Here is a 144179-nt window from a genome sequence, read left to right as displayed (position 1 = left end):
TAACATCGAAGACAACGCCACTCTACTACAAAAAGGGATGATCGCCTTCGCCGCCTCGGGAATCGTGGCCACGCTGTTCACCAACTAAGACTTGCTTTTTGCTGTCGTAGGATCGCTTCGCGCCGTGCTGCCCATCTGCTGATTGACCCTGGTCGTCGAAGGAGCAGCCGCCCGGCCCTCGACACATCACGCAACGACAACGCATGCATGATAAAAGCTGTGACGTAACATCGAAGACAACGCCACTCTACTACAAAAAGGGATGATCGCCTTCGCCGCCTCGGGAATCGTGGCCACGCTGTTCACCAACTAAGACGTGCTTTTTGCTGTCGTAGGATCGCTTCGCGCCGTGCTGCCCATCTGCTGATTGACCCTGGTCGTCGAAGGAGCAACCGCCCGGCCCTCGACACATCACGCAACGACAACGCATGCATGATAAAAGCTGTGACGTAACATCGAAGACAACGCCACTCTACTAAAAAAAGGGATGATCGCCTTCGCCGCCTCGGGAATCGTGGCCACGCTGTTCACCAACTAAGACGTGCTTTTTGCTGTCGTAGGATCGCTTCGCGCCGTGCTGCCCATCTGCTTATTGACCCTGGTCGTCGAAGGAGCAACCGCCCGGCCCTCGACACATCACGCAACGACAACGCATGCATGATAAAAGCTGTGACGTAACATCGAAGACAACGCCACTCTACTACAAAAAGGGATGATCGCCTTCGCCGCCTCGGGAATCGTGGCCACGCTGTTCACCAACTAAGACGTGCTTTTTGCTGTCGTAGGATCGCTTCGCGCCGTGCTGCCCATCTGCTGATTGACCCTGGTCGTCGAAGGAGCAGCCGCCCGGCCCTCGACACATCACGCAACGACAACGCATGCATGATAAAAGCTGTGACGTAACATCGAAGACAACGCCACTCTACTACAAAAAGGGATGATCGCCTTCGCCGCCTCGGGAATCGTGGCCACGCTGTTCACCAACTAAGACGTGCTTTTTGCTGTCGTAGGATCGCTTCGCGCCGTGCTGCCCATCTGCTGATTGACCCTGGTCGTCGAAGGAGCAGCCGCCCGGCCCTCGACACATCACGCAACGACAACGCATGCATGATAAAAGCTGTGACGTAACATCGAAGACAACGCCACTCTACTACAAAAAGGGATGTTCGCCTTCGCCGCCTCGGGAATCGTGGCCACGCTGTTCACCAACTAAGACGTGCTTTTTGCTGTCGTAGGATCGCTTCGCGCCGTGCTGCCCATCTGCTGATTGACCCTGGTCGTCGAAGGAGCAGCCGCCCGGCCCTCGACAAATCACGCAACGACAACGCATGCATGATAAAAGCTGTGACGTAACATCGAAGACAACGCCACTCTACTACAAAAAGGGATGATCGCCTTCGCCGCCTCGGGAATCGTGGCCACGCTGTTCACCAACTAAGACGTGCTTTTTGCTGTCGTAGGATCGCTTCGCGCCGTGCTGCCCATCTGCTGATTGACCCTGGTCGTCGAAGGAGCAGCCGCCCGGCCCTCGACACATCACGCAACGACAACGCATGCATGATAAAAGCTGTGACGTAACATCGAAGACAACGCCACTCTACTACAAAAAGGGATGTTCGCCTTCGCCGCCTCGGGAATCGTGGCCACGCTGTTCACCAACTAAGACGTGCTTTTTGCTGTCGTAGGATCGCTTCGTGCCGTGCTGCCCATCTGCTGATTGACCCTGGTCGTCGAAGGAGCAGCCGCCCGGCCCTCGACACATCACGCAACGACAACGCATGCATGATAAAAGCTGTGACGTAACATCGAAGACAACGCCACTCTACTACAAAAAGGGATGATCGCCTTCGCCGCCTCGGGAATCGTGGCCACGCTGTTCACCAACTAAGACGTGCTTTTTGCTGTCGTAGGATCGCTTCGCGCCGTGCTGCCCATCTGCTGATTGACCCTGGTCGTCGAAGGAGCAGCCGCCCGGCCCTCGACACATCACGCAACGACAACGCATGCATGATAAAAGCTGTGACGTAACATCGAAGACAACGCCACTCTACTACAAAAAGGGATGTTCGCCTTCGCCGCCTCGGGAATCGTGGCCACGCTGTTCACCAACTAAGACGTGCTTTTTGCTGTCGTAGGATCGCTTCGCGCCGTGCTGCCCATCTGCTGATTGACCCTGGTCGTCGAAGGAGCAGCCGCCCGGCCCTCGACACATCACGCAACGACAACGCATGCATGATAAAAGCTGTGACGTAACATCGAAGACAACGCCACTCTACTACAAAAAGGGATGATCGCCTTCGCCGCCTCGGGAATCGTGGCCACGCTGTTCACCAACTAAGACTTGCTTTTTGCTGTCGTAGGATCGCTTCGCGCCGTGCTGCCCATCTGCTGATTGACCCTGGTCGTCGAAGGAGCAGCCGCCCGGCCCTCGACACATCACGCAACGACAACGCATGCATGATAAAAGCTGTGACGTAACATCGAAGACAACGCCACTCTACTACAAAAAGGGATGATCGCCTTCGCCGCCTCGGGAATCGTGGCCACGCTGTTCACCAACTAAGACGTGCTTTTTGCTGTCGTAGGATCGCTTCGCGCCGTGCTGCCCATCTGCTGATTGACCCTGGTCGTCGAAGGAGCAGCCGCCCGGCCCTCGACACATCACGCAACGACAACGCATGCATGATAAAAGCTGTGACGTAACATCGAAGACAACGCCACTCTACTACAAAAAGGGATGATCGCCTTCGCCGCCTCGGGAATCGTGGCCACGCTGTTCACCAACTAAGACGTGCTTTTTGCTGTCGTAGGATCGCTTCGCGCCGTGCTGCCCATCTGCTGATTGACCCTGGTCGTCGAAGGAGCAGCCGCCCGGCCCTCGACACATCACGCAACGACAACGCATGTATGATAAAAGCTGTGACGTAACATCGAAGACAACGCCACTCTACTACAAAAAGGGATGATCGCCTTCGCCGCCTCGGGAATCGTGGCCACGCTGTTCACCAACTAAGACGTGCTTTTTGCTGTCGTAGGATCGCTTCGCGCCGTGCTGCCCATCTGCTGATTGACCCTGGTCGTCGAAGGAGCAGCCGCCCGGCCCTCGACACATCACGCAACGACAACGCATGCATGATAAAAGCTGTGACGTAACATCGAAGACTACGCCACCCTACTACAAAAAGGGATGATCGCCTTCGCCGCCTCGGGAATCGTGGCCACGCTGTTCACCAACTAAGACGTGCTTTTTGCTGTCGTAGGATCGCTTCGCGCCGTGCTGCCCATCTGCTGATTGACCCTGGTCGTCGAAGGAGCAGCCGCCCGGCCCTCGACACATCACGCAACGACAACGCATGCATGATAAAAGCTGTGACGTAACACCGAAGACTACGCCACCCTACTACAAAAAGGGATGATCGCCTTCGCCGCCTTGGGAATCGTGGCCACGCTGTTCACCAACTAAGACGTGCTTTTTGCTGTCGTAGGATCGCTTCGCGCCGTGCTGCCCATCTGCTGATTGACCCTGGTCGTCGAAGGAGCAGCCGCCCGGCCCTCGACACATCACGCAACGACAACGCATGCATGATAAAAGCTGTGACGTAACATCGAAGACTACGCCACCCTACTACAAAAAGGGATGATCGCCTTCGCCGCCTCGGGAATCGTGGCCACGCTGTTCACCAACTAAGACGTGCTTTTTGCTGTCGTAGGATCGCTTCGCGCCGTGCTGCCCATCTGCTGATTGACCCTGGTCGTCGAAGGAGCAGCCGCCCGGCCCTCGACACATCACGCAACGACAACGCATGCATGATAAAAGCTGTGACGTAACATCGAAGACTACGCCACCCTACTACAAAAAGGGATGATCGCCTTCGCCGCCTCGGGAATCGTGGCCACGCTGTTCACCAACTAAGACGTGCTTTTTGCTGTCGTAGGATCGCTTCGCGCCGTGCTGCCCATCTGCTGATTGACCCTGGTCGTCGAAGGAGCAGCCGCCCGGCCCTCGACACATCACGCAACGACAACGCATGCATGATAAAAGCTGTGACGTAACATCGAAGACTACGCCACTCTACTACAAAAAGGGATGATCGCCTTCGCCGCCTCGGGAATCGTGGCCACGCTGTTCACCAACTAAGACGTGCTTTTTGCTGTCGTAGGATCGCTTCGCGCCGTGCTGCCCATCTGCTGATTGACCCTGGTCGTCGAAGGAGCAGCCGCCCGGCCCTCGACACATCACGCAACGACAACGCATGCATGATAAAAGCTGTGACGTAACATCGAAGACAACGCCACTCTACTACAAAAAGGGATGATCGCCTTCGCCGCCTCGGGAATCGTGGCCACGCTGTTCACCAACTAAGACGTGCTTTTTGCTGTCGTAGGATCGCTTCGCGCCGTGCTGCCCATCTGCTGATTGACCCTGGTCGTCGAAGGAGCAGCCGCCCGGCCCTCGACACATCACGCAACGACAACGCATGCATGATAAAAGCTGTGACGTAACATCGAAGACTACGCCACCCTACTACAAAAAGGGATGATCGCCTTCGCCGCCTCGGGAATCGTGGCCACGCTGTTCACCAACTAAGACGTGCTTTTTGCTGTCGTAGGATCGCTTCGCGCCGTGCTGCCCATCTGCTGATTGACCCTGGTCGTCGAAGGAGCAGCCGCCCGGCCCTCGACACATCACGCAACGACAACGCATGCATGATAAAAGCTGTGACGTAACATCGAAGACTACGCCACCCTACTACAAAAAGGGATGATCGCCTTCGCCGCCTCGGGAATCGTGGCCACGCTGTTCACCAACTAAGACGTGCTTTTTGCTGTCGTAGGATCGCTTCGCGCCGTGCTGCCCATCTGCTGATTGACCCTGGTCGTCGAAGGAGCAGCCGCCCGGCCCTCGACACATCACGCAACGACAACGCATGCATGATAAAAGCTGTGACGTAACATCGAAGACTACGCCACTCTACTACAAAAAGGGATGATCGCCTTCGCCGCCTCGGGAATCGTGGCCACGCTGTTCACCAACTAAGACGTGCTTTTTGCTGTCGTAGGATCGCTTCGCGCCGTGCTGCCCATCTGCTGATTGACCCTGGTCGTCGAAGGAGCAGCCGCCCGGCCCTCGACACATCACGCAACGACAACGCATGCATGATAAAAGCTGTGACGTAACATCGAAGACAACGCCACTCTACTACAAAAAGGGATGATCGCCTTCGCCGCCTCGGGAATCGTGGCCACGCTGTTCACCAACTAAGACGTGCTTTTTGCTGTCGTAGGATCGCTTCGCGCAGTGCTGCCCATCTGCTGATTGACCCTGGTCGTCGAAGGAGCAGCCGCCCGGCCCTCGACACATCACGCAACGACAACGCATGCATGATAAAAGCTGTGACGTAACATCGAAGACTACGCCACCCTACTACAAAAAGGGATGATCGCCTTCGCCGCCTCGGGAATCGTGGCCACGCTGTTCACCAACTAAGACGTGCTTTTTGCTGTCGTAGGATCGCTTCGCGCCGTGCTGCCCATCTGCTGATTGACCCTGGTCGTCGAAGGAGCAGCCGCCCGGCCCTCGACACATCACGCAACGACAACGCATGCATGATAAAAGCTGTGACGTAACATCGAAGACTACGCCACTCTACTACAAAAAGGGATGATCGCCTTCGCCGCCTCGGGAATCGTGGCCACGCTGTTCACCAACTAAGACGTGCTTTTTGCTGTCGTAGGATCGCTTCGCGCCGTGCTGCCCATCTGCTGATTGACCCTGGTCGTCGAAGGAGCAGCCGCCCGGCCCTCGACACATCACGCAACGACAACGCATGCATGATAAAAGCTGTGACGTAACATCGAAGACAACGCCACTCTACTACAAAAAGGGATGATCGCCTTCGCCGCCTCGGGAATCGTGGCCACGCTGTTCACCAACTAAGACGTGCTTTTTGCTGTCGTAAGTAGGAATTTTCCCTATTCATTCCGTCTTTTTGCTCTATAAGTTTGTGGCCATTGATCCCTGTCTGACTCATGATTCTGTGATTTGCTTTCCCTTGGTTTCCTGCTTTTTATTTAATGGGGATCGATGTGTGTACGTACCGAGCGCGCATTGGCACGTTTTTCGCTCACCAGCGTCGTGATCACACTCATGATTATGGCTGGAGAGGGGTACCCGGACTAATCTGCGTGCTTTGCCCAAGACCGTCTGTGGTGCTGCTGACTCTTTTTTCACTGTTACTGCTTTGTTCTGGGGATGTCGAGGCAAACCCTGGTCCAAAGATGGACGACGTTTTAGCTCTCATCAGTGAATGCCATAGTGAAACCACAGCCACCCTAGCTGCAATAAAAAAAGACATAATCAGCATAAAAACGCGGGTTAAAAACATTGAACAGAACATCGGAAGTGTCCCCGAAATTGGGAACAATGTCGAGGCGGTGAAGTTGGGCATTGCAAAAACAAGTGAAGAGCTGGCAGATGTAGTAGACGACATGAATAACCGCATGAGACGAAACAATCTGCTCATCAAAGGCCTCCCCGAAGAAGAACAGGAGTGTTTTGCCGAATCTGAACGTATTGTGAAGAATTTCTTCTCCACCCACCTCGACTTAAACGTCACTGACATCGAACGTGCTCATCGTATAGGACAGCGCCGCTCAGGAATTAACAGGCCATTAATTGTGAAATTTCTCAACTTTAAAACAAAAACAGAGGCTTTGCGCAACGCTCACAAACTGAAGGACTTGGAATCAATGACAATAGGGCTGGAGGAAGATTTCTCTCCCAAGATTCAGCTAGCGCGCAAGAAGTTGCGAGACTTCGTCAAGGCAAATCGGGACGAAAGGGAACGTTTCCCCACACGCTTCAACAAATTGCATTTTAGGGGGAGCACCTCTATGTATGATGCAGCTACTAGCAGTGTCGTAGAAATACGCCAAAATAGGCCGAGCACAGAACGAGACGAACTAGCCTCGGCCGAAACCAGCCAAACCAACTCTCAGCCCAGCGAAGAACAACCAAGCAAAATTTCAGACTGACTTCCCCCGCCCGGCTATAGCAAACACATGGACACCAATAACGTTTCGGTTCTCTTGGCAAACTTCCGCAGTATACTACCGAAACTTCATGTTCTCAATTCATTCATCTACACATGTTCCGCGGATGTCATTGTCGGCACTGAAACCTGTCTTTCGGACGACATCCCCGACTCTGAATTGTCATTTCCGCCTTCGTTTCAAATTTTTCGTAAAGATAGGATCGGCTCTCGAGGGGGAGGAGTAATCATAACAATAAAAAAGGAATTCCGCCCGACCGTTGTACCTATTGACACAGGACTGGAAATGATTTGGGTCTCGGCACATGTTGGAACTAGAAAAATTATCTTAGGAGCTCTTTGCAGACCTCCTGACTCTGCATCCGATTTTACTGATTCCCTGAATGAGGCCTTAGAGCAGATAACACTTAAACATCCCAAATCAATTCTTGTCCTGTGCGGAGATTTCAACTATCCTTCTATCAACTGGTTGGATTATTCTGTCAGCCATCATAATAACCGAGCCGAATGTATTTGCTTTCTCAATCTGTTGCAACTTTATCAACTAACTCAGCTGGTTCGTGAACCCACACGCGGCGGTAATACCTTAGATCTAGTTTTCACCAACCATCCTGACCATGCGTCTGCTTCTGTGCTGGAGGAAATCAGCGACCACAAGATTATTCATTGCCGCTTCAGCTTGCCTCGCCCTGATAACGCAAGGATCAGCAGAGATACTGGATTACGCACGTGCAGATATACCTGAAATGAATAGCATTCTAACAAGCTTTGCAGCTGATTTCTGCCACGACTTCACTAAACGTACTACGAATGAAAACTGGTGCTTATTTCGTGATAAATTAAAAGAACTTGAGAAGATATGCGTTCCCAAATTCACAATCTCAAACCGAATAAATGATCCCTGGTTCACTAACGAATGCAAAAGGTACTTAAACAGAAAAAAGAGGGTATACAGAAGAGCTTCAAGAACCATTGCACCACTCGACTGGATAAAATATAAGGAAATTGCTGCGCTTACTGAAAGAAAACTCTAAGAAGAGAAACAAAAATACTATAACGACACACTTCCGAAACTATTAAAAAGTGATCCCAAAAAGTTTTGGCGCACTGTAAATCCTAAAAGCAGCAACATTTTACCAGCACTAACTACAGGAGAGGGCTCGCCCTTACCGTTAGACGAGTGCGCCGAAATCTTCAACAAATCTTTTAGTGACATGTTCACAAATGAACTCCCCACTGATAATTTACCGCCCATTTCTCCAACATACATACGGTTTCAATTTGCACCTATTACTATCACAACAAATGGCGTCGCACGCGCAATCGACAAGCTAGAACTAAAAAAGGCCCCAGGACCCGATGGGATCAGTACAAAGATTCTGAAACTAACATGTCACGAATCATCTGGTTTGCTCGCGCTGATATTTCAACAATCTCTGGATACAGGACAGCTCCCGGACGACTGGAAACAAGCACACATCATTCCCGTACACAAATCAGGAAGTAACACCGATCCAAACAACTTCAGGCCTATCTCACTTACTTGTATCTGCTGCAAACTACTAGAGCATATCTTCTTTTCCCACATCATGAACCATCTGAACCTAAATAACTTACTTCTCGAGAACCAGCACGGATTCCGGCAAAACCGATCATGCCAGTCGCAACTCTTTGAGCTTGTGACTGACCTTCATCAATCCCTACACATGTCTCATCTCACAGACGCCATTTTCATTGACTTTACAAAAGCTTTTGACCGTGTTGCCCACAAACGCTTACTGCTAAAGACCGGAAATTTACAGCTCGACGACAAAACAACTACATGGATCGAGCAATTCCTAACCGATCGTTACCAGTCGGTCAAAATTGAGAACCTCATTTCTAAAACCACTCGCGTATTATCCGGTGTCCCACAGGGCTCAGTATTAGGGCCATTACTTTTTCTAATTTATATAAACGACATAGCCTCTAATATTACTTCATCAATACGGCTTTTCGCAGACGACTGCGTAATATACAGGCAGATAACCACCCCGACTGATGCACTGGCTCTCCAATCAGATCTAACAGAACTAACTGAATGGTGTTCAACGTGGCAGACGGATATTAATGTCAGTAAAACTAAGCATGTAAGATTCTCTAGCGTAGCAGAAACATCACAGGATAATTACCGGTTAAATAATAGTGGAATTGACTCCGTGTCGTGTATAAAATATCTGGGAGTGTTTTTCAGTCAGAACTTAACCTGGGATGCTCACATTGAATACATAACTAATAAAGCCTTTAAAAAAATTGGTCTCTTGAAACGCCGTTTACCCCTTGCGAACGCTGAAACACGGCACAGCGCTTATACAACGCTTATCAGATCATCTGTTGAATACGCTTCTGTTATATGGAACCCCTCCCACGCGATTCTTACAAATGCTCTAGAAGCAGTACAAAATAAAGCCGTCAGATTCATACTGTCATCCTACTCACGTCATCAAAGCGTATCAGCAATGAAGCAAGCCATGAATCTTCAACCTCTTGCTACACGTAGAAAGTTCGCCCGGTTGTCATTATTTCACACCTTATACTGTAGCGAAACGCCATTCTCCCGAAATCATATCTTTCCTGCACCTCATTGTTCAGCTCGCCTGGATCATGCGCATAAGGTACGTCCGATTTTCGCTCGCACACTAAAATATCAGAAGTCGCCGCTGGTTTTGTCAATAAATGAATGGAACTCATTGCCACCCAGCATTGTCGGCCATACTGAATTATCATCTTTTCAAACAGCTTTACTAACATTTCTGAACACGGAAAATGCGTCATAGAGTGCTGAATGATTTACCGTGTCGGTGAATTTTTGGCGGTCCTTTTTAGCTTTACCATTTCTTGTGTGCTGAACAGCTCCGGAGCCTCTTTTATGTGCCATTGTATTTTTAGTTACTTATTTTGCCCTAATTATTACTCACTTGTTTGAACGTGTTGAATTTTGTGGTTTCAATATGTTATACTGCCCTTAACCAAATGTTACCCAAACTCTGCCCTCTGTATATTTACCATCATTTGTTATGAGTTGATTTGCTATGTGTGCTTTCTTTTCATCCCCCCCCCCTATGTAATGCCCTCTTCTGGGTCTTTAGGGTAAATAAATAAATAAATAAATAAATAAATAAATATATAGTAGGCATGAGGTATTTGTGTGGTCATACATATAAGCTTGTACCAGATATTTCAGGGAAGCCCGCATGTTAACTAGTCAGGTGCATAACTAAGTTCTGATAACTTAAACTGTCACAGCACCTGGTTGCAATTAAAGATTTGTAGCTGGTCATTACTGATAGCCACATAAATTTTTAGAATTTTGAAAACACAATTACCCTTGGCGCTGTGACATGGAAAGTTTGGCTATATCGACTATATAGTTACGTGCACTGGCGGGATTGGTATGCCTGCATGCATTTCAAAAGTGCTTGTATCTTGGCATGATGTAGCTAAAATTTTCTGGGCCACAGCATCTAGGGTAATCATGTTTTTGAAATTCTAAACACTGATATGGCTATTCCTAATGACCGGCTACAAATTTTTAATTACAACCAGTTGCCTGACTGCGAAAGTTATGAAGTTAATTATGAGAAATTATTTAACCGCCTTGCTAGCCGACTCTATTCACCTGTTTGCATTGCCTGCTTACACTGGTATCAGTCTGCTGCAGAAGCAGTTCTCATAACTCAAAAAGCCCATTTTTAAAAACTAGTGGCAGGCTTCCCTGAAACACATTGTATAAGACCGTCAACTGTGCACTAAGATGTCAGGGAAAAAAATGAAGGTTAGGGGTAATGTATGACACGCTGTTGAGAAGGCATACCTTGTAGGTGTTGATAAATTGGTCAGCACTGGATCGTGAGGCTGAAAAAGGTGAAAGTTTTGTACAAGCACACAAATTACCTTTCACTCACTGTTATGGTTGTTTTTAGCGATGCCGAGCACTCTTTACTGCCAAACGTCTTTTTTTTTTCAGGCTTACTGACGCGCTGCTAGAAGGATTATTTGTAAATCAGGAAACTGCAGACCTTGAGGTCTTGTACGCATTCTTGCGACACAGTCTAATGGGAGATGAGGCACTTCAATGGCTCCTTATGATAGACAAGGCTGCACAGGACATTGGCCACTCAAAAGCTCTGCTCAGTGGGGTGTTGCCATTGTTGTGCATTTTCTTCAAGGAAAATACAGAGTTCGTGTTCAATGTTTTTGAGGTGAGATTATTGCGGGGATGGATACTCAGTTGGTAATCTGTTAGCATTAACATAATTTCTGCTTTATGACCGTAGATGAAACTTGCACATATATTTGCAAAATTCTAGGGCAGTTGCTCCATCACATGAGTTCGCAGAAATTGTAGCCAGTGCCAAATAAAAATGAATTAATCAACAGTTACCAAGCGTCATTGTTCCAGTAGAATTTTATGGGCACCACCTCAATGCTTACCAAAGTGCAGAAAGCTGTGAACTTTCCTTTTTGTATTCCTGCTGCTGCAATTAGGCAGCAAGATGTTCGTTATTCCTGTGATTATTCAGCAGACTTGTTACCTGTGCGCCCTTGTGCTGAACATGCAGTTTCCTTACCAGGTGAAAATTTCTAACTGGTTTCCGACTGGTTTCCAACTGGTCCCAGTCCATCTGGTTTAAGGAACAGATTTCCAGTTGTATCTGGGACCAGTTGCATCTGCAACCAGTTGCAATCCCAGATGCAACTGGAACCCATTTCGATCCCAGATGCATCTGGGACCGTTGCAATCCCAGGTGCATCTGGGACCCCTTGCAATCCCAGATGCGGCGGGGGCCTAATGCAGACCATTCACAGATGTCTCCATGGGAGCGTCGGGACGTCCAAGCACTCTAGCTAGCTCAAATACATTTGAGTAAGCGAGTGTACATGGTTGTCACGGGAGTTCAAAACACTGAAGATAAGTTTTGAGTGCGTCAATGTTTATTGCCCTTTGCACCTTCACTGAATCTTGTATCTTCTCGCTGAGCCCGTTCGTCATGTTTTAAGACAGCTGCGGTGGCATTAATACTCTTGTGCCGAGCCCAATAGGTCGGGGTTGCTGCAAAACAATACGCAATAGTTCATTTTTATAGGTGACAAACAAGAGAATCGCACACAGCGAGTACAAATAAAATTTACGCTCTTTACCCACGCAAGTCTATGAGGCATCCAGGGGTGCACTCTGCAGCATCAAGACACGATCGTGCTGAGCGGAGTTCGCTTCCACATGCACTTCGGCACACGATCCGAACGCATGCCCACTTCTCGTATAGTAGAGATCTGTTGCATACATCACCAGCTTTTGTTTCAATGAACAGCGATTTCGGAAAAACAGCCAAACGAGTTTGCATAAAAATATAACGTGCCACTAAATGCGTTTGACTTTTTTCATTACGAACGCAAAAATAGCATAAAATACACTTAAATGAGCGAAGTGAGTACGCACCTAGAAAGGACATGATTCCATCCGGTGAAAACGACTTGGTATTCCCAATTGGTATTTTCGGGTCCAATTCGCCGAGTCGTCAAAGCAAGCAAACTGTCTTCCTTCAGCACCATCAAGGAAAGAACTGCTGAACAATCTTGCCAACAATAGTATGCGAAAAATTAATTCTATGTCGAGGTTCTTCAAACACAACGTTCCCGCAGAACACGATGAAAAATTGCACATGCCATCCGCGCGACCATTGCCACAATGGCTACCCTAGCACAGACGGCGTGTGCAAAACTGACACTTGTTTCGGCAACTTTTTTTTACTTACTACTCTGTTTTCACTAGCATAAAAAATAAGTTAATAATTTTTAAATCGTAACGAATTACGTTTCTCATAGCTGTAGTTGTCATGCATAGTTTGTGCTATTATTGACAAAATACGTTACGAACGTCAACGCGATGGCGGCGTCGAGAATTACACCCGCACCCGGTCCGCTGATGGCTGAAGACACGGCATGTCGCGCAAGTCATGGTCTTGGAAGTTCGTTTTGGGATGGTTCGGCAATTGTAAATAAATAAATAAATATAATGTTACCATGTCCGAAACGCCTATTTCACAACGGGTTGAGACAGAAAGAGAACAGGCTTAATAAAAAAAAAATTAAGCAGTAATGCATGCACACGATATTTTCGCAGCATATGCGTGTCGACACATGTTTTGAGGGAAGTGGTGTTATTCGCCAGGAGAGCGCCTTTGGGCGTTTTCACATGCAGTGCACACAGAGCAATCGGAATGATGTTCGCCAATAAGCCAGCTTCCATCTAATTTTGCATTACGTTCACTTCTGCGCCTAATGACTGTGCAATGTGCTGAGCCGCAGCAGCATTTATTTCCTTCTCGACGTCCCTCCAAGCAGTAAAAAAACTTACCATTTGGTTTTAACCCACGACCAGTTCTGCCCACTTAACCCTCAATTGGGAATTTTTGCTTCCCACTTGACCCACAAATGAAACCACTCCCCAGTTGGTCCCCCGTTCCTACTGCTTTGCTCTTAATTGGGAATTGATGTTTCCCAGTTGGTGGCACACTTGACCAATTGCCTCCCACTTGGTCCTCAACTGGGACCAGTTGGGCTCTATCTGGGTTTCCAAGTGGAACCGGTTGACTTCCAACTGGTACTAGTTGGTCTCCAACTGGTACCAGTTGGTATCCAACTGGGAGCAGTTACTCCCAGTTTAAACCAGTTACTCCCAATTGAATTTCCAGTTGAAGATTTTCACCTGGGAATTATATTCACCTGCTTATGATAATGGCGTCTTACCTCCTCAGACATCAACCTGTGTTGCTGAACTGATTAGCGACCTGCCCCCCACACCAGTGGTAGTTGTACTTGGTAAGATTTTCATAATTTTCTGGATGCTTTGAGCAAAGTGTAACCTAGAAAGCATTAAAGTGTGAAACCTCATTGATAACACAGAATTAGAGCGTGATAACCAAGGAGGTTGTTGTGAATGGCCTTGTATGTCAGACTCAATGCAGCTTCAAGAATTCGGTGAGGCATGCCCAACAAGCTAAATTTACCATAAACATGCCACAGTCTTCTCTTACAGATGATACCTGGCAGCATAACCCGCTGCCAGAACCTTGTTAGTGCAGCTATAAAATTCTGGTTTGTGGGCTATAATATTAACTTGAGAATCATCTTTAGAAAATATCACATGCATTGCCATTCATTCATCTGCATGCTCTTGTCCATTGCTTTGTAAATAATAGCTTCAGTATCTTGCATTTGCATGTACATAGGGGTACCGACATGTTTTTTTGTGAGCTGTGCTGACTTGACCAGCTATGTGAGATAGATTTGTATGCCTCATGTTCATATTATGGCAAAAATTATTCTGAGCTGTAGCATTTAAAAAAAAACAAGAATCGCTCTACAATTCCTAATATCTGATCCAAACTCAGTTTTTGATGCAGTCTTTGATGATTTTCTTTTCAGGCACAAGCACCTTTGATTGTGATTGTACATGCATTGTTACACTCGACGGAGCGAGGTGCTTTGAAGGACTGAGCTTTCTGGCCGCCATGGAGATCCTTTATGCTGCGTACTTTTGTCTCAACATGAAATACAATCAAGAACTGCAAGCCACATTGGAATTCATTCAGAGGTAAGCACATGAATTTTTCTCTTGTGTATAGACAAGTTTCTACCATATCTATCTCTTTATGACTGTTGCAGTAGCCGTAAATCCTCAGTAAGACGTGAGCAAAAAACTGCATGTAAACTGCATATGCCTGGCATCCCTCCCGCAGCATTTTGACATTGTTGCGATTCAATGTGCACGTGAATTTCGTGCTCAGTTTGACAACAATAATAACTCGAACTGATGGGCGAGTTGGTCTAACATTACTGTGAAACAGTGCAGTGGCACACGGACAAAGAAAGGACGCAACTACTAATCTTCTCTAGGTATGGCACATTCTCTCGTGTGCTGAGCATGCATGAAGCCACTGGGAGTTGAATGGCTTGTGTCGGAAGACGGGAGGCCGCTGTGCTTTTCAGTGAATGCAGCCACGGCTTTCATCCTTTCGTTCATAGTTTTTATGCCACTCTCTGTGGCAACTGCTGTTATGTCACAGAAATAAGAAATATGAACCGAAGAAGTGTGAGCATCGCTTGTAGAATCTTGCAGTTTCAGGGAAGTCGAGGAAAATATCTGTGCAAATGCTGCTGTAAAGAGGTACTTGCATAACACTGTGTTCTTTTCTTCGGAGTGCAATGGAGCACTAGTAGAATGACAATGAGAGAAAAGCCGAACGATGACAGAAACCAGAGCACCCGTCCTTTGAACAGCCGCTCGATCTAAAGACTTCAAATATACAGTGGTAGTAGTTGCAAACAGCCGATGTCTTCCGACATCGATGATGGATGAAGATGTTTATTGCTTTAACCATTTATTTGCCAACCAGACATCCTTTTGACCTTTCCCTGTAGCACAGTCCAGTTTATCTAGTGGCACCTACCTGAAGCATGCAAAATAGTTTTTGGGCTAGTCATGAGCAGAGTTAGAGAAACGACTTGTGAGAATGATCAGTATTTACTGCAGCATGTGCCATTTTAGATATGCGCAGCATGAGAGAAATGGTCAACAGGAAAGAGGAATAGAGGACAAGTGCTGCTCTAAGCCAACTGCACCAAGCCCCATGAATAAAAGCCCATTCAGGCATAGTACTTTATCTGCTACAATACGAAGCAGTACTTGATACCCTCGTGTACCAGAACACCACTGATGTCACGTTGGGTAGTAGGCGCATCCTCTGTCCACTTCGCTCAAAAGAACACAACTTGGCAAAGTGGTTGGATAGTAAAAATTAAAAAAGAAACGTTTGCAATGCTATAACCTGGTAACTGGAACATAATAAGCGGTATCACTCAAATTGGAACTTGAATACTAAGTAAAACTTCATGCTGGGCTTCGTGGTGCATATTATTAGAAGGGTACTTTGTTGTGCAACAGGACGACACAAAGCCTAGCAGACAAGGCTCCATGCTGTCTGTAGCGCTGTCATGTAGTCGGATCTGCTACTTGTCCCATTGCACTCTGAGGGACCCTTCTTCCTGAAATGTCTTTCCCAAAGACTTTTGTGGTCTTCTCCCGCAGTTGATGGCGCAACAACCAAGCATTGTTGTGAAAAAAGACAAAAGTGACAGAAAGACGAAATGTGTAGTGAATGATGCGAAACTGAAACTTCAGAGCCTTGCTGATGTCCCATTCAGTGTACCGTGAAAGCTGGCGTCTGGGTCAAGCCCATTCACTTACAGTGGCTTCATGCTCAGTCGTCTTTTGCATCATTCATCCCCTTAGTGGAGACCATTGGACGTAACGCACTGATGCGCTAATGTAGTACAGGAGTGTTAAGACCTTTCTTTGCTTTGTTTGCATGCCATTGCACTGTTTCACCGTTCTGTTAAGACAACCTGCCAGGTTATGTGGTTTAATTACAGAATAATGTCAAGTTGGCTGCACCTCATTCGGAATCTTTTCTGTAGCCCTACATCAACTTTTTGCAAAGAAAATGTGTGCAGGATTTTCTTTTCGTATTTTTTAACTGTCATTTGCTGTGCTTGAGGTGACGATAAAATTTAAGAAGCAAATAGTGTTTGTTGATGTTGAGCACCTGCTGCTTTCCATTTATTTTGAAAGAGTAATGTGGTGTGTTGGAAATAATGTTCCATATTGCATTTTAATAACATAAGTCGCAGTACTACGTCTAAGATGAAATTTCAGGCTTGTGTCATCTACATGTATATTCTACTGTTGTGAATGCTACAGGAAAGCGAACTCTTGAAGCTGCATAACAATGTCTAAATGTTCAATATAATATTGAAGTGAGTACATTTGTAATATGCATCTCTGTATGGTTAGCCATCCCATTACATGATTTATGCTACCGTTTTAAGGATCAAATGCATAAAGACAATGGACTGGTAAAACAAACTGAAGTTTAAGGAGGAATGCGTAATGAGCACTGAATCAAATACCTTGCCTTTGTTACTAAAAAACTATGCATCTCCCTCTATAGGTGTCTGGTTTGTGACAAATGATACTTCTCTTGCATTCCTTGGCAGAGTTATATTAACTAATGTGGAGAACCTGTTTCCCCCCTCCGTTTCGATGCGGCCCATCTTCATCGTCGGCCGTCGGGACGGACAGCCCTCGGCTGGGCGAGGAGGGAAGTCTCCCTCATGGGGGAAAGGGAACGGCGACGGGAGCGCCACCTCGTAGGTTACGCGGAATTCTGCGGAACCGGAGAGAGGCCCTTCGGTGTCCGGCCAACGTCGCGAGCGGTTGGAGCCGCACGCTCTCGTCACCTTCCGCGGCAGGCGCACGGGGATCCGTTGTATCTTGCCGCTGGACTTCTGGTTCCAGGCAGCGAAGTGAGCGCAGCAAACGCGCATTCTGGTCGCCTTCCCGGGCAAATGCTAGGGAACGGCTTTGCCCAAAGAATGCGGCGCGCACGGGAGAACCCGGCTGCCATTATCGGCGCATACAAACGTTCGCCGCCGATACCTCCGAAGTCGCGCCCCTGCCCCAGCCGGTAAGTCGGAAGTCCTTCTTACGTAGCCTTCTATTTCCGAGGAATGCCTCGTTGATGTTTTGTAGCTAGCTGGCCCACTCTGTGTATTAATTGCAAGTGTAATAAATAGCATATGAGTGTTAACGCTGTGTCGTCCCTTCCCTTTGTCCCTCGAGCACGAACCCCTCTGCGGTTAGCGAGCGGGAACGCTGCATCCGCGGAGTGGGAGTGCGGGCGGAGCGAAAGGCTTTGTTTCCCCCGTATTTCCACAATGGCGCCCAACGTGGGGCGCCATTGTGGAAATATTGTGGGGGACAGCCTTCCGCCCCGCCCGCACTCCCACTCCGCGGATGCAGCGTTCCCGCTCGCTAACCGCGGAGGGGTTCGTGCTCGAGGGACAAAGGGAAGGGACGACACAGCGTTAACACTCATATGCTATTTATTACACTTGCAATTAATACACAGAGTGGGCCAGCTAGCTACAAAACATCAACGAGGCATTCCTCGGAAATAGAAGGCTACGTAAGAAGGACTTCCGACTTACCGGCTGGGGCAGGGGCGCGACTTCGGAGGTATCGGCGGCGAACGTTTGTATGCGCCGATAATGGCGGCCGGGTTTTCCCGTGCGCGCTGCATTCTTGGGGCAAAGCCATTCCCTAGCATTTGCTGGGGAAGGCGGTCAGAGCGCGCGTTTGCTGCGCTCACTTCGCTGCCTGGAACCAGAAGTCCAGCGGCAAGATACAACGGATCCCCGTGCGCCTGCCGCGGAAGGTGACGAGAGCGTGCGGCTCCAACCGCTCGCGACGCTGGCCGGACACCGAAGGGCCTCTCTCCGGTTCCGCAGAATTCCGCGTAACCTACGAGGTGGCGCTCCCGTCGCCGTTCCCTTTCCCCCATGAGGGAGACTTCCTGGTGCGTCGGCCGGGAAACGAACCCGGGCCACCCGCGTGGCAGGCGAGTATTCTACCACTGAACCACCGGAAAGGCTTTGTTTCCCCCGTATTTCCACAATGGCGCCCAACGTGGGGCAAGCTCTTGGGACGAGGGACGACAGTCAGTTCGGTTCGTGGAATGCCCGCCCGGATTTAGAACAGCGTTAGGCCTGACCCGAATTCGGAGTTGTTAGCAAGGCGAAGATGCTTTCTTGACAGCGAGATGAGCGTAATAGCAGCATGGGAGGATTGCCGTGCATGCTACGCTTTTGATGAGCACTTCATCGGTACACCTGTGGAAGGTGAACCTACGAGGTCCGCTCATGGAGAGCGAGACCGAGACGTCCACGGAGAACAGCAAGCCAGAAGCGAGTGAATGCGGAAGCGTGGAGGGTGGCCCGATTTTTCTTGTACATAGTTGTAAATATTCTCTGTTCTGTCTCTTTGGCTCTGGGAGCCGGGTGCCGTAGTCAGCTGATTTGGATTTCAGTCGTGATTAGAGGAAAAGCACCGGGGCGCTGCGACACCGCGAGAAGCGGTAGGCGCCGTTCGCGTTAGGGTCACCTTGGCAGAAACGTATCTTCCTCGTGGCGTTGTGTTCTAGCTATTGTCCTTGGCCCTTTGTTGGCACCCGGAAGTGTAAGAGCGAGTAGGCCTAAGGCTCTTCGGGAGCTGCCTGTCGCTTTTGGGAGGACACAGTCGTACCGTGGCACAAGCACGCGCAAACGGGCTTGCTTGTTGTATATTTAACCTCGCTAGAGCCGAGAGGTCTCGCTCAACTACAGAAAGCTGACTTTGTTCGAACGAACTTACTTTTTTGGGCTGCGAAGCGAATTTATAATTTCGCGGAACCAGAGACGCTAACGCAGCTCAAGTGAGCTTAACATCACCATGCCGGAAAGCGAACCGCGAATGTGCTTCGTCCGAAGAGAGCCAGCTACGTTCAAATGAACCGAGCGTTTGGGCGGTGCCGGATAGGATTGTTTGGCACTTGCATTACTCCGCATTTTACCAAATGGTGAGTTTACGCGGTCTCCATTGTTTTTGCTGCAAACTTTTGGAGATCCTATAGGAGCGATAAGCAGAGTTGAAGAGAAGCTGCCCCGGCCTGCTGTCCATTGTATGGGTCTCTGCCTGCTGCCTTGCGGCCATGAGTCATCGAGCTGCAGAGTCTCCGGCGAGCAGTTTGCAGCGGCTACGAGAGGGGGGGCCAGCCCCTCTACATTCCAACAAAGGACGGGTGCCCGGTGACCTTGCTGCTCATCGGATGACCCCGGCACCCCGCCTGTACGAGCTGTCTTGCAGTCATCATCGCAACGCTCGTGGCCCCTTCGTCGATGGCATCCATGGACGGGTTCAACCGTAGGCCATTTGAGGAGGGAGGGATGTGGAGAACCTGTTTCCCCCCTCCGTTTCGATGCGGCCCATCTTCATCGTCGGCCGTCGGGACGGACAGCCCTCGGCTGGGCGAGGAGGGAAGTCTCCCTCATGGGGGAAAGAGAACGGCGACGGGAGCGCCACCTCGTAGGTTACGCGGAATTCTGCGGAACCGGAGAGAGGCCCTTCGGTGTCCGGCCAGCGTCGCGAGCGGTTGGAGCCGCACGCTCTCGTCACCTTCCGCGGCAGGCGCACGGGGATCCGTTGTGCCTTGCCGCTGGACTTCTGGTTCCAGGCAGCGAACTGAGCGCAGCAAACGCGCATTCTGGTCGCCTTCCCCGGCAAATGCTAGGGAATGGCTTTGCCCAAAGAATGCGGCGCGCACGGGAGAACCCGGCTGCCATTATCGGCGCATACAAACGTTCGCCGCCGATACCTCCGAAGTCGCGCCTCTGCCCCAGCCGGTAAGTCGGAAGTCCTTCTTACGTAGCCTTCTATTTCCGAGGAATGCCTCGTTGATGTTTTGTAGCTAGCTGGCCCACTCTGTGTATTAATTGCAACTGTAATAAATAGCATATGAGTGTTAACGCTGTGTCGTCCCTTCCCTTTGTCCCTCGAGCACGAACCCCTCCGCGGTTAGCGAGCGGGAACGCTGCATCCGCGGAGTGGGAGTGCGGGCGGAGCGAAAGGCTTTGTTTCCCCCGTATTTCCACACTAAACAGAATAAGGAAACAGCCACTTGAACACCCTCATTATGATTAACATCATCGTTAGCTAGATTTTCAAGCTGATCACAAGTGTTCGGAGGTACATTTCTCTCTGTCTGGATGCTTAACTGTCTGTAATCATCCTCAAGATGTCTTTTCTGTTCTTTGAAACAAGTATAACAGGACTTTCACATAAAAAAATGCTTCACAGTCGTGATTTCTTCTCTCTCTAACAATCGAACGTCTGTCATTTCCTTATGTTGGTGTCTCATGTTCAAGGAACATGACAAAGAAATGGAAAGTAAATGTATGGGAATGTGTGCCCTGGCATAGCTATCACAGGCTTATTCCAATAATTAAATTGACAAAAAAATGCAAAAGGTACCAAAGACCAATAATATACCAAAGCTAAAAATACCAAAAGCAAAAAAAAGCCGAAGGTAAAAAACCCTCTCCACTATGTTTTTGTGAGCTGATTCCAAATATGCCATTCGATTTCATGTAGATATAGTGCTTGCGCACTTATGTAATATGAGATGTAAGATTTTGGAGAGAAATTGTTAGAAATTTTGATGGAGGAAACTTGTTAAAAGGCATGCCATTCATTTGTCATGATGTCGAGGAATGCAATAAGGGTAAAATCATCATCTTACTTATCATAGAAATTGAGTTGGTGTTTAAAGTTGCCACTTCAGAAACGGAAAGACAACTGGGTACATATTCTTTTTAAAATGCCAACATAAGAACCTTATGACGGAAGTTATATGATAGGCAGGATGATAATCTTACCCTTCCTTGATGTCAAGACAAAAAGAATGGCATGCATTTCAGCAAGTTTCCTGCAGCAAAATTTCTTAGTTTCTCTCCAAAATTTTACTTAACATACTACTTATAAGCGCACAAGCACTAGATCTCCATAAAATCTAATGGTATATTTGGAATCACCGCGTAAAAACACGTTCCATGGAATTTTCATACTTGTGACTATATTAGAAATTTTTTTTTCTAAGACCAGCTTCCTGCTTACATGTGTTGCATGCGACATCAGAGGTGCTATGATGGAGCAGGCGGCAACACAGGATCTAAAAAATGCTCAGGTTTCCGTTGTGCCTATGGTCTCAAACATGGAGCTGCTATGAGGGTGCAACGCATGTAGTTCATTTTGGCGGTAAAATTCAGCGCGAACGGAAGAAGGACACAGAAAGGAGACAAAACAAGCGCTGTCCCCTTTCTGTGTCCTTCGTCCATTCGCGCTGAATTTTACCGCCAAAATGAACTACATCCAACTCGCCCAACTCACCATTCTTCTGTAACGCATGTACAATGATTTATAACTAGGAATCCGTGATTATACTGCAGTTCACTCCTCACAAGTCAAGGCTTTTCGTTCGGTTCATGAAATAAAAACAGCAGCAATAAAAAATCGATTATAAATAATTTAGCTGTAATAGGGGAATACTACGAGGTGATTCATATATACTAATCCCTAATACATGATTTGAAAAAAAAAAGAAACATGCAAGCAATATTTTGGTGTCTACGCTTGGGCAGGGCTTAATTTCTTAGTTGTATGAAGTGGATCCTCGAATATTTTTGTTATTTGCTGTCCCCCCCCCCCCTATTTAATGCCCAGCCGGACCCTTAAATAAGTAAATAAATAAATTAAGCCTGCAGCTAGGCAGAAGGCAGCTAGGAAAGAATATTTTCATATTCTTAACATTCTTGAGCCCTCCTCTAGAGATTAATTGTAGTTTAATGTGCTGTAGTTGCAAAGTAGGTCCTGTGAAAGGTGCTAGTTTATTTCTATTCTCCACACCCAGCAAGAGTTCTCCTAGAAGACAACATGCACACACGTGCGCTCAACCTGTCTGCTTATTGTGTATCGTCCTTTAGGGCAGTTCTTCATGGCCTTGCAGAAATCTTGAAGGCTAGCGTTTATGTGGCTATGGCTCAGTTAATAACTTTCTTAAGCTAGTTTAATCATTTGGCTCAGTAATAAAATTGGAACTCAACTGCATTGGCTAGTCATGTGTAAGATGCCTAGTTTTTGACAAAACACCGCTGATTTTAGCCTTTCTGTGCAATAGTGTGCTCGCAGCCACATTATCTTTTTCTGATGATATTGTGCCTGTAGAAATCAGTACGATGACGGAACGATAGGAATGCGATTGTCACCTAACTTATCATAAAGAGTACGACCTGGTAATAAAAAAAGTTCCGCTGGTGCCTTGTTATGTTTGCTACTGTTCTGGTTATGCAAACTAGCACAAGTGCTGTGGCTCTGGCAGCAATGCTCTCACACTCTTGTATGAGAATTACAGCACGGGCACCTGCGAAAAGCAGTACTACCATATATGCACACGTGTAGAACGAGTTTATTTTTAAAATTATATACTTTAGAAAGCACATCGCGTTATATTGGAACCAATTAAGGTATGAATACAGCACAATATTTTTTTTTCACATTTCGATACACCCATATCAAGCTCACCCGACAGGCTCATGAGCTGCGAGAGTTAGCCAACTTTTTGATGGCCGGGTACACGGACAGGAAACCGTGCAACCTACTGAGAAAGAATAGAAGGCACTGAAAGAGCCTTGAGTAGTAGGGAAGGGAAAAAAATGGTGAACAAGCACAAAACTGTGCCGCATGGACCACGAAACAGTGAGAAAGGAAGCGATGGCATGCGAGCCATTGCTGTAAGCCGCGGATGTTAACGTGGGGGAGCTGTCCTCCAGAATATTGCAGATTCTTCATTTGGAATGCACATAATTCACAACTTTTTGCCAAAATTAGAACCTTAGGCATGTGGCAGCAACAGCACTGTGGCTTACGCACAAGGCGACGGAAATTGGCTGTGTAAAGCATGCCAGATCAGAATGCAGTGAGTAACTGCAGTGTTACTGTTGCCTGCCTAATGCTGGAAGCTTTTGCTTTCTTGCCATCACAGCGTGTCTTATTGTGTGTTTTGTGATACTTTGTTTTTCTTGAAAAGCTAGTATAACCATGTAAATGATGTTGATCTGAACCCTTATTCCCACAGAAGTGGCGCTAAGAGCATTGGACTGCTGGGAATCTTAACTTAACCTAACAGCAGTTCTAAAAAAGGCGGCTCTACATTTAGACTAGCCCTAAAATTCTGCACGTCTTGAGTGGGATGATCTAGCTTCTAAAAATGTCTTATTCTTTTTCAGGTAACTAGTGGACATGAACCCAGAGCAAGAGAGCCGGCAGTTGTCCCGGAGGGTCACCTCAATCCACCCAAAAGTGCATAGCGCCTTTCAGCAGCTTGACAAATTTAAAAAAAAGTGGCAAGATTGCATGGCTCAGAATTAGTGTGTGAAGTTTGAACTTTGATGTTAGATTTATTGTGTAGCTCAGATTTATTATGCTTACGAACTCTGGTATCAGAAATTAGATATTGGATACTAAACTTTGCAGGTAATTGCATTATTTATATCATTCTCTGTATAGCTTGTAAAATCAAGCTATTTTTGTACCTTTTTCTGTTCTTAATTAAAACTTTTTCAGACCATTTCACTTCTATGCAATTTTATCACTTCCTAGATTGTGTTTGAAGGAGGTACAAAATACTACACTTGTGCAAGCTGTTTACTTTCAAAGTGTGTTCATTCCGATATGTAATCTGTGTGCAGAAAAATTTTTGTGCATGCTACAGACATTCATGCTACCTGAACGTGGGCCTGGCCCTGATCAGAAAATATGGGACTAATTTTGCGTATCATGTGCCATCAAGAATTGAACAGCATGTGTTCAGTCAGCTTTCAAAATTGAACATGGGCTGCTCATAAATGCTATGGATCATGCGTATGTTAGCATCTTTACTGTGGAATGTACAGTGCAGCATGAGAACAGAACATGGTATGTAGCCATATAACACATGTCATGTTAATTCGGTTACAGCACATATGCTATACATTGTTATGATGGATGTTATGTTAGCATAATAACAGCACATACACCGTGGTATACAGAACATTTGACAACATAACTGAGTACGTAGCATATGTGTGTGTTAACCTTGTTGCCGCAGAATGCACCGCACCATGTTACCATGGGGAACGTGAACAACGGAGTGGTACAGCACACATTGCGGCAATAAGGTTAGCGCCCACATGTGACCTATTTATGCAGGATTTTTTCTTACAGTGCAGATATAAGGGCGATTTCCCAGCTGTTAAGCCTAACGAAGCAGCGCTCCAACGCAGTTCGACTGGCTTGGTTTTGACTCGTCTTGTCTTAGAGTGGCTACAGCAGTGTCATCTGCCAGTAGATGGCGCTAGGAAGAACGCGCGGCGTCTGTCGCGTACGTGCAACTAAATGGGTTTGAAACGACATGCGTGTATGCTACTTGGAGTTCTCACGTTTGCGTACATGAACTCTGTATGTACGTGAAACAAACTCTCTAATGACAGTGCCCACACCCACGATGGGGAATAAGCCAGGGTTCGGCGAGGAGCGTGCCACGGTTGCATGGAACAATTTCGTTCTCGTCTTTGAGCACACGCAGTTCTAAACTTTAGGAGGTCGAGCTAGTGGGCTTACTCACAGCATCAGTGCAAGTAGAGCCTTTGTTAAAAATTAGAGCCAACGGGGTTCACTTCCGAGCCACACTGCATAGCTCGTAATGCATTTCCAGCATTCCATATCTTCTGAAGGTAAGATTTTTGGTCCCGTTACCTACAATGGGCTGAACGCCCAAAAGTGCTACAGGAGCCCCGCTATACGTCCTATAAGCAAACCCTATGAGCTCTGATCTTTTGACAAAGGCAGTGCCTAGTAAAAGTGCAGTTCTAGTTCATGCATCTAATACCAACTTTCTACAAACTTGAGAGAAGCGCCAGAAATAGGTCAGGCAAACTTTGTGCATGGCAACCCAGTCATAAGGCAGCAGTAGCCGCCTCCCCCCTCTCCCCCGCTTAAAAAAAATAGATGAATATGCATGACACAACTAATTTTATTTACATATACTGTGCCCTACTCAGTCCTCAACAAAATCTTCCATCTCAATTTTCTACACACCGCTCAACTTTGAATGCTGCTGTGCTTTCCTATGGGCAAAGTCACGACACTTGTTGAGACCTTTGACAGAAAAGTGCATTCTGGTCACAAGATAAAACCCAGTCACATTTGAGGCGAACTCCTTGAAGTGCTGATCGCATCCAATACGGTTCATGCCTGTCTTGTTCAAAAGAGCAAGCACAAAATCCGGCGTCGTTGACCGTGAGCGAAAAATGTATACGAAAAGTCCCCAGAGAAGCCCCTTTCCATAGGAGACAGGTGGGCACCTAGTTCACGTGACGGTGTGGCGTCTTTACAACCTGCCCACCAGATTGTAAGCAAACTGCACCCCGTGGCAGGAGACCCGTAAGTTAATGACTGGACGCGAGAGGTTGCTCGGTCGCGCAAGCCCCACCGATGGCAGCGCCTGCCATCCCAGGGCAGTGGCGCATCGCTTAACCGCGCACCACTAAGCCAGAAGAGGTACGAGGGCTCGCAGGGACCTTTGACCATTAAGTAGAGAATGATGAACTCTGCATATATGGGCATTACCCATTACAGCTATCGCGTCATACCCTTAAGGCGGAGCTTAACTGCCACTTCATTAATTTTTTGATTGCCATTCTCTATCGGTTGCCGTCTATAAACGGCTGCTCACAACTCGGCGATAATGTTGTGATGATGTCGCAAGGCCACATGACCTCTTTCGCCCTAATCAGGGTGACCTATCAAGGGAGGTTGAGATGATTGCACAAACTGACATGATCTTTGCAGACCAATCAGCGAATTTCGTCTCGGGCATCGGCGCGGTTTTCTTGTGACAACTCTAATGCTATCGCCATAAAAAAATGGAGGCGGGCACTTCGTTGACATAAAGTGCAGTGAGGCGAAAGCCTTTAGCGCGGTGTTGCTGTTGTGTCGCTGATGCGTGGTGAATATGTTGATTAAAGAGTAAACAATTGTTTGCTTCACGGCACTTTCGCTGACGTTCATTTGCGCATGCACGCTTGGTTGCTGGAGACACAGGAGCGCGTTTAGGTGCCATCCTTCCAGATAGCAATTCAGGAGGCATCTGGCAAGATTTCCTGGAGAGCGCTCCTCTCGAACGATGGTGGCGCCAATCAGTGACGTCACAAGCATGCGCAGTAGACTGAAGGGCAGGTGCATTGCATGCTGGCGCCTTGTGCATGCGCAGTGCATTTTCGTACAATGGGTTCCCAGTTATGACATACTACACAAACCACTAGTATTATTAATTAATTATTTGGTGCTTAACTAATTACCATTTACGGGAAGGACGCATGTCTGCTTACGTGGAGGAATGCGAAGCATGTGTTTTGGGGAAAGGACGCAGTAGCTCTCAGATCTCGAAATATCGGTGGACACCTCAAACACGTTTGACTGACAGCTATAGTGTGACACTTTTCTGCGAATATCTCCGCTGGAGAGTCATGAGCTTATAAAGGCTTTTGCCTTAAAACACAAGTCATCCGAGCACCTTCATTGACCATCCATTCTTGGCTGCACCACAACTGCAATACACTGCAACGCTGTGTATTGGCTGACATTTTAATAACAGCTGTGTTTCGCATCGTGCTTTGAGAGATGCGATTGCCCCTAGACAAAAAGCCGCACAAGTTCTAGATGACATGTTATATAAGCACCGGTTCAAATGTTCGTTGTTGGCGTCGTGTTCGCATCCAAGGTGTTCGTTGTTTGGCGATTCCGCTGAAGAATCCGTCGACTTTCCCGCTGATTACGTCGACTATTCTCCTGCAGGTGGCGTCGACGGTTCCGTCAATGCTTCCGTAAACTTTTCTATAGGCGCTACCGTCAAAGGTTCCGTGAACGATTCCGTCAGACGTTCTGACGACGACTCCTTCAACATTTCCGTCAACTCTCCTGCCATATCATCTGTCAAAGATTTCGTGAATGATTCTGTCAACTCAGATTGCTGGCTCGTTTCATCGGCACTAGCCGACGAGACTTCAGGTGCGGCAGTGGTGCTGTGGTCCCCCGTTTCCGGTTCTGCTTCACTGGTTGCATCGCTGTGGACCAAAGCGTGAAAAAATAAGGCTCGTTATATACGCAGTGTAGGCACGTGTAATAGGACACATGTTTCGTCACAAAATTCACGCTTCCGAAAGACACATGACGGTATTCGCGGAAGCATTAGAATTCAAGTCCTAACACTAACTTCTTGCTCACTCCTACCAGCACTGGAGAAGTTGCTGCTGATTGCTCTTGGGATGGCGCCTGCATGATGTGCAGCCTTTGTCACAAGTATACATCCAAAGGGTTCACTTCCAATCAGTGTATCGCGGATTTTGTACCATCAGTGTAAGTCACAAGGTTGGGACTCTATCGATGTCACCCCTCCGGCCCTGAGAAAGGCGAAAATCTTACCAGCGTTTAGAATCGCTTACAATGGCAAAGTCAGCATGTTTCACAGTTTGACGAGGTTCAAGATTCGAACTACATTTTAAAGAGAAAGGAGTGAAATCTGAATAAGCTGTCGTCTAGCGCACTCCGTTTTTGAAAGGGGGTGCTCTAGAGGTTGGCTTACTCCCTTCCTACTCCCATTTAGGCGTACTCGTGTTTAGAGGGTAGCCAAGTTTGCAGGTAAATCAAGTTATTTTGCGCTAGCATTCGAAACGGGCATCGTAATCACCTAATAAAGCAGTGACTGCGTTCAGGCTTCTCCGTACAGCATGTCACCGGCAGTGAAGGGGGGGGGGGGGGGGGGGGGGGTGTTCGCATGCTGACGACATCCGCGGACGCGATACATTTCTAACGCATAAGTGGTTGCGGAGACCCTCGAATGAAGGATACGAATGCCACCCCAGGCAAAGTGTGTGCTGAGTTGCACGTCTACATTCGGCGACGCATGGCAAGGCAGAAGCAGCGGAAATCTGACTGATTCGGTGGTGACGTCATCGCTTGACACCTACACAGCATTGCGTTGTGCGGAGAAGCCTGAACATAATCTCAGCTCGACAATGACGCCGCCGTTCAAACGTTAGCCCCCCCCCCCCCCTAAATAATTACATGCTTTCCCTATCAGGTTCATGCATTCGAACACTTTAAGCCCGTCGACTAGTAGAAAAACGGTTCAGATTCTTTTTAATTCAGTCTTAAAATTGCCGCGAATCCATGAGGCCCAGGAAGCGCATGGCCAGCGTAATATTTTTTTTTCTCATCAAGAGGGCTCAGCATTAGAAGGCCTAAAAGAAGGAGAGAGAGAAGAGAAAGCGATGGCATAGTGTTAACATGTCCTGAGGGTTCATTTTACAACATTAAGGGGGCCGCAGTTTTGGCTTCAAGAAATGTGGGCACAAGAGCTCAGGAACGGACAGCATAAATAAGCTGGTTATCTGGTCAATTGTGCTGGCGCTCTGCTCAGTTACTTTGAATATTTCTGACACCATTTTATGGATGCTTAGGTCCTGTGACTTTTCACTCAATTAAAAAAAATATCTATCAGAGGAGAAGTGTCTTGTCAATACCTTGTACAGAGGGCAACGCTTCAATGATGAAACAGGACTAACATGATAGTTTTGAATTGTAACTAGGAATAATTTATAAACTGCTGAAGGCTTCGGCAGCGGCGGCAGAGGTGTCTGGATGAAGGCTGAAATTGCCGGCGCCCTTCACTATACGGCGTCCCTTATAGCCTGAGTCGCTTTGGGACGTTAAACCCCCATAAACCAAACCAAATCATACCAACGCTGACATTTCTGTTTTTACAGATAGGTTCCTACTTTCCACGCACGAATGCTTCTCATTTTTGTCGTTATATTCATTGCTGCTGCTCCACAGATTAATGCCCTTGCACCTTCTGTGCTCTGGTATTGCCCTAATATATGTTAGCAGCTCTAATCACGCTAACCTCTTGCGTGCCACGAACCTTCAGGTGAAAGAGAGGGGTTTTGTATCGCGTACAGTGTGCTTCTGTGGCTGCCACGCAGGCAAATATTTCGGGCTGTCTGTAACGACACCAAAGAAGCCGTCAGAAGCTGCTCGTAAGAACTTTCGTGGGCGCTGCATGTACTACTGCCAACAGGTTCAGGGACGTCTTGGTACACGGCCTGGGCGTCACATCTGCGCTCGCTAAGACGCTTGACGAGCTCAGGAAATTGAAAGCCGAAACCATGGAGAACCCGCCGCGGTGGCTCAGTGGTTAAGGCGCTCGGCTACTGATCCGGAATACCCGAGTTCTAATCCGACCGCGGCGACTGCGTTTTTATGGAGGCGAAACGCTATGGTGCCCGTGTGCTGTGCGATGTTAGTGCACGTTAAAGATCCCCACGTGCATGGACGAAATTATTCAGGAGCCCTCTACTACGGCACCTCTTTCTTCCTTTCTGCTCCCCGTCCCTCCTTTATCCCTTCCCTTACGGCGTGGTTCAGGTGTCCAACGATATATGAGAAAGATACTGCGCCATTTCCTTTCATCAAAAACCAATTTAAATTTAAGTCATGGAGACGGAAGCGAGACTACAACTTATGAGTGCGTCTTGCTTGAGGTTGACAAGAACGAAAAGGTTATATTGCCAATCCGGGGACCGCGTCGCGAATCTTGAGGATAACGTTTCGGTTGGCCAAGTACGCCAAATACGTGATGGCCTTATCAGCTTCGAAGCACATTGCAGGAAGCTAAATTTGTAAATTCGTGGTTTATCCTTTGATAAAAATGAAAATTTTTTAGAATGAACAAGAATGCTACAAGTATGCGACAGCATTGAGTTTTAGCTTCTCGGCGTCGATGTAACTCAGAGCAATCTTGTTCTTCGCGCTGGCACTGGCGCCCAAGCCATTGGTGCGTTGGCGTTTCGTCATTTCCAGAAAAGGGGGAAGGAATGGGATTCAATATTACGCACGTCCGAATGCTTGGAGAGCCAGCGCAGAGCAGAGCTGTACAGAGGCTAGAGCTGTGATGCACGCGGTGATCGTGCTCTCCTGTGTTCTTCTGTTTGTTTTGTTTTATATATCTCGTGTGAAAACAGCGAAGACAAGACAAGGACGAGAAAAAAATACGACGGCATGAGCACTGCTCGTCCTCGTCTTGTCTGCGCGTGTTTTGTCACGATGAATTGCGAACAAGCCCCGTTCATCCGTCTTAGCAAACTTTATATAGCTACCCCACTAACTAAACTGCGCTCTCTCAGTGCTCATAAGTTGTATCCGCCTGTTTTATAATGTATTCAGTACTTTGCACACATGAAGTGCCACATTTTGTCTCATCACTGCATGTCAGTAGGTTAATCTGGTTTTACGGAAGCCGTTGTCGCACGTTATTCGCCAGTTTTGTGCTTTATTGTAATTTCCTACATCGCTAACATTTGTAAGTTCCTTCTCTTACCATCTTTTCAGCCCTCGTGACAAATTTGTGATGACATTGTTGCAGTTTCATTGTTCTCGATTACGCCAACATCTTGCGTTTACATCGTCTGTGTTTCCCCCTGCCTGTAATCTCGTTTGTTTTTGCTATTATTATGGCCACTGCTATCGTGGCTTCATTACGTAAGGCCCAGGAGGAGGGCAATCTCGTCATGGACTTTTCATCTTCGATGGAAATAAAGACTGACCTGAGAGCGGGGGAGGGGGTTAAGGGAAGAGAGCTGTGCTGAGAAGTGTTGTTTCATTTAGCGTGTGACCATTGGGGCGTCAGTAAATCCAGCTAGTCCACAAGGGTTCATGGTTTTCCACAAAATCGATTTCTGCACAGTCATCTGCAAAAGTTTGCAGGATGCAGATGTGGCGAAAAAATTACTTCATGGTTGCCTCGTTTGTCAGTCAGCTGGTATTCGTTGAGAAGATGAAGCACGCGCGCCCTCCCATATGCCTCTATACTCTCCAGTAACCTGCCTTACCTGACTAGATTTTCCGCGAACACGCATCCCGCGAACTTCTCTTCATGACTGTACATTCGCACTTATTTGTAGGCTCAGCGCTGTGTGCCTGTTAAGCGTGATGTGATGATGCTCCTGCGTTAACAGATTTTCTATAATTGCTCATGACTACGCGTGACGACTCCGTCTGGTTTTTACACTGCCTCCATAAGGAGGACGACCAAGGAAAGCGCGCGCAACTATTAACATCAATTTTCTCATTCCTGCCGTTTACCTGTTGCTTCTTATTATACTTTGCAACGCTTCTATTGAGTTTACTTACCAATCTACGAATTATTTCGCAATTTTTTTCAACTCAGGTACCCCCCCCCCCCCCCCCCCCCCCTCCAATGCGTTACTATCGGGAACGAAAGTCTCCAGGACGCGTGAAAAGTGACCTAGGCGCGTAAATGTACGGTCGTCTCATCTCGACTAGCCTCGGCTCTCACCTCCACCTGTGTGGCATCGAGCCTAAGGCTAATAACAAAGCTTTCGGATAGGGTTGCCGTACAGGTGTCCTGGACGGTTTTGTCCCCGAGAGTATATTTCGACGCTTGTTTTGTATTGGCACACTTTCGTAACACAAGCACTCTTTAAGTCGTTTGTGAAAACCGTTGTTCAACACCCGGGCCGCACTTTGTTCACAAGCTTCTCTTATTTTTGTGCGCGTTAGAAAATTTTGTATAACATCCCAGCCTGCAGTGTTCACAATTTAATGGCCTACCAAATAAATAAATAAGCCCCTAATACTATCGATTTGAAAGCACCGAAACTTGAGTGCATCCAAAATTTGGGGGATACTTAAGCTCTGCCTTTAACGGTATGACTCGATAGATTCGATAGAGTTAATGGGGCTTGTCAGCGGCTCCTCTGGCCCACTCAGACACGGGCACTGTTTCCATGGTATGTGAAAGACAATACGAGATACATATAAAGCCCCGCTCTCCACTTTAACGAAACTATACGAACGCGTCCGTGTGGCCCAGGGTTAGCGTTTCCGACTCGCAACCCAAAGGTCAGGGGCTCGATTCCCGACTAACTACACCAATTTTCTTTCCAGCGCAGTTCGTTTTCTTAATATACACTTACATGTCCTCATGATATGTGAGTCACGTTGCGGCGTTTTAATCGCCAGTTTTCTTAAGGTTCAATCGCTTTTTATTCCTCAACCCCACGTATGATGTGACCAGCCTCTCGACCAATCCGGATTTTCCGCACACGCCGACGACAACGCCAACTACGCCGGGTTCTCCACGGAACGGGGTCCCTAACGTTATCACGCAGGTACTTTTACCACACATTTTCGATGTAAACCAATGCGGAAATACCGGCGGTAGGCATATCGGCTCTGAGTTCCGTGCAGCTCCCTCAAACTACAGTTCTCGAGCACATCGTGAACCCTGCGGTCGCCGCCCGCTCAACGGCTCTGTGACGCACCTTTGGGATGACGTCGTGCTGTTCGAGGCGGCAACGCAGGTGTTTTCCACCACTTCTGTACCGGGTCCGCACCGGCAGACATTCTCTATACAAATTGCTTGGTGCCTGCAGGGCGTAAACTGGTCGCAGGTGCCGTTCAGTGATCCGGCTGCAAACATATCACCAAAATGCAATTGCTAGTCCTGCACAGGACAAATAGCAGTCGGATGTCCATCTCAAATGTATCGCATCTATCTCATCACTACTGCCGAACGTTTCCATCTCATCATTCATTCATTCATTCATTCATTCATTCATTCATTCATTCATTCATTCATTCATTATAAGGTATTGTTATGAAAATATTGAAGGTGATGGCCCATTCTTCCGACGTGTAGCAAAATTTTTCTTTTATAGTTTTTTCCATCGCTCGCATCGAGCACTTAAGGCTGGCATAGAAAGCCAATGGGGAACGCTTTTGACGACAGCAAAAAAAGTTAATAGCAACAAAGGGAATGCAAGCCTTCCTACGGAAGACCTGTGGATATATTGTTTGTTATAGTGAAATCTCTCATTATATTAAAAAAACTGCTTTCATCAACTCTTTCCCGTTCAAAAGCGTCTTTGTCAAGAATTGTTGGGTATGTTTGGTCTTTGCGACGAGCACCAAATTGCACAGAGGTTCATACTAGTACACAAAGTTGTCTTTCTAAACAGGGTCAGAATTGAAAAAGAAAATTTATTAAATCAGTGTGAGAATAGAATTTAAGCGTCAAACAATTCCAGGTGCCTGTCAAAAACCAACGCTGACAACAAATCTATACTAGTCCTTAAGGTCGCTATCTGATACTTTTAGTCTGCGCATCAGCGTGTCTTAAAGGGTCGCGAGGATAACTGTAAGGGTTTGCACGTACGAAGCTCGCTCGGAAAAGTGTGTCAAGTGTTTTCGTATTGTTACTTGAAACCATCTAGCTGCCGATTAAAGTTGCCAATGTTTCCAGGCTTCTCTACACAGCACAGTGCCAAGTGGTCGGACGGCTGTAGCATACGACAGCTGATGATGACGTCAGCGGCGGTAACATCCAGACTTGAGCGGCCTCCGCCCGCGCCCTATCGTGTCTTCACGAACGTTAACCTGCCCAAGCCCGCAGCTTTTCGTGTCCCTTGAACGAGACTTGCGAAGTGAAATCCGAGAACTGAAAAATGAGCAGAGAAATATAACCCAGAGTTTGGAATTCGCACATCAAACGATTGAGGACCTGGAAAAAAAGCTGGACGATGAGGCAGCAAAAAATACGCAGCTAAGAGTTGCAAATGAAGCTCTCCACGCAAAGTGTTCATCCCTGGAAATCAAAATAGACGATCTCGAATACAGGCTTGTTCAGTCTGAGCAATATTCCAGAAAAAGCAACCTCGAAATTCAAGGCGTAATCAAGAAAGAAACTGAATCACTCCCCGAAATACTGTCCCACATTGGCAGCTTGATAAGTGAGCCTATTGAGGAAAGCGACATTGAAATCTGCCATCGCGTCCCGACAAAGAAAAACGTCAACAAGACCAACATCGTCGTCCAGTTTAGATCACGAGCGAAGCGTGATGCTGTTTTGAGAAAGGCTAGGAAGGAACGGTTCACAAACACTGACCTTGGTTTCGAAGATACAACCCCAGTTTATGTAAATGAACATCTTTGCCCAGCGCTAAAAAAGCTTCTTGGAATGACCGTGAAAAGGAAATACGAACACAGCTGGAAATCAGTTTGGACGAACAACGGAAAGATTTTCGCGAAGCAAGCAGATAATACGCCTATCATTCAGATAGCGAGGGAGTGTGATGTCGAGAAGATTGTTTCCAGGCAGATAGGCGACACATCGGCTCGTAACGAGAGTGGGCAGGAATGATGACTCCACATAGCCAGAACATAAGTTGCACAATGAATTATCAAGAGCTCGCTTTACCTACCGAAGTCAAATGTGATTTCCCCTTGTGCGAATCTGTTATTCATATAAACGCCCGCTCAGTTGGTAACAAGGAGGATGATATTGCTCTGCTTTTGGATCAGCTTCGCTTCAAAGTTGACATTCTTATGATTTCTGAGACATGGTATTCAACTGATTGTAAAATGGTAAATATATAGGGCTACGATAATTTTTTTCTTAATCGTCCGGAAAGACGAGGTGGTGGCGTGGCAGTTCTTGTCAAGAAAACAAAGAATTGTTGCCTGGTGTCGGATTTCAGCACTGTAACGGATGACTATGAAATCGTGACCGTCAAAAATAGGAGCGATGTCATCTCTGTGCTATATCGCCCTCCGAGTGGTAATATTGCACGCTTTATGAAATTTTATGAATCTTTTTTGGACTATGTTTGTGATAATAACCTTCGCCTGATCTGCGCTGGAGACTTTAATATTAACATGCTTGAAGAATGCAATTCTGTTTTCGAGTTTAATGACATTTTGGTTTCATCTGGTTTCAAAAATTTAATAATCACGCCAACTCGTATCACAAGAACTACATCATCAGTACTTGACCTCCTTGTAACTAATATCGATACCACTGTTTACAATTCTGGCACTATTGCGTCCGACATAAGTGATCATTGTCCAGTTTTCATGGCATATTCTACCCACTCACCCAAATCTATCAAACAAAAACAGTCCTTTATTGCTCAGCACATCACCCAGAATGGTTTACAGGCATTTCAGCAGGACATTCTTTCACAAGACTGGTCACCTGTGACCAATAAAATGGATGTTAACGATGCCTATAATGAATTCATTACACGTTTTGTGTGTGTGTACGCTAGGCATTTTCCATTGAAGATGCACAAACCTTCAAAAAAAGCCAGGAAACCATAGGTAACTCGTGACCATTTAAAGAAAATTACAAACAAAAACCGCCTCTATCATTCTTTCTTGAAGACACGCTTAGAAACAACCTTAAAAGAATTTTAAGAAAGTCAGAAACGAAGTGAACAGTGAACTTAGACGGGCAAAGTGTGCATATTACGAACATCTGTTTGCACATGTTGCCCGGCAGAGCCCAGACATTGCTTGGAAGGCTATGAACGACGTCCTCGGTCGTGAGAGCAAAAATTATATGCCAGATACTGTAATGGTAGATGGTAATGAATTACGGGACAAAGCTCTAGTATAACACTTCAATCATCAGTTTGTAAACGCTGCTGCCGCATGTAATGGCACCCCCTCCACAAATTCGCACCATAGTGTTGTCACTGAAACCATATTCCTCCAGCCAACTGATGAATCTGAGATATACAGTACTTTTATGTGCCTGCGGAACAGTAAAGCATTAGACATTCACGACCTGCAGATAAGACCGGTTAAGTACGTTTTACCGATAATTAGTCCTGCACTTGCACATATCTTTAATTTAATTCTAGAGTCTGGAACCTTTCCTGAGCAAATGAAAACAGCCAGAGTATCTGTTATTTTTAAAGGTGGCGAACGTAACTTGTCCACTAACTACCGCCCGATATCTGTGCTGCCTATCTTCTCCAAGGGAATTGAAAAAATCATTTTCACTCGGATAACACAATTTTTCGATAAAGAAAACGTTATCACAGCTGCACAATACGGATTTAGGAAAGGCAGATCAACGGAATCAGCTTTGTTAGCACTTAAGGAAAATATCTTGCGGAATATTGAAAATAATTTGTTAACTGCTGCCCTTTTTGTAGATTTCAGCAAGGCATTTGATTGCTTACACCATAAAGTGCTCCTTAGTAAGCTGCAGTCATATGGCATTCGCGGTAATTGTTTGGCCCTGCTGGAGTCCTACCTCAGCCACAGGACTCAGTGTGTATATGTAAACGGTTATATGTCCTCCCTCCTACCAATTACTCACAACGTTCCACAAGGTAGCATATTAGGACCGTTATTATTCAATACTTATATAAATGATCTTGTAAACATAGATGCCACAGTTCAATTTATAATATATGCTGACGACAGTACCATACTTATTCCCGAGTACAATGTGGACCGACTAACAATAAAATGCAATGAAGTCCTCCAGAAGTTATCCATATGGTCTCAGCTCAACGTAAATAAAATAAATACAATGAAAACAAAAGCAATGATATTCCGTGCCCGAAATAAACCTGTTGAAATACATCAGTCTATTAATTTTCAGTGCCATAACATCGAAATTGTGGACGTTCATAAAATCCTCGGTGTACATTTTTCTCAGAACTTAAGCTGGGATGCACACACTCACTATCTTAGGAAAAAACTATCCTCAGTTGCAGGCATGATATCGCGTTGTCGGAGACTGCTTCCAGTAAAAGCTAAACTTCAAGTCTATAATGCTTTATTCAATTCCTATTTAAATTACTGTTCGTTGGTATGGGCCACAACAACAAAGACAAACTTAGACAAACTCCATTTGTTACAAAAGAAGGTTATCCGCTACATTGGAAATATCGATCCAACAGCCAGTACTAAAGATGCGTTTGTTTCCTTTAACATTCTTTTTTTCCTCTACTGAAGTCAAGAACTTACTCTCATCTCTGGCATTTTTAACACTACGTAGCACAGATATACACACAAGAAGTAAAGATGTCTGCGAAATCCCCCACTTCCGCACTTATTATAAACATCAATCATTAGCACATAACCTGCCATCAATGCTTAATATGTACCAAAACACAACTCGTCTGAATCCCAAGAAATTGCGCACGTACTTCATAACATTGTGAACCACATTTTGATGTTATACTTAGTTTTTTCTACTGTGCTTCCTTTGTTTACAATTTCGTACTGTTATTTATGTCAACTTGTACTATTTTTAACTATTTTTAGCTCATTTTGGCGAATATGGTGCATTACATACTGTATTATGTTGCCGCAACAAGTTTTTTTTTTCTTTTTTTGCGTATGGTGTACATTTATTTATTTATTTATTTATTTATTTATTTATTTATTTATTTATTGTACCCTCAGGGCCCGAAGGCATTACATATATATTGCTTTATATATATATATTGCATTGCTTTATATTCACATTATTTTTTTTTCTCAACTTCACTGTTCTGCCATGTAACGGTCTCCTGGGCCTCGTCAAGCTGCTCACCCAGCTTTTAGCCCAGGAGACCATTCCAGTTCTTTCTGGAAAAATAAAGAATGATTGATTGATTGATTGATTGATTGATTGATTGATTGATTGATTGATTGATTGATTGATTGATTGATTGATTGATTGATTGATTGATTGATTGATTGATTGATTGATTGATTGATTGATTGATCTACTTTGAGCGGCGTTGGTTTCTCCTCTCGAGGGTCTCTGCAAGCATTTCGGACCTTAAAAAAAGTACATTGGGCACAGCAGAGAGAACCGTACTTTATAGTAAGCATCAAAAGGAAGCTTAATGGTTAAAGAAAAAGTTTAGTTAGGACTGCAAATCCATAGTTTGTCAGCTCACCGCGTGTAAAGGAAACTGCTCTTAAAGGACCACGAACCACTCATGTATTAAAGAAGCATGCATCAGGGCCGTGCGGAACTGTGAAACGAGGCTTTCTGCGTGTGCACCGGAGGGCGGTTCCTTCTACGATGCGAAATGTGCGTCCCTAAAGGCTGAAACACTCGGGAAAAAAAATGAAACATGATCCGCTCAAAGTCCCCAGCTGCCTGCCTGGCACAGTTTGGGAACACACGACATAGGGCACGGGATATTGCAGTACAAGTATGTTAGCTCTATTCGCCGACGTAATCGCCAGCTCTGTGCTGAGAGCAGAAGCTTCAGTGGCGTCACGGTTTTAATCGGCGATGCAGTAACTGTTTCAGGTGCTAGTGAAGATAGTTTACGTGCAAGCTGTCTATACCTTTCAAGCTCGCTGAATTGTCAAGAAATGTTTCAGCTTCCCAACCGTCGACTACAGTCTTGCATTGCTACCATATGCTTCTTCATGCCCAGCACGCCATCAGTTTCATCCACCATCTGTCTGCAGGGAGCTTGTGACATTAGGCTTGAGCTCGTTATTCTAATAAGTTACCGCTAAAACGACAAGGACACATATAATGTGCCACCCCGCCTCTCTGCAAGCGCGAAATCATCTCTGGAAATCATCCCTTTCATTCTTATAGCAAGAGCTATTTCTAGCAAATTTTAGCACCCCATCCCGTTTAGTCACGTCACAATTCGTGACGTCGTAATTGTTTGACCGTTACCCTAACGACACTCTGACGTCTTCAACATAGACGTACTAGGCTGGCTAATTATAATCGGATAAAAGTCAAGGAGGGGGTTATTCCACACCAAATAACCCGGAATTTACGCTCGACCATTTTATAATTCTTTTTAAATATCATGGTGCATGAAGTTGGTATGGTAAACAAACACTCTCCCAGCAGAGTTTCAGCGAAAAAAAAATTATTCGTGCCGTGGCCGCCATTTTAAGTTCGCAAATGATAGTTAAATCTTTTTAACAAAACAATATAAAAAGTTGTAGGGTTTTAACGTAGCTAAACCGAGTAGACATGCGAGTCTGGTTGGCTCATGGTGATGCTTTTCTGGGTCGTCGGCACATCTGGTTCGATAGTAGTATTGGTTAGCTAGATTGTCGTATATGGTTAACTATAGTAGTGGTTAGTTCGATTGCAGTATTATTTGATGAAGACAACAATTTGCAATGCACAGCGCGAGAGTGTCTATATTATTTCGATAGTAGTGCCGGTTCCGACCATTGACGGAGCAGTTGCGCAAGGCCTCCGCCACTGGCGCTCCGTCAAAGGTCAAAGGTTCACCTCGAATTTTTTACCTTTGGTAGTGAAGTAGCGCTTTCGGTGTCTCGTTAACTCTCAATTTATAGTGTCAATAAAACCTGCTTAGAAAATTTTATAGAGGTGTTGAGTGTTAAGAAAGTTTTTTTTTGTATTAAAGAACTGCGTGCACCAAATGCTTTCTTTCGTGCTTTATTGTAAAAAATGTACCTGTACGTATCGTCCGCGATATTCACCGACGACCCCTAAATAATTTAGAACTTAACACCTTCTTCACGCTGTTTGGGATTCAGTTTCATCAACCAAATCATCGATGGTTGTGACGTGTAGTTGGTCTTTTAGTTCACGTGAGGCGCAAAAAAACGACAATATAACTTATGACACGTCGTTTGTTGTCATTTAAACTCTCGTAGCAGGCTAGTTTGAGTGCTGTATAGAATCAACACTGCATGCGTATCAGCGTTTATATCGCAGTTTTTTTCTTGCCTCACGTGACCTAAAGGCCAACTACACATCACAGCCATCGTTCGGTTGATGAAACCGAAACGTCATGAGAGCAGAAATTAAATTATGAATTGTACGGCGGTCGTAAGTGAATATCACGGTGACCCGTGTATTCGAATGTCTAATGCATCATTTGAAAGAAGAAAAAACTGAGCTAAATTTAGCTTTCTGTATTCCTTTAAGGGTCCAAAGGAGTACTAGCAAGCAGCGGAGGTAATTTGCCCAATATTAATATTAAAAATGGATGGCTCGACACTGGTCCTTTATACGACCAGCCTTTGCCAATACACTTCCAATATTGGGCAAATTACCTGCGCTGCTTGGCACCTGCCGGGTGTTCGTCAGGGGTATGACAGTTACGCAGACCACTTAGTTTTGTGACGCCTCTTTGGCGTCTGCCATAAGCCTTTTTACGTTTCATCAAAGGAAAGCGCAAGGTAGGAAAGAGGGTCGCTTACGCTGGTACGAAGACGTGGCACGGTTGGTAGTTGCGGTGGGGATCGTAGTATCTGCGTGAGAAGGCAAGGCGTTCTGCTGAAATCACCACAACAATCGGTGATCGGCCACTACTGAGAAATTAAAAAGCAACCATATGGCGGAAGCCGATGACATCACATGTGGTAAGAGAGGCCCAGGCGGGTTGAAGTACTTGAGATATACCATATGTACACAATTGTGTACACAGCTATTGAACCCGCAGCTGCTTCTGAGAGTGTGCCTTTTCCTAGTAGACATTCCAGAGACAGTCCATTAAGTACATGAAGAAATTTTTCTAAACGATACTACGTCCAATATTTAAAGTTTTCTTTAAGGTAATTTCAAGACAGTTATAACGTGATGGGCATTTTTTATTTTAGGTGACGAATGCAGTTATGAAATATTTCTCAAAACAAGCTTGGAGCTTGGAGGCACGTGCTTCAACGTAATCACATAAACCAGCCTGTGAAAAAATTTATTACGAACTTTTAACATTATGGGCTGGAAGAAAAAATAAAACAGGTGATCGCATGGTGCCTCGAGTCTCCACTTCCTGCAGTCATCGTAAGGATGTTGCTACCTGGAAAGTATGTGGAAGCTTTTTAACACAATTTGTAAATCCACATTGTGTTTCACGTTTCAATACAAATAATTGGTTTTCATTATGCTTGAAGATCACTTAAGCGGGAAAAAAATTGAATACAAATAGCAAGTAGCGTGTGAGAGGGTTAATATGGAAGAGGTACCAATTCCTCGATCCTTCCCCCATAGTAAGAAACTTGTTTGTTTGTTAATAAGCTGACTACCTTTTCTTTGCGAAGGACACGGTTCAGAAAATGTCTCGTCAGGTCAGACCGCCCCCAAACCGTGCGCTCCAAGTGTTGCTAACATTTTAATGCATGCTTCGGAGCATTTGTAGAGTAATCAGCGTATTATACAATGAAATATGTTATCAGCTCCAGCTCCCATTGCCGGCAAGCTATATAAGACTAACATCGTCCGAACACCGCGGCGGACATGAGGTCAATCCTACAGCCGAATCAGTCAAAAAGGTTTGAAAATTATCCGTCCGAATACTGTCCAGCAGAAAACAATAACTTACCATAATCCCGAGCAGCACTAGAACCAGCGCTGGTCCAAACATAGTGGAATCGGCACACGTGGTGCCTTAGATCACTTGGCCGCCACCACAGAATCAGACGTTTACTGTCAATCAATTAAATATTGCCCGTACCTGTTCGGCCGCTCATTCACTGTCGTCACTGATCACCACGCTCTCTGTTGGCTGTCTTCACTAAAAGATCCCACCGGTCGCCTTGGTCGCTGGGCTTTGCGCCTTCAAGAGTATTCATACTCTGTCGTGTACAAGTCCGGTCGTCACCACCAGGATGCTGACTGTTTATCCAATACCCTGTGGAGCCACCTGACCTCGAAGACGCTGAGACCCTACCCAGCCTCTTAGCTATCACTACTCTCACCGATATCGCCAACGAACAGCGCAACGACTCATCTTTACAACCTATCTTTGATGGCCTCCGCTCTGCAAACCGATCTCCGTCTCTGCACCTTTATGTGCTCCAGAATGGCATTTTGTATCGCCGCAACCTACGCTCCGACGGTCCTCCGCTGCTCCTCGTCATACCCCAACATCTACGTTCTTCTGTCCTTGAGGAATTGCACGATCTGCCGACAGCCGGCCACCTTGGCGTGTCCCGCACGTACGCTCGAGTGCGGCACAGCTTCTTTTGGCCTGGTCTGTATCGTTCCGTCAAGCGTTACGTTGCCGCTTGCGACCTGTGCCAACGCCGGAAAAAGCCCTCCACTTTGCCTGCCGGTCTTCTACAACCCATCGACGTACCTCCGGAACCTTTTCACCGTGTTGGCCTCGACCTTCTTGGCCCTTTTACCACGTCCCTCTCCGGTAACAAGTGGTTCGCTGTCGCAACTGATTATACGACTCGGTACGCCATCACGCGTGCTTTGCCCACCAGCTGCGCTACCGATGTCGCTGATTTTCTTCTCCAAGACGTAATTCTTCACCATGGCGCCCCTCGTCAACTGCTCACCGACCGCGGTCGTTATTTTCTGTCCAGAGTGATTGATGACATTCCTCGTTCGTGTGCCACGCAGCACCAGCTCGCGACAGCTTACCATCCACAAACCAACGGGCTTACGGAACGGTTCAACCGCACGCTCGCCGATATGTTAGCAATGTACGTCTCACCGGACCACCGCGATTGGGACGCAGCCTTGCCTTATGTGACATTTGCGTACAACTCTTCACGGCATGACACAACAGGCTATTCCCCTTTCTACCTTTTGTTTGGTAGGCACCCCCTATTGCCTTTGGACACACTCATGCCGCCTTCTTCAGTCCCCACCACTGCTTACGCTCAGGACGCCATCGCCCAGGCCACGCTGGCTCGCCAAATAGCCCGTAGTCGGCTCCGTGCCTCTCAAGCTTCCCAGAAGTCCGCCTACGACCGCCGGCACCGGGCCGTCGAATATCACCCCGGATCACTCGTCCTTCTCTGGACGCCGTCGCGCAGCGTCGGTCTCTCCGAGAAGCTCCTTTCTCACTACCGTGGCTCTTGCCGTGTGGTGCGCCGAGTCACCGACGTGAACTATGAAATTGCTCCCCTTGCGTCCTCGCCATCGTCCTCTGGCCCCTCTACCGACGCCGTCCATGTATGCCGCCTCAAACCTTATCACGACGCTCCTACGCCACCACTCTAACGCCGAGACGGCGTTTCATCAGCCGGGGGTCCTGCAGCGGGTAGACGACGACGACGACATGGAGTGAGTGAACGAGTGGACGAGGAAGAAGACGAGAACTCATCTCTGGCTGTGTTCTGAGTGCCGCCCGTAGCTGTTCATTCGTTTTTGTAAATAACTGTAAATATATTCTTTCCCGCAACAATATGGAACTAAGAATTAGCAGCAACTAATAAATTTCTCATTGCGGCCCATTTTACATTTGACTGTTATTCAATTTTGGATTAAGCGAGTAAGGGAAAGGGTTTCTGAATTATTCAATACTCATGATCCTAACAAAAAGGGATCGGTGCCATTTTTGGCCTAAACTGAAGTTTAATCTTAAACTATAGCGGTTACAAGTACCGTGTCCCAACAAAGCGGACGCACGATTGGGCTTCGTATAGATGTGGGACAGAAGAAAAAAAACTCACACTTATGAAGGAGACTAGGCCACCTTGAGTTCCACTCAGTTGTCGTTTGTAAGTTATTAGAAAGACATATATCCGGCATTGCTGACGTGCTTATTTGGCTAAATACTGGGTCCACATTGCGCAAAACGAAAGTGGCGCAGTTTTCTAAAGCTAGCCTAACGCTACTTTACTTGCTTCGTGAAGTTCGATGACAACATGGTGGCTCTCTTCGAAACAGTTGTTCATCACTTCAGACCGAATACGCCGTCGTTATGGTTCTGGCCGGCGCATTTATCTAATGGTGACGCTAACTTTCGGTGAGTTATTTCGATTTGACGAAATGTGCTCATTTTTTATTAGGATAAAAAGACACTAATTATGAGAAAGTTAAAGAAAAAAACTCGATCTGTGCGCCTACCTGTGAATATCATGCCCGAATTTCAATATATACAAAAACACAAATCAAGAGCGCCGGCTGTTGACCGCAGCTTTAGCGTATAGGGCCTCCTAAGGTCCTCCGAGCGATAAGCCCCTCAGGGACCACGCTTCTGGAAATGCTGCTGGCCTTAATCGTTAAAGGGCAACTGAAGAGGTTTTAGGATTTGATTATTTTATACGAGCCCAATGTGTGAAACTTCCAAGGATAGCATGCGAAATCTTTTTGCGTTAGCGTTTGAGAAGGTGACGTAATCGCCAACTAAAGCGGTGTCGGTGTTCTGGCTTCTCGGAAGCGCACAGCAACAGGCAGAAGCCGCAGTAACGACGTCACGCACTGCGGCGGTAAGTCTCCAGCGAAGAAGCGGTTGTTTCAAAGAAAAAAAAATGAATGCCGTCGAAGGTGAAGCGCACGAAGCATTGTTTGGCGGCGTCCGAAGACGCAAGTCAGAACGTAGACGAAGGCAGCGGTCATCTGAAATTTCCACAATGATGTCACCAGAGTTTCCTCCAACGCAGTGAGAGTCCTCCGCCGGCTGTCGAAGTGATCGGACGTGCGCCTGGCGCGCTCCGTCGACAACGGGGGCTGCATCGCACTCAAGGACCTGAGTGTGGGCGAAACTGGCTGGGATCAACGACGGAAGAAGTAAGAACGGTGGACCGAACGCTACAGCGAAAGGTGGGCCGTACTTTTTACGATACCGAGCCAGCGAGGCGTCAGGAGAGGCGAGGAGAGCTAGGCCTAACGAGGCCTAGTGGCAAGGACAAAGAGGACTAGGCCTACGGCCACGCCTAAGCGACCTCGTACATCATGGAGGTGGTAGAGGGGAGAGAAATGGATCCCGAAGAACCGAAGATTCCGGGACAGTGGTTCAGAGCGAAGAGAAATGGGAAAGCAATCCCAGAAGAAGCAGAGACAGGGAGCCACGTGGACGGCTCGAAAGGTGGAGGAAGAGCGACGGAGAGACGCGAGGGAAGATAACTCGTGGAAAAGTCCGTGGAGAGACAACAAATGAGGATTCCGAAAGGATTTGACAAGATCATTCTGAGGCCCCAAGGAGGACTCGAAAGGCTGATGAAATATGGGGGAGCCTTCCTGGCTGATGCAATCAGCAAAATGGCGGGCAACGAAGATGGAGGAGCGGGAGACGTAATCACGTTCAACACGAAGCAGCAGTCTATACTCGTGGCAACGGGAGATGCGTCGAGAAGAAAGAAGTACGCGTCGCTCACCGAACTCATAGTGGGCGACGTAAAGACGACGGTAAGCGCCTACGTGGTAGCGCCGGAGAACTGCGGAAAAGGGGTGATATATGATGCACCGATTTTTTGGACGGAGGACGATATCCTAAAGAGACTCGAGTACTTTAGAAACAAGAACCCACCCGTATTGGGAGTGAGAAGGCTTGGGAAAGAAGCAAAGGCAGTCCTAATTCTTTTCGAGAGCAACAAGGTACCGTGGCAAGTGTAGCTGTCGCCCGCACCATCCAAATGCGTACTATACAAGAAACGCTTCGAAGTATGCTACGCATGCGGCAGGCTGGGCCATAGGCAGGACGTATGCCCGGACCTAGACAACAAAAAGTGCAGAAACTGTGGGGAAGAAAACCCACAGGGAAGTCATCAGTGCAAAACCAAGTGCCAGCTCTGTGGAAAGGAGCACCCATTGGGAGACAAGAAATGCAAGGAGATGTACAGAACACTGTACGAAGTAAAGAAGAAGATATGGGAGAAGAAACAAGAAGAAGCACAGGTCCCAAACACCACGAGCAGGCGAGATGAAGGAGCGTCGCAGGGACGACAGCGTCTCGAGACTGGGGAAAACAAGAGCAAAGACCAGGCAACACCCGGGGCCCAAGCGACGCCGAAAGGGACAAGAAGATCGAGATCCAGGGACCCAAAGAATCCCTGGGGCAGGAGAGAGAGCAGAAGCAGGACCCCGACCAAAGAACCCAAACAAGTAAGCTTTGTAGAAGGGTCTTCCCAGGCTAAAGACGATAAAGATAAATAAATAGAACAGTTGAAAAAGAAAGTGAGTGAGCTTCAAGGGTTAATAAGTAACCTTAAGAAAGCAATAAAGGAAAAAGAGAAGGCAGCACCCCCTCTCCCTCGCATGCTACCTATACAGCCCGTGCAGGCAGCACAACAAAGTACCCCCTCGACACCTAAGCGGCAGGAAGCGGTAGAGGACAAAATGAAGGAGGCAGAAACAGTCGGGAGACCCCCGCTTAAGCGAAAGGGGGACAACGAAACAGATATATGGGTAGAGGTAAAGAAGGAATGTGAAGAAAATAGGAATGCCATAAAGGCGATACAAACAGAACAGAGAGACTTCATGACACAGGTCATGGCAGTACTCAACCAGATACCAGAGAACATGAATCAGATTTGAGAGCATGACGGCAGAATTACAGGCGCAAAAAGCTGAATTGCAAACGCAGAGAACTGAGCTGGTTGCCCTAGCGGAACGACAGAAAAACTTGGAGGACGCTTTTACCCTAATTCAATATGGCCAGAAACGCACGAAATAAGTCCATTATTTGGCAATGGAATTGCCGAGGATTCCAACGCAAGCGAGCGTTATTGCAAAATTACGAGGATACGTTAGAAGAGAAGCCGCTAGCGATAGCGATACAAGAGACCGGGAAACCAGCATCCCTGCCAGGATATCAGGCATTCCACAGCGACAGAGGAGAGAAATCGAGAGTAACGACTCTAGTAAAGAGAAACATAGCTACGATCGAACATGAGATTCAATCCAGGGACATAGAAGGAGTCTTGGTAGAAATGCTCACGGGTAGGAAAGAAGAGCCTAGCCTCTTCCTACTTAACATCTACTCAAGTCCCAAACAAAAAAAAGTAAGGTTCAGGGCCATATTCAGGAAAGCCCTGAAAGCAGCAGGAAGAAACCCCTCTTCATAGTAGGAGATATAAACGCAATGCGTGAGGAGTGGGGATACAATAGAAAAGATAGGAAGGGAAGACAGCTCTGGGAGGATATACAAGAACTGAGTCTGACACTACACACTGATCCAGGAACCCCGAAGAGGAAAGGGAACAGTGTCACTGCAGACACCACACCTGACCTAACACTGTCGAAGAACACCAAGGCGGTGTCCTGGGAAAATACGGGGCAAGACCTAGGTAGTGACCACTATATAATAGCTACAACAACGACCAAAGGCATCAAGGAAAAACGGCTGAAGCAACCAAAAGTTACAGAATGGGACCAATTCAGGAAGCGAAGGGAAGAGTCTGCCGCTACTACAATCACGGACCTAGAAGAGTGGACAAATACACTTAAAAGACATGCCACCAAAGCGACGGCAACTCTAGAAGGCCAAGAAGCTCCGTTAGTGGCAGATAGTAAACTTCTGCACATGTGGGAGGCAAAAAAAGAGGCTTAGAAAACCGACTTAAAAAACAGAGATGGAATCGGACCCTGAAGAGACGAATAGCTAGGCTAAACCGAGAGATCGAAAAGTACGCAATACAGTTGTATGAACAAAACTGGTGCTGTAAATGCGATGACATGGAGAAGGGAATGAGCCTAGCGAAAACCTGGAACATCCTGAGACACCTGCTAGACCCAACCCAGTCAAAGTCACAGACGAACATTAGATTGGCCAAACCACGGCACAAATATGAGGGAACAGATGATAGCTTCATGGAGGAAATCAAACAAACATACATAGGGAACATAGCACGCACTAACCTGCCAGATTATGAGGGACCGGGCAATGAAGAACTGGACACGCCCATAACGGAGGCGGAAGTGAGAGCGGAGATAATCATGCTCAAAACTAAATCGGCTCCAGGCCCGGACGGAATAACCAAGAAACCTGGATGATGAGTCGATTACTGCTACAACTAAATACATGCAGCAGGTGTGGGAAAAGGGGAAGCTACCAAAGCAATGGAAAGAGGCAAGCATCATTCTTATTCCCAAACCTGGAAAGCCCTTAAAATTGGAGAACCTCAGACCAATCTCCCTCACCTCATACGTAGGGAAGTTGATGGAGCATGTAATCCAAACGAGGCTAACCAGATACATGGAGGACAAGAAATTATGGCCAAACGAGATGGTCGGATTTAGGCCAGGCCTAAGTACTCAAGACGTTATGTTGAGATTACAACGTGACATCATAGACTCTCGGACTAAGGACACAAAGGCAATCTTGGGATTAGATCTTAAGAAAGCTTTCGACAATTTAAAACATGAGGCGGTCCTATCGGAACTTCAGGAGATCGGTGTAGGCGGCAAGATATACAACTACATTAAAGACTTCCTGTTTAATAGGACAGCCAAAATAAGATACCAGGACCTGGAGTCAGAAGAAATAGAGCTAGGCAACAGAGGTACACCACAGGGATCGGTCCTATCCCCGCTCCTCTTCAACCTAGCCATGAGAGGCCTCCCAGTGAAACTGGAGGAATCGAGAACTTACACTTTAGCATGTATGCGGACGACATAAATGTCTGGATAAACAAAGACAGCGATGCAGAGATAGAAAACAAACTTCAAACTGCGGCAGACACAGTAGTGGAGTACGCGGCAGGAAGGGGGCTAGCCTGCTCGCCAGAGAAGTCAGAACTCTTAATATACAACCCGAAATCTTTAAGATTAAAAAGGGATAGCAATCTTAGCATTATAGTAGGAGGCAAACCGGGGCCTAGGGTTAACAAGATAAGAATTTTAGGCCTTTTTATTCAGGAAAATGGATACAATGATGAAACAATAAAGAAACTGGAAGGATATGCAGCGCAAGTAACTGGAATATTCAGAAGAATAGCGTTCAAAGGGAGAGGACTCAAAGAAAGGAGCCTAATAAAATTGGTGCCAGCATACATAATCAGTCGACTCCGCTACGCTACACCATACCTTAACATCCGGGCCCAGAAAAAGATAAGTTGGACTCAATAATTAGGAGGTGCTACAAACGAGCGTTAGGAATACCCATAAGCACCTCAACGGAAAGACTCCTAGCTATGGGGATACACAACACGTGGACGGAAACGGCCGAGGCGGTCAGAACAGCTCAGCAGGAAAGACTTAGCCAGACATATACAGGCAGAGCCATTTTAGGCGTGGTAGGATTGCAGGCAGACAGAGGCATGCAGCAAAAACAAAACATCCCGAAGGAGGTCAGGGAACATCTCAGAATAGACCCACTTCCGAGAAACATGCACCCCACCTTCAACAGTGAGAGGAGGGAAAAGAGAGCCGAAGCCCTCATGAGACGCTTCAACGAAATGAATAAGGAGACGGTAGCATACACGGATGCGGCGAGCGGTAGGCTGGGAGAAGCTGTAGCCTCAGTGGTGGCTGGCAAGGGTACAGCAATATTAGCAGCTACGGTACGCAGCCGCAATTCGGAAGTATCAGAAGAGGTAGCAATAGCGCTTGCTTGCGTGGGAACAGAGGCAAACTATATAATAAGTGACAGTAAAACAGCCATCTACAATTATGGAAGAGGTAGAGTCGCATCAGAAGCGGTGAGGATTCTAACGGGGAAAAAGATGAATAGAAAAATTAGCCTAATATGGGCACCAGCTCATACGTCAGTTCCAGGCAGCGAGGCGGTGCACCTCTTAGCCCGAGATCTCTACCTCCGGGCAGAAGCGGAACCGCCAGATTGCAAGGAACTAGACGAGAGACTACAAACATACACAGAAATCATAGAGAATTACAGAATGCAGAGAACTGTCCCTCCTCGGGACAAGGAGCTCGGGAATAGAGAGGCAGGGCTACAGGCGGAAATTTCATAAACCCGGTATGGGCGTCACCACGTCCTACAAGCCAAGGATATAAAAGATAAATGTAAACAATGTGGAGAGAGGGGGAACCCTCGACCATATAATTTGGCAGTGTGTACACTCCCCAGGGGTGAGGGAAGGAATAGATAGTAGAGGAAGCCTGGGAAACCCTTCTGCAACAGCGCGAACCCCGCGACCCAGAAGAAAGCCATACATCTGGCGGCAGAGGCCGCGAAGAGCCAACAACTCTTGGCCTGCATCTAGTCGCGGAGGCGCTGGCCTCTGACACTAGGCCTGCGCACCAGGGGTAGGGAGTAGAGGGCCTCCATTTCTGATGGAAATAAAAGTTTTTGGAACTGGAACTGGAACTCCAATGCAGTGAGAAAGAAGCCTGAACATCGTCGCGGTTTTAATCGGTGATTACGTCACCATTTTGAATGCATCCTTTGCATCATTTGCATCCTTTTCCTAGAAGCTTCACTGATTCCAGTTCTTGAATAACCTTAAAATTTTCAAAACCAATACACCTTCTCTTTAATGGTTAAGACCAGCTTAACCAGTAACGCTGGCAGTTATTTGCAAGCTGTTGCACTGAGCCAACGGTAATCAGAGCTTAGCGAAATGTGCACATTCTGCATTTCTACTTCCTTTACGACAGCACGGCGTTGAAAAGGCCGGCGGTTCTCTTCGGAGGGAAGACGAAGGACTCACCCTCGTTCGGAAGCAGCACTGAAACGAGAAACAAGGACATCGATCAGTAATCTGTTCGCTCTGAAAAAAACCCAAAATTGGTTTTTGGGGAAAGGAAATAGCGCAGTAACTGTCTCACATATCTCGGCGGACACCTGAATCGCACCGTAAGGGAAGGCATAAAGGAGGACTGAGAGAAGAAAGGAAGAAAGAGGTCCCGTAGTGGAGGGCTCCGGAATAATTTCGACCATCTAGTGTTCTTTAACGTGCACTGACATCGGAAAGCACAAGGGCGCCTTTGCGTTTCGCCTCCATCGAAACGCGGACGCCGCGTCGGGATCGAACCCGGGTACTCCAAATAAGTAACCGAGCGCCCTACCACTGAGCCACCGCGGCGGGTTCGCTCTGCACTGCGGATTTCGCTTTTAGAATAGCATTTGTTTATGGAACAGCACTCATTTCTTTGAGTAAAAGAAGATGCTCGTTTAGGTTCTGCGACTATATACAGTATAGATTACAACGTGACAAGCTTTAGAGCGACAGTTGTACAGGGTACACTATTTTTTAATGGCGCCGCCGTTCTAACGTTTCTTTACTCGTAACTCAGATGACCTGGAGAATCTGTCATCTGGGGCCATGCGTTTTTCTTTCTTTTTCGAAGCCAAAAGGTGCTGTAAAAAGCTAAGCCTCGTCAGTGTGAAAAAATCGCCTATCGCCCGCATTGTAGTAGCTTTAAATCTTTTCTTAGTTACTCGCGACATAGAGCGTTTACCTATTCAGCTACCTTTCACGCAGTGATTATGAGGATTTGCCTCTTCAGGCAAATAAAAGACCGTGGCATGTCTACGTGACAAGCAGGTTACGCTTTCATACATTGCATAGGCTTCTATAGGCGATTCAGGCAGTGGTAGTTACCAACAACTCTCGCAGGCTGTCTCACACAACGTTATCAAGAGCGTTAAAGGCCGTGATTTTCTGTTATCCAAATGCGATGCTCTATTATTGTTAAGCAGATTCTTGGAGGTCAATTTCAGAACTCCTGGTGTTAATTTATTTAGTACTCAAATAATGAATTATCAGTTAAACGTTCTAGATACCGGAAATATGTCCAGAAACGAAGAATAAAATGGCTGAAATTTTTATTGAGAAAAATGCTGCCACCGGTGGGGCTTGTGAGAGCCAGGCTGCTCTTCCCAGGCAATCTCTCGCGACCATTCATTAACTGCCATTTCACTGTGGTCAGTTCACTCACAATCCGATGGGCAGGTTGTGATAACTCCACAAGGTCGTGTGACCCAGGTGGCCCTGCTAGGTTGCCGGACCGACCTGTAGCTCCGGCTGCGAGGCTTCAAACGGTCGCCGACGCAGGACAATTTTTCCCGACACGGGGGGTACTAAACCTCTCGCATTGAAAAATGAGTTGTACGAGTTCTATTTGCCTTAAACCGAACACATAGGGTCACAAAACAAACGGCAAGCTGGATTCGCCATAAGCCAGAAATGACAGTCGGAGTATGACGAGCCAGGCTCGTCAAAGTCCACTGGGACAGATTTAAGGTGGCCTTTATCGATATATTACCGTATTCCAAAGACAAAAAAAGTTAAGCTCACCAAAAGCGGAGCTTTTGTAAGCTAGAAAAGGAAAAAAATTAAACAGAATCATCCCCACCAACCATCATTTTTCTCAGTCAAACAGTATTGACCTCAAGACGGTTTTTTACACACGGATCCGTGACGCTAGGCCAGACAGTCACGCACTTCCAAGCAGTGACCAAGAATCCGTATCAATCTTCAGTCAGAAGTTTAAATTCATGGCACGAAAAAAATTTTTTGGATTTTTAAAACCTATTTTCTCAACGGTAAACGTGATTTTAAAGCCGAAAAAACTTTAGGGTAGCCAGACAGCCACATAATCAATTCTCACTGAGAAAAAAGATCGGTTGCAGCTGATAAAGTCATAGAGAAGCTAACGCCAACCGAATAATAGCTAACTAAGTACGAATGCAAGTAATGTGAAATAGAACACGTGAGCAGTGCCGGCCTGTCGCGCACCTGTGGAAGTTTTCGAAATCCGAGTCCGCGTTTTATCAACATTGTATAGCGTGCACCAAAGGATACAGTGCTCCCGCCGGTATTTCAAAGGTTTCAGTGTACCCGGCACCCTCAGGTGCTCAATATTACGCTGGAAAAGTCCCGCTTCCAAGTATATTCAGCTCAGATAACAGCATCATATAAGAATCACGGGAGTTGGTATAAAGGTCGCCATAACTCATCCGCCTCTGACACGGACTACCCGGAACTGACTAGAAGTGAATTTTCTCTCAATAAGTCACAAAGCCGTCGACTGGATGTTATCGACGCTATCCACATCGCTTAGAGGCCTCTGCCCGTGCACACCTGTGTCGGCGATGCGCCAACACCTCCTCGTAGAACTCACTGTGCCGGAAGCCGATGAGGCCGCCAATGTAGACCAGTAGTCCGCTGACGGCCATCCACATAACGAACAGCTGCCAGAATTCGAACATGAACACTCTCTTCCGGAAGAACCTGTGGGAAAACCCACGCGTACACACAAATTATAAATAAAAGGAATGGAATGCAGCCCATTTACTCTTAAGTTACTCTGAGGTTATCACGTTTTCAATCGACGTCTCGGCACGCGGCTAGTTTAGGAATAGCTACGGTGCCCTGTCCAGCGAATTCATAAGGGGTTATCCGACACGGCTTCTGACGTCACGTCCCCCGAAAGCGGGCACTTTCTGACACTTTAGGCTGACCAGAAACTGGCACAGACAGTACAACAGAGCTTGCAGTACTAGCGCCAGTAAGCGCTTCTGGTTACATATTGATTGATGAGTAGAAAAGGAGTTAATTCTGGCAAAAAAAAGTAACGATGTTACGATGTTCGGAATAAGCGAGGTTTTGCTTTGGCAAGATTCCGCCTCGCGAAACCACAGCACCAAAATTTGTGTACGGACACCCTAAAAAGTGTAAAAAAGGTACTCTACAGACCGAACACCTTTCGGGGTGTTCGTAAACACATTTACGGCTCTGCGAACACTCTAGCACCACAAGGATATTCTCGAGCATCCTTAATGTGATGTTGAGCACCCTCATAAGGTGTCAGTCCTGGGAAAAAGCGTACACCTTTAAGGGTGTAAAAAAGTTTTAGAGTGTAGAGATGAAGCATGTAGCTCGCTTTTGCACCTTTCTCGCGGCACCGTCTTGATGCGCGCAGTTACCGCGATGAAGATGCGCACCCAGTAACTTTAGGCACCCCATCGACACCAAGGGAGTCTATCAGATAATATCGCTGGTAAGATGTTCTCGCTACGACAGCGTAGAAAATTTCTGGGCAGATCGCTGGGCGGAATGTTTACATGTACAGGCTCCCACAAAAGCTTTTAGAACACAGAAATCACGAAAAATGCTGATTTCATCGTCGACCACAAGTTCAGCCAGGCATTCAGAGGCGCACTGTGCAGGCCGCGGAGGGAACTACAAAGCGCACCCTTCAGTTCATGGCTGTACACTTAGGTTGCTCAGCAGTTAGGCTTCATTGTAATTTTAATGTTCTGATTACTACTGGGGGCAGCTGTACGTGAAGCATACGCCGGGTTTCGTGGTCTATGCTTTGTTGGTTCCGTGATATAATGCTTTCGCATTAATAACTACCACTTTTCGAATGACGCGTCAACCGCGCTGTGGGAAAAGGGACAAAGAGGAACTGAAAGACGGAAGAGTTCTAGAAAGAGGAACCATGGTAGTGGGATCCGGATGAATTCCGACCAAGTATTGAAATTCCTTACGGCGTTCGCTGGAGTTCTTCCTTTGGCTGCTTGTCCCACGACTCCTCTCCGGCTACCGGGTAATAAGAGTCGGAAGGCGCGTACCCTCCCGGCATCGCCCCGTCGGCGAAGGGCGCGGCAGCGGCGGGGGGGCCGCCTCCGGGAGGGTAGCCAGGGGGTCCCGGTGGCGTGTACCGCGGATACTGAGACGGGGGCTGCATCGCTCCAGGCGCGTAGGGTGTCGCTTGTGCCCCTTGGCGTTGTGTGGCACCCCTCGGACGGACGTCGTAGATGGGCGCCGCGAACTCCCCCGACTTTGGATATTCTGCCATTGTGGTCTTCGTCTTCTTCTGTGCGATGCGCGGACGCGTGCCCTCCAATATGGATACCTTTCGTCGCTGTTCTGTCGCAGCCAAGACTGACAACAGCACGGGACGTAGAAAGTTGAAGTTTCAGCAGTCCCTGGATAAAAATCTACAAGAACTTTCTGTCGCTGTTTTTCTGTAGCCATTGCCCGTTTACTGAAGACTGACCTCAGTATGGGAGGTTTCTGCAGTTCTGGACAAAAAAAAATACAGAAATTGGCAGGTCAAGGAGCACCATTAATTAAAGGAGCTCGCGTCGCGGAAAATTGGCGTCGCCGCCGGCCTAACCTAGGTCACGTGACCTAATTGTGACGTGATCACAACCTTCCCACCTGATTGTGTGAAAACTGCCCACCATGGCAGGTGGCAGTTAAATTAATGATCGGTCGCTCGGGAAGAGCAACTGAGTCGCACAAGGCCCAACGGTGGCAGCACCTGCCATCCCAAGGCAATGGTTCATTGCTTAACCGCAACACCACTGCGCCAGGAGCGGTGTGAGGACACTTGTCCTCTAGACTGTAAAGTAGAGAATGACCAATTCTGCATATAAATGGGGATTAACCAATTGTGCTTTCGCGTCATACCCTTAAGGCGGAGCTTATGTGTCCCCTACAATTTTTTTCCACCTATAACCGTTTCTTCACAAGAAAAATCATTACGGGTGATCAATTGGATTGATGCGAAGGAAATGCGATCGCATTCTTCTTTCACTCGCCAATCTGATGCAGTTCTGATTCCATTCATTGTCTTTCACTTCCTAATATATTCCAATTGTGATTATATTTCAATTCTGACTACGCAACTACGCCAAATGTGTCACATAACTACGCCAAACTTTGACATAAGGCTCACCTACACCCTGATTCCGCAATGCCTGTACGACTGCTGAGGTTTCCACTGAGTCGAATGCTTTCTCATAATCAATGAAGGCTATATATAGAGGTGGGTTATGTTCTGCGCATTTCTCTATCATCTGATTGATAGTGTGAATATGATCTATTGTGGAATATCCTTTAAGAAAGCCTGCCTGATCATTTGGTTGATTAAAGTTTACGGTTGCCCTGACTCTATTAGCGATCACCTTAGTAAATACATTGTAAGCAACGAATAGCAAGCTGATCGGTCTGTAATTTTTCAAGTCCTCGGCGTCTCCTTTCTTATGAATTAAGACTATATTTGCGTTCTTCCAAGCTTCTGGTACGGTCGAGGTCATAAGGCATTGCGTATAAAGGGTGGCTAGTTTTTCTAGCAGAATCTCCCCTCCGTCTTTCAACAGATCTGCTGTTACCTGATCCTCACCAGCTGCTTTCCCCTTTGCATTGCTCCTAAGGTTTTGTTTATTTCCTCTTTCGTTGCTGGCGGGATGACGCATTGCTGTGCTCTACTGTCTATATCATTAACGTTCTGGTTACATTGGCTATTGTATAGATTTGTGTACAGCTCTTCGGCTACATTAACTATCTTATCCATATCGCTAATGGCATGGCCCTCCTTGTCTCTTAGCGCATACATCTGGTTTTTACGTATGCCTAGTTTCTTCTTCACCGCTTTTAGGCTGCCTCCATTCTTTAGAGCATGCTCGATTCTTTCCATAATAAACTTCCTTATGTCGGCCACCTTGCAATTATTTGGTAACTTCGATAGCTCTGCTGGTTCTGTTCTGTCTGTAGCGTTAGACGCCCTCATGCTTCGACGTTTCTTCATCATTTTTTTCGTCTCCTGGGATAGCTCGCCGGTATCCCGTCGAGCCGTCCTACCACCTACTTCTACTGTGCACTCCGTAATGATAGCTGTCAGATTATCGTTCATTGTATCAACAATAAGATCGTCCTCATCAGTTCAAGCTGAAAATCTATTCTGCAGCGATATCCTGAATTCTTCCATTTTACCTCTTACAGCTAGCTTGTTAATGGACTTCTTCACTAACTTCTTGTGTCCCCTCTTGAAGTATAAGCTAATTCGAGATCTTATCATTCTGTGGTCGCTACAACGCACCTTTCCGCGGACCTCCGCATCCTGCACGATCCCAGGGTGAGCGCATTGTATGCAGTCATTTCATTTTTAGTCTTGCCATTAGGGCTCTTCCAGGTCCACTTCCTGTTCTCTCGTTTGCGGAAGAAGGTATCCATGATGCGTAAATTATTTTTATCTGCAAACTCTACTAATAGCTCTCCCCTGCTATTCCTAGAGCCTATCCCATAGTCGCCTACCACCTGGTCACCAGCCTGCTTCCTATCCACTTTCGCATGGAAGTCCCCCATCAGTACAGTGTAGTGTTTTTACTGTGTTCATTGCCATTTCACTTCTTCATAGAAGCTTTCAAGTCTGGTCATTATGACTAGATGTAGGCGCGCAGGCCTGCACCCCCTTCAGCTTGTGCCTGAGATGATAGCTGCCACCCTTTCGTTAATACTAGAGAGCTTCTCTGCGTTTCCAATGATTAATGAGGAATCCCACACCTAGCTATCCGCTAATCCACGATAGCACAGTATGTGCCCGTCCTTTAGTACTGTAACGCCTCACCTGTCCTCCTAACTTCACTAAGCCCTATCACATCCCATTTAATGCCCGCTAGTTCCTCGAACAGCACTGTTAGGCTAGCCTCACTAGAGGCAGTTCGAGCGTTGCCGCGTTCAGATTCCAATGGCGGCCTGTCTGAAGCCAGAGATTCTTAGCACCCTCTGCTGCGCCACACGTCTGGCCGCCGCCTTGGTCAGTTGCTTCGCAGCCGCTGGGGACTAGGGCCGAGGGTTAATTCGTTTGTACATGGAAAGTTGTGGCCAAGTACTGCACAAGGGTGGCCAAATCCTGTTCTGGTAAGGGTGTGCGTTGTCAGTTCTGGTCACGGAGATCAGGCCGCACCCCGGGCCTGCTTATGCAATTCCATCGACACGCGGAGTTTTTTTTAAACCAGGTGGAGAATTGCGCGGCACCAGGATTCGAACCCCGGTCCTCTAACACGCGAGGCGGACGCTGTGCCTCTACGCCATCGCTGTCCTAGGCCGCATTCTTAGTACCATATAAAATACAGTGCAAATAAGGAAACGCCTCATTTTTGTTAGCTTTTTTCTGAGCATTGATCTTTTTTAAGCTAGTAAAGTTCGACAGTATCCTGTGGCTGTCAGCTGGCCCACATGTTAGTAAAAGATGCAGAGTACAGGATGGGTCGTGTCAGCGCAAGCCAAGTAAAAGAGGGATAGAAAACTCATTCTGTCTGAGTACTTTCCAGAAAAAACTGCTGTTATCTCCTCCTCAAGATGCGGAAACACTGTGCCTTCTGGCATCGACGGTGCACCGCTTTCTTGTCACTACAGCAATTATCGCCGCTGGCTGCTTTTCGACGGCGTTTTATTTATGTGCAGGAAGAGCAGGCATGAATGGGCGGCAATAGATACCTACTAAATTAAACATTGCAATGAGCAGTATATTTTTGTGCCTCTGCTTTTATTATCCATGGAAGAGTTAGCGTTTTTGATTGATGATTGCATAGCAATTAGATATGACTAGTGTGTTGCACTGCATTCACAGATATGTTTGCCCATGCTTTTGGTTTGCTCGGTGGTACATTTCCTTACCAGACAGAAGTCGGAAGTTAACCTTCAACGTCTACACTTTCTTCATGTTTGCAATGTATTTTCAGCTGGTGTTCATTTCAATTTGGAAATATTTTGTAACTGTTAACCTCATTGTGTTGCATTTCCCACAGAAAGAAGAAGTTTCAGTAACATTTTTATTAAACATTACCATGAATGTGGTGTAAACGTTTTTCAGGCACACTAATTCAGTGTTCTTGTTTTAACATAATAGCAAAGTAAGACCTTTGTTAATTACTGTTGCTTACAATATCTAACAACCACTCAACTTTGAAGCAACATTATGCATTATACTTGAATATAAGGACTGATGTGAAAGTGTGAGGGGAAGTCTTTTTAACCCATATGCCAAAACTTCATAGTTTAAAAACTTCAAATTGTTCTCAAATGAAATGTACATTTCACTCCAAAATTCAGAATCATCCTTTTATTGGTGGAAATATTTTTCTCAACACCGACCTTTGAGCCGTCCTACAATGGAAATTCAATATCTGCTACGTCTGGTAAAGCTTCAAACATTTCGCATCGACTTTGAAATCGTGGGGTGGTTTTCGTACGACTAAGCTTCAAAAATGACGCCCAGGGAAGAAAGGCGTATCTTCCTGAACTCAGACAGTGCACACATTATAACCCTCGCACAAGAAAAGTTCAGACCACTTCAACCCACACTAGAGGGCGGAAGCTTTTATATGAACTTTTAGAGTTATTGCAAAAAAATACTGGAGGACGCTTAAGCTTCGCCTTTAAGAGTGCAACGCGACAGCGTGTTGCAGCAGCTGCCAGGGAGTCCACGGAACGCCATCGCCTTTTCGGCGCGACGCCTTGGCCGTTAGACAAATCGCTCTGTTACGTATGGTAAAACGGACGCACGGAGCGGCAAACCACGTAGAAGCGCTGCCTAGGCGCCCTGCCGAAACGCGCGGGACACAAGTTGCAGTTGTTGTTCGTCGGCACATCGTTCTCAACAAACCCGATGCCACGAACACCACCATATAGCTTCCGCGCCGAATGAACGGGCAGCAAGCCGCAAGCTTCGTGGTGAACGCGGTTTGGATGTGCGCTGCGTTCGCCGCTCACCGCGTGATTCCTGAGTGCCCGCACAGCCCCACTGCGCCCGAACGAGAGATATGTCAGACGCGTCACGTCCTTTCCTTAAAATCAATTTTCATTTCATTTTCCTTTCCTTACGGCGCGGTTCAGGTGTCCACAGAGATATGTGACAGGCCTCACTTAATTCCTTTCTTTAAAACCAATTTTCATTGTTTTCCCTTGCGGCGCGGTTAGCCACCCTAGCGCGGTCCGGGTTGTCCACCGAAATATGTGACAGGCATCCCTTCCTTTCCTTGGGCTGCCGTCGCGCGCTATCTGTTGGGGCAGTGGCGTACATTGCAAGCAGGAGGTGGAGGGATATTTCGCTCACGACACCGGCTTTTCTGAGCTCATTAACGCTGTCGCGTTAAAAAGTGGTGTCCTATATATAGGAAACCAGGCATACACGGGTTAAGGTGGGACATGAGGTCTGCTGCCTCCCAAGCCTCTTCCTACTATAGCACCAGATTGGCTATGCCGCTTCGCCACAGATAGCTATAACGAGAGTAAACTGTCAACCCTGGATCTAGGGGAGACGCTAGTCGTGCGACGCTCAAAAAGCCCAGTGCGAGTATGTTGTGTAGTGCTCATCATAATTTGGTGAACATTAAACCCTTTCCCACTCACAATATATATATATGAACACGTCAAAACCAGTCATGGTTGTGTAGAGCACTGTAGACAACGGTGTTCTTAAGGTTTGCGTACGTGTGAACTGTTTTCTCGGTGCCGTTAACAATATCAGGCTGGTGCTTGTTACTTTCGAGGGTTATAGTGCGTACGTGTAAACTGTTTTCTCGGTGCCGTTAACGATATCAGGCTGGTGCTCGTACTTTCGATAGCTATAGTGTTGGGATGAATTCGAAATTGTTGGCGACGCTTGTAGGCTGGCTGGTCACAATACTGTACATGCTCGCTCGTGTCCCTTTCGCAGGTTAAGAAAAAGCTCTCCCGCTTGGCCTCATAGGCTCTGATCATGGAAACATGAAATATTGTATGGTGCTTCAAGGGTGCTACTGGTGCTGGTGGCATCGTGAGCCTCGTAATTCTAGTCTATTCTTGTTCTTTACTTTGCACTTTTCACTAAAATGTGTGCTGATTAAGGGGGACTGCCCAAGGTGGTTAGCTAAACCAAGGTTCTGCTTTTACGCACCAGGAATGACGAGATGCACAAAATCTGTGAATTTTGACGGAAACATATGCCAGCACTTGATGTCCTCACTGAAAAGAGTCAGGGTCATTTTTCCAGAGTACATTTATCTGCATAGTGCCATTTCTACGTGCAGCCTTCATGTTGCAAAACTAAATTGAAATTGCACCTGCATTTCATGGAGCTCAGGTTTGATCACAATTTTTTTTTCCCCTGTGCATGGGCACACGTGCTGCCCTGCACTCATTTCGCTATTTTGCTCATGCCATCTAGCCTGGTGTAGAAAGCATGCAAGCAGTATGGCAGCAGTCATAGGCTTTTGCTCACATCCTTAGTCATGGAAATGCAGAGTCCAGTGCACTAAATGCGGCTTGTAAGGGTAGGTTCCTCTGATGTCTCTGTAGTGTTCTGTTTTCAGAAGCCATTCAGTTGAACCTGTGTTGTAGTGCTGCGACATTCACCATACAAGTGGCTGCAGTGTCACTAAAACTTGCAGTTTGGGCGTTTGGGCCTCGCAACTACAGTAAAATGGTAATTTTAATATGTTTATTTTTAATATGAAAGCATTATTAGGGCCATGAAGGCGAAAACTGTTCGGCCGCATCGGCATTTGTGAAGTCTCCGCCTGCACAGTGGTGTTGGAGGGATTTTCCTCCCCCACCTGTCAACTGTCCCGCATCCCCTTCTGCATTTGTAGGGGAGAGGAGGGAGACACTGGACGAAGATTGACTCGGCAAACATGAAAATGGCTAAGAAAATGACTCGGACAACAGGAGGCCTACATGTAAAATATACAGCCTCCCAAAGAACTGTCTGCAAAAATGAGGCATGCAGGAGCAATTCTCGTATTGTTTGGGATGAGCAAACCAAGTTCCACAAGCCCTACCAGTGGCCTTGTATGAAACAGCCAGTTTGAGACATACATTGCAGACAGGAGCTTCCTTCAAAGTAGGTACTACCGCTGTAATGAGTTACCCTAAATTCTTACCTGAAATAAGCACTTTAGTCTAAACAAAAGGCAGCTATTGCTGCAGTATTTCTTGTTCAAATATCTAGATCCTTGATTATGACGAGTGAGCACAAGATCATTGTTTAAATTTTCATCTCAATATAGAGACAGTGAAACAGTGCCTGCTGACAACAAGTGATACAGCAATCATTGCTTAAGCACCTTATCTTTTTCTAGTACAAGCTGCACTGTTCGTCTAGACAGGCCATACCGAAGTCGTGTTTTAGGGCATTTCAACATTGCTTTGTCGGTCCGTGTGTGCCTGCAATTAGGTGTATCCACACGACGCAGGGCGAGTAAATCATTATAGTCAGATACAACTCAAGACTATAGCGGCAGATACCGCTCGAAGGAAGCTTTCAAGCCGATCGCATCACAGAAGTGATTCCCGATCTAACAACCAGACATGTTGCCACTAGGTTGAGCTTATCATAGTGCTTCCGTTTGTATATGCTGAACTAAATGTGCAAAAGTAACAAATGGTGTAACTGCCAGAAAAATGCTTGCGTTTAGTGTACATATGCTTATGGTAATGCTGCAAGGAACTTATGAGATTGAGTATACATGCATGCATATGTAACCATACACACATACATATAATCGTGAGCAATATGATAGGAAACAAACTTCCAGATTAGTTATTTCTCTGCTAAATTAGAGAATTACTTTTTTGTGTCATACACCAAGAGGAACGTAGTCACAATACACAAAAAATGCATTTCCCACACATATATATTACGTTATCAGTAAATGAATGCTCAAAAGTTCTTCCCTCTCACATTGTTCACGACTGTTCCTACATATGTAGGTGATGTAAATCATACAAATTATGCAAATGAGAACTTTCATTTACAACATAAAACTCAATTATTTTACTTGCAGCACAGTCCACACGGTTGGAAAATCTAATGACAAAATTTATTCAAACTTCATTCATCAATTTAACTGACAACAAATTTTGATAACTTCGAAAGCCAAATATCAGCACCCCTTCTAGTGTTTGGTGACAAGGTGAGTGCGCAGTTTATATTTGTTGACAAATCGACGTGAACAAAGATTGCACTTAAACACATCACCTGTGTGCGTGCGCATGTGATCAATAGCATGTTGCTTTTGAGTAAATGCACGTGAGCACAGGCTACAAATGAATGGCTTCTCGCCCGTATGTGTGCGAACATGGTGAGTCAAGCTGGTATGGAATACGGTAGTGAATGAACAGAATTTACATGACAGGTTAGGCCTCTTGCGAGCGTTTTGAGCAACATTAGCAACAGGGTTGAAGCCAACGCTGCTAACTTGCTCAGTGCCATCATCCATCGCCTGCACATTTACAATGCCTTCACTGTGGTCAGGAAACGGCTGGTGGAAAGTTTGATGCTTGTAAAGCCCTTGCTGCACAGCAAACCCATCTGAAAAGAAAATAATGCAGGTTTTAAGAGAGCACTGATACAGGTGCTGTAAAGCAAACTTCAGTACAGGATGCAAAAGAAAAGACACAAAAACAGTATAGTGTTTTTCACTTTGTATCCTTTGGTCTCTTCAGTGAAAAACTGAATCAAATGCATATATCTTCAATGGAGAGTGTGAAATTATCCTCTAGGATCAAATATGAACACCAGAGTAGGAAGTCACAAAATTCAAGCTCACAATACAGCACAAAGCAGTGGCTAAAAAACAGGCCAAAACTTGACATTTTATAAAGCTATCCTGAGAATTGATGCACGAAACAATGCACAGCAATTGAGAGATGAAGTTGTATGGTCACAGGGTAACTAATGGGTAATAAGACAAACTGCGTGAACAGTGCTTTGGCATGGCATAGAAGATGCATTGTGTAGTTTCGTTTATCTCTTTTTTGATTAGCCTTTGTTTTTAGATGCACTGTATGCCTTATTTTGTTTCCCTTTTCTGATGAACGTTTATTTTTGTGTCTCTCCTGCTTGTGCTCATTGTAAAGACCCACAAGATTTAAAAAAAAGTTTAGAGGGAACAGTGGCCATTTTTTCTGGGTCACAGAAATGTACAGGAACAGTACAGATCAAGCTTGCCAGCATGCACACTGTCTCAACAACAAAAAAATGGTTGAAATTTAAACAAATAGAATGGCACATGTTATTAGATTGGCAGCATCAATCAGTTTGGACAGTCTTACAAATGAACATCCACAAGCACACTTTACTAATCGATTAAAATAGAAAGCTTCCAGTGCACATTAACATCGAGCATGGTGTGCAGGAAAGGATAGAACAGCTTCTAGCCCAGAAACATTAAGCGGGCCTAAAAGGAATTCATTAGTTTTCTTTTATTTTCACTGCTCATTTCTGTACCAATCACACACAAAGCAGCTACATCTATAACAGTTGCAAAACCTCAACAACGAAATGACAGATCATGTTTTCAGAACAGATGAGAGGATGATCAACAAAAGAGCTGGGAAACTACCTAAACAGAATAGCTGCACACTAAAACAAAAGTAGGGGAGGTGTGCTGAAATGTTAGCAAGCCACCTCTCAACATGTTCTAGAAATTTATCCGGTCACTTCATTTACATTTTTGTGACTCATGCTTTCTTTGAACCATGCACAGTTGAAATTGCTGTTGGATGACAATAATGGTGAGAGATAAGACAAACTGAATGTGCAAGAATACACAAGATGAACATGAAGGGGTATAAGGAGTTAAAAGTATGCCTCCTGACACATTCCCCAGGTGAAATGAAGTACAGATCATAACTTCGATTTGAGCTGGCCCACACAATTGTGCCATGGTTCCTATGCAGTTTGAAGAGCTAACACATACTGAGGAAAACAAGGCAGAATTGTTTGCCCACCTCATTAGATTGTTGCAGTAAAGTCATGAAAGTTTCATCTTCATTTGCAAATAATCCTTCTTATCACATGCTGTGAACACTTAACAGCTTCTAGAAGAAATGCAACAAATTGAGCAACTTGGTACACAAAAACACTGACAACAAATGATACAAAGAAAATCCATTCAAGGTGGACAAAGTGAACAATTATTTGGAGCAGTTGATTTATTAAGCAATGAAAAAATAAGTGCATTTAATCAAAAATTTACAACAAATATTTAGATCTTTTTGGTATTCAACAAAGACAGCAAAGGCTGACTTAAGACTGACTTAAGTGCTTGCTTGCAACCGAACGCTTTGCTGCTGAAAAGATGCAATGCCTTCATAGATATGTGCCTACCCAACGAATGACTCTATGTTATGTGCACTAGAACCGGAACAATCCACATGAAAAACTAACAGCACAGCATGTCGGCATAGTACATAGGGCAGCTGAAAGATCAATAAGCATAAGTGCATAATTTACATACTTATTGTTACCGTCGAAGTAGTATGAACACTTTTACTGGTAGTCGTCGAACCATCAAAGCCTGATTTAGTAGGACTTTATATTTGTTGCCTTTCCTTCAAGTTCATACAAACATTAAAGGCATAAAGCAAAGATTCAACTCCATGACTAGTTATAACATTTCTCCCACTTCCATGCAGCAAGGCAAGGTACTTTTAGCAGCATACAAAACTGGCCATAGAACAAACGACAAATGCAGATAAAAAATTTCAGAGCAGGCCACCCAGCAAATACAGCCATGTTCAATTGTTAGCTCCACAGCACATTGAGACAATGCAGCCTATTTTATCAGAACAGTGCAGTACGGGCTCACTGTTACCAGCAGCAAAAAGAACAATGATCCTAGATATCGACAATGTGAATTTTTATACATATATGACATTGAATATGCCAGAATGTTATGGACCATTTGTACAAAAGCAAGTAATTATAAAAGAAAGCATACAGCATTACAACTAGCTTTGTACCTGCAAACACTCAATATGAATTTGCAAATAAATGTGGTTGTGATGCAGTAATGATGATGACAGATTTTTTATGGCGCAAGGGCATCTGTGACCAAGGAGCGCCATGGCACAAGGTATTTTTGATTACTCAAGATGGTGTCGAAGACCCATTTTCCAAGCATTTCACCCCTGATAAGCCGAGCACCAAGCCAGAGGAAAGCTTGTACCCACTGCATCACCGGTGGGTACCCGGCGGCGCTTGGGATCGAACCCCGCACCTCCTGCATGCGAGGCGGATGCTCAGCCAGTAGGCCATCGCTGCGGTCATGTGATGCAGTAATGACGTGTTGTAAGACAGTGAAGGGCTATATCATCCAAAAATCAATGAGACCTCATGTCAGTGGCAAGCTAAGCAAAATAACACACTAACCAGTTAAGCGACAATATTTTACCAGTGATGCCTTCCTTTAATAGATGTTTGTCCCTCAGTGAAAGGCACAGATTGTCTTCAGGAAGCTGCTGCTCATTTCACTTATGTATACTTTTTTGTGCATGCAGTAGGCTGGTGACCGTCTAAATAACCTTACACAGTTGTGATTGTTTAGAAGCATGTCTAGCTCAGTGTGCAGAAGCTAAACCAACATATGACCACAGTTTTACAGACCATGCTCATCTGCTGGGACTGCCAGATTTTTTTTGCGTGAAATAAAAAAAACTTGCCCTTGCCAAGTAGTGTCCTGTATTATTGAATGATGCACAAGAGAAAAGCACAGGTAATCAATGAATTTCACATGAGGCACCCATGTTTAACAGTTCCAAAGAGAGCTGGCCTAAAATTTAACCATCTTGGCGAAGCCACATTTTCTGCAGATAGACCAGGTATAGAGACAAAGTAAATTTTTCAGAAGCTGCATTTATGGAATCATGCCATGCAGTAACTATTTATACACTGTCATGCATTGCCAAGAAGAGACACACTTCATTGCTTCCGTGTTAGGCCACTACCTGCAGTATAAATTCTCACCACAAACATACTTTGCAAACATAGAAAAAAAGTAGTGAGTACCAGTGACTAGGGATGTTGCCACCTCGACAGTAGAAGCACAACAAGAGCACCACAGAATAGAGAAGGGTGAGGGGTCATGCACATTTGTGCACCCCAATCAAACACAAAGCAAGTCATGATGATACAGCTGAAATAGTCATGTAATAAGCCCAGTTAGCAACCTCATTGAGTGTTTAATGTTTAGACATGACAGTAAAGAAGCAAGAGATGGTGCTTAATTTTGGGTGCCCTTGAATAGTTTGTGTACACACATCTTGTGACGTGCCAAGGCTGATTTCTGGGTGAACTGCCGAGAACAAATGCTGCACCTGAAAGGCCTCTCTCCAGTGTGGGTTCGCATGTGGTCCTGCAGATGCCCTCTTTTCGAGAATGAGTGCCAGCAGAGGCCACACTTGTGTAACTTCTTGATGGCGTGATTACGAATATGCTTAGTGAGCGATGCCTCACTGCTCGCAGCAAACGAACACTCCTGACAGCACCACAGCTGTATCTCCTGGTTGACAGCGTCAAACGTCACCGCTGCACCTGCAGAGGTGTCAGAGGTTGCAGAATTCATGGTGACACTCCGGTCCATGTCAGCGCCGGCTCTTGTCTCCTTGCCAAAGGTGGCTGTGCTTGCACTAGGAGCGGATATATCGCACTCCTGGCCAGGAAACGTTGCATGACTGGTGCCGTTTGCTCCAAAACTTACCGCTGTTAAAAATTCCCCTGGGAGAGGAAAAAAAAAAAGAAGAGAAAGTAGTGCTTGAGATTAAACATTGGATGTACATTTGCACATTGCAAAATAGGTAGCATTTTTTTTTTTTTGCACACTGGTTAGGAAGGAGTGAGCAACATGGTGAGGCACGCAACAAGTTGCGCACCCCTTAACGTTTGGTTTTGGTTTATGGGGGGTTTAACGTCCCAAAGCGACTCAGGCTATGAGAGACGCCGTAGTGAAGGGCTCCGGAAATTTCGACCACCTGGGGTTCTTTAAACTGCACTGACATCGCACAACACACGGGCCTCTAGAATTTCGCCTCCATCGAAATTCGACCGCCGCGGCCGGGATCGAACCCGCGTCTTTCGGGCCAGCAGCTGAGCGACATAACCACTCAGCCACCGCGGCGGCCCCACCCCTTAACGTGTCCACAAAAAACTGTTCTGTGTAGTACACATTTATAAAAGTAATCCAAGTCCACAAATGTAATACTAAATTTTAAACAGAAATATATGTGCTGCAGGAAAGACTGCAAGAAAAAAGTGGCATCTTTATGCACTCCAGCTGCTGCACCTGCCACTAGATGCTACATTTAAAATTCATTTTTATGTGCAGTCATTGGTCGTACTGAGTATAGTTATTAAGGACAATGTACAATGTAAGGAAAGGCTAAGGTGACTAAATTCGCGCCTTAAAATCTTTTAACAATTAACAGGACCTTATATTCTGCAGTAGCACTGAAGCTATGAAAGACAATGCGGGGCATTGTTAAACTGATTCTGACTGCATCATGACTTCGTGTATCAAAGTCACAGCAAATGGTCGTTTTAGCACTTTGTTCCTGGCGAAATGCAAAGGGTGACAAAATAAAACCATAACACCTGTGCTCGGCAACAGAATGCCTCAGCCATAGGGTTATGCTGGCATGAATTTTGTCTGCCTCCAGCCCTGCTAGGCCTTGCATTGCATTTACGACAAGAAACCGTATCTTAGCTGCATTGCGAGTTGTCAAAGGGACTTACTTGCTACAGCCATCTAGCAGTGGCTTCATCATCATCATCCTGACTACACCTACTGCAGGGCGGATGCCTCTCCCATATCTCTCCAATTAACCTGGTCCAGTGCCAGTTGCAGCCATCACATTCCTGCAAACTTCCTGATCTCATCCGCCTGCCTAACTTTCTGCCACCCCCTACTATACTTGCCTTCTCTTGGTATCCAGTCCATTGCCCTGAATGACCATCAGTTAACTTGCCTTCGCATCACATGACCTGCCCATACCATTTTTGTTCTTTATTCTATACCAGGATATTATTAACTCGGGTGCGTTTCTTGACCCACTTTACTGTCTTCCTGTCTCTTAGTGTTGCACCTGTCATTTTCCTTTCCCTAGCTCGCTGTGTAGTCCTCAATTTGAGTAGAATTTTTGTTAGTCTCTATGTTTGTGCCCTATAGGCAAGTACCGATAAGACACAGCAGTGGCCTTACGGCCACAGAAATTTCTGGTGCAAAATCCTGTAGACAACAAACATGCATACAAAGCACACTTCAAAAAACAATGACTGAAACACAAAAGTGAAAGAACAAATAGAGTAAAGGAAAAAGAATGCAGTTCACTGTTTTCAGTTCCAAGAGAAGTGAGATAAGTTAGGACAGAAGAGGCTACAAAATGCTTGTGTTATACAGGGTGTTTCACATAATTTGAGCCAAGGATTAAAAGAGCAGGAAACAACAGCCGGGTGAGACCAGAAAAATACTGTTTTCCGTCAAGTGGCACTTCTTAGCGTACATTTTACATTCCGCTTAATAAATTATTTAAGATGAAATGTGGCAAATTTTTTATATTCACTTTAGGGCCAAGTGCATAGTCTTAAGTAATGGAGGAGGTTTAGAGACAACCAATCCAATTTTTTGTGCCAAGATGCCTTTTGCATGGTTCTTTTTTTCTGGCATTTAAAGAAAGCTGCAAAATATGAAAAAGATGAGGGCTGACCATGCCCCAGTGAGTGGCCATCGCTCAGTTCAATGTGCTGTGAAATGATACAAATAAGGCTACCTTCACAGCTTTCTTATTATTCTTTTTCTGTACGGTGGCTCAAATAAGCTTTGTCTAAATTAGCTGTTGGCAACCTGCCTATCATGTACCACTGATCAAAGCACACCATGTTCCGTAAAAATGTGCCGACGCACTTTGAAGACTGTGCCCACAGAGGAGTCAATCGCTTACTTCAAGATGACAACTATGTGGATTATGTTCACTCAGAACAAATTTGGCAGCACTAAATATGACAGTGCAAGTGCCCAATCACGTAATTTTTTTTTCACATTTCATGGTCTTTCTTTAAAGGTTCGAAAAAAGGGCCACATAGGAAATATGCTGCTACAAAAATCTGGATCGGCTGCTTCTTGACCACCTCTACAAGTTAGCGAAATGCACTTGACCCTAAAGTGAATATTAAAAATTTTACATAAATTTTTATTTAACGAACTAATTAAGTGAAAAAAAATACCCAGATGAGCAACACGACAGAAAGCAACATGTCATCAGTTTCACGCAGCTGTGGTGTATGACTTTCTTTTCTTCTGTCTTTGGCTCAAGTTACGCAAAAAACCATGTATATGCATTACAACACCAATTAAATATGCCAATGTTATTAGGTCCTGTCTCTAATTCTAGTGATTTTACATAGAAAGTCACAAAAACCATAAAGACATTGGTATCAACATGGCATAATTTACAACTCTGGTTAGAACCCTTAAAACATGTAAAGCCTGTAGGAAACCAATAATGCAACTTTTGCCATCAGTAATGCTAGGAGCTGTAATGTAGTATAGTTGTAATTATGGCACCTACATACCCATAGACACAACCCAAGAACTACTGCAGTGCAAGCACACACACAGCCCTGACCATGTGCTCTGAAAAACACTGAACCTTTACAGCAATGTTTCCAGTACTGCAAAACACATACAATGGCCTGAAATTAGATGGGCAAAATCAGTCTTCATTACTACCAATCAGGAGAAAACCAAAGTTCCTGTTTCACAATTCAGTCAGACCAATTTAGTTAGACAATAAGAACTGTTGACATTAATCTTGGTCATTCAGTTGCACTGAGGTAAATCTTTAGTTGGTCCAAAATAACTTAAACAGAACAAATACTTTAAATAAAAGACAAAACACTGTTGTCAGCAATTATCTCTTCAGTTAATGAGCATTTTTCAATGGCAACACACTGTTAGAGACTATGGCAAAATGTTCAAAACTAAACCATTCAATCACCAACGTGTCAAAAAGAAAGCTGCGAACAGCACTGGCTCCCAACAGAAATTAGATGTTTCTGTGCAGACAGGCCTCATCTGACATTTTTCTTTTTCGATCTCCCCCAAAAAGGAGAAAGAAAATGCCAAGCGACAATGCACCACTGTAAAGTGACTGCCATTGCTTCAAATAACTGAATAAGTTTGCTAGTTATAATGAAAAATCCACAGAAATAACAAGTACTGAACTACACTTCAGAAGTTTGGGTTGCCAAGACTAAACTGGAGCTCGAATACAAGCTAAAAGCATTTTGGATATTCAACTTACCAAAGACCAGCTGCTAAACAATAGACAAAAAGTACACACGATCAATACAACTGATGCAGCAGAAATGCGTTAGCATTAGGCATATTCTCTTTGGGTTCTCTTAAATGCGTTTATGTACTCTCGTACAGTGAATGAGCAAGATAAAGACATTTATTAAAGGACTATAGACACTTAACTTTATTGCACGTTCTCTTCTGGCAAACGATGCGTTAGACATTAGAATACATAGATTACCAGGTGGTATTTGCCCACAACCACTAAATAATTTCTTCTCTCATGCTGTTTCTGTTTTGGTTTCATTGACCGAATGACGACTGTGACGTCATGTTGATGTTTCGCTCACGTGATCCACTAAGACAACTGCAATCTAACCGCTGATATGTAGGTACAATTCACTACGAAATTTAATCCAGCCTCTTCCAAGACCTGAAATGACAAACAATGACATGTCAATGATTATATTGCAGTTTTTCTAGTGGATCACGTGACCAAAACATCAACTTGATGTCACAGTCGTCATTCGGTCAATGAAACCGAAACAGCGTCAAAAAGAAATTCAATTATAAGCTACTTAGCAGTCGTACACAAATGCCACAGGGTGCTCCATTTATACGAATATCGAATGCATCGTTTGAAAGAAGAAAACACACAAGCAAAAATTTGGTGTCTATAGTCCTTTAAAGGCCTCCCTCAGCCACCGACCATCGCCTCCCACCCTCCATTTGCCTTCCCTCCCCTTCCTTCTTTCTGAAAGTGGAAAGAGAGGCTTTAGAGAGCAATGTCAACGGACACTTTTTCTTGGACTTAGGCCTGTAATGCTAACGCATTATTACACTCAAGAAGGTTGTTTGAAGGATAGAAACTTCAGCCAGAGCACTATATGCATGCTACATTTACACGTTTTGCCGTCTTAGATCATTTTACACGCTTCAAGAAAACAGCACAAAAACTGTAAACCGCATGGGCAGCAGTAACAGAATTTCAACAAGAGCAGCACATAATTAGAAGTAGTAACAACAAGATCAGGCAATGTGATTTCAGTACATGGTCGAATGCTCATGCGATCATCCACTGTACTTGATTGCCTGAAGTGTGGCATTTGAAAAGCCGGGTCAGCATAAGGTGCGATGCTTGAGGTAGCATGGTTCTTCCCTGCCTCTTCCATTCTCTTCAGCTCCATGCATGCTTGGGCAAGAAAGGAGGTGACTTTTATTTGTCAGGATCCGTCTTCAACTCCATCCTCTAGACAACCAAACATGGAAACGAGCTTAAAGAAACCGAAGAATGATGATTTAGGCAAGAGAAGCACATGATTACAGAGAGTGATAAGGCAGAAGTACGGAAGCATGCTTAAATGACAAAACATTTCAAACCAGCTAGTTACAACATCATTAACAGTTTAAAGCACTTTTTGTACACAACTGCATACACTGCGAACTTGCACCTTTTTCTCAGGGTGTGTGCTGATTTTTTTATTCTTCATACTAATTTAGCATCCTTTCTTAGGCCACCTAGTGAACAAAGCAAATAATATTTCTAAAAACAGTGAGTTGGCAGATGGCCAAAGCCGTTTTCTTGCCGGCAGGTTGTGCTACCAGCACCAACGTCAATTTATTTACTGAATTTCATGCCTTATGCATGTCTTCTAAACACAAAATGAACTCTAATCCCTGTGATTTTACTTTCATAAACAGTGGTGCTTTAACATCAGGGTTTCGAATTATTCTGAAAGCTTGTAAAAAGAAACTTGGCAGGCCTTCTTAACCTTATTCTAAATGAAAATGGGATAGCATTAGGAAGTTCGACCACTACCGGATATTCCAAAGGATCCCCCAAATTTAGTATTCCCACTTCCGAAAATGAATAAAGGTGGAATAAACACTTCTTACACGTCAGAGACATCGTTCGGTTGATGGAACCAAAACTGAAATAGCATGAGAGAAGAAATTCAATAATAAATTATTTAGCAATTGTAGGCAAATACCACATGGTGGTCCATGTATTCTAATGTCTTATACATCATTACAGAGAAGAAAATGTACAACTAAAATGAGATATCTATAGTCCTTTGAGAAAAAAAGCTGGTTGATCGCATAATCAGTACACAATAGCAGCCGCTACCCTCTCACATACGCTGTTTAGCTCATTGTGAAGTCATGTTTTAGCACCAGACTCGCCATAATCAAAACTTTAAAACCACAGATTACTGGAAGCTCGCAAGTAAAAAAATGTACAAAATATTTTGAGTTAAACAATTTTTTTTTTACAAGCTGAATTTTCACACTAAGTGCAGAGCAAGGAAACCAAAAGACGGGTGGATTTATTTCCTTAAAAGAGCTCTATAATGCCTTTTATGAAAGCTGCCATTTTGTCCCGCATGCTTTCCCTACCCTGCACGTTGCTGACATGGCAAACAGGTGAGGAACGACAAAGACAAGCGCTAGCGCTTGTCCTTGTGGTTTCGCATCTGTTTGTTGTCTTAACGCGTCATTTTATGCCGTGGATATTAACCAAATGGTCCAACTTTCTGCTCTTATAAGCACAGGAGCCGGCTTGACACAGTGCTCCAATGCTTGAGAACTAACACATAGGTTCAATGCTTAGGGAAATCCCCCAAGAAGGAATAAATATGTAATAAGGGAGCAATTACTCATTGGCATTCCTTCAAGTGCAGCCATGCAGCTAAAAAGAAAGGTGACACAGCTTCCACAGAAACTTTGTAGCTAAAGAAAAATTCACTTTGGTTCAGGGTTTGAGCCCAATACCACAGCTTCACTGGAACAGTAGCTCTGCTCACTGAACTAACTCGGATGGCTAGCACGTCATAGGGCAATGAATTTTACATCCACACTTTTCATGAGGTGTTCAATAATTTGCTCTCTACTTGTCTCATTAATGAGAACTGCTCAGCACAAGTATTGAATTTAGCACGACAACAGAAAAACAGGGGAAAAAAAGCATAAAGACAAAAAAAAAGCATGTGCGCCTATTTCACACATCATGTACACAGAGCCACCGCAGCTTATTCATTACGATTTTTTCATTGCATGATTCACAACTGCAAGCAATTTTCATAATTTTTTTTTCATTCGAACCCTAGCTACAAGGCATAATGCAGGCTGGCTGTGGCTACTTGCTTTTTCTCTATTATTTCTTTTAATGCGTCCATTAAGCAGGTTGCACGACATTCCAGGGTCACTGTGCGGCTTCTAGCAGTGATATCCTAAACTGTCAGCAGCTTCAGAGCTATTTCTTTCTCTGTTTTTACCAGAATGGAGCACTCTTTAACAGTTACAGCTTTGAAAATTAAGTTACTGACAATACTCAGAATGAGATGACTTAATTTGCATATACCAAGGTGGACAACTAAAAAACCTTTAACATCAATGCACAGTCAAAAGGACATCATGATTTCATTTTTAGCGGTGCAAGGGCAGCTCAGCCAAGCAGAGCCATGGCTAAAACTCTGCACGAGGTGAAGTGTATCGAAAGCACAAAACATTACATTCATCTTTTGTTGCCTGTTGTGCTTACAGTCTTTCTTTACTCCATAGAATCTGTCACCACAATCCTTACCTATTCATAAACCAAACAGCTTCTGCCGCATGTTATTCCTCCCACACAGAAAACCTTGAACACGTAATCTACATCTGCAGTCAATTCACAGAATGGTGCGAAGCATTAAGACTGAATTAGGTTCACGTCGTGACCTTACCCTCAGCCTGGTGAATGTATTTGGACCTTGGTGTGGTGCAGCTTCAACTTTATGTGCTCCAAAGTATGTTACAACTTCTAAAAAGGACTAGGAAATGGGTTAAAAGATTGCTGACGAATGTGTTAGACGTGTAGGATGGATGCTTTTGATCATAAGCACTAAGTAAGTCTTTGGAACGGAGTTGGCAATGTATTATCAATTTTTAAAAACTGTTTAAAAATTTTTTTTAAATTCACAGCTACTTATCAGCATGCAATGATGGTTTTTGGGAACTACTTTTCTAAACAGTATATGTCATGACTATGATGATGACGCTGCCTTTGCTGCAGTGGCGACAGCCACGACATCACGGGCACACTTTCAGTACCTGCAAAAGTCCTCTGTTCACGCTGCAGCATGAACCCCTCAGGTGTGCGCTAGCTAAGTCAATGCCTTCACACACGTGGTTCCAATTTGCCGCTGCTTCGCCCACTCCGGGACCATTACTGCTGACCACGACAGACAAGAGGAAAAACAAAAACAGTGACTGACAAATCTCCAGGAAGGCAAAGACCCACATTCCAAAATACAGGTGTGACAACTGGAAGCCGGCAACACTGATGTATTTATGGACAAGACGTGGTTTCTGGGCTATTTTCTTTTTTTTTGTGCGTGTGTGTCTTGACGTGTATGGGTTGAAGGCAAGAGGAGGGCTACAATTTTTACTCACCGATATTTTTGGTGTTGAAGTTAGCTCAAAAGTTATTTTGGTGGGGTGATGAGTGATGGAATACCTATCACTTGTCCGCTTTACTTAAGCCCGGTAAATGCCATTTCCTAGTCCCTTCAAAGGACAATACACGTGTTGTAGAAATACAGAAGTCAGCTTCTCTGCAAAGCAAAATCACTTCACTATGGCGCCGCAGCTCCTCTTGCAGGCAGAAGTTGACAGCAGCGCTGGAGATTTCTGATGTAAGCCCCCTGCATTCTGCGTGCGCCTATACTGCCGGACAACAATTACCCACTCCCCGCAACAGGAGGATAAAGGCCTGTCTCTTTCCCTTTCGTGGCTAGCCTTGTCTGCAGAGCCACAGAAGGCTTGGAATGGTTGTGTGTAGCAGCCGCTTCGGAGAACTGTCAAGGAGACTGGCGGCATTTCCCAGACTGTAGAACACTCCAGTGCTGCACCTAATTTCTTACCCGAAAACTGGTCCGGTGGCCATGGTGAAGGAGATTTGTGCAGAGAAGCTGACTTACAGATTTCTGCAACCCACCTATAGGAGTGCCCCTCCCTTCGCCTCTCCTCCAATAGCTGCCCATAAATCCGCCCACTGTGCACAGCATGAGATAACGTGCTGCACCAATACAAGGACAAATTTTGAGCCTAACTGTGGCAGCCTGAGTGAGCTGTACAGTGCTTTTTGGCATGGTGCCTGCTCTTGTCAGCATAAGGGCTTAGGGACAGCGAGCCGTGTGCGTGCCCACAGCCACAAATTTCAGAGATTTCGCTACCTCTTTCCATGCCCCGTTTACTTTATATAGAGCTCCGATTCTGATGAGGTAGGCAGTGCATTGAAAAGGTTGATCACAGTTTTACATAACATAAACGGAGTGAGATGAAGGGATCAACAGCTGTGCAGGACAGAGTGCTCCTGACGCCTCCGTCCGAGAGGCTGCTGCATCCCAAGGCAGTGCTCTCATGTAAAGATAGGAGCACCACACTCGTCAGACCATAGCTGTGGCCAAGGCTGCAACAGCACGGAGATGGCTATATAAGGAACCAAGCCTGTGGTATAACCTTCAATGCATCAAACGAGCAGTGTTCACTTCAGGCACTTTGCATTATTATTTACCTACTTCAATAATCATGATGTAGCCCAATTATACAAAGCTGTCAATGAGTCTCTCCCGAGGCTCTGTTCACTGAGGCAATTGCAAGACGTGAAGACGAAGCACCCACCGCACAGACTCACAGTCTTAGGCGTCGTTCCATAGTCCACACTCAAGGTGTCGCAAGGATGAGCTGAATTCCACCCGCTCTCCATGCTCACTTCCGTCGTTTCAAGTTGCTCATGCATTCCAACCACACTGCTGTGCCTTGGCGGGCACCAATAGCCCCATGCTTTATGACGATAATGAAGAAAAGGTGCAGTCATTGAGAAAGCGCCTCTCATTAATTAGTCTTTGATTTGTTGCACTGAGCACATTCATTAGCTCGCAACCAGTTTATCCTCTTCTCTTGGCCCTCCTCACTGAACCCTGGCCAATCCCCCTCCGTGGTATGTGCCATGTCACTAAGACAAAACCAACAACTAAATCCAATCGTTACAAGCCCATTTAAAGACATTGAGCAACTCACAGAGCCAGGGCGTTTTAAAGAAGTGGGTGATGTCTGCATGCTCTAGTGGGGCAAAAAAAAAAAAAATCCCCCTATGTTACAACTTGTTCGCAGCTGAGACGCACGCTAACCTATATCGCAGCCTGCTAGAGCAAATAGCCGTCTAGTTTGTTTCTTTACACAATGTCATGTCAAATTACGCGCCGCTTTAATGTTGCAGGCAGAAGGCTAGACCTCTTTTGTTTTAAGAGACATTTATTGCCTCCGGGCATAAAGGGTGTATGTAATGATAGCTTAAAGAAAATGATGGTTAAATGAATGAAAATAGGTTGGCCGATCTAATGAAGTCGCGGAGTGGGCGATGATGCAGACCCTGCGTCTAAGCGGTATATGATAATGGACTTCGGTGAGAGGCTCGCTTCCGCCAGATGCCAGATTCTCGTCGGCTTCAGAGCTGTACAAATCCGCAGAAAGTGCTGTATATTAGCCTTGGTGTTTGTGATAACAGACTGGACATCCGGGGCGAGGATATGTCTCGAAATTGAGGCTACCTTCGAAGTATGGCTGACCTCTTGTTCCACGGCCGCCGAAACATTCCCATCGTTCACGTTTGGTGCTCATTCTTACATCCCGCAGACGAACTCTCTCTGCAGAAAGCGATAAGCCGATAAAGATGAAAAAGACCGGCTAATGTCATTCACAGTTTCCGCCTGCTTTGAGGCCTCATTGTTTGATGCACAATCGCAGCACAGCACGAATTACATTCAACCGAACTGAAAACCGACGCGCAAAGCCAAACTACGTGGACGGTGCCATGTTGACTCGGCTCCAATCCGGATAGCGGCTACTGACAAGTTTACTAGCCATAAATCCACTGCATCCGGCCAATTTTACACTTGTTCTTTCGCTTTGGTCGTAACTTGTGTCCATGCTTGTGTCAAACTTTCCGCATCGGAACTAAAACAAAAAGAATCGAAGCTGCCTTCGTCAAGCCACTGCAATGCTGTTTATTTTCTGGTCGCGCCTCGTCTAACGAGACCTTCACACCGGCCGCACCATAGTCGGACAGAAAAATGCAAAGACCGGCATCAAAAGTCCATTCGTCTATTCTGTGAGGCTATCAGTGGAAACGAGCATGTAGCAACGCACTGCACGCCAACGTTCGACAGCTCCGTTGCGAAAAATGGTCGTAGTGGCACTAACGGCGCTGTGGTCCGTCAGCTGGATGACTGGGCTGACTTACCCAAGGCATTGGGGTTTAGGGATAGTGAAGAGAAAGTGGATATTAAGAGGTTAGAAGTAATCAAGCGAAGGTTATCTGATTGGAGGCTAAAAGCAAGACAGGATTAAATTTCACAAGACATGGCTAGGTGACTTCAGCCACCGCCCGATGCGAAGGGTTCAGCCGTATCCATCTATCCATGGATGGATGGATGGAAGGATGGATAAGGCTGAATCCTTTAAATCAGGCGGTGGCTCAAGCCACCTAGCCACGACTTATGAAATTTCGCTCTTGTCTTGATTTTAACCACCAATCAGATTAACTTCGCTTGGTTACTTCTACCCGCTTAAAATCTGCTTTCCCTTCACTGACCTTAAACCCCAATGTCTTGGATAAATCAGCCCCGCTGCTTTCCACTGTAGGGTGAAGCCCTTTACAGAAAAGCTCCGGTCAAAAGCAGCGCTGGCAGCGCAGTGTCTTGGGGCAACACTTAGCGGGCATGTATTTATGCGCGCGTTTGTCCAAGGAACAAATGTGGCAAAGGTCTAGAGTAAATTCTAAACTGCATCGTACCGCCACATCACGGCCTTGCCTACTGTCGAGATAGTCGAGAGCACGGTCTTCCTCCGTGGTCGAGAGAGGGAGCAAACTCTTGGAGGCACATTCAAAATGTCAACTTGCCCGAATGATTAACGTGGTTTTATTGAATAGAACGCTTCATTTCTCGTGACTTGCGGGAATTTTACGAAAGCGAAACGCAAAATACAGGGCAAAGAAAAAGGGGAAAAAAGGCGGAAAGGCATCGTAAGAGGGGAAAGGCGCCTGGGTTATTATGCTAGGGTGCTCTACGTGTCAGTGATGTCGATGTGACGTCACGGCATAAACACGTGAGTGGGCCCTGAAAAAAAAAAAAAATTCTCCCGCTGCGATTTGATTGGTTCTGCTGGCTGTTCGCCACTTTGCTTGCTGAACTGCGCTCGTGCGGGCGTCTCTTTTTCGGTCCTGCACAGCAAGACAAAGAACAACGCGAAGCGCTGGTCGTACGCCCCTGGGCCCGGTCTCTTTTTTCACAGGACTGTAGCAAGTTGCATAGCCAGCTTTCGCCACCTGTCACTGCCGAAGACAGTCGCCATCGAAAAGGTGATTGACCTTTTATTGTCATTTTCAGCTAGTGCCTACTGAAAACATTTGCGCAGAAACGCGAGGACTAAGCCGAGAAAAGATTAGCTGCGGTTCAACTGCTTCTAAACCTGGTTAGAGAGCGAAAGCTGTCGTGTATCTGGCAACTAGACGCGACTTGGTGTCTGTAAGGTTGAGTGCGTTCCGCACACTGGATAGGCAGCGCGCCCACCCTACCACCCTGGCACGTGGCAGTTAAATTAATGGTTGATTGCGAGAGGTTGGTTACCCAATTGAACGCTGCGGCCTATTGCTGCTGTGCCGTGTGTCTGCCACAACGTTGTCAGCGCTAATGCATGCAGCCCGCATGTCTCTCGCCACGTGCACCGTATGTGCGTAGTACATCTAAGCGCGATTGAGGCGTCCACTGACCCAGGGAGCCAGTTATGCGCGTTCCTTTGCGCAGAATCATCGAAGTCTAGAACGCTGTCAACGTCAATGAACACAATAAACGCCGACGGTCTATAGCTTCAGTGCCGCGTTTCTGCTTATAATAAACTGCACATCTCCAACCAAAATTTTAACTTTAACCCAACGTTTCGAAGCCGACTCGGCTCCTTCATCAAGGGTGACTGAGGGCAGTAGCTAGCGTCTTTTAAGTATGGAGGGGAGGGGGGGGGGGGGTGAAAAGAACGACAGCTGTGTCGCGAAATGCGTGGGGGAGGGGGGTTTAGGCTGTTAGTCACGCTGGCGCACTGCAGGGAGGTGCTGAATGGCGACTTTTTTTCTTGCGTTGAAGAGTGAAGTCCCTGGGCATATACTGGGGGCAGGTTTCCTATTGTGCGGTTGATATTGTTCGGGGTGGTTCGGATATATGCCAGGATTCCAGAAGGAGCCTCTTGTGGTAATTTGTTTTGGTTCCGATTCCGAGGTCTTGCAGGGCTACAACGTTTTGAATGCCAACGCATGCAGCGCACATCTGTCACTACCGCCACGTACCACGTAGGTTAAGACGCGACTGGGGTGTCCACGGTCCCAGGGGGCCAGTTATGCGCATCTCCATTTGCATTCGAAGAAAATTGAAAATTGGTTTTTAGGAGAGGCAATTACGCAGTAACTGTCTCACATATATCGGTGGACACCCGAACGGCGCCGTAAGGAATGGATATACATGGTTGGGCTGAAGGTCGTTCAAGGTCATTCTCCGGCCTACGCGACGACTGCTTTACCTAGGGTGAAGCTTTTCGCTTCCAAACAAGAACAAACAAGGCTTGTCCTTTTTTCTGCTTAGTCCGTGTTTCTGCGCAAATTTTTTCAGTTTGCATATCCAACAAGCCCAACATTCTGCTCACCTCAGCTAGTGCCACATCTTTATTAACACCAGCACTTGATGCTGGTCTTTTTGGTGTGTATCCGCGGTTTTCAAAAGCTCTCCTGGAAAGAAGGCGGGGGCACATTTATATGTGCGGACAGAATTAATAAATATTGACTTCATTCGAACGGTCATTTTATTTCGAAAAACGCATTTGCACGGGTACATGTACGTGCTGCCAAGAGTGCAGAAGAAACCCATGCTTAGCCTTGGTGCAGGTTTTAACTAGCTTTATGCATAGATTGTTTGTTTTGGAAAACTTGCATGTTGTCTTCTGCTTTTTAAGTGCTTGCAAGAATTATCTCGCAACCGTAGGGGGTCATTTAATTTTGTCGACAATTTTAAATCTATGGTTTGAATCTGCTGATGGTTAATCCCCAGTCAAAAAAACCGTAGGGACCAATTGGATTTCCAACTGGTTCCAAATGGTTCCAGTTGGAGCAGTTCAGTTCCCAACTGGTTCCAATTGGAATGGTGTTCCAGTTGGATAGTCCAAATCCCATTGGACCAACTGTGATTCCAATTGGTCTGCCGAGCTGCGCCCAGTGCATTCATATGAATGTTAGCATATTTGACAATAAGGCAGAACTAATCTGGTTCTTATAATGAGAGCTATCAGCAGCTTAATCTACTAAATTGTATTGGTCTCCACCACTATTGCGATCAATTAAATAGCTGCACTCAATGGGCAAGTGCCACAAGCCCCAGCATGAGAGCCTCATAAGTGGGGTGTATAAGTTGGAGCAGAAGTGTGTTCTCTGGATGTGTATATTGAGCTAATATATGCTACTAGTCGGAATGTGTAATGTGTAGTGTTTCTCGTGTGTGATGCATGCACGTCGGTTGGCCTTCATTTTTATTAAAGTATGATAATTTCAGTTCCACAGTAAAAATGTTGATTGGCACCAGTGTCTCCCTGCAGTCCTCACAATTCAGTATTCCTTTTGCTTATTAATATGTCAAGTCGTAGAAATATATTTCAGACTGCGTATTTTGCGAAACGTAATTGTGAGTTATACTCTGTGAATATTTTCTGTGTGCATTAATTGCTTGGCTTCATGGGTCCGATCGGTTGGTCCTTTTGGGTCCAATTTGTCGGCTGGCTAAAAACACAACTGGAACCAATTGGTCCCAGTTGGAAAGTCCAGTTAGAACCAATTAGAAAATCCAATTGGAATGTCCATTGGTTCCAGTGGCTTTTTTTTTATACTGGAAGGCAAGGCAGGTGAATGGTCAAATGTGTTCCTCATTCAGTCTGATAGACAGCTCATGTTCGAGCGCCATATTGACTATTATCCCCTTTATTCCTTGCTATGCCCCCTCCATGTATGCACCTTTCCAATAAGGGCTGCCTGGATGTCGCCATATTGCTCGCTGGCCTGTTGTGTGCGCCCATGGATGGACGACAGTGGCTTTACCCTTTGTATCAGACAGTAGCTTGCGCCACCTAGCCTATGATTTCCTCCTTTAGTGTAACTGTTTTTCTCTTTATTTCTTTTTTAAAACATCTATTTTGACTATCTTTTCCTCTCCAAAATCACCTCTTCCTTTACTTCCTCCACCAATCTTCTAACCTCCCCTTTGTTAAAGCCACACTTTTCTTGTCCACTCGTTCACCCTCCCCAGCAAACCCAGCGCCATATCTGTTCCCTCGGGGAGGGCGGGACGAAGTTCTGTGCAACTCAAAATCAAGTGCTCTGTGGTCTGTTTCACTTCTACAGGCAGCGCATAATATGTCCACTTCTTCAAATTTGGACCTCTACATTTTCATTCTCAAACCCCTCTCCTAGCTTTGAGCAGCAATGAACTGCTTTGTGAGTTATAAAACACTCTTTTTTCTCGGTCCTGTTTTTGTGACCTATATATATATCTTGTGCTGATTTTCCTTGCATTCTTTCCTTCCATATCTCTCTTTGTCTCCTTGACCTCCGTTTCCACACTAGTATTTTGCTGAGCCCCATTCTTCACCTCTGGGTACTTCATCTTAGCTTTCTGGTTCTGTTGGTGCATTTTGTGTTAATACTTTTCAAGTAGAGATACTTGTACGCCTTTTATGCCCACCTTGTTTCCTCTAGTTTGCCGACTGCCCCTCGAACTTCGAATGACGCCCATCTCATGTCTCCTAGGACTTTCTCATTTGGAGTGTTCCTATGTGCACCCATTGCTAACCTGCCTACACTTCTTTGAGTTCTAGGCTTGATTGCATTTCTGATTTCATGCATTTCTGAATGTGAGGCCTGGTACCATAATTCCTTTCCATAAACCTCTAACAGCCTCATACCTATCATAGTTTCATAGTGCTCTGTGCTTCATAATGTCTGTATTCCTTTTCCCTTTGTCATTCAGAATCTTTCGTCCTGTTCTTTTTTTCCTTTAATTTTTTTCCTTCATTTAGCCATATGCCTAGATATTTACAATTCTTTACGTGGCCAATTGTAGTGTCTTGTATTTCTAGCGGGTCTCTCCTCTCATCATTATATACCATTATCCCAGGCTTCTTTGTGCTGAATTGAAGTCCTAACTCCCCTCCACAGGTCTTAACTAGTTCCTGCAACCTGTCCCACTTGTCTGCTAGCAGTACAACGTTGTCCAGATACATCAGTCCGGCTAGCAATTGATTTACTTTCTGGCCTTCCCGCATATAACTTTCTTCAACTCCTACCTTGCTCTCTTTTAACCTCGTTTCCATTTGACTCATGTATATCATGAAAAGTAGGGGTGATAGTGGACAGCCCTGTCTTAATTCACGTTTAATTTTAGCTGGTTTTGTGGTTTCCCCTTTCCCTGTTACCATCACCTCATTGTCTGAATATGCACTCAACACTATTCCCTGTAGCCGTAGATGCGCCCTGCAGTTCCTTCTCATCCTTTCCCAGTCTTGCCCCTTTACTAATGCTGCTAGGCCTCCTCCTTTAGTCTTTCCCTTTTCTATTATACCCTACCCAAGTGTAGTCTGCAATGTGTGGGTGTTCTTCCATGTCTCTCGGGTGAGTTTCGGCATCCCCATATACTACAGAATTTTCAATGTGTAGTTGTTATTGTACTCCCTCCCATTTAATTCTATTTCTTTCTCCTTGCATGTTTGTGAACCCAACATTTAGAGATTGCTTCCCTTTCTTTTGCCGTGCCTTTATCCTGCCCCTCCTTGGCCTGCAGGGGTACCCTACGTGCCTGTAAAAATACCAGTGCTCTCAGGCCATCCTCTTTTCAACCTGCCATCCTGCTGGCTTGGTGTAATGGATGCCATCCGGGGAGAAAGGGAGGGAGTTCCTGTTTCTGTACATCACCCAGGTGACATCTATCACATCGCACTTGAGGGATTTTCCCACCTCCTTTATTACTGTGTTGGCCCTCATGGCCTGGTCCTCAATGTATGGGCCCTGACCTCTGGGACTGTGCATGTCGTTGACCCTGCGTGGATGACCACGAGGTTCTCTCCTTTGCCCTTTCTGCAACCTCTCTAAAACACCCTCCAGGAATGCTCTCGGCCTGCACCTGCTCATTGTATTGCACTGTTCTTAGTAGTGCTTGTTTCATCCGGGAGACACCTGAGCTTCCCACTACCCAGACCTTCCTACTGCTGTCCTTCGTTTCTCTGCCTGCGCCCTGATCTTGGTGTTGACCCCTGGGTCCCCTCTACCAACACGGCGCCTCTGTTTTTTTTCTCTGCCTTCTCCAGGCGGTCTTCTCTCTTCAGTGAGCTCCACATTGCCCAGTCTGCTATGGCGGCCAGTCCTCCTGCCCTCCTTTGTTCTACTTCCAGTCTTTCAGCTTCTCAGATTGGCCTCTTTCACTTGCGTTCCTCGCTCAGACCTTGCTGGAGGGTCTATCCACCCTGCTGCCCCACTCCCTCTCGACCCTTGCTCCAAATTCCACACGCCTCTTCTTTTCTTCCTTAAGCTCATCATTCACCATCTCGATCTCAATCGCCAGTTGTTTTTCGATTACCTTGCAGAGTCTGCACACAAAACTTGTCATCTCTGCCTTTGTCACACTTGCAAACCCCTTCTTGTCTAGGAAACACCAGCGATCCCATGTCACGCATTGAACGAGGTCTCTTTTCTCATCCTTTGCTTTCTTAGCTGATAATTTATTAATAATAATGGGGTTTTTGGGGAAAGGAAATGGCACAGTATCTGTCTCGTGTGTCGGTGGACACCTGAATCAGGCCATAAGGGAAGGGATAAAGGAGGGAGTGAAAGAAGAAAGGAAGAAATAGGTGCCGTAGTGGAGGGCTCCGGAATAATTTCGACCACCTGGGGATCTTCAACGTGCACTGACATCGCACAGCACACGGGCCCCTTAGCGTTTTTCCTCCATAAAAACGCAGCCGCCGCGGTCGGGTTCGAACCCGGGAACTCCGGATCAGTAGCCGAGCGCCCTCACCACTGAGCCACCGCGGCGGGTTTCTTCGCTGGCCAACCCACATTTTTTCCTGCTGCCCTGTGAGGGTTGCAGCTCTACTCCTTCAATATGTTTTTAGCTCATTCGAATCAAACAAAAAAACTGCACGCCCAGGAAAAGAAAAAACTTTCTAAATAGCATGCTGGCACATGTTCCACACTAACCCTTCATGGGCTCAGCTCTAACCTACTTCCCTAATCTGCTTGCCCAGTCCTACCGCCTGCCTAAATCTGCCGCCGCTCGCTACTCTATATCACACAGCTATAAATAAACACAAAAATGGTGCTTAGCTACTGGAAGGATCAAATTTGAGTGTAGTGGGCCGGTGCAGGTGACAAATACAGCTTTTTAAATAATTAAAACTTTATTCGATAGTGGCCCTATGCCCAGCATATCTTTGGGGCATAGTTCTTCTTTTTGCATAGTTGCAATGCTTTTTTAGTGTTTTTGATTTAAATTAGCTGGTTTGCTGAGTATGTGACTGGAATTGGCTTCTAAAAGGACTATGTGCCATACTAGGAAGGACAGCAGGAAATCACAATCACTAACTTGCAATAAAAAAAACAGCTGCACCTAGAAATCTGAAGAGAACTGCACATCTCACTTTAAACATGACATAAGAAGGCCCGAAACAATGACTGAGTACTTCATTCAACAATGCCAGCCAGAAAAAGGTTCCATTCTTTGATTTGAAGAAGGAATATTTGAATGAATTTGTGTGACATTTATCTCAGATTAGATGAAAAATGTGGTGGGAACAAATGCCTGCTTTGTTTATCTTCAGTTTTTAAAAGTATATGCTATACAGCATATTTAACCTGACATATTTTTTTATACTTGAGTAGTTGAAACTGCCCTTGAAGGATGTGGCATTTATTAAGGATTCAGTCCCGGAGACTCAAACCTGGCAATGTATTTTGGATGTGCTTAGGCATCTTGGATAAATTAGTAAATTAGGGTTTTAGCATGGTTTCAAATAAAGGATTAAAACACTAAAGTTCTTTTACTTTTTTAGCTGGAGCTTCCTAGGAATTTGGGCTTTAAAAGGGCTAGGAAATTGTTTACCAAGGCTAAGTAAAGCAGTTGAGCAATAGGTATTCCATCACCCCCTATAATTGTTGAGCTAGCTTGATTAACAGCAAAGATATCAGCGTTTAAATATGATGTTCCACCTCTCCCCCCTTACCTCATACACTCCGACCCGTTCGAAAAAATAAAGAAAACTGGCGGGAACTGTGCACTGCCTGCGAATACAGATCGTGTTGCCACCTGGCTTTTTTTACTTCCGGTGGCTGCACCAGCTCACCCTTCCGTCGATGCCTAAGCAACTGTCATTGCGAATGCATTGTGGACCCTAATCTCAAGGCGCAACTTCTGCAAGTGACCACTGCGATAGGCTTCGGACTCCACAAGTATGAGCTGCATAAAATTTAAGTGTGCACTTAAGGCAGCTTATCTGCTGCGAAGGCCAATGCATTAGTGTGTCATCGTGAATATTCAACCTCGATGCAGGTTGCGCACTGAGAATTGAAATGAATACCTGCCTCCGAATGCCAATTCTACAAAGATCCGAACCACTCACTGCAGCGGTGGCCTAGTGGTTTGAGCATCCACCTCATATGCGGGAGGTGCGGGGTTCGATTCCCAGCACCGCCGGGTACCCACCGGTGATACAATGGGTGCAAGCTTTCCCCTGCCTGGTGCCGGCTTCTTAGGGCGAAATGCTTGGGAAACGGGTCTTTGACACCACCTTGTGAAATGAAAACTACCTTGTGCCATGGCACACTTTGGCCAGAGCTGCCCTTGCGCCATAAAAATTCATCATCATCATCGGATCCAAAACGCTCAGACGCTCGGTTTGAATACCTGTCGGGAGCTTCCCTCCAACCTAAGAAATGTATGCTATATGGAATGAGAAATCGTATGATAGCACCCACAACATATGGTGTATGATGAACGGTTGCTCCACTAGTTTTAATACAAAAATTGAATTTTGAAGAAAGGAAATGGTGCAGTAACTGTCTCACATCTCTGTGGACACCGCAACCGTGTCTTAAGGGAAGAGGAAAAGCTTGGGAAGGCGTATAATTGATGGTGCATATGTCATCGGTTCAAACCCCTGTCACTAGCTAGCCTCCAACTCAACTAGAACGTGTAAGATATGTGCAAAGAGAAATCGTATGCCACCACCTAGAATGCTGTACGACAAACTGTTGTTCTCAGTTTTGGTACAAATGTGGTCGGGAAAAGTGGCGTTACATTGAGGTCAATCAGTGGTGGTATACAAGACAACTGGAATGTATGCGTGCCGCTCAGATTGCTACATGTGAAAATGTGCGACAGCGTTAAGAGCCCGTGTCGCAGAAAAGCCGGTGGTGGCGGCGTTGGCCGTGAGTGAAAAATCTCTCTTCGCAATGTACGCCACTGCCCCAGCAGATAGCGCACGACGGCAGCGCCTCCAGCTTGTCTTGTTCGGGCGCAGTGGTGCCTTGCAAGCACGCAGGAATCGTGCGGTGAGCGGCGAACAACGCAGCGCACATCCATAGCGCATTCACCTTAAAGCTTGTGGCTTGCTGCCCATTCGTTCGGCACAGAAGCTACACTGGCGTTCATGGCATTCGGTATGTCGAGAACGATGTGCCGACGAACTGCGACTGCAACTTGAGTCTCGCGCGTTTCGCCAAGGCGCCTGGCAGCGCTTCTACGTGGTTTGCCGCTCCGTGTGTCCGTTTCACCATGCGTAGCAGAGCGAACGGGCAAGCCGTCGCGCCGAACGGGTGATGATGTTCCATGGACTCCTGGCAGTGCTGCGACACGCTGTCGCGTTCCACTCTTAAAGGCGATGCTTAAGCGTCCTCCAATTTTTTCTTGCCATCGCTGGAATTTTCTGCGCCATCTGCGAATACACGCACATACACATGCCGCCGGCTTGTCTTGTAGTGGGGCTAGTAATGCTTTCAACTTAAAACTGGCTGCACACCAGTGACGGCAGCAATGACTCGTCTCCTGGCGCAGAGGCAGACTACATGCGGCAGTTCGTTCCCCATCCCTTTCAGTGCGACCATGCTGGCGTCTGCAGAGACAGCTGCAGAGCAGGTGAATGTCCCCGTTCCAGCAGTGTAGCCGGGCTCTCTCTCGCTCACCATGACATCACCGTGCTAGCTATACTAGTGATGTAACACTTGGAAAAATCCAAGAACTGTCACTAAACACTCATTAATCAGCCTGCGAATTTTGAAATATGCATTCTTTTTTTCTAATTAACAATTTGCTGGCTCCATTTGAAAGTGCTAATGCTCAAAGGTATTAGTTCCACACATTGAACTTGGAAAAGTAAAGAGCTCGGATGCCCCATCTGCTGACATTTGCCATCCTATTCCTTTCTTTTTGCTTGTGTGTGTTTGATGTTTATTGCTAAATATGTTTAATATCATTAAGTGAAATACCCTATATCATACTACACAGCACGTGGCACCTCATGGCTAACTCGGATGTGTGACTGAGTCATTCTTCTTTTCATAGCTGGTCAAAAAAATCAACAGAAGCCAGTCATGTCATCTGGAAAGCAGAAGAAGCTGTGCGCCCACGATGTTGATGACCTCGTAGTGTTGGAGTACTGTACTTCGTCTGATGAGGAGTGAGTATAAAGTCTTACTATTTGCTTTTTTTTTTTTCGTCAGAAGATGTTGTGCCCCTTTAGGGAGCGCGCAAAGGTTTGTCTGCTGTACGTAAAACTGGTTGGAAATACTCATGTGGTGGCCAACTCGAGCTCAGTCTTCTTCAATGAGGTGCCAAGTGCACATGTGAAGTGGCGAGCGTGCATTTCCAGCTGTCGCCAACACGAACTGCACATGAGCACTGCAATGATGGTTTGTTTTCAATCAGTGCAGCTTGGGAGACGGAAGAGAGAAGCGCGCATATGCAGAGTGGCCATGTGAAAAGGGCTAATTGGAACAGCAAATGACTGGCTGCTGTACTTACTGAGTTACACCAGGGATGGGTAGAACTCTTGACGAACATGAGTGCGCCACTGCCCTTTATTAGAGGGAGTCCTCTTGCCAGCTGTACACCCATTCATTCAGCATAACAAGAATTGGCAAGTGCATATGTTGTATGTGCACTTACCGGAAAGGAGACGTCCGAAATGGAACTGCTAACTGCTGGCAGAAAGACAGACAGAACATTTATTCAGTGTACATTCAACTTTGCGCAGAAGAAATGTGGGCAACCTCTCATTTATCTAGGAAAAGACTTGCAGGCTCAGTTAATCACTTAGTTGTGCTGTTTGAAATTCAAGCATAAAATTCCTGGAGGCAGCGTTCTAGCAGTTCTAACAAAGAAAGGTGCTGAACTCGCCAACTTGGGGCTGCTGTCGTTTCCCATTTTTCAAGAAATAGAAAAAATTAATAAAATTAAAGTGAAATTTGGTACCACACTTGCAGTGTGCTTTAATGACTGGCAGCATTAATTAATTTTGAAATTTTAGTGTGCAATGAATCCTTAAATATTAATTAAACAAATTTAATTTGATAATTTCATAATATATTAAAGCGATGGTGAGGAACTGATGTCTTGTGGGCAGGCTGGATATAATAGATGTTTGCACCACTAAGGAATGCAGCTGTGGGCACTCTCGTAATATGTAATGATGTTTTCTAATTTCCATCAAACAGAATCGGCATGTGCTATTTTAAAATGTGATGTTACTACTCAAAATTAACTGGAAAACTCAACCTGTGGGAGACTTGAGCATTGCAAGATATATTGTTAACGACCAAATTTATCCTTACTGCTACACTGAACATTAAGCTGTGAATTTGCTGTACTAAATGAATGCGAAGGAGTATAGTGAGGTGAAGGCCGCTGCGGTGGCTGAGTGGTTATGGCGCCCGGCTGCTGGCCCGAAAGACGCGGGTTCGATCCCGGCCGCGATTCTCGAATTTCAATGGAGGCGAAATTCTAGAGGCCCGTGTACTGTGCGATGTCAGTGCACGTTAAAGAACCCCAGGTGGTCAAAATTCCCGGAGCCCTTCACTACGGCATCTCTCATAACCTGAGTCGCTTAAGGACGTTAAACCCCCATAAACCAAACTATAAACCGGAGTATAGTGAGGATGTTTTTTCAAGGTGAATTGTGGCTTCTATGCAAACCTCTTTCATGTTGTTTTACATGTACTAGAATGATTTTAAGTTTGCCTTAAGTACATAACTAGGGGTTGGGCTTTTCGGTTAAGGCCGAAAAATACCGATAAAAGTACACCAAATTCATTTTGTGAAATTCGGTTTTAACCGAGAAAGGTCAGTATTTCTGGCATGCATGTCACATCTCACTGGCTGTTCAGTGCCAGTTTCAGTATGTCATAGCATGGAATTAAGAATGTGCTGGAACAAGAAATGCGAAGCAACAAAGGTATCTTGGGAATTTAGTACAGTGACTGAGTCATGAGGCAAACTCATTCATTCGCAAAACTCATTCATTCGCAAACTCGGAGATTCGCAAACTCAGACATGAAATTGATTTGCAAATGGTAAGGCTCGACCTCTTAGGTAAGGGCTAGTGGCTGATGTAACGCCGTCTGCTCAGGCTTATGATTAACTTGGGGCAGTTGCTTCGTTAAGTAGATTTTGGAGCAGTAACATGCAACTGTCAATGCGAAACTATGCATCAACGGCTCAACGTGTCACGTTCTGGCTTCCGCAATGGTTAATGGAGTTTCATTGCGGTCTCAGCACGTGGAGTATAGGGTGCGCGGTCTTCTCGTTTGCCACAAAAAAGCGGCAATGAAGTTTTTTGAACTTCCACTTATGTTTTTGTCTCACGGCCCAATCATTTAACTTCGGGCACTGTTGCTTTTTGTTAAGACTGTAAGACTTTCTTCTGCAAAGACAGGTCTTAAGACAACCATTTATGTGGCACATACTGCTACATGAGCAGCTAGTTTTAAAAAAGGGTTAATGTAAACTGTACGTCACTTCTGACCCCACAGGGACATCATATGTTTCACCGCTAAAAACCAAAAATTCATATGTAGAAATTAAAATTCACTGAAAAAAACCTGAAGTGGCGTTCTGAAGTAATCACCGAAAAAAGTCCGTGAAATTTTTGAAAAATAAAAACTGGAAAATCCAACCTCCATACACTACTGACTTGGTTATCTAAATCAGTAGTGTATAGGCATGGACATAGTTTGATTAGTTTGCTTTTTTGTCTTTGCTTTGTGCTCTCTGGTTATAGATAGGGGTATAGTGAATTTGATCATAGAAGGTTAATCCGGACAGGCCGCCATTGGAATCTGAACCTGGCAACGTTTAACGCTAGAACTTTAGCTAGTGAGGCTAGCCTAGCAGTGCTGTTCGAGGAACTAGCGGGAATTAAATGGGATGTGATAGGGCTTAGCGAAGTTAGGAGGACAGGTGAGGCGTATACAGTGCTAAAGGACGGACACATACTGTGCTATCGCGGGTTAAAGGATAGACGAGAACTAGGTGTGGGTTTCCTCATTAATAAGGATATAGCTGGCAACGTAGAGGAGTTCTACAGTATTAACGAGAGGGCAGCAGCAATAGTAATTAGGCTGAATAGGAGGTACAAGCTGAAAGTGGTGCAGGCCTACGCACCCACATCCAGCCATGATGACCAGACCGTTGAAAGCTTCTATGAGGACGTAGAATCAGCAATGAATAGAGTAAAATCGCAGTACACTGTACTGATGGGCGACTTCAATGCGAAGGTGGGCAAGAAGCAGGCTGACGACCACGCGGTAGGTGACTATGGGATAGGCTCTAGAAATAGCAGGGGAGAGTTATTAGTCGAATTCGCGGATAGAAATAATTTACGGATCATGAATACCTTCTTCCGCAAACGAGAAAACAGGAAGTGGACCTGGAAGAGCCCCAATGGTGAGATTAAAAATGAAATCGACTTCATACTATGCGCTAAACCTGGCATCATTCAGGATGTGGCCGTCCTCGGAAGGGTGCGTTGCAGCGACCATAGAATGGTGAGGTCTAGAATTAGCTTAGACTTGAAGAGGGAACGGAAGAAGCTAGCGAAGAAGAAGACCATTAACGAGTTAGCCGTAAGAGGGAAAGCACAGGAGTTTAGGATAGCGCTGCAAAACAGATACTCGGCTTTAACTGAGGAAGATGATCTTGATGTTCACTCAATGCACGATAACCTGACATCAATAATTACGGAGTGCGCAGTAGAAGTAGGCGGTAGGACAGTTCGAGAAGATACCGGGAAGCTATCTCAGGTGACGAAAGATCTGATTAAGAAGCGCCAAAACATGAAGGCATCTAACACTACCGATAGAATAGAACTAACGGAGCTATCAAAGTTAATAAATAAGCGCAAGGTAGCCGACATAAGGAAGTTTAATATGGAGAGAATCGAGCATGCTATAAAGAACGGAGGTAGCCTAAAAACAGTGAAGAGGAAACTAGGCATAGGTAAAAACCAGATGTATGCATTAAGAGACAAGCAGGGCAATGTCATTAGCAATATGGATAAGATAGTTAACGTAGCCGAAGAGTTCTACACAGAGCTGTACAGTAGCCAATGTAATCAGAGTGCCAATGAGAAAGACAGCAGTGCACAGCAATGCGTCATCCCGCCAGTAACGAAAGATGAAGTAAAGAAAGCCTTAGAAGCAATAAAAAGGGGAAAAGCAGCTGGGGAGGATCAGGTAACAGCAGATCTGTTGAAGGATGGAGGGGACATCGTGCTAGAAAAACTAGCCACCCTGTATACGCAATGCCTTATGACCTCGACTGTACCAGAAGCTTGGAAGAATGCAAACATTATCTTAATTCATAAGAAGGGAGACGCCAAGGACTTGAAAAATTACAGGCCGATCAGTTTACTATCCGTTGCCTACAAAGTATTTACTAAGGTAATCGCTAATAGAGTCAGGGCAACGTTAGACTTTAATCAACCAAAGGATCAGGCAGGCTTTCGTAAAGGATATTCCACAATAGATCATATTCACACTATCAATCAGGTGATAGAGAAATGCGCAGAATATAACCAACCTCTATATATAGCTTTCATTGATTACGAGAAAGCATTCGACTCAGTGGAAACCTCAGCAGTCATACAGGCATTGCGTAATCAGGGGGTAGAAGAGCCTTATGTCAAAATACTGGAAGATATATATAGCAACTGCACAGCTACTATAGTCCTCCATAAAGTCAGCAATAAAATTCCAATAAGGAAGGGCGTCAGGCAAGGAGACACGATATCGCCAATACTGTTCACCGCATGTTTGCAGGAGGTATTTCGAGGCCTGAATTGGGAACAGTTGGGAATAAGAATAAATGGAGAATACCTAAATAATCTGAGATTTGCTGATGACATTGCCTTGCTGAGTCACTCAGGAGGTGAACTGCAAATCATGATCAACGAGTTAGACAGGCAGAGCAGATCGATGGGTCTAAAAATTAACATGCAGAAAACCAAGGTAATGTTCAACAGTCTAGCAAGGGAACAACAGTTCACAATTGGCAGCGAGAGCCTAGAAATTGTGCCGGAATACGTCTACTTAGGGCAGGTAGTGACAGCTGATCCGGATCATGAGAGGGAGATAACTAGAAGGATAAGAATGGGGTGGAGCGCATATGGCAAATTCTCGCAGATCATGAGTGGCAGTTTACCAATTTCCCTCAAGAGGAAAGTGTACAACAGCATAATCTTACCGGTACTCACCTACGGGGCAGAAACGTGGAGGCTAACGAAAAGAGTTCAGCTTAAGTTAAGGACAACGCAGCGAGCCATGGAAAGAAAAATGATAGGTGTAACGTTAAGAGATCGGAAGCGGGCAGAGTGGGTGAGGGAACAAACACGGGTTAATGACATCCTAGTCGAAATCAAGAGAAAGAAATGGGCTTGGGCAGGGCATGTGATCCGAAGGCAAGATAACCGCTGGTCTTTAAGGGTAACGGAGTGGGTTCCAAGAGAAAGTAAGCGTAGCAGGGGGCGGCAGAAGGTTAGATGGGCGGATGAGATTAAGAAGTTTGCAGGCAAAGAGTGGATGCAGCTGGCAAAGGATAGGGTTAATTGGAGAGACATGGGAGAGGCCTTTGCCCTGCAGTGGGTGTAGTAAGGCTGATGATGATGATGATAGTGAATTTATATTTTCAAATTCGATTCAAACAGATGAAGGTCAGTGTCCTTGACATGTACACTGCAGCTAGGCTGGCTGTTGAGTAGGAGTTGCTCAAAGAAGGAGTGCAGAAGCCATGGGTGTGATGAAAGTGTTCTGATGGAAGCAGCGTAGTTACACATTTTGAGGGATTGCTTCCCGATCACCACGTAATGCCTGCAGGCGTAATGCTGATTAATGTCATCGGCCACTTAGGACAGTTTTGTTAAGCAGGTTTCTCCGCTGTTTGTAAGGAGACTCAAAACCATGCACAAGCATTGTGAAATACTAGTGTCATGTTCAGGCTACTGTGACTATTGGTGGCAGTTGCATAGCTGTCAACACTTGGACCGTGTGATGCCATGCTCTCTCGCTCATCTTAATGCAACCCAGTGATTCGCGTATGGCAAGCTACTGCTTAGAAATCAACTTCCTCTTGCATTTTTGCCTAAGCGTACCATCACTAAATTCCATTGCTGTTTTTATTGCCGGTAGCATTTCATCCTGCAATCACTGCTGCATGTGCTTTACATCTAATTGTCTTGGAAGATACTCTCCATTTGGCTGCCGAACAAACACCAACATGGTCACAGAGATCCCAGGAGGTGATCTTTACCAAGAATAAAAATCTTATGGAGTTGTCCTCAGTGCACCCTTTAAAGTGGCCATTAGCAGCGTTGAGTTGAGCAGCCTTTGGGTCAATAACGATAGATAATCGCTGTTTGGCTGAGATGTTAGACATTTGGATTCAAGTTGAAATTGAAATTGTTTATTTGCCATCTTGTTGTTAAAAGCTGTAATTGCAGTATCACATTTTGTACCAGGCCATCTGCTTGTCCAGGTAAAACCATTTCCTTTGTGTGTGTGTGTGTGTGTGTGTGTGTGTGTGTGTGTGTCCCACCGGGTGATACTGGGTGTCCCAGCTAACTTGAGCCTAGGGTTAAAAAATAAATCATTAGAGACAGGCGAGTGAAACCAGTTGCATATCGGTGACAGCCATCTTGTTCACCAGAGGCAATTTCTTGTTTTGCAATTAATAGTTTAAGTTTAAATATTCAAATGAGTAAATGTTGACTTTAGACAACAAATTGCATTTTAAGAGTTGTCGAGCGCCTTCAGAAACCCCCATCCCATCATTTATGATAAGGAAACCCTCACGTGTCTTTTTTTTCTGGCTCTAAAGAAAGCCCACGAAATACAAAATAAACCGCGTGACTAAAGCACTTGCGTGCCAAGACCGTGCTGCTCTCAAGCATGGTTTGAGCAAACGAAATCACCTTCATCCTTGACTCGACGGCCCCTCACCAGCGGCAGGCCGATATGTTGGCGGTGGTTTCTGATCTGCGTCAGCCAGTGGCACACATGACGGTGCGATTTGCCGTTGCCAACATATCACGGTGCGATTTGCCGTTGCCAACATATCGGCCTGCCGTGGTGCGGGGCCGTCGAGGCAAGGATGCAGGTGATTTCGTTTGCTCGAACCGCGTTTGAGAGCACCACGATCTTGGTGCGCAAGTGCTTTAGTCACGCGGTTTATTTTGTATTTCGTGGGCTTTCTTTAGAGCTGGAGAAAAAAGACACGTGAGGGTTTTCTTACCATAAATGATGGGATGGGGGTTTCTGAAGGGGCTCGACAACTCTGCAGATGCAATTTGTTGTCTAAAGTCAATATTTATTAATTGAATAATTAAACTTAATTAAACTGCTGATTAATTGAGAAACAAAAAATTGCCTGTAGTGCGCAAGATGTCTGTCACCAATATGCGACTGGTTTCACTCGCCTGTCTCTAATAATTTATTTTTTAACGCTTGGCTCGAGTTAGCTGCGACACCCGGTAAACTTAAAACAGTGTGCTGATTTCATTGTTATATACATTCCTGCAGAATTTCCTTTGCTTTTGTGGTATTAGCATGTATAAATAAGCAAATAGATGAATTACTTGTTTGTCTAGTTTCCTTTTCAAGTGCTTCGTACCTCATGCACTAATGCCGTCATGGTTTTGCACATTTGAAGGTGTACACCAGTGCCAGATGCACTGGAATCCACACAGGACAGGCAGGCGGGCGCACACAGCCTGAAAAACTTGTCAGCCTTTGCGTACGACTCTTCGTCTGATGATGAGTGAGTAGTGCTGGTTTTAGTAGCTTGGCTGCAACTTGGCAGCGGGAAATCTGATCTTTGGTGCCGCGTTTTTGTTCTTTCTAATGATGTGTATATGTGAATCATCACGTCGTATTCTCTTACAACTGGTGGATAGATAATTAGTGTTAGAATTTCATCTTTCATGCTGCTTCTGTTTAGACTTCAGGAGCTATAGGATGGCTACGACTTCAGAGTTCAGTACTGGTCATGTGAGGCATGAAACAAAACTGCGATATAATTGCCGCTTCGTTTTAATTCCCCTTGACGCTTAATCCAGTCTGCGTCATGGGCCAGGATGACTGCGATTGAAGAAGCAACAATTATAGCTCAGGTTTTTACTGCCTCTCATTTCCTGTATTGAACTTTGACGTCACAGGCATTGTTGAAACAGAAACCAAAACGGCATGAGAGAAGAAATTTGGCTTGATTATTTAATAGGGCAAATACCACGTAGTGTTGTCCATGTGCACTAATGCCTTGCACATCATTATAAAGAGGGAAAAATGAAACTAAATTTTAGTGTCTATGCTCCTTTAAGTGTTGAACTTACTTTTTTCTAGCCCAACCTCTCGATTACCTAAGTAAACTGCAGCGCATCGACGTAATTTTCCAGGCATGGATACCTGACCAGGCGTCACTGCCATTCCCTCTGCACTAAACAGGATTCTGAGCTCGTCTTTTTACTGCGGGGAAATCTATCTACACCCTCCGAGCATTCTTAGAAACTCTGAATTATTGTCCTGTGTGGACAATTTTTCTATTAAATCGCATTAAACGTCCTGGCTTTCGCCTTTTTAACTGACCTCCTAGAGTAGGAGGAGTCTATACCGATGTGTGGAGTACCTTTCAGCCAGTGTCAGCTGCCGCTGTGCCATCGGCGTAGTAATACACGGAGTGATCTGAGGAAGCAGAGTCCATACTTGCTTTCATTTCCGTGGGCCTAATCTGTGACTATGTTGGCTGCGACTGAAACTATTTATTCATGGAAACCTTAGAAACAACAAAGGCGAAAGCGATGTAGCCACGCGGCTAGCTGCAAGGTATTCCACATGTTGACTCCTCTTACTCTCGGAGGTCAGTTAAAAAAAAAAAGGTGGGAACTGGGATGTTCAGTTTGATTTAATAGGGAAATCGGGTACACAGGACAATAATTCGAAGTCTCTAAGAATGCCCGGAGCATCTAGATCGAGCTCCCGTGGAAGAAGGACGAGCTCAGAATCGTCTTTCGTGCACCTCTAAGATGGCAATCAGCCATGAGTTTGAATCGAGCGATGTGGAAATTCTTCAATCCAATTTTCTCAGCAATAGATGTCTTTTCCTGTTTGACAAACATCATATATCGAGAGAGCATGTGGAAATTCTTCAATGCAATTTTCTCAGCAATAGATGTCTTTTCCTGTTTCACAAACATCATATATCGAGAGAGCTATAGATTCAATTTTTACTGAACAGAGTTGACCTCAGCCTCTGTTCTCACACTTAACCCCACCTACTCAATGCTTCAATCAATAGCCTATAGATGCAACACATAAATAAACAGTTGCATCATGTTACTGGAACTGCATACATCAGAGCTGAATTGTCTAGAGGCACATAGGCTGAAGCACTGCAGTTGTCCAAGAGACATAGGGATGAATGCTGAATGCGTGTCATCGCACATTACACCTGGCACTTTTTGTTTGAGTGAATTTTTATCTGTGGTGTAGGTGATTAAAACTGACTGAAGTGGCTATTTGTCATTATGGAAGGTTGGGGAAACCGGATATTTTTTCCCCCAAGTTTTATGCATAGACATTCATTACTGCCTGCTCCTTTTCTCTATTCCTTTTTTTTTTCTCTTTTTCCTTCCATGTTCATATTAACCAGCAACTGTTCTTGTTGCAGGAACGTAGAGCCTGAGAACAGGGCCCAAATCAGGTCTTGGACTAACTGTGCGGACTCAGACTCTGACAATGCAGATCCTCCAGTCCAGCCAGGAAACACAGCTGGCCAAAACCAGGTAAAAAAATGTTTGCAGCCAGCATGCAAAACGTCATCTATGACTGCATGATTAAGGCTGCACTCTGGCACTTGCGATATTTTGTTAACACCATTTATTAAGAGCAAAACTCTCTCTGCCTCCTTTTGAATTTTGTTTACTTTAGCAGAGCAGCTGTTTCTTGCTGCTGACAAATAAAGGGCATACCTCAAAAGGAGCTGCTCTGTAACAAAGAAAAAGGGGGGGGGGGGGGGGGCACTTCAGCTCTGCCTTAAAGGGATACTGAGGAGAAATTGAAGTTGGCTTGTATCGATAGAATAGCAGCTCCTGATCACAAAAACGCCACTCTTACTGAAAACAAAGCTCTTGTAATGTAGAAAATAGCAAGAACCAAAATACAGGTGTCGCCGCCACAGGCCAATCTCGCAAGTACAAGCGTGATGACTTCCTAGGACAAGAGGCGCCACCTTGGAGGTACTTTCCTTACCTCACGGAAGCCACGAATCTCTGAGGCTGGCAAAGGAAGGTTGCGCACCGCACCGCTAGCCGTCAGAAATCACGGAGTCTGCGTTTACATCACGTATCACGTCACTCCGTTCTGAGACGTCATAAGAGTTCCCTGAGTTTGAATCAGAGCGGCGGGAAAAACTTTTTCATCTTCGAATCCAAATTTCTTTGAAATAAATGCATCTTTCGCACCCGGACAAGCGGCAACAAAGCCATGAAATGCCGAACTATCAGATTTTGCTAACAAAAAAAAAATGATAGAGTTCTCCTCAGTGTCCCTTTAAGGGTATGACGCAATAACGTTAATGGTTTTATGGCCATATATGTGGGATCGGTAATTCTCGACTGCACATTCATTTCGCATTCACATTCAGTGGTGCAGATGTTAAGTGATGCACCACAGCCCTGCAATTGCAGGTGCTGCCACCGGTGGGACTTTTGCAATCTAGGTTGCTCTTCCCGAACAACCTCTCACGACCGATCATTAATTTAAATGCCACCTGTCACGGTGAGCAGTTCACTCACAATTCGGTAGGCAGGTTGTGATGACGCCACAATGTTGTGTGACCTATGTGGCCCACATACCTCATATGTTGCTTCTCAGGGAATTTTTGTGGATTTTTTGCTCACAGTCAACGCCCACACCACCGAATTTTCTGCGACACAAGCATCTTGACTGTACAGTAGCCGACGGGTAATTCGGACTTGTAGGATATTTCGGACTTCTATGAGGCGCTGTCAGTCACCCCATAGAAGCACATACATATTCGCGACGGATATTTCGGACATCAAAAGTCCGAAAGTTCGATTTATCGGATAAATTTCAGTCGCCTGCGGGTCAAAATCTGCCATCTTATCGGCTTTTCGCCGGCGCAAAAGGTGCCATCTTGGATTGAGGTGGATTTACGCTGTAGTTAAATTGGCTTTACATACTTTCGGTACCTTATTGTTGCCAGTAGAGGTCCCTGCGATCTGACACTTCGAGGTAGCAGCCGGATTGTCATCGCCGTCAACTTGTTTTTGTTGCCGACGTTGTTGCGGGCAGTTATTGCTTGTCCCATACGTTGAAAATTGGTTGTTGGAGGAAGGAAATTGTGCGGGAGCTATCTTGCATCTCGGCTGGAAGGAATAAATTAGGGACTGAGAGAAGGAAGGAAGAGGTGCCGTAATTGAGGGCTCCGGAATAATTTCGACCACCTGGGGATCTTTAACATCGCACAGCACACGGGTGCCTTAGCGTTTCGTCTCCATTGAAACGCGGCCACCACGGTCGGGATCCAACCTGGGTATTCCGAATTAGTAGCCGAGCACCCTAACCACTGAGCCACCGCGGCGGGTCTCATACGTTTGCCATTCGTCGTTTCGTCACTTGGGTTCCTCTGACCGCGTCGACCGAGTGGCGCTCAGTCTTCACGAAGTTACATCCGTTCACCATTTTGTGATTGCGTCCGGCGGTTCCGCCGCTTTGAACGAAAAGTGCCTTATCTTTGCGTGTGTTTGACGAGCGGTGCGGTGCACACTCTGGTTGCGGACAACATAACCCCGCCGGGTCCATCAAAGACGCGTGAGAAGTATTCTGACTAAATGCAGTGACCTTGCTGTCTAGCGTGTACAGTGAAAGCACAACTTTGGCGCAAATACAGGTGCAAATCGCCGCCAGCAAGAGAAATTTGTCGCGAGGTAAAATCAGTGACATTTTTAAGCCGATTTCATCTCAATAAAGTGGGTTTTTTTTTGTACTTCACGGATTTTTCAGACTGTTCGATTATTCTTACCATTTTCCGGGTCCTTTCCAGTCCGAAATATCTGTCGGTGACTGTATTGCGTCAAAAAGGACTGATGCGCATAAGATGTGTAGAAAGGCTGGCTTCAGTTTCAGTGGCACATCGCATTGCGGGATCTGGCACGGTTTTTTAAGATCAAGCCTCTTCTAGGGTTCTAGCTTGAGGAATACCCTTGTTGTTCACATGTACAATGACGATGCTTCCTCACTTGTTTTGCCATCTTTTGCATCTGTGACTCTTGTGTTTTTCTGCCATTTCAGGAACTGCGGTCGAGTGCGCGCCAGTCGTCAGGGCCAAATGCGACCTCTACGGCAAGTGGATTTTTGTTTTGTTTACAGTCAAGTTGTAATGCATAAAGGTGTCATTTCAAAGAAAAGTGGCACTTAGTTGCTTTGCTTTCATGCTCAATGCAGTTGTTATCGTAGACTAGGGGATTATTAATGACTCCTTTAAGGAGTCATCATCAAGAAGGAATGCATTAAAGGCTAAAATTATTACCCTGCTTAACATAGAACACGAGTTGCTGTGTTTTGAAGTTGTCACCTCAGAAACAGGAATACAGTCGAGCCCACATATAACGGCCCCACTTAAGACAAATTTTCGCTTATAACGAATGAGACCTGCGCGACCGTCAAAATATACATTGTTTCAGTGGGACAAAATCACATGTATAATGAATGTCATTAAGCCCTGCTGATGGCTTACAGCGAACGGACGGCATAAACCCGGTGCCACGATGCGAGATAACCTGCCTCCGATCCCGTTGTTTGCTCAACGCGCGGCATGTTTTCCCGAGACTCATCGCAGGCCAACTGCCCGCCCCGTTTCGTGCTGCTCTCGAGCAAGCTACCCTTCCTCGCCGATGCACCTTCCAACCATCGCCCTCCTGCCCCTCCTCGCAACTCCGCCCCCCCCTCTCCTCACTCTCTTGCAAATCCGCGCGTGGCCTCTGCGGTCAACCGCACCGCCGCCGGTGCCGATCAGAGGCCACGCTCCGTGAAGCAGGCCTTCCGTGGGAGCCAAGAGGTGGCTGCACTGACGCTCACGGACGCCCCTCATTGGTCTCTCCACTGGCGCTGTGCGTCTGTATGTTTAGCTTGATTGGCTTGATTGCCGCCTGTGCACGTTGCACGTCTACCCCATCGCGCACTTTTATCACTCTTGTTGCGGTGCTGAGGTTTCGATGGCTTTGTTCAAATCTCGGGCCCTGGTTGTAATTCGGGATGGCGGATGGGAACACAGTGCCCATTTCCATTGTATTCAGCGGTAGAGATGATGAAAGGGCCTGGGCGGCGGAACTGCTTCCTCAAGGCCAGCTTCATCGACACAGTGTCTGATGCTTCGGAAGATGACCAGCCCGGCAGCAATTTGTGGCAACGCGTCGTCGACTCTGACATGGGGATCATGACATTGGTTGGAATGATTTTATTTCTGTTGATGACGACGCCGACACCGCGGAACCGTGCATGGATGAGGGCATCCTTTCTGAAGTGCAGGGCGAGAGTTACACGGAGGAATCGGATGAGGATTAAACTTCGGAGCCAGCACCCATAAGCGCGCCTGTAGCAATGAGCTACATAGAGAGCTTTAGACAGCTTGTCTATGCCAAGGGCTTCGGCGGTAGCACGCTTCTGCTTTAAATAAACTGGAAACCTCCCTCTTCGGATCCGCGCTGCAAAAACGGACATCCATCATGGACTTTTTTGCAAAGAAAAAATTTTGTGTTTTCACAAGCAACTGTCTTTAAAGCTGTGGTCCACTTACTAAGAACTTCGGGATACAACGAACGGACACCGCATGACGCTCAAGTTTGTTATAAGCGGTCTCGACTGTACTGTCTTTTCTTTCTGGTTGTGAAGCTGAAATTTTTCCAGTAACTCGAGTTGCATGGTATGATAGGCAGGATGATAAATTCACCTTATCAAGCTCCTGCAGAAAAATTGCTTTGAATCTGTCTGCAAAAACCTTGCATAACATATTGCATAAATGCACAAGCACTTGATTGAAATGAAATTAAATGACATATTTCAAATTGGCACACAAAAAAACCTGCTCTCTGAAGATTTGGAATTATGACTTTAATAATGAACATTTTTTTTTTGTAAGACCAGCTTCTCCCCTTGACCCTGTTTGCCAGGCTCCTCATAAGCAGACTGCCATTTCTGGCTGCTTACGAGTCCAGCTTGTTATGTGTATTCTGGCATTCCGATTCCGGTTTAAGGCAAGTAGGGCACTTGCAAACCATTTTGTTGGTTTGCCAACAGATTTCAGCACGAGTACTAAGCGACTCTTTTGGTACCATTTCCAAAAAGAAAATTGTCCATCAGGGCGTTACCATGCATTGAAAATAGGGCAAGCATATGTATGACCCTTCAGAAAATGCCTGAAATAATTGTGACTAAAGATTACTTGCTTTATAGCGAAAATACTGCTACTCCAACCAGCCAGACAGTACGATAGAGCCGCCGCGGTGGTTGAATGGTTATGGCGCTCGGCTGCCGGTCCGAAAGACGCGGGTTCAATCCCGGCCGCTGCGGTCGAATTTCGATGGAGGCGAAATTCTAGAGGCCCGTGTGCTGTGCGATGTCAGTGCGCGTGAAAGAACCCCAGGTGGTCGAAATTTCCGGAGCCCTTCACTACGGCATCTCTCATAGCCTGTGTCGCTTTGGGACATTAAATCCCCCATATACAGTTAAAACTCGATTTAACGAAGTTGAGGGGAGCCGTGAATTATTTCGTTAAATCGAGAACTTCGTTAAATTGAATGAGGCATTTCTTGCGCACATAATTCAGTACATTCGATTACAGTAAAACCTCGTTAAAACGTACCCGCTTAAACAGTACTTTCGTTTTAAAAGTAGTAAAGTCAAGTCCCCGACTGAGCACCCATTGAACATAATGCATTTTGCATCCGCATAAACCGTACCAGCTTATCGCGGTCGTATCGGTTAGCACGTACCATTTTCACTTTTCGTCGCACTCGCGCGTGACGAATTCACGCCGGTAGCATCGACCCAAAGGACGGTTCGACTAGCGGCGCAACAATCTTCCCTAAATACCGCCGACGGGACGGCAAGCCACACAGCTAATGACAAATTGGCGCCAAAGTTGGTAATCATACAACTAGCGCAATCTTTGGGGGTCCGTACGGTCATCGTCATGACCCCCCGCGCTACTTTCGAGTGGGTAGCGCCAACACCACGACCGGCGCCGCTAGCGCGTATGAAAAGAAACAACAAAAATTCTTACTCAACAAGAAAGGCCCGAGGGGACTACAAATTTATTTTCCGCCAAAGAAGTCTGTGATCTTTGCCTGCGTGCGCTTTGTGAGCAACGGCCGCACCGATTTCTCGTATGTCTGAAGTGCGTCCAGCGCGTCTTCCGTCCCCTCGTGTGCGCCGGCAAAATGTCGCAGCAGATCGAGAGCATCCATCACCTGACCTGGTGTCGGCACGGGAGCTTCGGCACCTGCAGGGTCGTCGGCAGCGTCTTCAGCCGTCACTCCCTCCACGCTTCCTACAAGCCGCAACATATCGGCATCAGTCAAAACTTCCGTTGTGACTGCGTTTGCGTCGGCGTTCACGTAGTCTGAGAAACTTATGCCTGTGGGCACTTCATCCACTGAGCGAAGGTGTTCCCAGGCATCTTCATCCTCGTGCACGGCGCTCGCGCAGTCCGGACCAGCTTCGGCAGTTTCAGGGCCTAGTGTACCGAAACCGGCAGTCCTGAAGCAGTTGACAATTATCGACGGCCTCAATGCTCTCCAAGCCGCCGCCACCATCTCAACCGCCACAAAATTATCTATTTTCGTCTTGCGCTTCAGCTCCAGGTTGAGGAGAACTCTGTCGACGACTCGACGCTTATATGCGCACTTCACGCTATTAATTATCCCTTGATCCAAGGGCTGAACCACGGACGTTGCGTTTGGGGGGAAGTAGCGGAGCTCCACGCTGGTCAGCTCGACCTCTGCAACGTAGTGGGCCGTGCAGTTATCCAGCAACAGGCACACTTTCCTTTTCTGGCGACACATGTCGCTGTCAAATTCCTTCAGCCATGTAGCGAAAATGGCACGCGGCATCCACGCCTTTGAATTGGCAACGTACTTCACAGGAAGCTTTTTGGTGCCTTTAAAACAGCGCGGCCTCGCACTCTTTCCGATGACAAGCGGGTCTCGTTTGTCGGTGCCGTCCATGTTGACGCACAGCAAAAGAGTCAGCCTTTGTTTGCTGTGTTTGCCGCCGTGGCACGCCTGCCCCTTCAGGGCGAGTGTTTTTTTTAGGCAGCATTTGGTAGAATAGACCGCTCTCGTCGGCGTTGTAGACGTCGCTGGGGGCATATTTTCCCAGAATGTCGGGCACGTTTTCAGACTGCCAGTCGCAGACTACAGCCATGCTTACGCTGCTCGCTTCACCGCTAAGCACTTTCCCGACGATGCCGTGTCGTTCTTTGAAGCGCGACAGCCAGCCGGGACATGCCTTGAACTCGTTGTCGCCCAGCATGCACGCGAAAGAGCGAGCTTTTTGTTGGAGCAGGTCTCCACTCACGGGAATACTATTCTTCGCCCGCAAATCCATAAACCAGGCGAAGAGGGCCTCTTCCATTTTGCTTTGAGGAGTGGTCTTCAGCATTTTTTTGCGCGAGAGATTCCCCGACGAAGTGGCACGGAGGATGTCATCTTTCCCTTTCAATATTGTGGAGAGAGTACTCGCTGGAATGCCATGTGATGCAGCCACGTCACATTTCTTCTGTCCACTTGTCACAGCACGAATTCTGTCCGCTTTCTCGTCCAGGGTAAGCCTTTTTCGTTTCTTGCAGGGCTTCATCTGCTAGTCAGGAGGGTTAGCGGCGCACTTGCTCGCACACACCACGTCCGCGTTCACGATAGCAAAGCTAGACTGATGGAGGCCTAACAAGCTGAGCTTGACAAAGACGTGCGTTCAAAGGCACGGGAAAATCTGCACAAGAGCGAACACAGAGCAAAACACACACACACAAAAAAAACACGCGAAGTGCAACAGCGCCATCTATGAAATGTGGCACGAAACTTTTTTACTGCTGGCGCCATCTCGTGAGCTCGACTCAAAATTAAAACTCGTTTTGCGCCGCGCAGTTTGAAAAAAGCGACGGGATGAAGATGCTCCGCGCTGTTACCGCTGACTCTCAATCAATAAATTTTGGGGTGCTGTCTACAAAATAGACCAAAAATTAACACTTTTTCACCTTTATTTCTCGAAAAAAGGTTCGTTAAATCGGGACAGATCACGGAATCGGTTTCGTTATTTCGGGTTAGTCAAAGCATTGAACCCTATGGGCGTCTGAGGGGGAATTAGGATACCTTCGTTAAATCGGGTTTCGTTAAATCGAGTTTTGACTGTACCCATATACCATAGTACGATTGTACTTCATCTCGCAAATTGTTTGCAACACTGCGAAAGATAGAGCTCTCTTGCCCAATCAGGGCCAAGGAAGACAACAAGCAGTCCCTCAAATATTTGAGTAGGAGTTGGACTTTTTTTTAAACAATTATTGCAGTAATTGAAAAGGTAGTTCACGGTTTTGTTTCAAAAGTACGGCGGGCATTTCATTCACTGCTTAAATTAGCAGAGGAGGTCGGCACAAATATGCACTGTGGATGCTTGCTGTGAAGTGGTACACTGCCATTCGTCAACATAGCATCCAACAAGTCGTCGGTGCTCTTTCCTTCCCCATGATGGAGCTACTAGTCGCAAGGTGAGGGGCTCGGAGGAACACGTTTTTCAGTACATGTCGTTCCGATTGGCTCGGATCATTGCATCTTTCACAGCGCTGCAAACGACTTGTGAGATGGAGTTTGTTCCTGCAGTCATGGGACTTGTGTCCATGCTATGCTCCCCCCTTGTGACAGTGCTTACATTGTTCTTGTCCTCTTTGCAGTATGCTCCCTGGAACCTTGCGCTGATAGACTTCAATTATAGGCAGAACCCTGTCGGACTATACACACCACCCGAACACTCTGTGAGTGCTGCAAATTAGGGTTGCGCACATGCGTTTTTATTTGCATAGTGTACACCAGGGGTCCTCTTTTTTTTTTTCATTCTTCATGCTCATTGAACTGCAACAGATGTCAGTTTGGTCTTGAGGAACCATGCTTGTCTTGACTTCTGTTCTTTCCTTGGCTGAGCTGTGCACAAAAAAAAAAGCAGGAAAATGGCCAAATGCAGTAATAGTTATATGTGGAGTGAAGTGGCTTGTGGAGTTGGGTGTTGATGCATGCATGGCTTTCGGGGAACCCAAAAGGCACTCCAAGAAACCCAGTTTGAGGACCCCTGGCCTATACAACTGATACTGCGCACCGTTTTCAAAGCTAGAATTGCTGTCCTCAAGCCAAAACTGCCCTTGGGTTCTGCAGCCAGGTGGTGCTACTGTATTTGCATCTATTGAATCTTTTTGCTCACCTTTATTCATTGGTCTATTGCTGTGCTTTTGTTGTTCATGTGGGGGTAATGTTTTTTTTTTTTTTTCAATTTCTTCAGAGGAATTCCTACAGTAACGGGTCAAACAGCGACACATCGCACGGTGACGGGTCAACCAGTGGCAGGCTGTCGGGATCGGTGGCTTCCTCATCCAAATCTGCAGAAGGTACGTGCACATGCCAGAACCCTGTGCTCTGTAGCTGCCGCAAGACAGAATACCTGGAGATGTAGTGTATAGTTTTAGCTGAAACTCTACATTGTTGGGAAGCTCATGTTGATGTGCGTCCTGCCGCCACAAGCAAAAATGTAAAGCAGTTTTTCTCCCTTTGCTGTAATTTGCGCATAACTCTTTTGCATCATGTTTGGTATGCTACTTTTAAAAAATGGCACCTTGATCCTGAACCAAGGGTATCGCAGTTGCACGTGTCAGATTTATGCGTGGACACACTGCATGTTGCATGCTGCAACAAAGACCATGAGAAAGGATTGAAATTTTGTAACTCCCACCTGTCATAGGGACTGTGTCAGGCCGTGACATATTCCTCGCTTGTACTGCGAGCTGTCTGCATGAGCTCAGCCTTTTGTTTCCTGGCACTGGTTTCAAGCAGTAAGAAATGACTGATGCCGTTATGATTGCCAAGAAGTGCTCAACTGTTTGTAGTGTGTCTTGGTAGCATGGAGAGGGCTGACACAACTTGCTGTGCTTTGCTAGCGCTGCTTGGTCTCCTCTTTCAGGGTGTCTACCAACCGGGAATTATCAGGGAATTTGGATAATCTGGAAAAACTCGGGGGGGGGGGGGTGCTTATATCAGGGAAAATTAGCTGCAGTTCTGCATAAAAGGAACTAAAGTCGCTATAATGCTGCCTTGTGTAAACAATGCTGACTGGCATTGCACGGATTGTCTAGTGCAGCATTATGCGTCCTCTCCATCGTCCTCCAACGTTGTGCTGTCAAGTGGAGCATACGAGCAAGGCAGCAAAAAGCTTCGCGGCGCCAGCGGTGCTTTCAATTTCGAAGCGTACTAAGCCGAAAGCGGACACTTTCCCGCGCTTCTCCGACGGTGTGGCCGACTGCAGAGCGCACGCTTCCTATGGTTCGCACGTGCGCTGTTTGACGCCCAGTGGCCTCCCCTTGTTTTCCTGTATTGCCGAGTAGACAGCTCCAACAAGGCGGCAGAGAACGTGAGAACTTTCGATGGTCCCTAATGAACTCTTCCTCCCTGCACATCTCCTTGATGAAAGCGTCCATTTCTGCCGCAGGGGGTACACGCACACGACGCAGGTGGCACAGCTTTGGGAGAAAGGGAAAGTTTTGTGCCTTTTCACGATCTGCCAATGCTAGCAAAGTAACGAATTCTGTCCGCACTTAGCTGCGCCGTTTTGAACCAGCTTAGTTTTAATGACTGCTGTGGTGCCGCAGGCAAGCTGTGTGCAACGTGTCAAGCATGACAGCCTTCAAGTGCACTTTTGTCCAGGACTGAACGAATGCGAAACATTACGAGTTAGAAGCCTGGATTAGGCCCGTCGAAAGTAACCTGAACGCAGCGTACTGTGCACTATGCAGAAAGCAGTTTTCACTCGGCAACATGGGAAGAGCAGTGACAAGTCACGCTGATAGTAAGAAGCACAGATAGCCATTACCGGAGCTGAGACACTCTCTGTAGCCTCATTTTTGACACCGCCGGCCACCGTTGTGAACAATGGTGGGACACCTTCTGTAGCCTCATTTTTGACACCGCCGACCACCATTGTGACCAATGCCAGGCCAGTGCCGTCAGTTTCCGTGCATCCTTCAAGTGCTTCAACTACTGCGAAGGATGTCCAACCCGATCGTGCAGTTAAGTATATCTTTCAGCATGACTTGGAGGTCTTAAAGGCTGAAGTGATGTGGTGCCTCAACGCTATTATGACGCACACATCACTCCGTGCTGCCACGGCATCGGCTTCTCTGTTCCCTTTGATGTTCCCATCATCAGCTACACCCAAGAAAATGCAGCTTGGCAAAGACGAGGCCGGATATACTCTTGTCTATGGCCTCTCGCCTTTCTTCAAGGAGAACCTCATGTCGGAAGTAAGCCAAGCCTCCCACCTCGTCGTGGAATTTGACGGATCGTTAAACAAAGTTGTACAAAAAGAGCAAATGGACGTGTTGGTTCGGTTTTGGTCGGATGCAGAGCAGAGCGTGAAAATGCACTACTTGACGTCATGCTTTCTGGGGTGCACGCGGGCGGAAGAATTGATGTCTGCGTTTAAAACTTCCACAGATGGACTCTCCCAATCAAAAATTCTTCAGATCTCAATAAATGGGCCAAATGTAAATATAAAATTTCTCCGTGAGATCACTTTGTGAATCCAGCGACGGCCGTCGTATTCTCGAAGTGGAGCACAAAAGGTTGACAAGAACAGAAGCTGACCGGGCGACGCGGTCCTACAAGCATGTGTGCTCCCTAGAAGCCTCTATGCAAGCGGCATTAAAAAATTTTAATGGGAGCATGCATCGACTCGATGCCCTTGGGGCAAGCATCTGTGGTTCAAACAAAGAACTGTTCCCATTTGCGAAGGTGATTCTGTCTTTTGCACGGAAATGCGTCTGTCGAGCGGGGGTTTTCTATTAACAAGGAATGCCCTGTTGAAAATCATAAGGAGCAACCTTTGGTCGCCCAGCGAATCGTGTATGACGTAATGTTGGCAGGAGGAGTTGCCAACGTTCAGCTGACCAAGAGGATGCTCCAAATGGTCCGTGGGGCGAACGCACGGTGGAAAGAGGAGCTGGAGAGGACGAGATCAGAAAGGGTGATGCACTGAGGAAGGAATGGGGAAGGAAGCGTGCCGTGCGCTGCTTCTGTGAAAGAGCTTGCACTGAAAAAATGAAGTGTTGGCTGATCCGAGATGCAAGTGTCCCTCATCCAAACAAAAATACTCTCTAAAGCAGTGAAACAACATTGAAGCATTGTGCACGAACTTGAGGTTTACTTTCCAGTGTTACTTTGAGGTTTGTTGCTTTTTAACTTCTACAAGCTAAGGTTTCTATAATCTGCAGTTTGTCTGAATAGACTTGCTGGGGGAGAATCGCACTTGTTACACTAAAGTTCAGGCCCCACACCATCGCAGTTACTATCAGTAGATAGAAATATCTCACATTTGAAAATATTTGTTTTCGCATGCATCTTCCTTTTAGTTCGTATTTGAAAATGTTCAGTTCGATTCGCAGTTTGTTTTAGCATTTTTTTCTAATCCGATTTGTTACGCATTTTGCTAATATCTCCTCTTTTTCTTAATATGATATAAACACTACTCTTTACTATTCAAATAGGATTAAATTGTTGTTTTTAGTTTTTAACATACTTACTGGAGAGTGGTACCTCCAGGCGGCTTTGTGTCAGCTTGTTTTCGCATAAAACAAAGTACTGTGTCATTCAGGAAATTTTACGAATGCACTCAAGGAAAACCTGGAAAACTCGGGGAATTTGGAAATGTCAACTTGGTAGACACCCTGCCTTTAAATGCAGGCTTAAAGTGTTCTAGTAAGTGAGCACAGAATGCCACTGCTATTAGGCTGGTCATGCACTATTAAAAAAATAAACTGCAGCAGAGAAGAATGACAACAATGAAGGAACACACGGACAGGGATGATGCTGCCTTCATTGTTTCCTTTGTTGTCAGTGTTCTCTGGTGCAGTTTATTTTTAATGATGTACCAACTAGTTGAGCAATCTACCCTTTCCACCCTTTTAATGGTCATGCACATAATGGGGATAGTGGGGTACATCGACCATTGTATTCGGGAAGGCATTAATAAATTTATGTGTGCTCGTAGAATTTGGTCTGCATTTGTGTTGTCCTAAGCGCAGAATCAGCTGTGCAACACCTGGGCCCTTAAAGACAATACAAAAATAGCCAAAGTCTTTGTTATTTTTTGGATGCTTCACCGCATTGCAATTAAGCAGTGCGGGGAAGGCAATGTGGCAGTTGACTGTTGCAGCATGTTTGCTTTTTATGGCATGTTCCCTAGGCCGGGCCCACTCGTTTGTTACCACATAGTTGGAGTTCTTATATGCTTTGCCCCCTAGCGCATGGGCTCTGCGAGTAAGCTGCTGGGTTTTTCCTCTTGAAGTCATGTCCCTGTGGCATGAACGGCCTGCTCGTAGGATAGTGCGCTATTTTATTTTTATGCTTCGCCTCATTGCACCAAAGCGCTGCAGAGAAGCCACTAGGGTGAATTGCTGCCACTGCATTCCAGCTCGTGTTACGTGCTGTTCCATATTCAGCCCTATTGTATGTTTGCTAATGTGCAGCTGGTCATTAAACATATTATATGACTACAATTTGTGTAAACTTTAAACATAGTAGCCTGGAAATCTTGTTATCAGGGAGAAAAATAGTAATTCATGGGACATTCTTAATGGCCGCGATTCTGAGCGTATGAACCGAGAAATTGTGCAAGCTAGGAACATATCAGTGACGCTTTACTGCCTGTATAATACTTTGATAGCTTCCCTCATGACGCAGTTTTTGTGTTCACCCTTTTTCCCCATCTCCTTTACACTGAATTTACAGTTTACAGGTGGAAGAGAAGCCAGAGCAATCATTGTGTCTTGCGCATGTTTGCTGGTGACATACTATTTTTGGGGGACCCCTAAGTGCTTGGGTCACACAAGACATTTATATTATACATTCCAGGCCGAGAGCGCTCCTCACCAGTTCATCGCGCTTATTGTCGCTGCCTAGGTTCATACCAGAGTACCCGGACAAACAGTCTCTCAGCAGCGGGTGAAGTAGGTTTGTTCAGATTCAGACCTTCATCAACAATTCATACGATCAACAACAAACCTGGTCCTGTGGACGTGGCCACTGCAAGGAACAAGCAAGGTGAACAGGTGAGGCACCAGCTGCTGCGGCATAGCGCGACTTTTTTTTTTCTTTTGTTTGCAACAGCTGCAAAGGGACTTTCTCAGGAGTAGACAGCAATGCCACAAAATCTTTTTGGGCCACCGAGAGCAAATTGAAGTTGGCCTGTATTGATAAGGTACCGCATTCTAATGGCAGGAGAGGTTAGTTTCACTGAAAATGGAGAACAGGACAAAATAGGATGACGTCTCTGGATCTCTGAGGCTAGGATACACTTCCATTCACTTCCATATGCCAATCACAGAGTCCTTCTCAGTCTTGATGTCACGAATTTGAATCAAAGGGTTAAAAAAAAAATGTATCTCATTTTTCAGCTCCAATTTTTCTTGGCTATAAATGTCTTTTGCTGCCAAAGAAACATAAACACAGCTTAAAAAAACAAAGCAGTCATTTTTTACCGGATTGAGTGGTCAGAGAGGTAGGTGGGTAGGTACGCCTCAGCTGGTCGATGGGAAAGGCCTTTGTCCTGCAGTGAATGTAGTTTAGCCGATGATGATACACTTTGCGATTCCTTGCCCACCTTTTAATGTGGTTCATTTTTTGACACTTGCGTGTTTGCTGTTCACGTACGAGTCATTCTTGTCAATTTTTTTTTTTTTTCAGCTGCCACCATCGTCAAGCTGTGCACGGTCATCGGCACCATTGACTTCATTTGGCGGTGAAACAGGTGTGTAGCTCTGCATTATGTCCACCAGCCTTGTACAGCCGCTGCAGGGTGCATTTCATAGGGGCACTGTCGTCTTGCCATGAAGTTGAGCGTGTGACGGAATCCCGTCTGGCCGGGAGCGTACATTTGAAAAATAAGAGACGCCAATAACGAACCTTTTTTCACTGGTCGGCGTCTCTTATTTCTCGTCTTGCCAGGGCGACTTTCATCCCAAACAGTGGCTGACTGGTGGTTTGTTTGTGTAACACCAGTGGAGGGAGCATAGAAAGTGCAGTGATCTGTTTAGCTATCCTCTAAATTTGCTACTTCCTCTCTTTTTGCAATAAATGTGTTGCTGAAATAGCACAGCGAATGTGTCAGTTCAGGGTTCCGTTAAAGTAGATTCCGCAGATCCCTTGGGTTCAGTGGAGCACTTTTGGGGTTCCCCGAATGCCTTATCCATGCAAGCCTCGAGCTAGCCCCGTATTTTTTCTAGCCCACTTCGTTTTGGGACTCGCTGTACTGTCGCTCCTTATAGCAGAGTGATTCACTCTACAAACAGCCATCGTTGATTGAATTTGGCTGTTTCTTCTAAGGACTGCAAGTCTGCATGTCATTTCTTTTTTTTTGTATGCATGCATGTTGTGTAGGCAGGCATGGAAGCCAAGACTTACGGGGTTCTTCAGTTTCTTTTAAAAGCCCTTTGGGGTTCCCCTGAGACTAAAAGGATTGTGAATCCCCACATTAGGGACATCCACGTTGCAGATTTCCCCCATAAGTGACATTTGCTCCACCTCCTCTTGCCCCTTCAGGGATACTACGGCCTATCTCGCAAGACGAAATGCTTGCTTCCTCTGCTGCCCGAAGGCTGCCCGGAGAGAATAGCACCAGTCAATGCCCAGTGCCCTGCCCCCGTGAGCTCTGTCAGCCGCAGACTGGAACATCGCCGTACGAGGAGGTGAGACTGCCGCTCACGGCATTTGAGCCTGAGAAGCCATATCACATGCAAATATGCCTCTGCATGTGTGTGTTGTGTGAGTGCATAACACTTCATTCTAATTATCCGCATCAGGAGTATAGCCTGCCAGGCGGATAGCCTGGCTAGCAACCGCGCTGACCATTAAACACTGCTTTGTCCTTTTCCAGGTATCGTATCTGTGCTTATATGGTGTGTAGGCTCGCATGGGCAGTCATGGGACATGCAGTACAGCTGGGAGCGGTTTTGTTTGTTATTATTTTTCCCTTCTAAGTTGTTGTTGCGTACAGGATGCCCATAGCATGTGTGGTCACAATGCTCCAGCCATTGAGGTGCAAACTAGAGGTGCACAAATACTATTCTAAACTTCGAATTGGTTCGAAAATATTAGGTATTTGCGATTAAATTTTCACTGTGCTTTCAATATTAAAATTACTTGAACCTTCTAAACATTCAGAAATTATGAATTTCTTGTTTGTCTAAACTCACGGAGTGCATGCTGTGTGGCCTACCTCCTGTCAATTGGCATGGTTTCGTTTCTGTGCTTTTGGTTTTTGACGGCATTTCGGCCCATCTTACGGTTTGCAGTCTGGAGAAACCGATAAACGAGGGCTAAGTGGGCTACATGTCATGACCGCTAGCTTTGGAATGGCATTCCACAGCTGGTGCTGTGTTTCCAGCAGTCGCGAGGGAATGTGGAAGAGATGAGCTTGCTTGGGTCGCTGCTAGTGTGTCACTTTCGTGAGCCTTCTTGTTGTATATTGCCAGCAGTGCCTTGCCCCTCTGATAATTGACTGTTTCTCATTGCGAGCATTCAATTTTTTACGGGGCAACCACACTGACTTTTTTTTTACAAATAAAAGCTTGAAGAGTTTACTGTGCCGAGAGGGCTCTCCTCCCAAAACCCCTGCCAATGAATCGGTTGATGGTTACTGTTGGCCACAAGATTTAATTTTTTTTTCTTCCTGTTGCTCTACGCAGCGCATAGCTGCCTTGGAGGCTGCGTGCATCCGTCACACCGAAGCACTGTGCTCCTTGAACACCACATGCGATCGTCTGAGTGAGTGTGTAATTGCAATGGAGAATGCAATCCAGCATTCCATCGTCCTCTTGAAGAAGGACTCTAGGGGCTCCCTGCTGGACAAGGTCACGGAGCAGCTCAAGTCGCTTATTGCTGTCGCGAAGAAATGATTGCCTTGGGTCTTTGCTTCAGTTCTTTTTTTCTTTGCGCAAAGTAGGTCATTGTTTTTATTGCCTTTGGTCTTTGCGTCTCTGTGATACCTGCCTAATAAAAGGCAGCGTTTTCAGTCTTGATGAAGGGAAGCCCTTTCTGTTCAGAGTTTGTGCAAATGGCAGAGACAAGATCAGGCCTGGTGTGTGAGCTATGTGCAACACCTCCTATGTTCAAAGTACTACACGAGCAGTTTTGTTGCTCAAACAGGCCACATTTTTCAAGCAGCTGCCAAGTGGCTGTGTAATGAAATGGCTGCCAGATGTATATTTTTGTTGAATCTGCCTGCCTGCTGAAGTTTTCAGTTTTTTTCATAGGCAATTAAAAATGGCATACGAGGCACTTGGACACTTTTTTTTTTGTCTTCAAGGCGACTTGGCGCTTGTGGAATCTTCTTTTTTCTTCCCTATTCTTCAGGCATGACGAGGGCAGAGAGTGCTCAGCACTTAGTCCTTCTGATGCTGTTGTATATATGGTCACAAAGCGTGATGTTAATTTTACTTTCTGAAAAGTGACCTGCAATATCTTCTTAATCGTGCTGTGACGACATATGTGCACCCACAGCAAAACGGCTTGTTTTTATATAAGTGCTGCAGAAGTACAAATAAAGGCTTTTCAAAAAGCATGTTCCAAAACACCAGGGTCTGGTTCCTTTGTGTCTTGTGATCTGTTTGCCTGCTTGTGGCCTAAAGGCTATGCTTGCACTTGGCTTGAGTAGTGTGGTAAAGCTGCAGTGACGCTGTGCATACTGACTGGAGTGATTGAAAAGGCACTAAGCACTAACTGTAGTTGGCCTGTATATCCTTTGTGTGCCGATTACAGGGGCCAACCTGCATAGACATTTACTTGCAGATGTTGATCACTGAATCCTTTTTTGCTTACTAATATCGAGAGTTTAAACTGGGTAGCAGGGGAAGATATGGTGTACCTTTCTCTGCATTAGATTAGTTTTGCTGAATAAATGTCTGCATATTCGCAATAGCCATGCTGCACCTCAATAAAAAAATTGCATGCGATTCTGTGTAGCTGCCTCATTCACATTCGTTTAGTTTAGTTTATGGGGGTTTAATGTCCCAAAGAGACTCGGGCTATGAAAGATGCCGTAGTGAAGGGCTCCGGAAATTTCGACCACCCAGGGTTCTTTAACGTGCACTGACATTGCACAGTACATGGGCCTCTAGAATTTCGCCTCTTTTCGAAATTCGACTGCCACGGCCAGGTTCGAACCTATGTCTTTAGTGTCAGCAGCCTAGTGCCATAACCACTGAGCCACACTAGTCACACCGTAGTTATACATAATGTACTGTAAGTGATTAGTTCCTTCAAATGATGTAAAATAACATTCATGCATCATACAGTGTTTAGTAATTTGTAAATCCATCATTTATGTAGATTTCACATTGCACTTCAGGTTAGCACAGGCAGCCAACCATGCAAGTCTTTCAGTGCGAAGCACTTCTGTAACTTGCTTTTCCATCTTTGGAGACATCGCTAGGGGGTGCTAGAAAATGCATAAATGATGTGCCTTTGTGAGCACAGGGTTGTGTATTTATTCCAAGTTCACAGACTCCTTTTCTTCACACCAATGGTGATGTCTTCAGCAGTCAACAAAGAAAAGCTCGTGACCATCTTCAGGGGTAGCTGTGTAGAAATAGATAAGAGACACAAAGAGAATGTTTACTGCCAGATGTCTTCAGGAAAGGCTTCATGGCAGAATGCATAGGGGTTCAACAAGAGGTAGAACACATAAGCAGTCTACAACCCATTTTATTTCTCCAGCCTTGTACCACTATGCAATTACTGTGATGGGGCTTGTCTACCACAAGAGAAAGGCACTTCCAGTCGTATATCGGTGATTAGCCCGTTCAACAAACTTTTCGTTAAAGGTGTATGACTATTTAATATCGCATTGAATATCCTTTTATTCGATTATTTGACCGAATCAATAGGTCAGCAAAGGCTCAAAATTACTCTAAACGAACCTAAATGTTCACAACTTGAAACGTTTTTAATTCTTTTCAAATAATTTGTATAAGCTTTTAATAAGGCCACCGTTTTTTCTATTTGAGAATGCTCCAAACGGGGTGCACACATGCCACATACCATCCTGCGACGTGGTCCATTCGTGGGGTGGCATTGGTAAACCTTGTACACGGCCTCTAAGACTGGATGACATGGCAGGGCTCGGGCAAGTTAAGCAAGTCCGGTGTTGATACCCTATCCCTGAAGCCATGGCTCATGCGTAGCTGTCACCGTTTGTGTCCTGAGATGTGGCTCTAGTTTATTCTCTTTTGTCATCAATAGCAAAAGGTAATTCGTATATATATAACTTAATAATAATTGGTTTTTGGGGGAAAGGAAATGGCACAGTATCTGTATCATATATCGCTGGACATCTGAACCCCCGCCGTAAGAGAAGGGATAAGGAGGGAGTGAAGGAAGAAAGAGGTGCCGTAGTGGAGGGCTCCGAAATAATTTCGACCACCTGGGGATCTTTTAACGTGCACTGACATCTCGCAGCACACGGGGGCCTTAGCGTGGGTTCGAACCCAGGAACTCCAGATCAGTAGTCGAGCACCCTAACCACTGAGCCACCGCGGCGTGTTATATGTGACTTGATGGTTGTAGATTTGATATACTGGCGTCTTTTTTTTTTTGTAACCTCTTAGTGGAGATTAGCGTTGTCTTTTAAAAGCTATAGCTTTAAGTTATAGCACTATACCACTGCGCCGCCCGTTTAATGTTTCGCATGACAGCTCGTTTTGTATGAATGTTCACACAAGTAGTAAATATCAGTGCAAATATTAGATTCATGTTTTGTTTGGTATTTAGCTACACTATTTGTATTCCAATTCAGTTTGAAAAAATTACCATTCGCACACCCCTGCCTTTCATCTTAGAGATTTTTGCATCATTTAATTACTTTTAATTGCCACATGTTGCTGCTTATAAGACTTCTTTCTAGAAATGACCATCTGAAATTGGTGGATCGACCTATGCGCAATCTAAGGTAGTTTTGACAGAGCTGTGGAGAGTGCGTGACCCATGCCGGAGCCCATTCCCAAGAGAATGCATGGAGCTCCGTGAACAAAAGAAAAGAAAAAATATTCTATTTGTATACAAATAAACCCTGGTAACGAAAAATCAAACTATGCACTGTTTACCCAACCAGCTCGCACCTATGGTTTTTCTGGTCTAGCAGTAGATAGCATGAGAGCAAGCTCCTGGTAACTGCCAAATCTGGTTTGTTGCTTGCCAGGCTTGTTAGCCGGACCGCAAGTGAGTGTGGAAGGCAGGAAGAAATTGTACTGTTTGATCACCTGTGATCAGTGCTGGCCTTGCAATTGTGTTATAAGTCCGTTGATTTGAGCTACGTGTGCACTATGATGCCATACTGCAAGTAGTTATTTAACAAAGAATGTGCAACTGACATACCTGCATCTTTCACTTTTCATTAGCATGAGCAGTGGGAGCAGTGACTTATATCCTGAGATAACTTATTTTGGCCATCTATTGGAAAGGAGGTATGGTGTGTTACAGTGTGACTGCTGGATTGATTTGGGCGAGTGCAGTGGGGGTGCGGTGTGTGACAAAGTGATTGAGGTGGTACTGGATCATGCCACCTGCTCACGTGGTCGTAACCAGTTAGCACAAGCGGCTGCTCCGTCGTCGGGGGAAACACTAATACTCTGCCATACCAAACGCACTGATTGTCTATAATTTACTTTTTTCTTTTTGGCACAAAAGGAAGTAGGAATAGTAGTCCCTGAACGTTGCTGCCATGACTAATTATGCCAAAATTTAAGATGCATGCTCTTTACAGAAGGGGATTAAACACAACAAAGGGACCATTTGTGCAGTGCAAAGTGCTTCACAATTTAACAAATGTGCAGAATAGTTCCTGTTAGCAATGTGTAGTATGTGAAATCTGACTACTGCAAAACAATAAAATCAATTGAGTGACGTTAGTTTTGCAAGTTGCGACCTACCCCTGTATTCTGGAAGTACCCTCTGGCGCAAACAACATCGCCGTCATCTTATATCGTGTTGCGTAGAAACTCCTGCCGCCTTTAAATAAACACACCCATCTGTTTCTGCTTTTGGATGCTTCACTATAAATTGTCACTATTTATAGCACAAGTTTTGCGATATTCACTTCTGCATTAAAGTAGTTTTAGCCGAGAAGATGTATGGAAAAGGGGGAGATGGGCCAGCTGTCGTCATGCAGGCGTTGCCTTAGCATTTGGGGCTTCAATCAGTTGGTGTAGACTGAAGTTGGACTCCAGAATACAGGCCCAGGTGTCTAAACAAAGATCTGTCTGTTTATTAAATGCGCATAATTTCTCAGACAGCGTTGGTCCGAGCGATCAGGAATGCCCAAGCTGATGACACTGCACTTGCCTTGGTGTTCTCGGTCCGCACCAGTTCCACGTTGTGAATGACGTGGAGCAGGCAAAGTTTCAGTGCCTGCAGGGCAAACCTCATCCCAATGCAGTTCCTTGGTCCGGCACCAAAGGGCAGGTAAGAATACGGTCGTATGGAGTCGACATTCTCTTCACTGAATCTGTCAATGAAAAATTTTAAAAATGGTCGCAGTTGAAAAAAACGCGCTCGGTGAAATAAAAAGCCAGCAGAACACTACTTGCCTGAATATAATGAGACTTCATTTAATCAAATCATCTGCTCCAGAGCGCATCTTTCATTACACTCGGCAGTGAGAACTGGAGGCATGGCATTGTTGCACTCGGTAATGTGGGCGCTTGATTTGTTGCACGTGTTTTGGAAGCACTGCCGTTCGAATAATATTGACAACATGGACAATGATGCCATGTTTACACACAGTCCTTGGTTATGGTTGGCTCGGGTATAATTGTAAAATTTTCATGAAGGCTGGAAGTCCCCCGCCTGCTTTGTATTCCAGGTTGTGTTATATTCATTAAAATTCAGTAAGGAGTTACTTAAATTGATGCTTATAGATGCTTCAAAAGTGACCGCCACAAATGGTCAAACACTGGACATACAAAACAAGATTTTGTGAAGGGAACAAGCACTAACATCGTACAAGTTTATTGCATCGATAATCTTCCATTTCTATGTGTTTCACTCTTCAAGTCTTCAGTGGACCACCTAACAGCCTTGATGTTTACATTGCAGTGGAAGTGAGGAGTAATAAGCTTAGTTTTGCAAAGCCATGGTTCAATTGTATGATGATGATGAATTTTTATGGTGCAAGGGCATCTGAGGCCAAAGAGCGCCATGGCACAATGTATTTTCGATTTCTCAAGATGGGGTCAAAGACACATTTCCCAAGCATTTCATCCTATATAAGCTGAGCACCAGACCAGGGGAAAGCTTGTACCCATTGCATCACCGGCGGGTATCCAGCGGCAATGGGGATTAAACTCCGCACCTCCCGCATGCGAGGCGGATGCTCAACCACTCGGCCACCGCTGCGATACGGTTTAATTGTAAGCATTAAAACTAATGAAGATTGTCTGAATGTAATGTAGTAATTATGTTGCTGCCTACTTTTGAGTCACTGCCCCTACATGCTCCCTGCACCTTTTTCAGGCTTGTAATTGCGTCTTGTGGTACAAAAATTTTCTGCCATATTGTTTCTGATGGACTGATGGTACTAAACAGCTGGTTTTACAGTAAACAGTTCATGTTTTTTATAGAGTATGTGTGCATGTAACTCCTTCTTCCTTTGCAAATTTCATGTGCACTTATTGTTTGCAGCAATTTTTTTCCTGATTTATTTGCAGTCTGCAGAAAGGAACCCCACCTCCCATGCAACAAGTCACTTCAAAATGTGCGTTGGAACCCTTTTTTCAAGCAGTGTGTGCCAGAAAAATGTTAAGTTTAACAGGCTGTATCTTTTCATGGGCACCTGCCTTTCAGGGTGAAACTTCTCGGGGTCAGGGAAGTACTCAGGATCCCGATGCATCGCATAGACTGGAATCACCACCGCATGTCCTTTCGACACCTTAATTTCAGTGTCGCCAAGGATTACATCCCGGAAGGCTGTTCTCTCAACCCTTTATGGAGCGAAGGGACAAAAGAAGCACTGCATAGTTAGGACAGAGTAAAAAAAAAAATAGAAGAGATTTTTAATGCGCTCATTGCAAGTATCATACAAGGCTAAATCTAGGCAAAAGACTAGCCGAGATGCTGCGCAATGCATTTTATATCTTGAGCATCAGACCAAGAAATAGGCCCATGCATAAACAAGTTTGCAGTTTTTTTTTTTTACAGTGCAATGAATATACATGTTGTACCTACCTAATTAACATGCTACAGAGTTACTGTTTGTTGTTAATTCAGCTCTCCAACATTTTGGCTGAGGAAAATGGTTAACCAGATGTGCTTATACGAATGTATCTTGATACACAGTGCAACTCGCATGACATGGGACACATGCTTATTCTGTGTTTCTCGTATTGTCTCTGTCATGCAAGCCAGGCTATGTGCGAAAATTATTTTCTTAACTGCACAGCGCAGCACAACATACAATTACGAGGTCAGCATCTATTACTCAGATTATCTTTAATTACAGGAATGCCCATAAGTATTCACACTCGTTTTGGGAGAAATTAGGAGTTGATAGGCATTTTTGCCCCGCAGAATAATGTATATACAGGAAAGTAACTCTGCATTGATAAAGCTAAATCACCAACACAAGTAAGAACAGCTAATTAGAGCAAGCTGCCGCACATACGCAAAATATGTTTCCGCATATTTTGCAGCGTATGTGTTAGGTGAAACACGTACCACTTACCGGACTGCTGGTGGATAAAGTCTCAAGCTCTCTGAGATGACACAATTGAGATACTCCAACTTGGAGACATCGTCAAGGCTTGGCTCCTCACCCTTAAGAAAAAAATCGTAGGGTTTTAACATAGTTAAACCGAGTAGACATGAGAAAGCGTGCGTTTAGCTTGATAGGCTCATGGTTTTGCTTTGCTGGGTCGTCGGCACGTCTGGTGAGGATATTGCCCTGGTTAAGCCCTGGTCGAGGCTAAGCTGATTGGATCTGTTCGCACTGCACTTGAAAGTTGATGAAGACGGCGATGTGCAATGCACAGTGCAAAAGTGTGTTGCAGTCTAACACAAGGCGTGATCGGCTGCGGCAATAGCATTGTGCTCTTGTGCAGTGGCCAGCGAAGATGATCTGTTTGCGCCACCATGGGTTCGAATCCCACTTCCAGCAATATATTTATTTATTCAAGGTCAAGGCTTCGGCGATGGTCCGGCTTTTGGAGCTTTGGTCGTGAAGAGCTTTTGCTCTAGAAAAGAAAAGCGTAAGCAGCTTCAAGGACTGCGAAGTGATGTCCTATTTTCACTATCTTCCAGACTGTAGTTATTAGATAGTGACATCTTTTAATCTCCTCAAATAAAAGACAAATAGTCAACATATGAGTGATGTGGTTTGGATGTGCAATCAGCCACTCAGTGATATCTGGCACATCTCAGTACTCTGCCTGCCTGCGCTTGGCTGGTGAAAAGGAAATCAGTTAAAACAGAGGCTATATATGAATATGAACACTTCCAATGCATTTTACATCGCAAATAATTTAATAGATAGACCAAGACAGCTCCGAGAACAAAAAAAAAATTGGAACTTCCAGATTTTTGTTCTTCCCAGGGCTGAATATATGACAGTAAAAGCTTTGACATCCCCTTCCTCTTGCACCCCCCCCGCCACTTTCTTTCCTCCTGAGGGGGGCAGCATATAGCCCAGAGCCATCATGGCCAGTCATTAGTCCGAGACAGATCATTTTGGATGGCATTCATTTGTTTGGGCTGCATGGTGGAAACTAGCCAAAGAGTGTTACAACAGAACAAAGGTTACAGAAATTTAAAACGTGCTTAATATAACTGGCTGTGTGTGCATGACATGATAACTATGAGAAAACATGCACAAAAAAAAAACACAAAGCTATAGAGAGATGACTCAATACCACAGTGTTCATGTCTGCTTACAAACTCTCTTTGATCATGTTCTAAGAGCAATAGTTCTTTGCGTAAGCTAACACATGCCTGCCCCTTTTCTAAATCTGATAGGCATCGGACCGGAAATCTGCCACAGTTTGCAGTCGTTCCCCAAACGGAATGATGGTGGCTGTCACACTTGTAGCAGTGGTCTGCAATGTGGTTCCCTTGTTTGCTTAATTAGCCGACATGTTCCTTCGGTTTAATACAGACACATTTCCCTGTTTGATCCATGTACTATATATATCTGCAGGGCATGGGCACCTGATACACAGCACCTTCTCCACATGGCAGATGCTCATTTTCGTGCTCAACCAAGCAACCAGATCCTTCTTCATCCTCAAGGCAGAAGCGTCTTAGCCCAGCCCGACTTATTTCTAATCAAGAACATGGCCCATACTTCATAATGGGGAGACAGCATTTTTGAGTCTATGCAAAAGGCTGTACTTGTGTGGGAGGGATGCACTTGGTTTTCTCTCAGAAGCTGATTTCACACAAGCGTTTCTCTTCAACCTTTATGCATTTTACCAATTTTCTCGCATGTGGTGGCCATCATGTTTGAGCAATACCATGCTCTTTACGCAACCAGTCTGCGTGGCTAAACTTTGGCTGACTTCCACTGTGTCCACCTACCAACTTGCCCAGTATGCAGTGTGACTGCATTGGTTAGAGGCTGCATTGTTACATAATTTCTGCCGTGTGGCAAGGAAGCCCAACAGGATGTTTCCTCTGTTGACATACTGATGTAAAACTTTCCACACATGAGGAATTAGCTCACATAGTGCTTGAAGCACTCATCCACTTCTTCTCGGAGCCTCTGCTGCACATCAGGGTTCACGGCCAGCAGGTAGAAGGTGTACGCCAGCGCCGAGGAGGTGGCATCCTGGCCAGCGATGAAGAAGGAGACGCACTGCGACAGGGCCTCCTCCTCACTCAGCACTGCCACCACATAAGAGAGGGCAGAATGCCAATCACTCGAGAACTCGCACAATGCGCTCACAACCTGACTGTTTTTTTTACATCAATCATGGGCTACAGTTTGCGGATAGGCTAATAATCTACAGATATCCAGTGGGCACAAAAAGCGTTTTGATTAGGCAAATTTGAGAATGGTCCTTTCTTGTGGAATACTGAAATACGTGTTTTGAGTTGACACTCCAGATTGTGGAACTATATTCATGTTTCTTGTGATGTTTGTACTAATGCAATGGCAAAACCAATGCTCTTGCACAGTGCCCATCCTGTCTTGTGTATTAATTCCTTCTTTGTCTTCTCCTTTTTGTTCTGTCCTAAAGATAACTAGTACCATGAACCAAATTGGCTAAACCAGGTTTTTGATGGAGCAAAAGATAGCATTGGCCAAAGCAGTTATCATCTAGAGAAAATAGTCATGACTCTTATCTTGCCAACTGGGAATTATTTAGGATGAATCATCATGCTCCGCTTTTGTTATGCTGTCAGTGTGGTCACTGCCTGTGATGCTACAGTGAGCAAGTAATGAGTGCAGCACACCGCTGTGGCGTAGCTCACGGGCTTGGGTGCGAAATCAGCTAATATCGACGATGAACTGCTCCTGCATGCATGGTGACTTGTTCGATAGCAGTGCAGCTAGAGAGTCGGTGAACATACACTCGTACTGTAGGTGGTCGCTTCAGAATATAGATCCTATTCATTCTCAAGTCTGGCGAGAGGTAGAGGAGGCTCCTGCATGGCAACCATACCGTTGTAAGGTTCAAAACTAAAAGCTCGAATTGAGGGCCACGGTTTGCAGTGGGGCAGAGGTCATTATTGTGTTGTGGGACAGCAGGACTGTCTTGCTCGTGCTGCGATGGGACCACCGTGTTTTAGTGTGTCAAGGGTGCCTGCATAGGCAAGCTGCGCAACTGATGTCGCGTGAATAAGGTCTATAAGCAAAGGCCATTCAAGGAACGGCCAGTTTTGTAGCAGTAGCCAATCTTAATCCTTCTCGCCCCCATTCGGCGTAGCCTACTAGGTAGACTATACCATGCAAGCAGCTCCAGTAATAATTAAAGTGCGCCTTCTCCTCGTGCCTTGCTGATAAAGCTGAAAACATGACCTGAAGATCAGGCTAGTTGTAGGAAACAGTACGTGCCATTTACAAATGCATGTTATAACACAGCCTTACCAGAATGTCTTGACTGTGCATAGAAATTTGTGCTAAAGTGCTATGCTCACATAACCTCGAAGAAAAAGCAAAAAGGTGGCATGAGCAAAAGCCCCCACAAGATGTTCACCAGTAGGGGAACCCCACCAACCTTTAGTGCTGACAGTCTTTTCAGCAGCCTGCTCCATGCCCAGATCATAGAGTTTGTCTTCAGCATTTAAGGGTACCTCTGTTGGGCCTTGGAGCCCGCTGTCCTGGGCATCGATCATCAGTTGGAGGAAATCTTGGTGCTTCTGCAGGAGATAAGAACAAAGTTTCTCTCTATTGAGATTGTTTATTTTTATTTATATTTACTTACAATACCACACAATGTACACCTTACAGGCTCCAAATGGAACAGGTACAAATAAGGTTAGAATGCAGTGAAGCAATAGTACTAACCGAAAATGATGAAAATACAGAAACGGCAACAAACATACAAAAATTAATAATAACAATAATAATACAGTATTAAGAGTAATGCTGCAATAGGAAAGTATGAAAGTAAGCAGAAAAAATATACAAACTGAAGAGTATGCTTTAATATGTGAATCAACAAAAGCGTTTACAGGGTTGCTTGGTTATTCATTTCCAATTACAAGGCTAAATTCTCTAGGCTAAAGGGCCCTTATTTGATTTAAGCATAGGAAAATGCATCCAGTGTAGCACGACACAATGATAAGTAAACTAAACTGAGCAAAGAAGCATTTAAGATGAGTGTACCACGGACAGTCAAAACGATTGTTTATTTTAATTGTAATCAAATGACTCTATAGTCACAAATATAGGTGATTTAAATTGAGAAATGCGGTGCAAGCTTTGTGCGGGGCTTTGTTTGGTTGTAATAGAACTAAATTGACTAATACGCTCAGAAAAATTAAGTATGTTATAGAGCAGCCTTTATTTATTTGCTGACTTGTTTCATCAGCTTTACTATTTGCTTCTTGCTCATGAAGAAAACAGCCTGATGAAGCTTCTGGAATCATGTAATGCTCAAAAACAGGCAACAGTGATGTGTGCATAACATAGCACAGGCTAGTTGCAAACAAATCACAGTTGCCAGTCAAGTGTACCGCAGGGTAAGGGCTTTTCAATCCAATTTATTCAATTGGATTGAGAAGCCAATCTAAATGGATAATTATGGTCAGCTCCTCAAGTGGATCTTGTCAACATTCAACCTTCTCAGAGGAACTGCTGTCTCGACATTAAAGAAGAAACAATATTTGAGACATAGCTCAAACAGGAAGCCACAGCAGGCTTAACGCTAATTGGAACATATGCCCAGCACTTGAAAGGCACAGAGCTGGCAGAGACTCACTGCAGGGGACTGCTTCCTTTTCTCAATAACATTCAAGCAGAAATTCTTGAGGAACAGGAATGTGTCAGGGCTGAAAACCTGTAGCCTGAGCAGCGTTGAAATGAATGGGAACAACGTCCAGAAATAAACTGCAAAGGAAAGTTGAAAAAGATTGTTTCATTTCTGCTGTAAATTTACTATCCTTTTTTTCGACTCAGATGTACTCACAGAATGCGACGAGAGTCAACGCGGGTTTCACGGTGAATGCAGTTTGTGACTTGGCGACAAACTCATCAGCCTCTGGAGTGTGAGAGCCCAGTTTTGCACCCAGGGTGCACCTTGTGATGACATCCAGGGTGTAGTGGCCAAAAAAACTGCAGACATGTGCAAGCACATCAGGCCGCATTCTATTAGGAACAAATGCAGGAACTGGGAGTCGCTGCCTGCTGCTGAGCTTTATTGAGTGTCATGTCCAGCAAAACTTGTTTACATGCACCATAATATTTCTGCATTACTGTACTGAGAGAACAACATGCAGTTAGAAACCATACAGCTGTGGCGAGCATGAGAGTACACAAAATTACAGTAAATGTAAACTAGATTATAAGATGAGAACATAAGGCACATGAAATGCATTTCACAACAAGTTTGCAAGTATCATTGCCACCTAATCTTAAACAAGAAAGGATTGAGTTGCGTACGGAAGTCTGATACAATGTATTACTTGAAATAAGAGCTCCCAACTTGTCACTAATGTCAAACACAGTACTGTCCAACATTTGCGCAGTTACAGAACATAATTATACTCGCAAATCTAATGAAACTACAAATAGTGTGATAGAACGCAGCAGTGCAAATGCTGGAATAAACTTGTGGAGCCTCACGACCATTGTTTTATGCATGCAAATTCAGTTAATTTCCAGCTTAAATGTGAATCTTGTGTTTTTCTAAAATGGTGTCCTGAGCACTTCCTTTTTCTGGGTGTTAATGATGGCATTTGCTCAGTGTCAGTGACTCACAGCATTATGAAACGAAAAGTTACAAAAATACTCACTCTTTTGGATGAATGTCTTTTCCACTTTCAGCAGTCTTGAGCAGATGCTGCGTTGTAATCCGGGCACAGTCTTGGATGATGCTGTTCATCTGTAAAATAAGCAAGCTCTTGTCAGAAAGCACTTGGTACTCGAGATCTGAGTGTGGAAGTAACGAACTAGGATACGACCTTTCGAAGCTTGCCAGTGCTGAAGGCAGGGCTGGCGGCAGGCCGGATCTTCCTCCATTGTTCCGCAGCGACAACAGTCATCATGTTGTCCAAAATGGGGTCATTAAGTGCGACAAGCTGCAACATGAAAATGAAAGAACATTATGCAGAGCTATGTTTTCGAGCTGAAGGGCAATACAAACAAAGAAACCACCCCCCTATTTCACAAACAGCAGCAGAGGCTTCTACTACTATCGAAAGTAGCATAGGCTTAGGCCTGGGCTTGGATGTGAAATGGAGAATGAATTGGCGCCATTTTTCCTCTAAAGAACATCAGCTGTCTTGCCTAGTATCTCTATTGTGCCTCTTAATCTAGAACTATGACTAACTTGGACCGGAATAATATCCTTCTCTCTCTCTGGCGTTTTTGTCTTCTTCAAGCGAACTTAGTATAGATGACAGACCTAAAACATTTTTCGGCCTTGAGCAGTAAAATGATGACTAACATTTGATTGATGTGATTAAACTGACTAGCTGCTGCCTATATGATACCTGGATGCTTATGCAGGTGCCTGCAGAAGTGTCTGGGTTATGGAAGCCACCAAAAAACTTTCTTTAGCTGCCTGAAGGAACTGCCTGACATTGAGGGGTGCACTGCATTAGTCGCACAGAGAAGCACAAAGCGCCACCCTTCAGCTTGTGGCTGTATAGTTAGACTGCCAGGAAACAAACCCTTTTCTTGGCTCCCCTTTTTCCAAAACTGTGGGAACCTGTACGTGGTCACCAGGTACCAGATATGGTTCGAGGTAGATACAGTCTGTTGACCGCAGCAATATATAAAGTAAGCTCGCAATCAATAACAAGCAGATTTGAATGTTTGAACCTTTTCATTTGCTTTTTCTCTCTTGTTTTTCAAGCTTATAACTTTGTGATTTGGTTTTTATAAATGCTGTTCTGTGTGTATAGTACTTGTAGATGTTGACAACTGTTTGAGCAACTCGTAACAATGGCTTGCACCATGTTCAGTCTAGTACAAAGGTTTCTTAGATTAGCTGATGCTTCTCCGTACTCTGAATAAATGCACATTTTATGTCAGCAGTGCAAGCTTCAGTTCTTACATAAAGAATACCAAGATAATAATAATAATAATTGGTTTTTGGGGAAAGGAAATGGCACAGTATCTGTCTCATATATCGTTGGACACCTGAACCGCGCCGTAAGGGAAGGGATAAAGGAGGGAGTGAAAGAAGAAAGGAAGAGAGGGGTGCCGTAGTGGAGGGCTGCGGAATAATTTCGACCACCTGGGGATCTTTAACGTGCGCGGACATCGCACAGCACACGGGCGCCTTAGCGTTTTTCCTCCATAAAAACGCAGCCGCCGCGGTCGGGTTCGAACCCGGGAACTCCGGATCAGTAGTCGAGCGCCCTAACCACTGAGCCACCGCGGCGGGGCTAAGAGTTCCAGTAAAAAAGTTCAGTAAAAAAAGTGAAACGATGATAATGAAAGCAAACATGACTTCTTTAAAACGATTCTTTTCAAGAAAAATCCTGTGTGGGCATGTCAAAAAAGCAGTCGTGTCCTTTTCGCAAAAATAATATTTATTTATCTCAAAATATGACAAATCCTGTGCAAAACCTTAGCAGGATGAACATAAGCAGATATCACTGCACACTGTGCTGTCAACTCTCAATTAATCTAACTCAAAGGAAAATAAAAAGTTCAATTAAATTGCATGGCGTTTGAATTGAGGGGAGAGTGGCATTGACAGAACCAAAATGTCAGTTCAAATCAAACAAAAGTGAACCATAACAGGAAATTTGTGCAATAGTGACAAGACAAAGTCTTTGTGGGGGGGGGGGGGTGCCAGGTCACAAGCACACACTTACCCTACGATCAGGAAGGTCTTGGAAATGCTTGACAAGCACAAGCTTCACTAAATCAGGATCCGATATAAATAATGTAGGCTGAAGTCCTTCAAATCCACTGGAATTGAGCAAGTGAAATTACTGTGTCACAAACTGCATGGGCCACCTACTGCGAGCGCATACTTGTTTCCAGAATGTCACATACCCAAAAATTTTCCCGTATTTCTTCTGCCTGTTCATGTCAATCTCCTGTATAGGCTGAAAGTGGGGACAAGATTCATGATCACACTCTGCAGCGTTCACATGCACTGATCAAAATTTATGATCGTGATATGGTTGTGGTCTGAATTTAAGTCAATCACTTAACATGAATGGCAGAGACAAGCTTTCACTATGGAAATATTCTTGCATCTTTATTTTGACATGTATTTTTTTAGTGCAATATGATGAAGGTAAAATATAGTAATAGAAAATTTTGATCATTTCTCCTGTCATGCAAGCGATATATATTCTGCCTGACACACAAGTAGTAATCATAGAAGTAGGAACGCAATCCTTCTCCTCAGCCAGTGATGGTGACACCTGCTTATTATTTTCTGGCATTTTCTAGCTCATAAAAGCTCTGTTTTCAGCTAAAGTAGAGTCTTTGTCTTGAGAATTTGGCAACCTACCGGTACGGACGAACTTCAATTCATCTTCAGTGCCTCCTTAATGAACCACTAAAGATGAATTTCATGGCAGTGTTCCTTACTCTCCTGATACACCGGAGAAGACTTCATGCATGGTATTAAAACTTATGCCGCAGCAGTGGCATCATGGTTTGAGCGCCCGCCTCGCATGCAGGAGGTGCGGGGTTCAACCCCCAGCACTGCTGGGTACACACCGGTGGTACAAAGGGTACAAGCGTAGGAAATGGGTCTGTGAGCCCACCTTGTGTAATGAAGACTACCTGTGTCATGACGCTCTTTGGACAAAGTTACCTTTGTGCCATAAAAATTATTATTATCATCGTCATCATCATAAGAACGTGTACCACTGAACAATAACCTTTCTGCTTAAGTGCAATAAGAACAAACAACATCTTGCATATGCAACCGTCTTCTTAAATTATTCCTTGCTCGGTGCTTCAAAATACATGGCTCATAAAAACTCAGAATATGAACACATGTGACCACTGCTCTTATTTTTGTAAGGACACAAGCTCATATCAGGTGGTAGACAGGTCTCTTACTTTGCTGTGACTAGTGCATATAATTTAACTATTTAACTATCTTGATCGAGGTGCTGTGTGCATATGTTACAACTCTGATTATCTTCTCACATAAGGAACTGTAAAATTATAAAAGCACTTTCCATCTGTATATCTTTCTTGAGAAAGGTATACGATACCTATACTGCACATGTACTGCATATGTTTTTTCTACAATGAAAGCTCATATTTTTAGCTATTCAGGTACAGTGAACTCAAACAGCTCAATGTTGTCTATATTTGCACAGTGGAATGTTTCAAGAGTGAAGCGACTTGAAAAAACCACATATATGAAGCAAGCAGTCACTGAAAAAGGAAAAACGGGATCTTTATTTTTATTTGTTGTATTGATCAATAGAGACTGTCTTAAAGAAAAAGCTTGCATGGCCCATCTCCAGCAGCCAACCAGGCCTTTCATGGCCCTAGCTCGGCAAACCAGCTCGGGCCGTGGTTGGGGATTGGCATTAGCCTTGCACAAGCCAATCACCTCTTGCTGATGCCAGGCCATGCTCAGCCCTACGACGGCCAAAGAATAAATTGCCTTTTTTCTAGAGGGTACACTAGCATGGCAGCTGTACAAAATACATGAAAAATATTTGCAAAGCCTAATTTGCATTTTCTGTAGTTTAGACATGAAAAAAGTCTGCAGCTTATCACAATGGAGTAGTCGTTTGCCCAGTGCCGAGATATTTACTGGTGAAATCTGAATACTAATATTATCACGCTGTCATGAAGACCAATGCCTAATGACAAGCAGATCAAGCTATAGACACTATACAAACCAGGAAAGGTCATATAATAAATAAACATGCTGACCACAGAATGAAGTATTTTCTCAAGCTTATATATACTCCAAAACCAAGACCCTGATGTTGGAACCTACCCGCCGCGGTGGCTCAGTGGTTAGGGCGCTCGACTACTGATCCGGAGTTCCCGGGTTCGAACCCGGCCACGACGTCTGCGTTTTTATGGAGGAAAAACGCTAAAGCGCCCGTGTGCTGTGCGATGTCAGTGCACGGTAAAGATCCCCAGGTGGTCGAAATTATTCCGGAGCCCTCCACTACGGCACCTCTTCTTCCTTTCTTCTTTCACTCCCTCCCTTATCCCTTCCCTTATGGGGCGGAACAGGTGTCCAACAATATATGAGACAGATACTGCGCCATTTCCTTTCCCCAAAAACCAATTATTATTAATATTATTATTGGAGCCAGTGGCTCTTGCATGTTAAGCAATATTATTGAGTTCAGTTGTGATTCTGTGATGACAGAAATGAGAAATGCAAATGAGTTGACTATATTGCAGATACCTTGTGTAGTCTGATACAACTTAAGCCTGCAGTGAAGCTCTGCCCACATTCAGGACCACCGCACAGAATCCTCCGCGACAAAAAGTAGTTCATTGTGAAAACTTTTCTTGTTGGCTAAACAAGGAGCTAATCAGAAGAAAAAAATTGTAAGCTTTAGAATTTTCATACCTGGCTTATTTAACAAAGTGAAACATTAAAAATCTTATTTCGTTTACTGTTGTGATTGGCTAGTAGAGTAATACGAGGCACTGTGGACAGTGGCCCAGTGTTAACAACTGCTGTTTTTTTGTATAGTTCTATCAACCTAAAGGAGTATAGACATCTAATTTTGGTGGCATGTTTTCTTCTCCACAGTGATGTGGAGGAGACTACTATGCATAAATCACCATGTGGTATTTGCCTACAACAGATAATTTATAATCGAATTTTTCTGTCATGCTGTTTCAGCTTCAACAGCTAAACAATGGCTGTGACGTCAAAGTGTGGTTATATGTCCCATGAGGCATGGGAAAACAGCGATATAATCGCAGCTTCATAATTTTAATTCACTACAGTGCTGAATCCAGCCTTCCTCAAGAGCCGGAATGACAACGAATGTGGAAACAACGATTGTATTACAGTTTTTTGAAGCCTTATGTGACCTATAACCACACTTCGATTTCACAGCCATCATATGGCTTTTGAAACCGAAACAGCACTGGAAAGAAATTCGATTATGATTTATTTAGCGGTTGTAGGAGAATAACATATGGTAATTTATGTATAATAATGCTTTAAGCATCATTACAAAGAAAACAGTAACCCAAAAGTTAGGTGTCTATACTCCTTTAATAGTCCACTCTGCAATCTTTCTTTGCTACAAACATTATGGAAACATAAAGAGACAAGGTTTTCTCAGGCACCACGACTGCATGACATGGCTGTGTTATGAAGACCATACTTTTGTATATTTGAAAAAAAGTTTTGCCGGCTGTTACGCGTATGATCAAGACATAACATGTAGTGTTTTGACCAGGGGCTGTGCCCTAATTAAGCACAACTGTGTAAAAAATTTAGCTGAAGTGGTTGGTGGCCAGCGGTGGCCCGGTGTCGGCCTGTGTTTGGTTGCCTACGCGTCAGCGGCCAATTATTGCCAGGCGTTTGCCAGCGGTCGGTTGTTTGCCTTTTGCCAATCATAGGCTCACACAGCAGTTGGCCAGCCATTGCCCGACGCTTGCCCAAGTTTAGTTGGCCGAGCACATTGGCTACCAACTCAAGGCTGGCAAGTTACCAACCATCGGCCAATTTTTCTTGGGGTACAGCTGCACGTATATATATTTCTTGACAATTTTGTGAACTATATATGGAGCATAGCTCTATGACAGTCAATTAAAAAAGGGCTGCCAGAATGTGAGGTCAAAATCTTATAACCACCTCTCTCAGCATCTTCGATATGGGTGCCCAAGAAAGGTCAAACTCCTCGCAAATAACATTTTGCTCTTTCCAGTAATTTTTGAACCTTCGAAGATATTTCCTGCAAGTAAAAATGATGAAAGAATGCTTCAGCAACTGCTAGCAAAAGAATAAAATAATAAATTGTAGTAAATAACAGAAAAAATTACAAAGTACGTAAATTATCACCTAGTAAGCTGACTGCACTCCTTCACGCTCTTCAAATAAAAATAACAACAACAAAAACAGTTTCTATGGGACTCTTGATTAGAACGATTTTTTTTTATGTAACCTGGAAAACACGCAGCTTTTACCAAAAACCGTTCGCTGCGACTGCTGTCGAACGCGCTCGGCGCATGAAAGCCGCATCTGGAGGTTTTCCCGGTAGTTGCTGAACGGGAGAATCAAGCTAACGATATAATTGAGCACTATAGCACACCTAGATTAAGCAGCTGCACATGCACGCACAGCCAGCGCTACAGGTGCATTGTGCACATATAAACCAAGACGAAAATTAACTCACACATAAAGAAGCGTGGCCAAAAACAGAGCACAAAACGTCAGTTCCCGCAGTCCAAAGTTGTCCGCGACTGCGGAAACGATCATCTTCACTCCACAGGGTAAAACACGATATAGAATCACGCGCCGCTTGGGTGGCTGTCAAACGATCGGCCGCACCCGCGATAGCGATGCACCTCAGTGGATCGGTAGCAACGTCAGCGCGGAGCAAGCAAGAATCTCGTCGCAAACAACGGCGCCGGTGTACACGCGCGCACGGCCTACTTTACATCGAGGCGCGTGATTTCGTATCTGCGCGGCAACGGATGCAGGAAACTGCTGCGACTGCTGCGCGAGGCAACCGCGCGGCAATGGCACCCGCGCGGTCTGGCTCACGTCTGGAACTTATTTCGCAGAGAGATAAAGTAATGCAATCAAAGGAAATGTGGAGGTGTCGGCCAAACTTCTTTCGAAGACACCACATTATAGCCAAGGGACGCAGCGAGAGCGCAATTTTGCAAGCTTATCTCCACTTCATTAGTTAAAAAAATTTCTTAACGGATAACGCGACAAGCTGCAACATACAAAATGTTCGATTTCATTAGATTGGATCAGATTTGTCACGTGCGGTTTCAGCTAATCGCGTGCCGGTGCGCCAGCGCAGCGGTGCCGGCGGCCCAGGATGTGCGGAGCGCGCTGCGCAAGCAGCGCGAGCAGACGACACGGGTTTTCCCTGGCGCACTTCGCGACCTCATGGTATTCTTCCGGCGGAGGAGTGCCGCCGTTTTAGCGTGCGAGAGAGGGAAAGGCGCGAACACGCGGAAGTTCAAATTTTGTCTGCATATAGCTCAGCTTCCACAAAAACCATTAAAATAATTCTCGCTGGTGGATAATCATGAACTATCGTCTTTTAACATCACAGATATATCGCACCTTTATTGAGACCCCCTTTCTGGGTCCCTTTAACTGCCGCCTGCACACGTTGGGCAGTTTGCTCACTATCCGCGGTAGGCAGGTTGTGATGACGCCGAAAGCTCACGTGACATAGGTGGCCCACCTGCCTCCTTAGTGGCTCTCTGGGGACCAGTTGCCACAGCCATGGTCGTGATTTTTCGCTCGAAACACCGACGCTATTACATTAAAAATTATTTAATTTGCCTTCAAGGAACGTAACTAGCCCTAAGTGCCCTCCGTAATTTTATTGCCGTAGTCGACACTAGTGGCAGAGTGTTGCTAATTGTACCTTGCTTAAAAAGTCGCCTTGGACAAAGAGCTACGTTGTTTTGGACTGTTGAGGGCGTACCTTTGCGCCCGGTGGGCATCTGCAGTGTGACAGTCGACAGTGCTGGAGAAACGTATACATTTAGGTCAGGATTCACGGACTTGGCACCAACCATGCAGGATGTCATTCTAGGCACTGAATGGGAATTGAAGCTCCATTGCTTAGTAGGCGAAATTTCTCTTCGGCGCAATATTCCGATCACCCGACGTAAGTGACGGAACTTTTTTTCAGCAGCGGTGTCCTATAACCGGCCATGGAGGCAATGCTCGTGTCTCTGAAATGCTATGCCAATCCAGAAGAAATCCCCCCTGTTTGCTGAACCCGGCCGACCTGAACAACTCCGCCGAGAAAAATCGTTTAGTGCGACGTGCCATCGTGGCGGCCCTAAACGGCTGCATTTGATCTCGTGTGGACTTGGAATCTTTCTTCAGAGCCTGTTTTTATATAGCCTCCGGCCTCAAAGTGGCAAGTTTTTCTAGCTCAATGTTCCCACCATCCTTCAACAGATGTGCAGGTACCTGATCCTCACTTTCCGTTGTTAGTGATCAAATTAACATCACCGTGAGGGGGGGGGGGGGGGTGTAGTGATTAAGGTTTGTTGGTTGGTCTAACAAAAAGTGTTTTAAGTTAAACTGAAGACAAAACAGCTAGCTTTGGAAAAGAAAATGATAGGTGTAACGTTAAGAGACCGGAAAAGAGCAGTGTGGATCAGACATCAAACTTGAGCTAATGACATCCTAGTCGAAATCAAGAAGAAATAGGCATGACCAAGACATCTATTGCGAAGGCAAGATAACTTCCGAGAGAAGGCTAGCGTAGCAGGGGGCGGCAGGTGAGCGGATGAAATTATGTAGTTTGCAGGGATAATGGGGCCGCAGATTATGCAGGACCAGGTTATTTGGAGAGATATGGGAGAGGTCTTCGCCCTAAAGTGGACGTAGTCAGGGTGATGATATGTTATTGATGAGGTGGAAGAGAAGCTCAAAGGCACACGGATGACAACGGAGAAGTTGACAGGACGCGCACTCGTCGTGCCCACTTCGCTGTCATCCTTGTGCCTTTGCGCTTTTCCATCTTCATCATCCGCGTGGGATGTCCGATATCCCTCCAGAACAATGGATTCATGACTGCCATCCTGATTTTTCGGCTGCTTGTAGAGATCTGTTGCAGAATTAACCGGCTACTTTTTGCTGTCTTATCTATAACTATAATGAGTTTGTCCTCCTTGTCTATCTTAGCGCGTACAGTTGATTTCTGTCTGTACCTGTGTCTTGTCCGCGGTTAGGCAACATCTACTCTTTAGAGCACGCTCGGCCAAAAATAACCCGATTAAAATACGGTTATCATATACAAGTAGCGTGGCAGTGCTACTACATGCCGTATTTTCCGTTGCTTTATCGACGTTATAGCTGCCCAAGCAGCCGGTCTCCTTCAAACGCGATGATTTCGAAATGAGACCATATCAATCCCCATTGGGGTCTTATGTAACACCCCGTCCGTGATCGACAAAACTTGTGGGACTGTCTCAGAGCGATATGTTACTGATGTGAAAAATGTGTCTGAGTTTTAACTTGGTTCGCCGATTGCAGTATGAAAGCACGACCCCGAAGCCCCGAAGCAGTCTATTAGTGGACGAAGAATACGATGTGCAATGCACAGAGCGAAAATAGGTTGCACCCTGGCCAATCCCTCGTCGTGGGTACGTGCCATTCAGCCTGAGGACATCATCATCATCATCATTATCATCATTAGGCTGCAGATTAACACGAGGCTGCCATTAAGCCCGAGGATATCATAATCGTCAGCAACAACACGAGGTGGGTTCGGCTGCGGCGATTCCAGGAATGATGTCCAATGGGACTCCAGTGACAGGTACTAGCGAAGTAATACCTGTATTCGTGGATTACTACACGGCGTTGTTTAGTGGTACTCCTGATGCAAAAAATTGAGACGTTATCGAGCGTTTCCCATCTCTGGTGACGCCTTTATCAGAAGATGATTGTTCCGTTATTAGCGACTCTTTCACGCATCAGGAGGTAGAACTAGCAACCTCTTTCAAAAATGCCTCGCCCTGATGGAATTTCGAGTGTGTTTTACAAAGCACTTAAATCCATTCCAACTCCTCTCCTGCTCCAGGTCTTCACGTTGGGCTTTGATGTAGAAGCTTGATGTAGAGGCTGATGTAGGCTCTTATACAGTATTTCGCAAGGATCGAGTGACACAGTCTTAATACTAAAAAGTACTGATGAAGAAAAACTGCGCTCAGTGGAGGGCTATAGGCCCATCAAGTTGGCAAGTGTGAACTACAAAATTTTTGATAAATTTTTTGTCAAACCGCCTACCTTTCGCAATGACGCTTCTCATTGGCCCTCACCAGACGTGCCGTCTGAGAGGCCGCTCAATTCAAAACAATGTGCACATTGCTCGTACAATTCTCGAAACTTGCTTCTGCTCTGATGATCAGCTTTCTTTGCTTCAGATCGACCTTGCGAAGACTTTTGACCGTGTTCGCCAATGATTCCTGTTTTCCCTTCTAGAGCGAGCAAAATGTTGGGTCTAGTGTACTCAAAGCGGTGCAACTTTGCTACAGCAATTCTTTGGCGCTTAGTTGTTAATGGTAATTTGCCAGACCCTGTTCCAATCCGCTTTTCTACGAGGCAAGGCTGCCCGATGTCCCCACTGCTTTCTGACCTTTATATGCAGCCGCTTTGTTTGAGTGTTCTGTGAAAAAGTAATATTCATGGCATCTCTGTTCTGGCTAAGTTGAAGTTGCAGCATATGCTGACGATCCTGCCTTGTTCGGCGCTGACAAGCACAGCATTGACAAAGTTGTGTTGACAATAGATCAATTTGGCATCGCCTCTGGCGCTCAGATGAATCGCTCCAGAAAGTTCAGGTCTGATGCCATCGCCCCAAAGGGAGGTCTGCTCGATACATTAAAAATATAGACATCCGATCAGAATTGCCGACTTCGGAATAGTCATCTCGCGGGAGGTGCAATTTTAAAGGAACCCCACTTCGTCCTTGAAAACGCACTGTGCTGTGCCTTGCGCTAAGCGCTGAAGTTTAGCTTCTCTTAAATTCAACATTTTCGACTGTTACGTGACGGGTCTACGAATTTCCATTCCGTTTCACTAAGCTCTGCAATGTAAATGATTTTTCTGCTTGGACAAGTATATGCTTGAGATTTCTACATATTTCGATATTTTAAAAGAAGCAGGAAATAATTTGTGATTTTATCGTCCAATTGACAGAGCGCGGAAACAGAGCACGGCTATAAGAAAGCCTCGTCCACCCGGCTTTACATAAGGATTAAGTTTTCTGCATCGTTAATTCCACCACTAAGAAAAATGTTAACGGTAGTGGCAGCCACAGTAAGCATCGAAAGTTGGTTGGCATGTGATAATATAAGAAAACTCTATTTGGCGATCCCATTTACACGAAGTTACTAAGTGAGCTACCATTTCATCAGTTGTATGAAGTTATCGGTAGTGAGACATGTCCGTGCTAAAGTACTGCTTTTGAGAGACCCTTACAATGTACTGAAAGTTGTTGCAAAGTGGTTGCTGTTGAACAAGAAGAAATATACACGCAAATTGGTGTTATATTAGTCATTGAACAAGGGTCTCTTTTATGTTCAGGCGCGGGGTGATGTTTCGTAGCAAGAGATGTAGCTCCTCCTCGACACAGAATGATTTTGCGTCCTTGCGACATGCGACACCGCAGATCAGGCGGCCACGTTACTCGAGATATCAATGCATATACTAAGTACTGATACTAAATCAAAAGTACTTATGAAGTTACTAACTAATCTCAGTATAATGAGCTTATTATAATGCAATCGGAGGTTGTATATATAGGTTTCTCCTCGGTAAGTTCACACACACGACTTCACAGCAGCACAGAAAAAGCGCTCGCGAGAATAAGTCTGTCATTGCCTAAATGTAGCACGAATAGAACAAAGGCCCGGCTTTGCCATGGGTGACTCCTTCGAGCAATGGAACACGGTCGCGAAATCATAAACGTACATCAGCGGCACGTTAACGTAGCGCTCAGCCTCCCGATACTCTCTGAACGGGCAACGAAGATAGGTAGCGAGTGCGTAGAAAAGCTGTCCGTGTGACATCCGAACTAAGCTGAATGCCATCCGAATAGCGTTCCATTCTGGACGATCAAAAGCGCCCAGAAGCGACGACAAGCCAAGACTCGCGGCTATTGTGACGTCCGTCGCTATGGGAGCTCTGTCAGTGCCCAAATAATTCCTGACGAAACACGCTCGCAGTTTCTTGAGGTTGGCTTCAGTCTTAGCACTCCACGCGATGCCGTGCAGTACCACAATCCATATGGTTTTCGCCAGCAGCCAGCCTAGAGCAGCCATGTTGGGTAGCTGCGAGGAAGGTGACCTGGTACGAATGTCGTCGTAGAAGAAAGCCGGCAGCACAAAGTATCGGCCACCGAAGATAACCATGCGACCGGTGTCAAACTCTTCTGCACCTTTCAGACCCCGCACACGCGCCCTGTAGGCTTCAAATTGAAAGGCTCGGCCTCGCAGAAAGTTTTCAGCGAAGTCGGGCGTTGGTTTTGGGAGCGTAACTGGTAGTTCGCTTGACGCTGTCGGAGTCAATAGGGTAAAACTCCTAAAATGGCTCTCCAACTTCCCAGCGTCGTCGTCTGCGAATAGCGAGCTGCGACGACAGTCCCAGTAGACCGCTTCCTTCACAGCGGCGAATGTCACAATCGCCTGCTCGTCTTTCTCCGGCGTCGTCCGAATTTCCGCGGTAAAGCGGTCCCAGATTTTGCTTATCGCCCACACACTCTGGTTGCAGATCTGGAACACCTGTAGCCAAGAACCGGTGTAGGATGCGTAGAACTGTTCGCCTGCGCTTGCAACGGTGTGCCAGAGGAGGTAAGCGCCCTTGACTACATCGCCTGTGCCACCGAATTCGTCGTTCGAGAACAAGTCGTGCATGACCCGGATCTTGCTGCCGCCTGCGACGTGAATTTTGGTTTCGTCACTAACAGAGTAGCCAAGCGCACTGAGAGCGGCTGTTATATCTTTCAAGTTCCAAACGTCGTGGTGGAAGGCATCGCTTTCATTTGAGATGGAATATCGCATCTCCGCGTCGATAATAGTGAGAAATGTTCTGCATATTTTCGCGTGCATTCGCAAAAGTTCTTGGAGAGTGATCTTAGCGTCAAATTCATTCTTGAAAGCCTTAAGACTATCTGCCATAAGACGAGACGAAAAGGTGTCATTGGAGCACCGAGTGTTCATCCCGAGGAATATGCCAGACGTTATCGGGTTGTACTTGAAATCAAGGAATGAAGGAAGCAAGTACTTCACTGATGCTACAGCGGCGTAAACGAAAGCGTTTGTGGTGTTCGGTCTCCTAAGAAGATACCAGAGGTTCGCAGCCAGCTTAGTGGCTATGGAGTAGAGGAAAATATGGCGGCTCGATATGGCCTTCAGGCATGACTGGTAGTAAGAGATGATGAACCCTGTGGCCTCAACTTTTTTTAGTCCCTTTGGTAAAACACCTGTGGCCATGATTTTCTCAAGTTCGGCCCGCTGCTCGACATGCTTCCAGAGGCCGTGCTTGATGACGTTGGAGCACACGTGAGCGAAGAAATTCCGGCAAGGATTTATGGTGGCGTTAACCAATCGAGCGACATCCCGGGCGTCATGTGGGCAGCAGAAGGAATTACCTCCGGCCGCGTAGGAGCCGCTTTGTGGGCTCCAGCGGTTGCTGAAGTAGACGACCAGTGATGCGATGGCTACGAAGACTGCGGCTGAGATCGCAAGCACACAGCTGAAGAACAGGAGGCGCCACCTGATGTCTCTGGTTGTCACGACGCTGCTTGGTCTCCGGAGGAGTATGGTCCGCAGAGTCTGGTAGTGCGAGCTAGTATGTTCCGGCGTTGCTCCTTCGTGTGCCATGACAAGTTTACATCTTCGGTTCTTTCTTCTTCTAAGCCGATGGTTCCACGTGCTGCAGCGAGGCGGGTCGGACTTTCATTTTTATTGGGCCACTTCGCCATTACACAAATGCTTAAGCAGGAGGATGAAGATTTAAGACAATATATTTATATATTTATTTATTGTACCTTCAGCGCCAAAAGCATTACACAGGGAAGTCGGTTACGTAGGAAAAAAGAACAATGAATACAATACAGAGAATGTTATCCCAATATGTAGGCTTTCTTCGTTCCTTTTTACCAGCTGCTTGCTGGCGCCCCCTGCAATGGACATCAATGTTGGGGAGCCTGGGTACAGTGAACTAGAATACTGTAAAACAGCTTGTGCGAGTGCGTGTAAGTGCGACGGACATGGAGACAGATCGTCCTATATTTTCACGCCCTCCAGCCTCCTATATTTTCCATGCCCGGTCATCGGCGCCAAGACCAATAGATTCCGACTGTCGCACTTTTCGTCAAGGCTCCGAGCGCCGCTCCTCGGCGATCTCCAAATGACGCGTACGGCGAAGAATGAGGCGCTTGCATCAGAAAATACCTAAAACCTCGTTCATCGCATGATCGCATGGTTCACCATAGTGCGCCTACTTTTTCAACTTATTGGGCGCCAGCCCACTTTGACCTCCACGGTAATGAAGGAGTTCACGAGCTTGCCCGCGGTCTTGCTTTGCGGGCGGGCTTGAGCCCTCAGTACAGCCTCGGTGGAGAAAGATTAGTCAGCCATAGGGAAATTACGCAGCACTATCGGCTGGGCAGGGTACAATACTCGCCGGCGGATAATAAATTGAATAAGAATCAAGAAAACTCCTGGAGGCGCGTACAGACGAGGATATATCTGAACCCGGCTAGCCTTAGCCCTGCAGTGGTAACCGGGACAATTCTCAGATAGATGCCGGCTGTGTCAGGGTAAAGCAGATTTCCTACACATTATGTGGACCTGTCTTGAAACATACGACACACACACGGAAACTAAGACATGAACTTTGGGAGAACCATCCGACTGGCTGAACACGCCCCGAGGTCCACGTATTACAGGCCGTCGTCTAGGCGGTTGGGCTCAAGCCCATCCTATATCCGTCGGAAAATGAAGTTATATACTACTACTACTACTACTACTACTACTGCTACTACTACTACTACTACTACTACTACTACTACTACTACTACTACTACTACTACTGCTGCTGCTACTACTACTACTACTACTACTACTGGTTTGGTTTACGGGGGTTTAACATCCCAAAGCGGCTCAGACTATGAGGGACGCCGTAGTGATGGGCTCCGGAAATTTCGAACGCCTGGGGTTTTTTTTCTCGTGTGCACTGACATCGCACAGTACTCGGGCCTCTAAAATTTCACCTCCATCGGAATTCGACCGCCGCGGCCGAGAGCGGACCCGCGTCTTTCAGGCCAGTAGCCGAGCGTTATAACCACCACCGCGGCGGCACTACTACTACTACTACTACTACTACTACTACTACTACTACTACTACTACTACTACTACCACCACCACCACCGCCACCATCACCACCACCATTACCACTACTAATACTACTACTACTACTACTACTACTACTACTACTACTACTACTACTACTACTAGTACTACTACTCACCTGACCACCTCACACTTCGCCCGCAAGGAGCGCTGGTAGCCTTGATCTTGCTTGAACGGCTGATTCTGAGTCGATGCCCGGGCATGGAAAATATAGGAGGCTATGGTCTGAGTTTGTGTGGTAAAATGAGTTTTCTGTGAGTTGTACCCGAGGGGCTTTCATTAAATGTTTGTAATCGCATTAACCTGGCTCTTGACGTGCAAAATGACAATGTATAACAAATACAAATTCAACTTTCTGCAGAATATCTATCGCGGGAACGTAGCTTCTATTGAATGCTTGCAATATCGAGGGTGGGACGGTTTTAATCGATGGAAGTCTGGGGAAGGTGAGAGTGAAAAGGGCATTGGTATGGCACTTTGCAATGCCAGCCTTCTGACGATGATCAATGCGACGGGAAATGTTTTCTGGTGGCGAAATGAAATCGTCACGCAGCGAGATCATGGATGTTGCGTATTCAAGTTTGGGACGTATTTTTGTTTTATACAGTAGAAGCTCTAGGCAAGATGAAGCGGCGGAGAAATTGTGATGTAAAACCCTAATATCGTAAAAATAATAAAAATAAGGATTTTATTCCACCTTCACATACAATCTCCTATATCTGGTGAATACTGGTGTACCTAAGAGACGAGAAATGCCAGCGTTAAGGTAAATTAGATCCAAGAAGAAAACTGATATTGCTAGTGAAGAGGGCGATTTATTAAGTATGAATTTATTTCCTTAAATATCTAACGGTTTCATTAGCGGCTTAAGTAGAGGCAGTGCCAGGCTTGCGAAGACTTTGTGAGAAAAGCAAGGAAACCACCTAGCGCCTAAGTGCGTCAGAACCACACAAGCGAATTCACTTGTTATCGAACTATTCAAGAACCACACGGGAAACGGCATCTCCCTCTTCATTTCACGCAATAAGTCGTAGTCTCTGGCTCAAATCATACGGTAATCCGAATATCAATAACTTGAAACAATTTAGCGATTACTATAGCTGTCCGGTGATAGTCTGAATTACAGAAAGTTATGGAAAATTGGTTTTTGAGAAAAGGAAATGGATCAGTATCTGTCTCACGTATGTCGCTGAACACCCGAACCGCGCCGAAAGGAAGGAATAAAGGAGGGTGCGAAAGAAGAAAGGGAGAAAGAGGTGCCGTAGTGGAGGGCTCCGGAATAATTTCGACCACCTGGGGATCTTTAACGCGCACTAACATCGCACAGCACACAGGCGCCTTTTGCGTTTTGCCTCCATCGAAACGCTGCCGCCGCGGTCGGGTTCGAACCTGGGTACTCCGGTTCAGTAGCCGAGCGCCCTAACAAGTGAGCCACCGCGGCGGGTTTACATAAACCCGACGCCCAGACACATGCACCACATGTCGCAGAAGGGTAGGATGATAGCCAGAGTCAAAGCACTGGCAAAAAAACTAACAGACCCGGAAGCAGTATACGTGGACATCGGGGCCTATGCCGAGCCAGGAAGGTTAGCGATTGCTGTGGTCGACAACGAGA

The 144179-nt window shown here is 45.6% G+C and overlaps 3 protein-coding genes, 1 long non-coding RNA gene and 1 other non-coding gene across 8 annotated transcripts; 1 reads left to right on the top strand and 4 right to left on the bottom strand.

Moving 5' to 3' along the window:
* Positions 1 to 18512: 18512 nt before the first annotated feature.
* TRNAG-GCC (transfer RNA glycine (anticodon GCC)) lies at positions 18513 to 18586 on the bottom strand. The gene has a single exon. It is a non-coding gene; the product is annotated as a tRNA-Gly (tRNA).
* Positions 18587 to 27403: 8817 nt separating this feature from the next.
* On the bottom strand, positions 27404 to 54843 carry LOC144108370 (uncharacterized). Its single transcript, XM_077641620.1, has 6 exons — positions 54528 to 54843; positions 53156 to 53265; positions 50740 to 50757; positions 40651 to 40701; positions 32967 to 33114; positions 27404 to 27686 (listed from the first exon to the last, which is right to left on the bottom strand). Exons 1-6 carry the CDS (start codon positions 54836 to 54838, stop codon positions 27404 to 27406), a joined length of 921 nt encoding a protein of 306 aa, XP_077497746.1. The 5' UTR covers positions 54839 to 54843.
* Positions 54844 to 62607: 7764 nt separating this feature from the next.
* LOC144108871 (uncharacterized) lies at positions 62608 to 77755 on the bottom strand. Its single transcript, XR_013309532.1, has 4 exons — positions 76442 to 77755; positions 71968 to 72132; positions 67127 to 67309; positions 62608 to 63121 (listed from the first exon to the last, which is right to left on the bottom strand). It is a non-coding gene; the product is annotated as an uncharacterized LOC144108871 (long non-coding RNA).
* A 1305-nt stretch (positions 77756 to 79060) lies between these two features.
* On the top strand, positions 79061 to 115443 carry LOC144106516 (uncharacterized). The gene is made up of 11 exons (XM_077639359.1): positions 79061 to 79284; positions 88562 to 88676; positions 96197 to 96304; positions 98210 to 98324; positions 100855 to 100905; positions 106508 to 106588; positions 107107 to 107212; positions 111726 to 111922; positions 112557 to 112620; positions 113412 to 113557; positions 114557 to 115443. Exons 2-11 carry the CDS (start codon positions 88591 to 88593, stop codon positions 114764 to 114766), a joined length of 1164 nt encoding a protein of 387 aa, XP_077495485.1. The 5' UTR covers positions 79061 to 79284; positions 88562 to 88590; the 3' UTR covers positions 114767 to 115443.
* An 872-nt stretch (positions 115444 to 116315) lies between these two features.
* Positions 116316 to 134563, bottom strand: LOC144107845 (cytochrome P450 3A8-like). 4 transcript variants are annotated; one of them, XM_077641059.1, is made up of 14 exons: positions 133836 to 134563; positions 133295 to 133394; positions 129532 to 129584; positions 129348 to 129444; positions 127482 to 127598; positions 127314 to 127402; positions 126488 to 126633; positions 126281 to 126408; positions 125075 to 125216; positions 123577 to 123737; positions 121585 to 121676; positions 120701 to 120844; positions 119208 to 119370; positions 116316 to 116447 (listed from the first exon to the last, which is right to left on the bottom strand). In XM_077641059.1, the coding sequence occupies exons 1-14, from the start codon at positions 133916 to 133918 to the stop codon at positions 116367 to 116369; spliced, it is 1596 nt and encodes a 531-aa protein (XP_077497185.1). In that variant the 5' UTR covers positions 133919 to 134563; the 3' UTR covers positions 116316 to 116366. The 4 variants fall into 4 exon arrangements, with proteins under 4 accessions (XP_077497185.1, XP_077497184.1, XP_077497187.1 ...); XM_077641058.1 differs by having other exon boundaries at positions 123577 to 123741; positions 125076 to 125216; positions 133836 to 134063; XM_077641061.1 differs by lacking the exon at positions 133295 to 133394 and having other exon boundaries at positions 123577 to 123741; positions 125076 to 125216; positions 133836 to 134074.
* Positions 134564 to 144179: the final 9616 nt, after the last annotated feature.

Source organism: Amblyomma americanum, chromosome 10, assembly GCF_052857255.1.
Source record: "Amblyomma americanum isolate KBUSLIRL-KWMA chromosome 10, ASM5285725v1, whole genome shotgun sequence".
NCBI lineage: Eukaryota > Metazoa > Arthropoda > Arachnida > Ixodida > Ixodidae > Amblyomma > Amblyomma americanum.
The sequence above is the reverse complement of the archived record's forward strand: the minus strand, read 5'-3'. Positions and strand labels throughout refer to the sequence as shown.

Coding starts and splice junctions, on each gene's coding strand:
- LOC144108370 (XM_077641620.1), bottom strand. CDS start 54,838: ATGGCAGAATATCCAAAGTCGGGGGAGTTCGCGGCGCCCATCTACGAC. Junction 53,266..54,527: donor GAAGAACTCCAGCGAACGCC/GTAAGGAATTTC, acceptor GTTTTCCCACAG/GTTCTTCCGGAAGAGAGTGT. Junction 33,115..40,650: donor TGCCACGTCTTCGTACCAGC/GTAAGCGACCCT, acceptor ATATGTTTGCAG/CCGGATCACTGAACGGCACC.
- LOC144106516 (XM_077639359.1), top strand. CDS start 88,591: ATGTCATCTGGAAAGCAGAAGAAGCTGTGCGCCCACGATGTTGATGAC. Junction 88,677..96,196: donor TGTACTTCGTCTGATGAGGA/GTGAGTATAAAG, acceptor GCACATTTGAAG/GTGTACACCAGTGCCAGATG. Junction 106,589..107,106: donor ACACACCACCCGAACACTCT/GTGAGTGCTGCA, acceptor CAATTTCTTCAG/AGGAATTCCTACAGTAACGG.
- LOC144107845 (XM_077641058.1), bottom strand. CDS start 133,918: ATGATCGTTTCCGCAGTCGCGGACAACTTTGGACTGCGGGAACTGACG. Junction 126,634..127,313: donor AAAGACATTCATCCAAAAGA/GTGAGTATTTTT, acceptor ACATGTCTGCAG/TTTTTTTGGCCACTACACCC. Junction 119,371..120,700: donor GAGAAGTTTCACCCTGAAAG/GCAGGTGCCCAT, acceptor TTTCATTGACAG/ATTCAGTGAAGAGAATGTCG.